The sequence below is a fragment of the Lissotriton vulgaris genome, chromosome 1_1, assembly GCF_964263255.1.
Source record: "Lissotriton vulgaris chromosome 1_1, aLisVul1.2, whole genome shotgun sequence".
NCBI lineage: Eukaryota > Metazoa > Chordata > Amphibia > Caudata > Salamandridae > Lissotriton > Lissotriton vulgaris.
In genome coordinates this window covers 318111819-318255997 of record NC_141685.1, presented here as the reverse complement: position 1 = coordinate 318255997, position 144179 = coordinate 318111819, and the positions used below count along the sequence as shown (strand labels likewise).

The 144179-nt window shown below is 42.7% G+C and overlaps 2 protein-coding genes across 2 annotated transcripts; both read left to right on the top strand.

Annotated features, from left to right (window-relative positions):
- Nucleotides 1-44161: 44161 nt before the first annotated feature.
- Nucleotides 44162-90800, top strand: LOC147747115 (uncharacterized). The gene is made up of 4 exons (XM_086925070.1): nucleotides 44162-44388; nucleotides 46008-46849; nucleotides 49374-50177; nucleotides 90718-90800. Exons 1-4 carry the CDS (start codon nucleotides 44162-44164, stop codon nucleotides 90798-90800), a joined length of 1956 nt encoding a protein of 651 aa, XP_086781196.1.
- Nucleotides 77444-120044, top strand: DMBX1 (diencephalon/mesencephalon homeobox 1). Its single transcript, XM_086936162.1, has 5 exons — nucleotides 77444-77579; nucleotides 107972-108147; nucleotides 109352-109547; nucleotides 111932-112286; nucleotides 118839-120044. The coding sequence occupies exons 2-5, from the start codon at nucleotides 107990-107992 to the stop codon at nucleotides 119237-119239; spliced, it is 1110 nt and encodes a 369-aa protein (XP_086792288.1). The 5' UTR covers nucleotides 77444-77579; nucleotides 107972-107989; the 3' UTR covers nucleotides 119240-120044.
- The last annotated feature ends 24135 nt before the right edge of the window (nucleotides 120045-144179 follow it).

Genomic DNA, 144179 nt, shown 5'->3' with positions numbered 1-144179 from the left:
GTTGGGTCTTTTTTCCAGGCCTTTTCAAGGGAGCGGCAGAGTTTCTTGGACTTCTTGAGATCATCGTTGAACCATGAGGCTTTCTTGCTGCCAGGTTTGCTTTGACGTTTTTTCAGTGGAGCTAAGGTGTCGGCGGTGTTGGATAACCATAGGGTGAGGTTGGCGGCGGCTTCGTTAGCGTTAGAGGAGAGGGCTGGGGAGTTTCGGAGGAGCGATGCGGAGATTTGGTCCGTGGTGATTTTGTTCCAGTTTCTTTGCAGGGTAGGTTGGAGGTGGATGTTGGGTTTTGGTTTGTTGTAGGTGAAGTGAATGCAGCTGTGGTCAGTCCAGAGGAGATCCGTAGTGTGGCTGAAGGAGACATGGTTGCTGGAGGTGAAGATGGGGTCGAGTGTGTGACCTGCGATGTGGGTGGGGGAAGTGACTAGTTGTTTAAGTCCGAGGTTGGCGAGGTTGTCCAAGAGGGTGGTGGTGTTGCGGTCGTTGATCTTTTCAAGGTGAAAGTTGAGGTCTCCCAAAAGGATGTAGTCTTTGGAGGGGAGCGCGTGTGGGGTGATGAAGTCTGTGATGTCTTCACTGAATTTTGCGCGGGGTCCTGGTGGTCTGTAGAGGAGGGTGCCTCTGAGTGTGGTTTTGGGGTCGATGTGGATCTGGAAGTGGAGGTGTTCGGAGTTGGCGAGGTTGGCGTCAGAGCTGGTTGAGATGCGGATTGATTTCTTATGGACGATAGAGATTCCTCCTCCTGTGTGGCTGGTACGGTCTTTGCGAGTGATCATATAGTCATCAGGGATGGCAATGGTGATGTCTGGTGCGGATGAAGCATTCATCCATGTTTCCGTCAGGAAGGCGATGTCCGGAGAAATGGTGTCTAGTAGATTCCATAGGTCAATGGCGTGCCTGTGGACTGATCGGGTGTTGAGAAGGATGCATTGAAGGTGATTGGGGTCGGGGATCTGTGGTGTGGTCGTAGCGGAGATGTTGACAGTGCCGATGAATTTGCAGGAGTAGCAAGAGAAGGGTCCATGGGTGTGTCCAGGAGCGGCTTGGACGCAGTTGGGGGCGCGACCGGGGTTAAGGGCTAGGAGGATGGCAGCATCGTAGGTAATGCGGGAGGGCTGGGCAGCGCGAGGGGCAGGGGGTCTGGCGCTGGGCGCGGTCCAGGCGCGGACGGGCGTAGACGGGCTTACCTTTGGCGCACCTTCGGCGCGGATTGGGCGCGATCGCTGCGCGTAAACGCTGCGCGCGGGAGTAACTGTCATATATGGATAGTGGAGGGGGAGGGGCGAGGGCGGCTGAGCTGGGAGGCGGGTCGGGCACACGAGGACGACAACAAACAAACAAAATGGAGGCGGGGGGAGGAGCAGAGCGGAGCGCTTTTGGTAAATGCGCAAACAATGTAAGCAAATGACTAACTTGTAAGCTAGAGCGCTGATTACACAAAAGCGCTAAAGCAAAGCACACAGCAGGCGAAATACTAAAGCAACTTTCAAAGTAAATGTTAATCAGAGCAGCGCTACGATACCAGGGAAATGACTAAATTGTAAGCTAGAGCGCTAATTACATAAAACGCTAAACAAAGCACACGGCAGTCGAGATACAAAAGCAGCTTTGAAAGTAAATGTTAATCAGAGCAGCGCTACGATACCACGCGTCAGCCAGGGACACAGGGAGTGACCACTCAGTCTGTGAGGAAGAGCGAGTCACAGCGTCTACAGGGCGAAGGAGCGCTATAATAAGTCAGTGGGAGGGCGGCTGAGCTGGGAGGCGGGTCGGGCACACGAGGACGACAACAAACAAACAAAATGGAGGCGGGGGAGGAGCAGAGCGGAGCGCTTTTGGTAAATGCGCAAACAATGTAAGCAAATGACTAACTTGTAAGCTAGAGCGCTGATTACACAAAAGCGCTAAAACAAAGCACACAGCAGGCGAAATACTAAAGCAACTTTCAAAGTAAATGTTAATCAGAGCAGCGCTACGATACCAGGGAAATGACTAAATTGTAATCTGTAAAATGTACACCATCTCTCCTACAGATGCAATGCATATTGAAACGCAGATTATTTTTGTAAATGGACCCCATTCGCTAGTCTTCGAGAAAGGCAGAAACAGATTTATTCACATGTTTCCTAGCTTTTTCAAACTGTGGACAATAGTGGTTGGACCCCTTCCATCTCTGCCTTTGGCATATATTAGAATATACAAAGACAGTTTTCGGGAACAGTGTCATCGATTGGGCAAAGGTGTCCTTCATGAGCATTTCCAGAGCTACCCCAGTCAAAGTGCCTAGGCCATTGCCACCACAGTGCACAATTATGAGGTCAGGGTGTTGGAGATGCATAAAGGATTTCACCAATGGCATCAATTGGTAAAACTTTAATCCTCTCTGTCCAATCCATTTAATGTCTACATTTGATAAACCTAGGTCCTTGTGAATTGTTTTCCGTTGTGCGTACCTTTGACTCCAGAAAATATAGCTGTGTCCCATAATCCACACTGCAAGCATTTTGAATAGAGGTCTGGATGCACTCTGATGGCGTCTTTAAATGAAATGCTAGTTTCAAAAGTAAGATTTTTCTAAAATGGTGGACAACATGCAGTTTTCAAAGAAACAAAAGAAATCATTGGTCGTTTGACAACATTTTACCAAAAACTACGTTCCACGTTTCTGTTTTTTAAAAGCCTTATTTTTATTGGTTACGAAAAAGTGATAAAAAAGAACGTTACATAAGATAAGCTGGTATATTCTCCAGTCAAGCACACTTGCTGTTTTAATTTGCAACAATGAATGATGTGTGCTGAGTTAGGTGTTCCCTGAAGTGTTTCTATGGTAACTGGCAGATTCTGGAACGGGGGAAGGGTTGAAAGTTCTTTTAGTTTGAAAGCTTTGGAACGTTAAACCAATAGAAATGTGTGTTTTCTTTTAAATTAATGTGAACAGGATTTTAATTGGTTATTTATATGTATGTAAGCGAAAAATGAGAGGGAAAATTTTAAATTTGACGGTTGTGCTGCAAACACTGTACTCTAGAGATTTTGTAGAAGAATATCCACTGTGTGAGTGGTATTCTTGTTAATCTAGAATTCAATTTGAAAGGTGAGTTGAAAAGTTGTATGGCAGTGCATCTGTGCGGTGTATCTTTGTACATTAACGAATTATGGGGTATATAATCAAGACTCGGCGATACAATTATCGCCACTTTATCAGCAGGAAACTGCCGATAAAGTGTTGATAATGTTATCGCCGGTATTGATAATATGCTCCTATATTCATCCGTTGTTAAACGTTTTATAGTAGTAAATTTGTTTTGCTATAATGCATGCTGTTATGTTTTTTTTCTTTAATATCATTTTGTGCCTCTGTACACTAAGGGATTATGGGCCATATTATCAATAAAGGACGATACATTATCGCCGCTTTTATCGACAGGAAACTGCCGGTAAACCAGTGATAATGCTCTTGATAGTATATCCTTATGAATTCCCATAGAAACCCAAGTTATGGTGTTAACCTGGGCTTCTATAAAAATTCACAAGGAAATATTATCGAGACCATTATCGCCGCTTTAGTGGCAGTTTCCAGCCGGTAAAAGCGGCAATAATGTATCGCCCTTTACTGATAATATGGCACTAACTGGCATATTATTAAGGACCAGTGTTAAAATTATCGACGTTTTATGGACAGGAAGCTGCTGATAAAACAGCGAAAATGGGCTTAATAACAGCTTCTTGTAAATTGCTATAGAAGCCCAAGTTCTAGTGTTAACCTGGCCTGGTATGGGAATTCTCAAGAGCATATTATCAAGCTCATTATCGTCGCTTTATCAGCATTTTCCTGCCGATAAAAATGACAATAATCTATTGACTTTTGTTCATAATATGTCCCGAAATTCATTTTATTAATGTAATTGTTTACTTACCTGCAATGATCCAAGGGGCATATTACCAAGGGGGGCGACAGTCAATTATCACCGATTTAGAATCCGTTTTCGGCCGCTAAGCGGCGATAATTCAATCGCCCTATTAGCAACCTGCCGCTAACTGATGTTAGCAACAGCTTTTAGACGATAGCGAGCAGCTTGGGACCGGCTTTGCATGTCAGCGATGTTTATCACTAATGACGTGCAAAGTGGCGTACCCAACCAGTTAGCGACTGAAAGCAGTCACTAACGCCGCTATCGCCTATTAGCAAGGCAGGCGTAGCGTTGCTAATATTCGCGCTAAGCGCGAATATCTCCAAATACTAACACATGCCCAGACCAGTTCTTAGCCATTTTATCCAATGAGAGGTGGATAACAAGGCTAAGACCATTTAGTCTCTAATGCGTGAATATTGCTGTATTCTCAACGATATTCACGATTTTCACCGCTATCGCTAGATATTTTAGCACAATAGAGAAAAACGTTGCTAATAGCATGTTTTCGCCACTAACATATCCAACCATAGGCAGCAATAAAAAAATCGTCGCTAACCCTATTTAGCGATAAATATCGCTATCTGTTGGTAATATGCCCCCAGATTCCATTCTTTATCACTCCTCACCCTGCCCCTCCTCCGCCCCACCTGCCTGCCCCATTGCAACTCCCTCCACGGGCCGCAGCTGTTTCTATATTCCGTTATATTGTACTGTCAGTGTCTATTTATACTCTAATTTTTTATTAAATTTTCCTTGCTTCATACTCCTTGTTCTTTTGCTGTAAGTCCTCTTATTTTTATACTCCGAGGTTTGTCCTCATACTCCTCCCTCTGCTCTTGTAAGTAATATAATAGAATATTTGATATTTTTTTTTGTAATGTTATATATATTTTTTTATTATAGGTTGTGTTTATCGATACTAAAAATACTGCATCAGGCCAACAAAGGACCAAAAGAGAAAGCAACGAAAGAAAAGTGTGTATTTCAACAGAACTCGCCAAGAAGATTTACATGAAGACAGATGTCTTAACAAACAGAAAGAAAATCCTGGTAAGAGCAGGAGCACTTTTTTGAGGAAAATACTAAAGACTAAGAGTAGTGTTCAGAAACAGAAAAATGTCTTTAGTGTATCAGCAATGAAAAAAAAACTACTAATAAAGAAAAGAATAATGCAAAAGCAATTCATAGAAATTAGGAAAAAAATGTTTTATAATAGATTGGTATTAAATTTAATGAAAGAAATTAAGGAATATTAGAAAAAAACAGTATTTTATAAGAAAAAGAAAGCTATAAAAAATGTAGTTGAGAAAGCATTGGAATTAAAAAGAAAACTCTTTATTTAAGTAATCAATAGAGTTAGATCACTAGATAAACGAATCCATTTAATGAAGTCCAAAAGTAAGTGGAGAAGAGTAATTAACAGAAGTAATTTTTGTGAGTTTTTTGGGTGAATGAAAACATAGTTCAAGTTCTGAGCCTTTTTTTAATGAAGAAAGTTATCTTCAGTGTAATGATTTGTTGCATGCAGTTGACACCAGTGGTCGTGCTTATGAGGTTAGAAATGGTTATCCTATTGAGAAAGAAAAAATTGTTCCTAGAAATGCAGATGAGGTGTTAGCTGATGAAGATTTAGGAAGACGTCCTAAAGCTCCAGTGTACACTTGGAATTGTAGTAGTATTTGCAGTGTGCGGCAAGAATCTATTGATTTTTTACGTAATTTCTTACGTAATTATACCAATAAAAGTGTTAAACAAAAGATTAAGATGTTACAAAGACTAGACCCTTGCAGAGTGAGAGAAAATACTGGTTTGCAAGGTTATTCTCTGCCTTGTGTTTCTAAAAAAGTATGTCGAAGTGTTTTCTACCATTTCAGGATGTTAGCAGTTCATCATACTCAGATGAGGAAATTAGTCAGAACATTGTATTACGTGAAAAGTCCAGCACTAATGTTAAAAAAGTTGAACAGTGCTCTTTTGCATGGATCTGTATCAGATGTAACAAATTTTTGTGATGAACTTGAGATTACTTACTTTGGTCCTCAGGAAGACAGTGCAGAAAGTGAAAGATTATTAGAAGAAAATGTGGAAGAGAATGTAGGACAGTGCAGTGTAGAACATTTTGAGCAAGAAATAATACAGTTTAAGGTGATTTCAGGTGAAAGGCCAAATTATTCTTGTATCTGTTGTAGACGAATTCATTATAAAAATCAAACCAGGACTGTTGATCTGTATTTAGAAAGTGAAAAGGAAAATAATAATGAGTGGAAGGATTTTGCAACTTATTTGTTGGTAGAGAATTGTTTTGATTTGGGTTCTGATCAGCGTATTTGTAAATATTGTTGTACCAAATTAGAAGAGAACAAAATGCCTGCTAGAGCTCTGCATAATAATCTTGAGTTGGTAAATATTCCTTCTGAACTGATGGATTTAAATACCTATGAGTCTATTCTTATTCAATGTGTGCATCCATTTCAGGCTATTGTTCGTATGGAGCCTAAGACAGGAAAATTGCCTCCTTCTGATTTACAAAGAAGATTAAATGGAAGAGTTGTATATTTGCCTCTAGATTTAAAGAAAAATATTGAAACTATTGGTGTAGAAAATGTAGAGGATGAACCTTTAGTTATTCTTTTTAATGGCATTCCTACTAAGAGTAAGAAAATCTGGCAAGAATTAGTGGATGTTAGGAAAGTGAAAAAGTCAACGTTGTATCTGGTAAAAAATAATCTATATTACAAAAATGTGTATGTGGGAGAAGAAGAAATAACTGTACAAGAAGATACTGACTTGCCATCTGGACAAATTGAAAAAGTGGATGTGTCCAGAACTGAAGTAATCTAAGAACATTACAGTGTTCATCCATTGCATTCCAAAGAAATGATGGGGAATGCTATAGAGGTATTTCAAATGAAAGAAGCAAAAGGAAGTCCCATTAGTGTATGGGAAAAAAGCTTGGAAGCACGTTGTTCCCCTCAGTTGTTTCCTACAGGAAAAGGAGGACGATATGATGAATGACCTGTGCAGATTCCTGCATCTGAATACCGGACATCAAGATTATATGCAGAAGATGCAAGATTTGGACAATGTATTCCATATTTGTTTCATCTTTTGTTTGAGAGTGATTTGTCTGGACTTTCTCATGCAGTAAACCACATATTGAAAACAGGTGTATATCTGCAAAATGTTTCGGCAAAGGAATTAATGGATAAAGTACCGCAGAAAGATAATGTTTTGGAAACTCAGCTGATTAATCTGATGGCATGTCAGCGTGGTACTACTGCTACCGTCGTCATGGAGAACTTAAATGTATGCTAAGGAACTTAGGAACCCTTACATGGTTCCTTACTCTAAGCCAGAGGTCTTCAAACTTTTTGATGCCAAGACCCCCTTGTAAAACGTTTTTAGTCCCCTTCCAACAAAAGTTTCTAGAAACTGGTACTCCTCATCATCAACAACTATTGACAACCATAAATGCGCCTGTTAGACCTCATCACATCCATCCATCCATCATTCATCCACTCACACTTTCACACATCGATCCATCGATCCTTCATCCATCCACCCTTTTATCCTTCCATCCATCGTTCATCCATCCACCCTTTCATCCTTACATCCATCCTTTACCCATCCACCCTTCCATCCATCCATCCATCATTCATCCACCCACCTTTTGACACAGCCATCCATCATTCATCCATGCAACCTTTTATTTATCCATCCATCCTTCATCCATCCACCCTTTCATCCTTCCATCCATACATCCATCTACCCTTTAATCCATACATCCATCCACCCTTTCATCCTTCCATCCATCCTTCATCCATCCACCCTTTCATCCATACATCCATCCTTCATTCACCCACCCTTTCATCCATCCTTCGTTCACCCACCCTTTCATCCATCCATCCATCCTTCATTCACCCATCCTTTCATCCATCCACCCATCATTCATTCACCCACCTTTTCACACATCCATCCATCATCCATGCAACCTTTTATCCATCCATAAATCCATCCTTCCTCCATCTACCGTTTCATCATTTCTTCCATCCATACATACATCCTTCATCTATCCACCCTTTCATCCATCCATTCACCCATCATTCATCCACCCACTTTTTCCACACATCCATCATTCATCCATGCAACCTTTCATCCTTCCATCCATCCATCCTTCCATCCATCCATCCTTCATCCATCCACCCTTTCATCCATCCATTCATCATTCATCTACCCACCTTTTCACATATCCATCCATCCATCTTTCATCCACCCTTTAATCCTTACATCCATACATTCATCCTTCACCCATCCACCCTTCCATTCATTCCTCCATCATTCATCCACCCACCTTTTCACACATCCATCCACCCTTTCATCCATACATCCATCCTTCATTCACTCACCCTTTCATCCATCCTTCATCCATCCACCCTTTAATCCTTCCATCCATACATCCATCCTTCATCCATCCACCCTTTCATCCATACATCCATCCTTCATCCATCCACCCTTTCATCCTTCCATCCATTCATCCATCCTTCATCCATCCACCCTTTCATACTTCCATCCATACATCCATCCATCCTTCATCCATCCATCCATCCATCCACCCTTTCATCCTTCCATCCATACATCCATCTTTCATCCATCCACCCTTTCATCCTTCCATCCATACATCCATCCTTCATCCATCCACCCTTTCACCCATACATCCATCCTTCATTCACCCACCGTTTCATCCATCTATGCTTCATTCACCCACCCTTTCATTCATCCACCCATCATTCATCCACCCACCTTTTCACACATCCATCCATCCATCATCCATGAAACGTTTTATCCATCCATACATCATTCCTTCATCCATCTACTGGTTCATCCTTCCTTCCATCCATACATACATCCTTCATCTATCCACCCTTTCATCCATCCATTCACCCAACATTCATCCACCCACTTTTTCCACACATCCATCATTCATCCATGCAACCTTTAATTCTTCCATCCATCATCCATCCACCCTTTCATCAATCCATCCACTCATCATTCATCCACCCACCTTTTCACATATCGATCCATCCATCCTTCATCCCCCCTTTTGTCCATCTATTCACCCATCATTCATCCACCCACCTTTTCACACATCCATCCATCATGATCCATGCAACCTTTTATCCATCCACACATCCATCCTTCATCCATCCACCCTTTCATCCATTCATCCACCCACCTTCTCTGTGCCCCTCTCATAGGGGGGGGGGAGCGGATAGGGGGGTCAGTATCTCTCTGCGTCTTCTTCTTCTTCCTTTCTCATGGGAGGGCATCTCTGTGCCTCCCTGCTGGGGCCGAGGGGCGGACAGGCTGTAACATCTCACCTGAAGAACAGACTCTCAGGCACATTTCTCCCAAAAAGGCACCAGGTATGAGGGTTCGTGCTTTGTGCTTTACAGCCTCCTCCCCCAGCCACCCTTACCTGCCCCTCATCCCTTCCCCTCCTCATGTATGTGATCCGGGCTCACAAAGCCGCACCCGAGTACTTCACAGGTCTTTAAAATACCTTTTACTTGTTAATGAGGCTTTGTTGTTTTTCACCCCTCGGTGTGAATTAGGCCTCCGCTATGAGCACCCTCAATCAGCCCGGCCACTAAGGTTAACTGACAATCTGTGACCCCCTTCCCAGGACTTCACGACCCCCCTGGGGGTCGTGCCCCACAGATTGAAGACTCCTGCTCTAAGCTGTGCTCAATATGCTTGGGATGATTTACTTCAATTTCTTCGAGAGGCAAATCCAAATATACCAAATATCAACTACAAGACACCTGGAGAATTGTGCTCTTTGGATCCTGTTAATGTATGCAGGTATTTCAATCATAGATTCGAAGCTATGATGTCTTTTATCACCAATAAAAAAAATCCTCCTCTTGGAGAGGTTCTGGATTTCTTTTGGAGAAAAGAGTATCAAGCGAGAGGTGCTCCTCACATACATATGCTATTATGGATCAAAGATGCTCCCAAATTTGGAACAGACTCAGATGATACTGTGTTGTCTTTTATTGAAGAATATGCTACATGTGAAGTACCTAAAAGTACACAAGATAAGTACTTAAGACAACAAGTCTTACAATTCTAAAGCCATCGTTGTACAAATACTGTCGTCAAAAGTACAAATCTAAGGACAAATTCTACACCAAATGCCGTTTTGCATTTCCTCGACCTGTAATATCGAAAGGAAGATTGAACAGTTTTATGTCATCTTTGCGACATAATATCACAAGAAAGTCTCCAAAAAATACCTACAACCTAAGAAGAAATGAAGAGTCAAAATACATAAATGACAACAACCTAGTCATTTTGTCCATGTGGAATGCTAATATGGATATTCAATATGTTGCAGACAATTCCATTGCTGTTGCTCGATATGTAACATTGTACATAACAAAGTCAGAAAAGACGGAATTGAAGGAAATGTGGGAAGAGATTTCCCATGAGAAGAGTCTAAGTAAGAAATTATACAGTTACAGTTTAAAGATGTTATCTCATCAAGAAATTGGAGCGTATGAACGCTCGGATCGCTTATCATCTGCAAGTCTATACTCCAAATCTAGAAGAATCATTTGGGTGAGTCTAGGTCTTGCTGCAACACGAAACCGAGTTCTTAAATCTGTACAAGAAATCGAATATTTAGCTGAAAAAGAGCCAGAAAATACTGATATTGTGAAAACAAATATGTTGGACATATATTATCCGAATAGAAGTCATCATCATGAGAACATTTGCCTTTATGAAGTGCTGCAAAACTATATTTTTAAACCGAATATTACCGAAAACATTAATAATGGTATATATGCCGTTATTGGTTCTGAAGGATGTCTGGTGAAACAAAGAAAAAGACATTTGATTAATCACCGTAAACTGAGTTGCGAAACACCTGACAAAAGGGAATTTTACTATTTAGCTCTTTTGCAACTTTTCAAGCCATGGTGTTCAGAATTGGAATTACTTGGAGATTTTAACAGCTATGAAGATTCCTTCAATGCAACTAAAGGTACTATAGAATGTCCTGTTTTTGCTAATTATGTCAAAATGTTGAATGACGAAATTGAGCAAGAAGCTACAATTGCAGCTGAGATTGCTAGAGACAGTTCTCAAGCAAGTCAAACCTCTGCTTCGTTGAGTCAGGACCCACTGGGAGTACCAATTGTTCTAAATGAAGCAGCAACTGCTATGGAAGAGGTGGAAACAGTAATGCATCGAGGTCAAGAACATCTAACAAACTTAGGAAACTTGGAACAACAACTAAATCTTGAGCAGAAACAAATATATGAGCAAGTGAGAGAACAGATTAACCATGGATTTCTTCATGAGAAAAAAGAATGCTCTTGCTCATCATTTGAACCTATCCGTATGTATGTGAGTGGACAAGCTGGAACAGGAAAAAGTTTTTTAATTAAAGTAATCACAAGTTTTCTACAGAAAAGAACTGACTCACATTTGTCTTGTGTTGTCACTGCTCCAACTGGGTTGGCGGCACACAATATTAAAGGAATTACTTTACATCATTTAATAATACTACCAGTAGAGCATGACAACAAATTACAATACCACAAGCTATCTGGAGAAGCTTCTTATGAAGTTTCAAGAGTGTTGAAGAAAATGAAGCTTCTCATTATTGATGAGGAAAGCATGGTCTCAAACTTAATGCTTACCTTTGTGCATTTAAGAATGCAGCAAATTCTTAAAACATAGTATGACGTATTATTCGGAGGAAAATATGTCATAGTTTTTGGAGACCTTCTACAACTTACTCCTGTAAAAGGACAGCCAGTCTTTAAAACACTGGTACATGAAGATACTAGAAAGTCTTTAGGGAGTGTTGGCAATGTAAACATTTGGTCATATTTTTATTATAAGGAACTTACTACAAACATGCGACAAGCAAATGATGTTGATTATCGAACTATTCTTCTAGATATAAGAATTGGAAAATTGACCAAACATGGCAAACAAGCTTTACAGACACGATTACTTTTCAATTTGTTTCCAAATGCAAATATTGTCCCAGAGAAAATATACATGAGAATTTCAGAAAAGAAATCTGTAATCTACTTAATGCCAACACTGCGTGAATGTTCTATATTCAATGAAGAAATGTTAAAGTTGGAAAATGAAGAAATTATCAAATTGGAAGCAATTGATAAAAAAGAACATGAAGGAATCAGTATTATTTTGAGTGAAAACTTGAAGAGGAAATTGGATTCTTTAGAGAAATCGACAAGTGAAACTGCTGGTGTAGAAAAGAATATGTATGCATGTGTAAATTGTAGGAAAATTTTGCGACGTAATTTGAATGTGCAAAAAGGTTTAGTAAATGGAGCAATGGGTAAACTTGTTGATTTTATAAATTATGTAAACAGAGCTGGCATTGGATTTTTGAATATCAAATTTGATGAAATTGCTGAAGTACAATAAGTTAGTCATTGAGCAGCTCGTTTTTTGCTTGTAAAAGATTTGTATGTCTGCAGAAAACAGTTTCCTGTTTGTTTGGCATATGCGGTGACCATTCATAAATCTCAAGGATTAAGTGTAGATTGTCCTTTAGTGAACATTGGAAGTACTGTGTTTAAAGAAGGTACGTCATATGTTGCTTTGTCTCGAGTCAAAACTTTATCTGGATTGTACTTGATTGATTTTGATGAGACAAAAGTTTCTGCAGATACAAACTGTTATCGGCAGGAAACATTCTGATAAAACTGCAATAATGGGCTTTATAATAGGGCCTTGGAAATTCCCATAGGAGCCCAGGATCTGGTGTTAACTTGGGCTCTTATGGGAATTCACAAGGGCCTATTATCAAGACCTTTATCGCCACTTTATCGGCAGTTTTCCTCCCGATAATAGCAGCGATAATCTTAATAATGTCTTTGGGGCACATTATCAAGCCTGGGAAATACAATTATCGCCGCTTTATCGGCAGGAAACTGCTGATAAAGTGACGATAATGGGCTTGATAATATGCTCTATGGAATTCCAATCGAAGCTCATGTTAAATGTGAAGGACATCTAACATGAGCTTTGATTGGAATTCCATAGAGCATATTATCAAGCCCATTATCGCCACTTTATCGGCAGTTTCCTGCCGATAAAGCGGCGATAATTTTATCGCCCAGGCTTGATAATATGCCCCATAGTGTTGAAGAACACGCGTTGTACTGGCTGTGACTTACGTCCTTCAAATTAGTTTTTAGGTATACGTGTGACCAAGTCTGATAACAACAGAGTTTCAGGACAAACACCGTGGTGTCTGTGCCTCGAAATCTCGTCGATCACAAAGAAAATAGGAGGACGATAAAGTGAAAGTAACAGATATGTTAAAAACAACAGTGAAAAACTACGAAAATGGCGGTTGACGGAGTAGCTCATCAACTTTTGGCGCCTAAACACTACGTTCCAAATAAATGTACATAAAATATGATTATTGATATATTACAAAAGTACAACATAGGATGACACACACGACCCGGGAAAACAAAGTGCCAAATTTAATACTTAAAATAAAGAAAGCTTTGTTTGTTGAACTTGAAGAAAAAGAAAAAAACGTCAGCTTTGAAACGAGGCTGCGCATGCATAGAGAGTACAATGGCTACACAAAAAAAAGGAAAGTTTTACATACTATCATATAAATGAAGGGGCATATTGTCAACAAAAGGCGATCCATTACCGCCACGTTTTATCGCCAGTAACTGCAGATAAAGCGGTGATAATGGGCTTCATATTAGGCCCTTGTAAATTCCCATAGCAGCCCAGGTTCTACTATTACCATGGGCTGCTATGGCAATTCACAACGGCATATTATAAAGACCATTATCGCCGCTTTATCGGCAGTCTCCAGCCAATAAAAGCGGCAATAATCTATCACCTTATGTTGTTGATAATATACCTAGAAATTCATTTTATTAATTTAATTGTTTACTTGCCTACAATCATCCAGATTCTGTTCTTTATCACCCCCCACTCTGCCCCTTCCCTGCCCCACCTGTCCCACCGCAACTCCTTCCAAGGAACGCCTCTAGGCTTGATAATACGCCCTTGTTAATTCCCATAGAAGCCCATGTTAACACCAGTACATGGGCTTCTATGGAAATTAACAAGGGCGTATTATCAAGACCATTTTCGCCATTTTATCAGCACTTTCCTGCCCATAAAACAATGATAATTTTAACACCGGTCCTTGATAATATGCCCATCAGTGCCATATCATCAGTAAAGGGCGATACATTATCGCTGCCTTTATTGGTAGAAAACTGACGGTAAAGCGCCGATAATGGGCTTGATAATAGGCCCTTGTAAATTCCCATACCAGCCCAAGTTTTAGTGTCAACATGAGCGTCTATGGCAATTCACAAGGATATATTATCAAGCCCATTATCGCTGCTGTATCGACAGCTTCCTGCCCATAAAAACAGCGATAATGTATCGCCTTTTGTTGATAATATGACCCATTGCTCTCTTTTTTTGACCAGTAAACTTAGGTGCATATTATCAAGGACCGGTGTTAAAATTATCACCGTTTTATTGACAGGAAACTGCCAATAAAATGGCGATAATGAGCTTGATAATACGGCCTTGTTATTTCCCATAGAAGCCCATTTTAACACCAGAACATAGCATTTTATGGCAATTTACAAGGACGTATTATCAAGGCCACCCTCCCAACAGTAATAAAAAACTCCAGACAATGCAGGTACCCGGACCTGGAAGTTCATTTTACATATCACTGCCCCAAAAATGTAGCGTTCCATGCGACCTGTACGGGGAGAGAGAGAGAGAGAGCTCAAAACATTTTTTTTTTTTTAAAGACTGGAGGGGTTGTTGAGAATGCACCCTTATCTTCTGGCTCCCTGTGGACACTTGTTACATTCATAATAAATAAATCTTTCATCTATTCTGGTGTCATCGATTACTTCCCACAACAGGGGTGCCACTCACCGAGACTGCGAGGAGTAGGACTGTAACCCCCCCATACTTCAAAATAAAACCAGAGGAGCACCGTTCCCCAGTGCTCAGGGCACCTTACAAGCCCCCATTATGCAGAAAAATTGCCCCCGTAATTTGCCCCCGGGACCTAATGAATAAAACAAACTTCTATTTTTTTTCACCTTTTCCACCGCGTACAAGTCCTGCACGAGTACCCCGCCATTTTTTATTATTTTTTTAAATAAAAATTGAGCCTAAAGATACATGTACCACCCCCTGACTAAGACTATAAGGTCAGAATGTTTCTACCCTCCCCCTTTCCTTATTTCTCAACTTTCTTTTACTGTTTTCTTGTGACTCTGCTCTCCCGACAAACAAGATGGCCGCCAACATTTCCTGGTTTTGAGTATTGACAGCCAATCAGCATCCAGCTCCTAATTCTACGTATTTCCATATGCATACTCCGCGATTTTTCTTTAAAAAATAAAAATTTCTCCTTTGTGGTTGCTGCCTTCTTCCGTGTGGGGAGGGCTTTTTCAGACATTGTTATGCGCCAGCCAATTTCGCATTTACTTAACCCCCGTCACGCTTTTGGAAAGAAGTTAATTAGCGCTGCGTCACGGCTTTCAAGACGTTCCTGGTAAGGAATACTTCGGACCTGCCCTTCCTGGTGAGGCGACCGGGGCAGTAGAGGTATTTTACCTCTTATTGTGGCAGTTTGCCCCTGCTCCACGTCAACTTCATCGTGGGGGGCTGTGATGGTACTAAAGGAGATCGGAGGAGCGGCTTTGAAGAGGGAGTGCGGAAAGGATGACAACCAGCCCTGCTGTCCCTGGCTACCGCCACAAATTACAGCTTGGATGCCTCTCCATTACACCGGCCCACTTTGTCTAAACATGTGGCATTGTGGGAGTTGTGGTGCAACACCATGTGACAGCACTACAACGGGTGGTTCTAACATCAAGGGGGAGGAGCGGAGCCAGGACGTCATCTTAAGGCAGCAGGAGGCACTGACCGGGACTGTTGGTCGGGTGTAGGGCGCTGAGGAAGGCGGAATGCGCCGAAATGCATTCGCCGTCACCGGACCTTGAACTCCACCATTAAAGCCTCTCCAAAAATTTCTCCTTTGTGGTTGCTGCCTTCTTCCGTGTGGGGAGGGCTTTTTCAGACATTGTTATGCGCCAGCCAATTGCGCATTTACTTAACCCCAGTCACGCTTTTGGCAAGAAGATAATTGGCGCTGCCTCACGGCTTTCAAGACGTTCCTGGTAAGGAATACTTCGGACCTGCCCTTCCTGGTGAGGCGACCGGGGCAGTAGAGGTATTTTACCTCTTATTGTGGCAGTTTGTCCCTGCTCCACGTCAACTTCATCGTGGGGGGCTGTGACGGTACTAAAGGAGATCGGAGGAGCGGCTTTGAAGAGGGAGTGCGGAAAGGATGACAACCAGCCCTGCTGTCCCTGGCTACCGCCACAAATTACAGCTTGGATGCCTCTCCATTACACCGGCCCACTTTGTCTAAACATGTGGCATTGTGGGAGTTGTGGTGCAACACCATGTGACAGCACTACAACGGGTGGTTCTAACATCAAGGGGGAGGAGCGGAGCCAGGACGTCATCTTAAGGCAGCAGGAGGCACTGACCGGGACTGTTGGTCGGGTGTAGGGCGCTGAGGAAGGCGGAATGCGCCAAAATGCATTCGCCGCCACCGGACCTTGAACTCCACCATTAAAGCCTCTCCAAAAATTTCTCCTTTGTGGTTGCTGCCTTCTTCCGTGTGGGGAGGGCTTTTTCAGACATTGTTATGCGCCAGCCAATTGCGCATTTACTTAACCCCCGTCACGCTTTTGGAAAGAAGTTAATTGGCGCTGCCTCACGGCTTTCAAGACGTTCCTGGTAAGGAATACTTCGGACCTGCCCTTCCTGGTGAGGCGACCGGGGCAGTAGAGGTATTTTACCTCTTATTGTGGCAGTTTGCCCCTGCTCCACGTCAACTTCATCGTGGGGGGCTGTGACGGTACTAAAGGAGATCGGAGGAGCGGCTTTGAAGAGGGAGTGCGGAAAGGATGACAACCAGCCCTGCTGTCCCTGGCTACCGCCACAAATTACAGCTTGGATGCCTCTCCATTACACCGGCCCACTTTGTCTAAACATGTGGCATTGTGGGAGTTGTGGTGCAACACCATGTGACAGCACTACAACGGGTGGTTCTAACATCAAGGGGGAGGAGCGGAGCCAGGACGTCATCTTAAGGCAGCAGGAGGCACTGACCGGGACTGTTGGTCGGGTGTAGGGCGCTGAGGAAGGCGGAATGCGCCGAAATGCATTCGCCGCCACCGGACCTTGAACTCCACCATTAAAGCCTCTCCAAAAATTTCTCCTTTGTGGTTGCTGCCTTCTTCCGTGTGGGGAGGGCTTTTTCAGACATTGTTATGCGCCAGCCAATTGCGCATTTACTTAACCCCCGTCACGCTTTTGGAAAGAAGTTAATTGGCGCTGCCTCACGGCTTTCAAGACGTTCCTGGTAAGGAATACTTCGGACCTGCCCTTCCTGGTGAGGCGACCGGGGCAGTAGAGGTATTTTACCTCTTATTGTGGCAGTTTGCCCCTGCTCCACGTCAACTTCATCGTGGGGGGCTGTGACGGTACTAAAGGAGATCGGAGGAGCGGCTTTGAAGAGGGAGTGCGGAAAGGATGACAACCAGCCCTGCTGTCCCTGGCTACCACCACAAATTACAGCTTGGATGCCTCTCCATTACACCGGCCCACTTTGTCTAAACATGTGGCATTGTGGGAGTTGTGGTGCAACACCATGTGACAGCACTACAACGGGTGGTTCTAACATCAAGGGGGAGGAGCGGAGCCAGGACGTCATCTTAAGGCAGCAGGAGGCACTGACCGGGACTGTTGGTCGGGTGTAGGGCGCTGAGGAAGGCGGAATGCGCCGAAATGCATTCGCCGCCACCGGACCTTGAACTCCACCATTAAAGCCTCTCCAAAAATTTCTCCTTTGTGGTTGCTGCCTTCTTCCGTGTGGTGAGGGCTTTTTCAGACATTGTTATGCGCCAGCCAATTGCGCATTTACTTAACCCCCATCACGCTTTTGGAAAGAAGTTAATTGGCGCTGCCTCACGGCTTTCAAGACGTTCCTGGTAAGGAATACTTCGGACCTGTCCTTCCTGGTGAGGCGAACGGGGCAGTAGAGGTATTTTACCTCTTATTGTGGCAGTTTGCCCCTGCTCCACGTCAACTTAATCGTGGGGGGCTGTGACGGTACTAAAGGAGATCGGAGGGGCGGCTTTGAAGAGGGAGTGCGGAAAGGATGACAACCAGCCCTGCTGTCCCTGGCTACCGCCACAAATTACAGCTTGGATGCCTCTCCATTACACCGGCCCACTTTGTCTAAACATGTGGCATTGTGGGAGTTGTGGTGCAACACCATGTGACAGCACTACAACGGGTGGTTCTAACATCAAGGGGGAGGAGCGGAGCCAGGACGTCATCTTAAGGCAGCAGGAGGCACTGACCGGGACTGTTGGTCGGGTGTAGGGCGCTGAGGAAGGCGGAATGCGCCGAAATGCATTCGCCGCCACCGGACCTTGAACTCCACCATTAAAGCCTCTCCAAAAATTTCTCCTTTGTGGTTGCTGCCTTCTTCCGTGTGGGGAGGGCTTTTTTATATATATATATATGTATGTGAACTTTCCAATTTTACCCTCTCTTTATCTCATCCCTAAAGTGCACAAATCCATACAACCAATACCAGGCAGGCCGATAGTCTCAGCCATTGGAAGTGCGGGAGAGAAAGTGGGAGAGTACATTGATTACTTTTTACAAGACTTTGTTAAACAACTTCCCAGCTTCATTCGAGATACTAGTGACTTTATATCTAAAATATCTACACTTGAATGGGAAAATGAAATGCTTTTAATTTCGCTTGACGTGGAATCGCTGTATACCAGCATAGATCATGACAAGGGGTTAGCAGCGGTACAACACTACCTTTCCAGTAGACCCATCCATTATTATGAACACAATAAGATAATTGTGGGATTAATAAAATGGTGCCTCAACAACAATTTCTTCTCTTTTGGGAAAGAAATTTACAAGCAACTAAGGGGCGTGGCGATGGGGGCCTGCTTCTCTCCCAGCTATGCGTGCTTGCACGTTGGCTGGTGGGAGGAGCAGGTCCTCAATGTGCGCCACAAGACATGGATGGACAATCATGTTAGATACTTCTTAAGATACATAGATGATATCTTTATTATCTGGAAGGGTAGCAAACAGGAAGCTTTGCGATTTATCGATGACATCAACGATAATTCGCTTAACCTTCACTTCACGGCCAACATCAGTGAAAATCGCATCCAATTTTTGGATGTGGAGGTGTATGTCTCCAATGGAATAGTCAACACCACCCTCCACAGAAAACAGACGGCTGGCAACGCCACATTGCATGCTTCCAGCATGCATCCCAGACACACAATCTCAGGAATCCCCTATGGGGAAATCCTTAGATTAAAAAGAATATGCAGCTCTCCCTCGGATTTTGATACCTGCTTGGCAGAACTCATGGCCAGATTGAGGGCCAGAGGTTACTCTGAGCGGATATTAAATACAGCGTTAAATAAATCCCTGACTAGATCTAGGGAGAGTCTCTTCCCTGACTCCTCTTTGGAAATCAAACCTCCTCCTACAACTACACCCCAACTGGAGTGCCCACGTCTGATCACCACTTTTAGTAGAGAGGACAGAAAAATCAGGTCAATTTTGAACAAACATTGGCCGATTGTTATGAGCGACCACATTCTCAACACTAGGTTGCCCTCTTCTCCCACAGTGACCTTCAGACGAGCTAGAACCATGGGCAGCCATTTGGATAAAGCAACACCTGAATTGAAATCCAAAATTCCATGGCTTCGCCCATCCAGAGGTTTCTTTAAATGCTCCAGTTGTAGGGCTTGTAAGTTTGGGGTCACTACCACCCAGTACAACACCCCATTCAGTAAAGTTGCCAAAAACATCTATGGCAACTATAACTGCAAGACTGATCATGCTGTCTATGTTCTGACGTGCACCTGTGGGCTTAGATATGTTGGAAGCACTAAGCTCCAGGTGCACGCCCGAATTCTGCAGCATCTCAGGGCCATTTTGCATAGTGACCCCGCGTACCCTGTCGCCCGTCACTTTAAACGAGTGCACAACAAAGATCTTAGTTGTTTAAGCTATTTCGTGATAGGGGCAGTTCCTTTATCTAGACGAGGAGGTGATCGTGAGGCCCAACTCAGAAAATTGGAGTCTAAATATATATTGGAGCTCGATAGCCGTTGGCCTAATGGGCTCAACAATATTGAGGAGATGCATCACTTTTTATAAATTCATTAGGCCTTGCCAGCTTCTGATTCCACCTATATCTGTGTTCTGATTCAGGGCTCTTCTAGTTAGGTTCCCTATTAGAAGTCCCATATATATGTCCCTTATTCTGTAATTACAACTGGTGAAACTCACATCGACTTTCACCCATAGGGACACCCATGCACTTTACTTGGCAACCTTTAGGCACTAGGCATCATTATATATACATCATTTTCATACATTCTTATTCACATATCACGTACAATATTTTAATGATGGACAATATATATTATCTTTTAATTGTACAGTGATTTTACCATTATGTGAGTACCATGTATAGAATTTTGATATTGATATTATTTTGATCTTGGGCTTAGTGTTGCACATGATTGCGCGTGTGTATATATCGAATTACACAGATATGCACTTTGTAAATAATTATGAGAGGGTTCTTTAGTTGGGTGTGTATATAGTTTTTTAGTTGGGTGTGTGTATATACAGTTATTGTCATTTATGTTGCTTTGCTTTGCTCCATATAAGCACATAGGGTTTTTGTAATCCATTAAAATATTCACTCTTCATAAAATGGGCCAGGTATGTGGGGTGGTGGGTATAAAAGTGGGGATGTGTATAGGTATGTATATATATGAATTAGGAATCTTTTTATACATACTGTAATTTTTAGCTTCTTGTTAGAATGGTTCTTCTTGTTCTATACTGACCTTCTAAATAGAAATAATTAGAAACTAGGATGATGAATTTTTGTATTCAAACATTGAGAAATGATGCCTAATTGTTAATAATTGTTTCAGTGGTAGTTCCATATGTTTTCCGCTAATTCTTGCACTTTATCACAATTTTTTCATCACTTATGCACTTTTAGGCACACGCACTTTACTATCTTGCTGCTAAAGGTATTAGATTGCTTATTTGCACATAAGAGAGATATATCTTTTAAAAAGAAATTCAACATGTAAGGATTGTACCTTAGTATATTTGTATATAATTGAATATATGTTGATGATTTCCTGGATTTAACCAGTTATAATTTCTTGTATGTTTATTCAGCAACAGCAACTATGTATCAGCGGTAGTGCGTTGTCACTGTTTAGCATTTACCACATGATCATGGTGGGCGTCACCAGGGGGTGGCGCCCAATTCACTGCATACACCTATAAAAAGAGCATAATTGATTATAAACATGTTGCAGCGTGATCAAGGGCTTTCCGCCCGAAACGCGTCGCTGGTTCTGTTTTAATCTGTAATAAAAATTACCATCTTTGCTGAATTGCTGGTCCGGTCCTCTTCCTTGCTGGCGTGGAGGCGGTGTCTGCGAGCGCAGAGCAGGCTGGGGAGGAATCTTTCTTCATATATATATATATATATATATATATATATATATATATATATATATATATATATATATATATATATATATATGTGACACGAACTCCGCCAAGTCCCAAGAGATCACTCCAGGACAATAACGATATATATATATAAACACCATTGAGTCGCCACTGAAGAAAACACCACACACGGAGGATCTCTGCTCACAGCATCACAGGTAGCGTGGCTTCACTGCAGGTAACAGCCCTCCCAAAGTGCCATATGCGTTTCGAGCTTGTTGCTCTTGATCACTGGCTAGCTGAAGGAAAGGAAGCGGATTTGAAAGAACTTAATTTATTCACAATATCGGTCCCGCCCTAATGGGCGCACTGTGGCATTCTGGTAGTTGCAGTTTGAAATACACAACATGGACTTTATAGTTCACTTCCCAAGTGGGCTCCGCCGCCTCCATTCAAAATGTCATACCCTGTAGGGTGGGGGGCTTGCAATCCTTTTGCCAAAACCACGCAGTACGTCCCTGTAGTGCAGGCAACCTCCGTTCCCAAGTGCTCTTGTCTCCGAACACTCAGGACCCACTCTGACAAGCAGTGGGGCATTCTCGCAGCCGGACCAGCTGCTTAACATAAACACCACCGAGTCGCCCCTATAGAAAACGCCACACACGGAGGATCTCTGCTCACAGCATCACAGGTAGAGCGGCTTCACAGCAGGTAACAGCCCTCCCAAAGGGCCATACGCGTTTTGTTATATATTCACTGAAAAAAACATAAGTTTCAGACATGTTATAGTTAGGAATTATCATTTAAAAAACCTTTGAAGTTCACTGAAAAAACCATAGGTTTCAGACATGTTTTAGTTAAGGATTAGCATTTGAAAAACCTTAGAAATTCACAGAAACACCATAGGTTTTAGGGGTGTTATAGTTAGCTGGACATTTCGCTCGTAAAAAAACTATTGAAATTCCTCCGTTATAGTTAGTTCTACTAACTAATACTTGCGTGCCCGCAATCCACTGCTGATGATGTCACCTATTACATAATTCATGACATGGTCAGTGACTTCACTGATGACATCACTGATGACATCTCAAATGACATCACTGATGACATCATCTAGTGAATGTGGTTTGCTTCTATATTTAAAAAAGTATTATATACATAGGAACTGTATTGATGACTGAGTGGATGTATAAGTGTCTGGATGGAGCATTTAGTAGTACTGTGATTGACTGTCTAAGTGCCTAATTTAAAGTGTCTCACTAAATATATGGGATAGTGATTAAACTGTGTGAATATATGTATCACTCTGTCTCTTGTTGTGTAAAGAACTGCATACGTTGCGTGCTACCTATGTGAAACTCTATATTAGTTTTTAATTAGTTAACCTCTTGGCTGCTAGGCGTTTTCCCGCTGTGTGCTGGAAAATGCCATTTTAGTGGCACCATGACGAGCTCAGCTCGTCATCAGCACATGACACCCGTGGGTGATGACGAGCTGAGCTCGTCATCAGCATCGAAAGGGTTAAATGAGTATTTGTATTGGAGAGTGAATGCATATGTGGTTGGGTGGGAGGTGTGTGAATGTCCAAAGATGTGTAAATAGATGATTTAGTAGGTATATGATGTTAAGACTGCATGTGGAAACAGATGTCTGGGGAGTGAATCTCTTTATGGGTGTGTTGATAAGTAAGTATATTTCTCAATGATACATGTCTAACAATGTTGAAATATAAAAGGCACTGTATGTGACAGTTGGTGTATATAAATAAGTAGATATAAGAATCGGTGGCTGTCTGACTAAATGTACGGAAAACTGTATACTTATAATACTGATTTTATAACACACTATGTATGAGTAAATATAAGTATGATCAATTATTTGCATAAGTGAGTAGGATGACTGCATAAGTGAGTAGGATATGTGCTGCTCTGTAATGTTGATATAGATGTATAATTATATTTAATATTGTTCTATCGATCATTGTCAGCATGTATTAGTGAATGAATAGGTAAGTGTTTAGATGTGTGTGTAGATATAGAAATCACTGAGTGGGTTTTTAAAAACTTGTTTTGGTGTGTCAATGGTTTCAAAAATGGTAGTTTATGTTTTACAGTAACTGATGAAAGGTTATACTAGTGTATGATGAGGTGTATCTGATTGTCATGTGGATGATGTCATCAGTGATGTCATTTGAGATGTCTCACTGATGTCATCAGTGATGTCACTGACCATGTCACGAATTATGTAATATGTGACATCATCAGCAGTGGATTGCGGGCGCGTGAGTTATGAGTGAAATGTCCAGCTAACTATAACACCCCTAAAACCTATGGTTTTTTCAGTGAATTTTTAAGGTTTTTTAAATAGAAATCCCTAACTATAACATGTCTGAAACCAATGGTTTTTTCAGTGAATTTCAAAGGTTTTGTAAATGGCAATTTTTAAATGTATTAATTTTTATATTTAACTTTTTTATACTGAGTTACTACATTTTTTAAACTATTTATTTTTAAATATTTTATTTTTTAAATTACATTAGAATTAATTACTTTAGTTTAAATACTTTGCAAATAGTCAATAGACTTTTAAGTACAGTAGTTACAGTTGTTGGAAAGGGCAACACAATTTCAAACACAATGCAACATTGAGCTCAATGGGGATTTCTAGTTAAATGCAATTAGTCACATTATGGATTACTTTTCTAACCACAGGACTGGATCCTGGATTCAATCCTATGACATCTCCTGTAAACAGTTGAGTAAAAGCATTTTGGTTACAGTTGTGATTTTTAAGGAATATTATTCTGTTTTTAAAAAGTTGACACTTAGAAATTTTTTCACATAGAAATCACCTATGTTATCCTATGGGAGGAAATTCACTTAACAAGTAAATGGTGCTATCATCACTTTTTCTTACTCAGTGGTGGATCCTGGATCCAGCACTGGTGCATCTCCAGTAAACAGTTGAAAGAATGCGTTTAAGTCATACAGGCAATTTTTTAAGGAATATTTTTAGTTTGTGGAAATAGAAACTTTTCTGGTGAAAACCAGACTATTGATTCCTATGGAAGGAAATACAAATTACTGGTAAGTATGCTTAGAATTACTTTTCAGGGTCAGTGCTGGGCTAAAAGATGCAGCACTGGGTTCTCTCCTGTTAACAGGTGAGTAAATAGGAATTCGTTGTTCGGATGGTTTTAGGTGAATATTTTAAAGTTCCAAAACTCCACACAAAAGATTTTCCAAGTGAAACCAGTCAATGTTAGCCTATGGAAGGAAATTCAAGTTACTTGTAAGTATGGTTAGAATTACTTTTCATGATTAGTACTGGGCTCAAAGATGATGCACTGAGGTCTCTCCTGATAACAGGCGAGTAAATCGGAATTCGTAGTTCTACTGATTTTATAGGAGTATTTTAAAGTTCCAAAACTCCACACTGGTTTCACTTAGAAGAATTTCCAAGTGAAACCAGTCAATGTTACCCTATGGAAGGAAATTCACTTAGCAGGTAAGTAGTGTTATTGTTAACTTTTCTTACTCAGTGGTGGATCCTGGATCCAGCACTGCTGCATCTCCTGTAAACAGTTGAAAGAATGCGTATGTCATACAGGCAATTTTTTAGGAACATTTTTAGTTTGTTTAAATAGACACTTAGAAACTTTTCTGGTGAAAACCAGACAATGGATTCCTATGGAAGGAAATTCACTTAGCAGGTAAGTATTGTTATTGTTACCTTTTCTTACTCAGTGGTGGATCCTGGATCCAGCATTGCTGCATCTCCCGTAAACAATTGAAAGAATGCGTTTAAGTCATACAGGCAAATTTTTAGGAATATTTTTAGTTTTGTTAAAATAGACGCTTAGAAACTTTTCTGGTGAAAACCAGACAATGGATTCCTATGGAAGGAAATACAAGTTACTGGTAAGTAAGTTTAGAATTACTTTTCAGGTTCAGCGCTGGGCTAAAAGATGCAGCACTGGGTTCTCTCCTGATAACAGGTGAGTAATCGGAATTCGTTTTTTCGGGTGATTTTAGGGGAATATTTTAAAGTTCCAAAGCTCCACACTTAGAAGAATTTCCAAGTGAAACCAGTCAATGTTAGCCTATGGAAGGAAATTCAAGTTACTGGTAAGTATGGTTAGCATGACTTTTCAGAATCAGTACTGGGCTCAAAGATGCAGCACTGAGATCTCGCCTGATAACAGGTGAGTAAATCGGAATTCATAATACATGCAGTAAGCGCCACAGAGCTGGGTAGCAGAGAGATGTAAATAGAGGCACGGCCTGCACCACCTCTCTGCAACGCAGCACAGTCACGCTTCCTGGAAGCACCTGATGGGCTACTTGGCCCCTATGGTCCCTCAGGTTGATGTAGAATTTTTTCCACAACTTAAAACGTGCCACAGGGCGTGTTTACACACATCATGTCAGGCCCCGTCCTCTCCCTTCACAACTGTGTAAACACGCTGTGTCACCGTTCTAAGTTGAGAGATTAAGTCCCCTTCAATCCTAAGGGTCCCTAGGGTCAAACTAGCCCACTAGGTACCTTCAGTAAGCGCCACAGAGCTGTGTTGCATAGAGGTGTAAAAAGGGGCGTGGTCTCTGAACACCTGTCTGCAACGCAGCTCCCTGGCGCATACTGGAGATACCTGTTGGGCTATTTGACCCTCAGGGACCCTCAGTATTGAAAGAACATTAATTCCACAACTTAAAACAAGCCATGGGCGCGTTTGCCCTGTGGTGAGGAAAGGGGGCATGGCCTGAGGTGTTATGTCTGCAAACACGCCCTGTGGTGCGTTTTTAAGTTAGAGAATTAATTCCTCCTCAATCCTGTGTGTCCCTGGGGGCCAACTAGGCCACCAGGTACCTTCAGTACGCGCCAGGAGGCTGCGTTGCAGAGAGGTGTTCAGAGGCCACGCCCCTTTTTACAACACTCTGCAACACAGCTCCGTGGCGCTTACTGGAGGTACCTGGTGGGCTAGTTGGCCCCCAGGGACCCTCAGTATTCAAGGGGAGTTAATACCCCAACTTAAAATGCACCACTGCATGTGTTTGCACACATATCATCTCAGGCCCCGCCCCCTACCTTTACCACTGTGCAAACGCGCCTGTGGCGTGTTTTAAGTTGGGAGATTAAGTCCCTTTGAATCCTGAGGGTCCTTGAGGTCCATATAGCCCACCAGGTGCCTCCAGTGAGCGCCACAAGGCTGCGTAGCAGAGAGGTGTAAAAAGGGGCATGGCCTGAAGCACCTCTCTGCAACACAGCCCTGTGGCGCTTACTGGAGGTACCTTTTGAGCTAGTTGGCCCCCAGTGTCCCCAATATTGAAGGGGAATTAATTCCCCAATTTAAAATGCGCCACAGGGCGCGTTTGCAGAGTGTGTTTGTGAGGGGGCGGGCCTAGTGACAAGTGAGTCTTTTTTTTAAAAACATTTTTTAAAAGGGAGCCTGTGTGCCCCCCTTCCTGTTACTTTTTTGGGGCCTTGGGTACCCCATCCCCCAGGGCCAACACCAAATTAAAATGTTAAAAAAATATTTATGGGAAGGGGCTGCATGACCCCCCTTCTGTGGCCAATTCCAGGCCCCGTGGACACCATCCCCCAGGGCATCGCCAAATGTTTTTAATATTTTTATGGAGGGGGCTGCATAGCCCCCTCCTCCGGCCACTTAAGGCCCCGGGGACCCCATCCCCCGGGGCCGACCATTCTTTTCATTTTATGGGGGAGGGGGCCGCGTGGCCCCCCTCCCGGGCCACTTGTATCCCTGGGGAACCCATCCCCCGGGGCTGGCTTTCTTCGTTGGGAACCGTGGTGGGGTCCCCTTTACATAAAAACCATTGCCCCCAGGATTTAGCCCCCCAGGGGCTAAATACCAATGAAGCGCAGGGGTCCGGCTGAAGTTTTTTTTTATCGGCAGGATGCAGGGATCCTGGGAGCATCCCTCGTTTTTTTATTTTTGGGGGGGCTTGGGGGTCCTTGTGTTTCTACCCTGCCCCCTTTTCACGTTTTGCAAGGTTTTTTGGGGGGTTTAAGATGGCTGCCAACACTTCCTGATTTGGAGTGTTGACAGCGAATTAAAATACAGCTTGTGCACAGCAGGGTGCGCATAGCTGCGCTTAGGGTACGCGGACCCTCCGAGGCCATAGATATATATATATATATACTTTTGAATGTCATTTTCTCAGGAACTACTGAACGGATGTACACCCTGAAGAACTGTTTATGCCCACTTACTGGGTCTTGGTGACGGGGGAACCACCCAAGTCTTCCATACCCTCCTTATATATAACAAGTATTGGCATAGCCAATAGGTCTCGCCTTTGGGACATTATAAGTGTTTAGCCATGCAACATTTGATGTTGTTGCACCAAGGATTTTGTGCTGGATAACTAAACACTTATAAGGTCCCAAAGGCGAGACTTATTGGCTATGCCAATGCTTGTTTAACATTCCTACTAATCCATCAGCTACATTTTACTAACAGTTGCAATCCCTCAGACGCTCCTGCTACAACAACCTTCAATAATGGTAACTGGTCATCACTGCTAGATTATATAATAATTAACATTGAAAGCTAGACGAGTGTCCTAGATACGGCAGTTGTTAAAAGACCAGAAAGCGATCATGACCCTGTTTTACTGTGTGTTATATTTAGCTGTACAAAGTATTCTGACTCTGATGTGTACGGCAAGGGAAACTATGTCCTCGAGATTTCTCCTACTAACAAAAGGGAGAGTATAAGCTGTAATGCAGGGAAATATCAGACTTATATACCACTCCTGGATGACACATTGGTAACAAGCATGCATTAAAGACCAGAAAAGGGATCCCAAACCGAATAATAAGAACAGAAGAGGCCAAACTGGGTGATTTAATAAGAACAGGGGAGGTCATTGGGGTCAGATCCAAGATTTGGTGGCCGGAGTCCCAAGAAAAGTAGAGCAGGATAGAATTAACACTTCCTGCCTGCTATCTAAAGCATCAACGAGGCATGCAGGCACATTAAAACTGGTCATTCAAGTGATGTTCAAAGCCCAGCTGAGACGTTCCTGAAACCATGCATGGCCCACACTGAGAGAAAAAATAGGTACAGACACCCCTGCGTCTAACTATAGCCAAGTCCAAGTACTTCTTTGAAGAGCAGTCACTAAATACCTGCATGTTATGCATGGCTTTCTGATTGCCTGCTCTCTACATTGCACTCGGATTACCCATTTCTAATGCCTTTCTGTAAAATAGCATGATCTGCCATTCAGATATATGCTTAGTTAATATGAGTCTTAGTTTACTACTAGACTCAGTGATATTTTTGTACCCGAATGTTTCCACTTTACATAAGGAGTCAATATCATCTTGGTAAGACCCGACAAGTTGAGAACAAGCATTGGCAATGCCAACCGGTATAGCTGTAAAGGACTATTGTATGATAAGGTGTAGCATTACAAGTAAAGAGCATGGGCTTGGATATTCATTTGTGTGACGCAAAGGACTGCAGAATACCTTTGGTGTAGGTTACATGGTCAGGTCACAGTTGCACCATCAAGTCAGGCCTAAAAATCCATGTAAGTCAATCGCCCACAGACAGAGTGCTGCTTAAGGACTGGTGCTGAAGATGTGACCTGGTGTTACTAGTTTCTACCTGCCCTGCTCTTTGCTAGATGCCGTCCGTGGGTGTGACAGCAGTTAACTGTGGAATGTGTGCAGCCACTGAAGGAGTGTATGGTTGCGGGCGTGGCCAGATGCTGTGGGGACGTGAGTTATGGTTCTGGGTAAGTGTTGCATACACATACAGATGAGATTCCATGAGACACCCAGGTTCCCCTTCACACACACGACCTCGGCAACCACGACCACGAAAGCACACAGACACGTGTCTTAAACCACAGTGGAAGTATTTTGCATCGCGGTAGTCGGCACCGCCCTCAATCCTCTTTATTTGTACCACTAGTGTGAGAAATGCTTAAGAATTTAGGGGAAACAATTAATAAGAAAGGCGGGCAGATTGTGGTGCAAATGTGCAGTCTGCTAAGTGGGAGCCTAGGCTGCACGCATTTCTCAGCACATAAAGGGTGTTAAGGCCAGGTGGGTGGGAGTGGGACAATGCCATGCTCGCTAATGTCGACCAAAATCTCACACGAGTGGAACTCCCGCAAAAGCACCTTCTGGGAGATGCGAAGCAGAAGCGTGCAGGGTCGCCGAATGTAAACAATCATCAGGGCAGAAGGTGAAACTATGACTTGTCAGAAAATGAGCCGAGAGGGATCAACAAACGTGCAGCTGCTGAGGAAAAGAAAGGGGAAAATATTCGACACCTAACATCTGACATTTGATAGCGCAGGCCATGGTCTTCTAAGCAAACCTTTGGGACTGAAAGATATTCTTTTACAAATTAAACACTGTCCTCAACTCTACCCTCTCAGCAGCAAACAAGGCAGGTATATGCAAAAATCTAGAATAGCACGACAATGTGGGGCAAAGGAGTTACACTGTGATTTGATCAGTGTCAAAGGGAGCTTACCGGCAATTCTGCTACCATGAAATTTTAATGACGACATCCGTGTGTAGCATTGCACTTTATTTACCTTTAGAAGTCATGTAAAATAAACGGAAATACTGATCTCTGTCGCAAGAGACTAGTGATCAAGCGGTGTGATGCTGCCCTTTGGTGTATAGAACTGATATCACATCAGCTCCCATGGGACAAAGAAAAACAAGAAAACCGGCGGTGCCCAAAAAACAAGCATTGGCCGCGAGTTGTGCGCACGCGACGAAAATGGTGCTGTGCACGTCGCGCGCGTGCCTGTGCGCGTGATTGTAAGCTGGTCGCTGGGAAAGAAGCACTTTCCCAAGCAGCCTACTAAATGTCTCGGCCGAGAACAGCGCATGCGCAGGATCAGGCCGAGACCTAAAAAGGAGGAACCAAGTTTTATTAAAATAGCACGGGCTATGTAACAGAGTCCCAAGCTCGTAGGAGACAAGACAGAGGAGGCTGCTGCTTCACTCCACAGCTTACAGGCCTTATATATACATTTCCCACCTTAAGAAACCAGTTTGGGTGGGGGCCTGGCACCCCTGAGTCAAAATGCAGTTACACCATTCTTTGTTCAGGCAGGACGGGGGTGCAACAGATGGTACAAAGATTACGGACAGGTCTTGCAAAACAGGATATGTACGTGAGAGAACAGACAGATCTTCAACAACAGGATATGTGAAAGAAACAAGTTCTGGGACAGTGGTGTGACCAAGTCTTGCGAAACAGGATGGATGTGTGCAGGAGTTCAGTCCGAGGGTGGTGAGTCAATCCTTTGTTCCCTTTTTCAAAATTGGCTCAACCGCATGGAGCAGGAATGGCAGAGTGGTTGTGACAGTTAGAATTTCATCAGACATCAGCAGAAACAACCAGGAGGGTCGTGCAGAGGTATTTGAAACTAAATGGCAATGCAAAAATAATGGAGTCCTGACACAAAATAAATGCCGACAAGGACACTTTTCTCCAACCCTTTAAGCAAAAGGCATGAGTCTGAACTAAGGACTACCTCTTTGCCAAATTTGGTGTAATTCCATCAGTAGGTCGGGCTGTAGCTGCGGCTAAAGGTCCTATGGGAAATTGCATGGGGAAAACGCAGTTTGGGCCCTCTCTTTTTTCTGGGCCCCGCTTAACGAATCACTGTGAAAAGTTCAGGATAGGAGCGGACCAGAGCTGACCGTAAGTTTTGAAAATTTCGCGAAGATTCGTCAACCGGCACCAAAGTTATTCCAAATAGGTCCCAACTATAACTATATACTGGCGCCCGCCAGTAGATTATAAATATAAATATATATATATATATATATATATATATATATATATATATATATATATATATATATTTATGTCGCCACGCACTCCAGATTTCTCGGGTGTGAAAAATAGATGGCACTCCAAGTCAGTATTTCACCAAAGATGATTTATTTGGCAGACCCCCCTGCCCCCTTGACAAACGCGTTTCACCCGTTAGGCTTCGTCAGTGTCACCCATATTTTTGTGCCATACACCATTATATCCCCTTCCCTCCTTATACATAAAGAGAGGACTAAAACCTCGCCAAGGTCTTATCGGCGGCCATCTTGTAGTGTGCAATTTATGCAGTTCATCTATACACATTAAAACAATATGTACACTGAGGAAATGGTGACAATAAAGTGCTCATTCATTATTAAAAAGAAGCAACAGGGTTCATATTTAACATTGTCTATAATTCATTTCAATAAAGTGCTAGAGTATAAAACATCTATTATTGATATGCCAATAATTTAAAATGTTGTGTATCTCAATGCGCTCCTGTACTTTGTTACGTCTCGCCCTGTATGGGCTTAACTGACTGATGTTACGTCCCCAGCTACGCGAACTTGTTCGTGGGCTGGTGGGAGAAGCACGTGGCCTTGGGGGGGACCAATGAGAAGTAGCTTGATCATATTATGATCTGGGCGAGATATATCGATGAGACAAACTTAAGACAGACTTAAGACAGACTTAAGACAAAATCCTAACTTCTGTGAATACCAAAAGTAGTAAGTTCATTCTGTGAATGCCAAAAGTAGTAAGTGCATTCTGTGAATATCAAAATAGTAGTAAGTTTAGGATTGAGTCTTAAGTTCATTCTGTGAATGGGGCTCATTGTTCATATTTTTTTTTTTTTTGCCCTGGAGCGCTCCTGTGCGCGTACCGGTGAGCGCACCGGTAAGCGCAGTCTTGCGGCGCACCCCGGTGCGCGTACCGGTGAGCGTCCCGTTAGCGCTATTGCCGCGAACGAAAACATCATCGTGACGTATCACGTAGCCGCGTCCGCGTGATACGCACGGCGTAAGTGCACCCGGAAGCTCCCGAGCTCATACGATCGTGCTACGTAAGCGCTCCCGGGCACGCCCTGGGGCGCGTACCGTAAGCGCGTCGGGTCATGTGACCTGAAAATAACACTTTTCATTGGTTCAGAACAGTTTTTTTTCCAAATGATGAAAGCCCCCACCTTTTTTCCTCATTCTCACTTTGTACTTTGACTGAGGAAGACCTGTTTGTAGTGAGAAATGGCTACAGTAGCAGCAGCAGCAGGAGCATCTCAACCACCACCACCACCACAACGACCACCACAAGGACCACCACAACACCACAGTGGTGGTGAAGAAGAAGAGGAGGAGGAGGAGGAGGAGGAGAGGCAGTTCCTGCCTGAAGATAATACCCCCTATAAACCAAAGGAACACATTGTGTGGGAGTTCTTTTAAATCCCAAGGGGACTAAAGAAAGTTAATGCTCCAAAAGTGACATGCCTTATCTGTGGCACTGTACTTTTCAGGGGGAACCCTGCAAAAAAGTATTAATTTGGCACCCAAACAACTATGCTGCAGCAGAGGTCAGAGAACTGACAAGAAACCCTCCCCAATCTTCTCGCAGCACCTCCAAAAGTAAACAACCCATTCCATCGGGTCCAGAGACAAGGGAGATGGTCCCAAATATCCAACCCCAGTTGGGAGATTTTAAAATTGTTTGTAAATTTTGCGGGACTACAATTTGCTATGGAGAGCAAAGTATCAAACTGATTAACCGTGCTAGAGACAACCACAATTGCAAAAACAAACCTTAATTTTTTCCTGATTTTTTTTGCTCCAGTTGAGCCATTTACAATTCGCTGTTTTTTGTTTGTCCCCATAAAAATTACAAAAAAAGCATAAAATTGTTCATAAAAGCCAAAAAAAAGTAAAAATGTTCCAAAGAACAATAAAAAAATATATAAAACAACAAAAAGAATAAAAAAACTGTTCTTTTTAGAACTACCTCCAATTTATAAAAAAATGCTAAATTTTTAAAAAACTCTGTCATTCTTTTTTTCCCCATGGTACGCTCCCCGGTACGCTCCGCGGTGCGCGTACCGGGCGCTCTCCCCGCGCAAATCGAGATCTACACTGCCCGCTTTTGGTCATTTCCCCCTTTGTTTTTGCCACCTCTTGTGTCTCGATCCTACCGAGACACAAGATGGCGGCCGCTCCAGACTGTTTGGAATGTTGACAGACACCCGAGAGCCAATAAGCTCTCCGCTCGCGAACTCGCGTAGCGCGCTGGAGCGCGCCCCTGTGCGCGTACTGGGGCGCGCTTATAGATATATATTTTTTTTGTACCTAAATTACTCAAAATCCACTGGAGCACATACCTTGAGACATAGCAAAGGCACATCGGGCTACCAGTCCCTACAATTTTGCCAAGTTTTGTGGAAATCCATTCAGCCGTTCGGGCTAAAAGTGAGTCCAACCGCCCTATGGAAATTAACATGGGGAAAACACGTTTTGGGACCCCCCTTTTATCTCGGCCCCCGCTTGACGAATCCCCCCCAAACTTTCAGGGAAGGAGCACAGCGCAGCGAGGCAAATTTAAGGAAAATTACAGGCAGATCCCTCAATCGGCACCAAAGTTATTCCCAATAGAATGTTGCGGATTTCCTATGGAAAACGATCCTAACTATAACTACCTACTGGCGACCGCCGGTAGGTAATATATATATATCAAATGAAGACTCCTGAAGTCGTATCACAGACAACCAAACAGGTACGGACCACTCTGTGCAGATTTTCAAAGTGAAAGTGCTTTATTCCTCAATACTAAGGGTGGGCGTGAAATCCGTTTCGCGGGCGAATTTGCGGATTTTCCGCGATTTCGCGATCTGCGAATCTTGCGAAATCGCAGTAAAATCCGCAAATCAGCGGGACGAATTTTCAGCCAAGCAAGGGTTACAGCAGCAGGTGCAAAAGTTGAACCTAATTTCTTTGTAACCTTTTACAAAAGGGTTACAAACAAATTAACTTCAATTTGGACACCTGCTCCTAATTGCTTCCTGGCGCCTCGTTGCCTACTTGCAACTATTCTCTGACCCTGCTCTGACCCTTGAAGCAGGGTCAGAGAATAGTTACAAGTAGGCAACGAGGCACCTGTCCAAGGAATTAAGCCTCATCAGGAAGCACTTACAGATATAAAAAAAAAACAGGAAGAAGGGAGAGGATGGCAAATACACCCATTTTGAGTTGTCAGGAGGGGTTAAACTAAAAGAGATGTTTACAGCACAATTTTCATATGCATTTTGCTAAAAATAAAAAGCTGTATGTTCTGTAGGGGCAACTCAGGAATCTGGCCCTTCAGAGATCCGGCCTCTCTTTCTTTCTCTCGTTCTCTCTCTCCCTCTCTCTTTCCCTCTCTTTCTCTCTCTTTCTATCTATCCATCTATCTATCTATCTATCTATCTCTCCCTCTCCCATAAATGACTGCATGGGTAACTTCGCTATGCAAGCGGCTCGCGAAGACGCAAAAATCCCAGCAAACACGCGAAAAACCCCGCGAACACGCAAAAAACCCCGCGAACACGCAAAAAAAACCAAAAATCCGCAAATTCGCACAAATTCGCGAATTTTGCGGATCGCGAATTCGCAAATCTGCAAATTCGCGGATCGCGAATTCACAAAATTCGCCCATGCTTACTCAATACTCCGACAGCATGACGCGTTTCGACCGGGGCAACCCGGTCTTGATCACATGGTGCTACAGAGATCAACAAGTTTAAGTGCAGAAAGTCCACACAAGCTCCTCCCCCCAGGCATAGATAGTGAAGACATACTTGAAATAGCGAGATTGTATTCATTCTTTTCTCAACTATTACATTTAGAGATGACATATTTCATATTTCTAAAATGAATGGGTATTTTTCACAAAACAATACAATATAATCTATAATTAGTCGGATAAACACATTCAAAATGATATATAAATATATATATATATATATATATATATATATTAATCCAACACGATCCTTCCAAGCCTGAGAGCGCTCAACAGCGTGTGCTCAACCCAAGAGCTGGATCGAAGCCCCAAAATTAATTTTTGAACAAAGGGGGCGGCACAACTGGACACTGTATTCAGCTTTTATTCACACAAACACTCCACCAACGCGTTTCAGCCTCACGGCTTTTCTCACCGTGAGAAAAGCTGTGAGGCTTTGTTCAAAAAAAAAAAATATAGATAATAGCGGCCGGTCCAGGTCGCGGAGGAGCCCAGCTGCATAGTAGCGACGATTACACCACCCGGTGTGATCATCACAGGAGGCAGTGCTCATGAAGGACTGAATGTGCGGTAGCCATAGGTACCAACGACCTCACCCCACTGTGGTTTTATTTTCAGCACGCTGCTCAAAGACGGACTCACTGGAGTTGAACTATGTGACCACGAGTACCAGCAAGCAATGCAACCAGCAACGCCCACTGGGGCGGGGACTATCAGACTTAAGTGGTTGCTGATGCCGGTCTTTTTGCAACGCGCTACTGCCTATGAAGAAGAGTCAGAACGACTCGAAACGCGTCGGCACAAGATGTCTGTTGTTACTGAAAACTGCCTGCAGCCTTCATGAATAAAGGCACGTTACTCAACCAACCTGTGTGGGGCTCTTCCAAGCTGTGGCAAACTGTGAGATTGATAATAGCGGCCGGTCCAGGTCGCGGAGGAGCCCAGCTGCATAGTAGCGACGATTACACCACCCGGTGTGATCATCACAGGAGGCAGTGCTCATGAAGGACTGAATGTGCGGTAGCCATAGGTACCAACGACCTCACCCCACTGTGGTTTTATTTTCAGCACGCTGCTCAAAGACGGACTCACTGGAGTTGAACTATGTGACCACGAGTACCAGCAAGCAATGCAACCAGCAACGCCCACTGGGGCGGGGACTATCAGACTTAAGTGGTTGCTGATGCCGGTCTTTTTGCAACACGCTACTGCCTATGAAGAAGAGTCAGAACGACTCGAAACGCGTCGGCACAAGATGTCTGTTGTTACTGAAAACTGCCTGCAGCCTTCATGAATAAATGCACGTTACTCAACCAACCTGTGTGGGGCTCTTCCAAGCTGTGGCAAACTGTGAGATTGATAATAGCGGCCGGTCCAGGTCGCGGAGGAGCCCAGCTGCATAGTAGCGACGATTACACCACCCGGTGTGATCATCACAGGAGGCAGTGCTCATGAAGGACTGAATGTGCGGTAGCCATAGGTACCAACGACCTCACCCCACTGTGGTTTTATTTTCAGCACGCTGCTCAAAGACGGACTCACTGGAGTTGAACTATGTGACCACGAGTACCAGCAAGCAATGCAACCAGCAACGCCCACTGGGGCGGGGACTATCAGACTTAAGTGGTTGCTGATGCCGGTCTTTTTGCAACGCGCTACTGCCTATGAAGAAGAGTCAGAACGACTCGAAACGCGTCGGCACAAGATGTCTGTTGTTACTGAAAACTGCCTGCAGCCTTCATGAATAAATGCACGTTACTCAACCAACCTGTGTGGGGCTCTTCCAAGCTGTGGCAAACTGTGAGATTGATAATAGCGGCCGGTCCAGGTCGCGGAGGAGCCCAGCTGCATAGTAGCGACGATTACACCACCCGGTGTGATCATCACAGGAGGCAGTGCTCATGAAGGACTGAATGTGCGGTAGCCATAGGTACCAACGACCTCACCCCACTGTGGTTTTATTTTCAGCACGCTGCTCAAAGACGGACTCACTGGAGTTGAACTATGTGACCACGAGTACCAGCAAGCAATGCAACCAGCAACGCCCACTGGGGCGGGGACTATCAGACTTAAGTGGTTGCTGATGCCGGTCTTTTTGCAACGCGCTACTGCCTATGAAGAAGAGTCAGAACGACTCGAAACGCGTCGGCACAAGATGTCTGTTGTTACTGAAAACTGCCTGCAGCCTTCATGAATAAATGCACGTTACTCAACCAACCTGTGTGGGGCTCTTCCAAGCTGTGGCAAACTGTGAGATTGATATATATATATATATATATATATATATATATATATATATATATATATATATATATATATATATATATATATATATATAAATAGAGGGCAAGTGCCCACATTAAGTCAAGTCTAAAATATTTCTTTTTGAAACAGACAAAGCTATTAGCACAGTCTATAATGCCAAAAAGTAGAGGGAGCAATGTGCAAATAACAATTGTGCAAAAGTGAATTAAAATTTTGAGTTACAAATATATTCACTCAAATATCACAATAGCGGATGTCAAAAAAACCTCTTTAAAGTGCCAGTGCCTAAATTATCTACTAATAAATCATAAACGATCGATGCGGTACAGATTCCAAAAAGCTTATCTATAATACCAAATACTTGGTTAAATCCATTAGTAAAACAGTACCCAATAGTCAATTGTAGAAAATAAAGATAGTATTCAAGATCTGAGGGCCCGATTCACAGAACTAACTTAAGACAAAATCCTAAACTTACTACCATTTTCGTATTCACAGAAGGCACTTACTCATTTTTGTATGCTCAGAAGACACTTACTCATTTCAGTATTCACAGAAGTTAGGACTCATAACTTTAGGACTCCTAAATGCATTCTGTGAATATAGAAAGTCTTAAAATTAGGATTTTTCTCAATTTAGTAGTAATAAAGTTAGGACTCCTAACTTTAGGACTCCTAAAGGCCTTCTGTGAATACCGAAAGTCTTAAAATTAGCATTTTTCTCAATTTAGTAGTAGTAAAGTTAGGACTCTTAAATTTAGGACTCCTAAATGCCGTCTGTGAATACCGAAAGTCTTAAATTTCTCAATTTAGGAGTCCTAAAGTTAGGAGTCCTAACTTTACTACTACTAAATTGAGAAAAATCCTAACTTTAAGACTTTCAGTATTCACAGAAGGCATTTAAGAGTCCTAAAGTTAGGACCCCTAACTTCTGTGAATACCTAAAGGAGTAAGTGCCTTCTGTGAATACCAAAATGAGTAAGTAATTCTGTGAATATCAAAATGGTAGTAAGTTTAGGATTTTTGTCTTAAATTAGTTCTGTGAATCGGGCCCGTAATATTTGGGAATGCCATCAATCAAGTAATATCTACTTTTCTACAAGATCCTCTGCCACTCACCATAGAATGAAATTATAATTTACAAATACATTCAGCGCAAATAGCAGCAAATCATGGTTAAACTATAAACAAATAGAATAATATAAGGGAGCAAGCCTGCCCCAGCAACAAAATTGATATTTAATTAACAGATTAAATACTAGTCACAGAGATCCGAATATACAATAAATAATTATAAACATTCCATAAATATTCATTAAAATTCATAAAAGATTCATACAAAATAGTATAAATCTTCCCTAGTATTTAAACCATTTGGAATTTTTCTGTCAGGAGTAATATATAATTGCTCTCCAATTGTCTTAGTTTGCGTTCCCTATCCCCGCCTCTCTTAGAAATTGGAACTGCATCAATTACAAAATAACTCAAATCATTGAGATTATTCTGATGCACCAATTTAAAATGGCGTGCCACTGGATAACTAGGATCGGCGTTAACAATTGCTCTTAGATGTTGCAAAATCCGGTTATAAACCTGGAGCTTGGTGCTCCCAATGTACTGCAAATTGCAAGTACACTTTAAAACATACACTGCATGAACTGTTTTGCAGGTAAACAAACCATTGATTTTGATCGCCTCTTGATTAAAAGCATCATAATACTCCTTCATGTTAACTCCGAATTTACAGGCTCTGCAAGAACTGCATTTAAAAAAACCTGTTCGGTTGGAGAGCCAATTTGAAGATTTCACTACCTCAGGACTAGTCTTAACTAGAGCATCCCTCATTGATTAAAATTGATTAAAATACATTATTTTTTTACCCAAAAACAAATAGAAATATTCTACTTACACTTGTGCACCTGATGTTCTTATTCCAGCCCCAATCTCTCAAATACCCAGTCCATAACGCAAAGTCATTGGAAACCATAAAAACCCTAAGAATTCAAATTTAATGACCACTCTACAAGCATTCTTGACCTACTCTCACCCCCAGGCTACTCCATCATTAGGAAAGATAGACCCATCCGAAAAGGCGGTGGTGTAGCTATCATCTTCAAAGACGAACTACAGCTCTCCCTTATCAGTAACACCGAATATGCCTCCTTTGAATATGCTATGTAGGCTTTCCTGTTTTCAGTTTCTATTTTTGGTAAATTCTGGTGGTGTTTTTTCAGTGTTTTCCAGTGATTTCAATACCTTAAAAAAACAGTGGTTATCAGTGGTTACCCATTTTCGCTCCATTATACACAACAGAAACAGTGTTTTTCTGGTGTTCATGGAACGTTTTGCTTTTATTATTGCTTGCTTTCTGCACTGATAATGCATGACATATAGAAAGTGTACCACAGTGTATGTGAGGGCCAAATACATTTTTACAAATCAAACTTATTGTAGTACACCATAAAATACCTTCTTCAATGAGTCTTTCATAATGCTCGCTCACTCTTTCCTTCCCATGTATCTGTGAAAAGTCCCTCTCAACAATGACGGATGCACAACTGTTTCACAGGAAGGAGCCTGTGCTCCAAACCATCGAACCAGGGCTGCAGCAGGCTGTGGCCAGATGATGGCTCAGACCAGGGCACATGGGAAGGGTTCGTCCACAGCAGAGGCAAGGAGAGGCCCTCAGTGAGGACCATGCGGCTGCCCTACTCTAGTGACAGCTCTTGCGCATGTTTTACCAAATGTATTTGCTCCCGAATGCTCAATTCACCTCTTGATTGCAGTAACATTATTACTGCTGGGGGCCCTATCCCCCAAAGTTAACACCCAACTGTAGATGAGGGCCTCAGTAGGGTCTGTCTACAGCATGCGCCTCTACCAACCCGGCGGTCATACACAACAGAGCAGCTTCTTACTCGACCAACCAGAAAGCACCTTGAGGCCTCTACAAGAAGTAGGAGAGCACTATGGAAGCACGATTGCAGTGACATTCTGAATTTGAAAGAGCAATATCAGATATGCCTCTTAATGTTCTGTGGGAATTGGCATTTTGTGCTCACTTTGTGACTGCATTAACTTTGTAGAGCTGCTGCCAGACTGGTAAGATCACAGCATAGTGCTACCTGATTCTGAATACCAGTCCTGAGCAGCTCAGGGAGTGCAGTAGACAAAAAGACCAATCAGCAAATTATGCCTGATGGTTCTGACCGAGTAGCTACACCACACAAGGCCTAGTTGGATCCCTAGTCTGTCTGATTTTCTGACACATTCCAGCTGGAGACCACTTCCCCAATGTAGGGCCTGAGGGTACGCCAAGTGTCAAAGTACTGTGCAGAGTGGCATTATATGATCTCTCCATTACTGGGTTGGTACGATCACAATCTAGTACCACCTGACTTAAAATCCTTGTTCCTCATAGAGCTGAGACATGAGTGTAGTCAGCATAAAAACAGCCACTCTATGCACAGGCCCACAAGTGAGGCACCAACTATCTTGTTTAAACATCTAGTCTAATAGGTTTTCTGTTGTCGCCAGAAAGGCTGCTTGTTCCAGGAATGGGCCCTGATAGAGGCTGGTCAAGGAAGAGGGTTGACAAAGATCCGACCCTAGTTGCCAGGAGTGTGCATGATCTGAAAATGAGTAATAAATTCAGAGTTGTTCAGTGCACGGAGCTCCAAAGAGATGCAAGGCACTGTGCCAACAGATATAGATGTACGGTACACCATTAGTGGATATACGCACTCTGCCAACATATAAAAAGTGTAGCATGTGAAAGGTGCATCGTTACGACACATCGTTTGTTGATGACAGATGATGGAGTGGTTTAACATCTGTAGCAGCCACCCCGTCCTCTCAAGGAACGAGTCAAGTACTGCCTTCTGCGGTCTTGGTGGTGACTACTGGAGGGTGGACAGCATCACTCATACACTTTATCACTGTGGCCTTGTGAGAACCACTTGATGGGGATTCTGAAAGGCTACTTTGGGCAAGAAAGTGACAAGTGCTCTTTCAAAAAACTAGCCCGCTTTGCCCATAACCAGCTCACCCACAGAGCCTTCCTTCTTCCCCTCTCCTATTTATGCAGCTTTCTGGAGAGATTTGCCTTCGGTAATTGAAAGTGCAGTTAAAGGAAATATAAATGTGCGGGGGAGGGGCTGTGGCCTTTCTTCCTAAGTTGTGCTAAGCAACCATGCAGTTAATTTTAAAATTGTTAAAAGGCACTGACCCACCTTTCTGTTAAAGGAAGATGGAAGCGAAGGTTTGTGCTCCCTGCCCCCCAGCGCTACTCAGGGATAGCATGGGAGACAGAATTTTAAAACCAAACTGTGTACATAAAGGCAAAATGAGCATGTGAAATTGGTTCACCGTTGAGGCTTGACAGCCACCTGCCCCATAATGCCCTTCCTGTAAACAATAAAGCAACCCTTTTGTGACTTTGCCTATATTTGAATGTACCTCTTTTCTGTGCCCTTACATAGAATGTGCCGCTTTTGAGGTTTTCTCTTGAGCTATGCATCAGTTAGCTTTGTGCTCTGCTTGCGTGTTATAAAGATCTTCTTTTGGGGTTGCCAGCATATTGTCTAGCACACCTCTTAAGACCTGGCCAAATTTTACAACTAACCCCCAATTCATATTTACATGGATATTGTGAGGTACTCCCTTCTGTGACGTGCCTCAATGCTACAATGCTCCCTAGATACACTTCTCTGCTGTGCTTGTATGTTTGGCTTGTGTCTATACACTGAGGCCAATGTGGCTGCCTGCTTAATATGGCCCTGAGGACGGCTCAAGGTACTGTAGAATGTACAGATGTCAACTGAAATGTACCCAAGCTCTGCCTGCACATGTCATTAAGGTTTCCTAACCTCAGGTTTTTATTCACGTGGGAAAAACAGGAAATGTTTATATTGAATTGTTTTTATATGAGAGGCAGGGAATAAAAACAAAATACAAAGAATGTTGAAATACCGAGCCAACCAGTATTAACAAACACGTTAAACCATCCTTCTTGTAAAACGTAAATAAGATTGATGAAATGCTGAGCTAACCATTACTAACTAAAACATGCTTTGCCTTCCTGGAAGATGTAGATAGACTGCTGAAATGTTGATCCCACAACGCATAACTAAAAGGACCGATCCATACCGCAAGACGAGCATAAGCTCTGCAGCTGAAATGTTGGGCCAGTTTTAACCATTGAATTACGTTGCACCTCCCACAAGACGCACTAGTGCTTCAGCTGTCTTTGCCTTGAGCCAGCAGCCCAAAGAAGTATCCTGGCCAGTGAGGCGACGGCTTACTTAAATTATCTGAATAATTTAATGACCTGGTCACCTTCACATGAGGTTGCATTCCTCTGTGTAACTTGAGCCCCAGTTTCAGTAAATGTCCCAAGGGATTAACTGAACTGAAGCCATCGTGCTGCGTACGGTCCCTTTCCTAACACCAACACAAAGCCAGCAGCAGCGATTTCAAATTAATAATAATTTGAGAAATAACCTAAGAGATTAAATGCTGCACAAAAACAAAAAAAGAGTAGTGAATACCATTGTTGCACCAACAAAGAAATCGAGTGGTTTTCATTTGTAACAGAGCCAGCAGTCGGGGGTTCAATTAAGTACTTTTCCTGAGATGTGAACGTTGAAGACTTTTCTCCCAGCAGCGAATGGACCCCCTGGAGGGCTAAAGGCGCCTCTCATAAAAGAAACCGGGGCAGGAGAGGTGGAGAGTCGACTGCACAGCTAGAAGCACTCCAATTAAGTGACTAAATAGCAGAGCTGAATTGTGATCAAGGCGCCTGCTGAAGTGATCTGTGTGCATCCGGCCCGATTTGAGTTAAGCGAAAGCAGATTTTCTTTTGCCAAAGGTGACTAGTCAGCGTAGGACGGGAGCGGGATGGTGGGCAGGAAAGCTACGGACACTGGGAGGGGGCGGGAGCGTAGGACGGGAGCGGGATGGTGAGCAGGAAAGCTACGGACACTGGGAGGGGGCGGGAGCGTAGGACGGGAGCGGGATGGTGATCAGGAAAGCTACGGACACTGGGAGGGGGCAGGATGAGAGCAAGCATGGCCACGGCTAGCAGGAGGAGTAGGGAAGAGAGCAAAGAACACCATTAACAGCGGGAGGAGGGTGAGATCATATATTGGAATTACCGATGCTAGCTTGGATGCTGTTTTGTACTGCTTTGGCTCCCCCGAGTGGCCAAGCAGTGCAACAAATGTAAAAAATCAGTGACACTCGGCTTAAACCAGGTCAGCTGATTTTGACTCGGTTTGTGTACTTTCGGTCAGACTCGGTTTAAACCAAAATCCGGGCAGCCTACTTATAGCCGAACTCAAAATACAGGGTTCCTCCCCTATCCGCCTTCACAATATATATAATCCGCCTGGAAATCACAACCCATTCATTGATGAGCTATCTAACCTTCTTACCCAATCCTCAATTTCCAAATCTAAAAACATCTTCTTGGGAGACTTTAACCTCCATTGGAATGATACTAAAGATCCCTCAATCTCCCTCCTCCCTGACCTTCTCGAAATTAATGACCTCAAACAAATCTGTCAGTCACCAACTCATTCCAAAGGAGCCACCCTTGACGCTATCGTTACCAGCAAAGATCTAACCCTCCTATCTAACATCATTCCCACTGACTGGTCAGACCATCACCTTATCCTGTTCTCCATAACCACCTCTACCTCCCCCCTCCTTCCAAAACTATTAAACCCATGAAACTGATCAGAAATCTCAGTCATATCCCTCCCGACTTACTTGAATCCAAACTTCATGCCCAGCTTCTCGCTATCCCTCCCTCTCTTAACACGAATGAACTAACCAAACAATATAGCAAAGCTGTCACTGCTACCCTTGACCTTCTAGCCCCTCTCAAACTCAAAAAACAAATAAATATCCCCTCCAAATCATGGTTTAACACAGACCTAAATAATGAAAGACGGTGCACAGACATAATATCGACTCCAAAATATCGTTTGGACAGAATATCGAGTTTTAAATATCGTTTGGACAAAATATCGACTAGACAGAATATCGACAGCCAAAATATCGTTTTTAAGGTAAGTGAAGTAATATCGACTGTAAATAATATAGACAGTGAAAATATCCAAGTATATAATCTAGATAGTAAAAAATATAGTTTTTAAAATAATATTTAATTATTTATAGTGTTTTTATGTAATAATATGTGTGAAAAGTGTCATTTTATTTCATAAGTATTTTTAATTAATGATTTTTTTAATTATTGTGTAATTTTATTATGTAGCGGGTTGTGGGTTTATAGGGGAATAGGGTGGGAAGTAATTTAATTATAATTAATTAAATATGTAAATTCATTAATTGGTAGTAATAATTAATTAATTGGTAATTAAATAATATATGTTAATTATTTAAAATTTAATTGGTAATTAATTTAATTTAATTGATTAATTTCTAATTATGTAAATTAAAATAATGTATTTTCTGTAGCGGGTTGTGGGTTTATAGGGGAATAGGGTGGGAAGTAATTTAATTATAATTAATTAAATATGTAAATTTATTAATTGGTAGTAATAATTAATTAATTGGTAATTAAATAATATATGGTATTTAATTAAAATGTAATTGGTAATTAATTTAATTTAATAGATTAATTGCTAATTATGTTAAATTAAAGGGGTATTTTTAGGGTTCAGGGTCAGTTTTTAGTTTTTGGGTAAAGGGGTATTTTTAGGGTTCAGGGTCAGTTTTCAGTTTTTGGGTAAAGGGGTATTTTTAGGGTTCAGGGTCAGTTTTTAGTTTTTGGGTAAAGGGGTATTTTTAGGGTTCAGGGTCAGTTTTTAGTTTTTGGGTAAAGGGGTATTTCTAGGGTTCAGGGTCAGTTTTTAGTTTTTGGGTAAAGGGGTATTTTTAGGGTTCAGGGTCAGTTTTTAGTTTTTGGGTAAAGGGGTATTTTTAGGGTTCAGGGTCAGTTTTTAGTTTTTGGGTAAAGGGGTATTTTTAGGGTTCAGGGTCAGTTTTTAGTTTTTGGGTAAAGGGGTATTTTTAGGGTTCAGGGTCAGTTTTTAGTTTTTGGGTAAAGGGGTATTTTTAGGGTTCAGGGTCAGTTTTCAGTTTTTGGGTAAAGGGGTATTTTTAGGGTTCAGGGTCAGTTTTTAGTTTTTGGGTAAAGGGGTATTTTTAGGGTTCAGGGTCATTTTTGGGTTTTTGGGGTACATATACAATATTGCGTATTATTTAATTAAATTTTGTTACTATATATATATATATGTTTTAAGAAATATGATTAAAAAAATATTATTTTTTTACTTTCATTAATTATTTAATTATTAAAAGTTATTTTAAGTATTGTTAATTATATTTTAGTAATTAATTTTTTATATTAATGTAATTAAACATTGTTTTTAGTAAAGTCGATATTTTTTACAACGATATTTTTTACAACGATATTTTGTACTCGATATTTTTGTACTTACCTGTTTGTACATACAAACTCGATATTTTGGTTGTAGATATTTTTTCCTCGATATTTTGGGTAGTCGATATTTTGGTAGTCGATATTATTTCAGTGATCCATGAAAGACGTAGACTCAGACTGACTGAAAGATTATGGAGACAGCACCCCTCTCCCTCTAACCTGGCCCGCCTCAGACTTGCTAGATCGTCCTACAAAAAACGCATCTTTAGACAAAAAACTTCCTTCTTCAGGTCACAACTAGATCGAGCTCAGAATCGGCCAAGAGAACTATTCAACATTGTGCGCAATCAAACTGCTTCCGCTCCCCCTGTCCCACTGGCCTTGACGACTAAATGTGAAGAAATAGCTCTCTTTTTTTCAGACAAAATTAAACTAATTGAGCAATCCTTCCTCTCTACTGCGATCCCTACCACTAACCTGAACATCTCTCTTAATATCCAACCCACCATCATAACTCCCCCTACACCTACTACTGCCCATCATAACTCTGATCTCCCTCACCCCCCATTGCCCTCCATTTTCCTGGACTCCAATCATACTAACTCTCTTACTAAAAATAATGCCACTTGGCTTAACTTCCAGCCAGTCACGGAAAGAGACGTCTTTAACATCATTTCCAAACTCAAGCCTTCCTCCCACACCAAATACCCTCTCCCCTCCAAACTTGTCCAAAACCTAAAACACATCATCACCCCTTCCTGGACTTCTATTATCAACAGCTCCCTTACCACAGGATGTGTCCCCACTTCATTGCAACTAGGCCAAATCACCCCCATTATTAAAAATCCTTTGGCAGACCCAAACGACCTCAATAACCTTCGTCCCATCTCCAACCTTCCCCTTCTTTCTAAAGCCCTGGAAAAATGTGTCCTTCTCCAACTAGATAGAAACATTGAACACTTTAACTTACTAGACCCCTTCCAATCTGGCTTTAGGAAAGGATGCAGCACTGAAACCGGCATGCTAAACATTGTTGACGACATCCACCACTCACTTGACAATGGTGAATCTAGCCTTCTGATCCTCCTTGATCTCTCTGCAGCATTTGATACTGTTAACCACTCTGCTTTTCTCAATGTTCTTAGAGACCGTTTCGGCCTGAATGGTACGACACACAAATGGTTTGTCTCATACCTACAACACCGTTCTCAACAAATCAAAATGCAAAATTGCCTATCTAACCCTGCCTCCATCTCCTTAGGAGTTCCGCAAGGATCCATCCTCTCTCCCACACTCTTTAACCTTTTCATGGAACCCCTCACACTCATTCTTAAACAAGCCAGGATCAACTACCATCTTTATGCCGACGACACCCAACTCTATTATAAGATTAAAACTCATGCTGACATCCTTCACCTCAACAACACTCTAATCAAGATTCAAGCCTGGTTCCACATTAACCACCTCAAACTCAACCCTAAAAAACTGAAATTATTATTTTTTCCCCTAAAATAACCAGCTCCCCATTCAGAATTGGATCTCTGACCTTAAGGCCCTCAACTGCTCCTTATCTTTGTCCTCCGCAGTCAAATCATTAGGGATCTCCCTTGACAACCTCCTAACCCTCAAGGTACACATCAATAATTCGGCCAACGGAGCCCTCTTCACTCTCAGCCACCTTAAGAAAATCAAGCCTTCATCCCTATTGATGATTTCAAACTAGCAGTCCAATCCCTTGTTCTTTCTCGCATCGACTATGGCAATGCCATTCTCATCGGAATTCCTAAGATCCACCTAGCACCTCTTAAATCTGTGCTTTACCTTGCAGCTAGGGTTACCTTAGACTGCAAGCGATTCGAACACATCTCCCCTGCCCTTAAAACCCTTAAATGGCTCCCCATTGAAGGTAGATCCTCTTACAAAACAGCCTGCATTACACACAAAATTCTCCATCAGAAAACACCGACCTACCTCGCTAACAAACTCACTAAAGCTGGTTGCTCCCAATCCTTGAGAAGTACTAATATCCTACTTCTTATCCCCCCCCTTCTAAAAAAGAAAAACACCCAGTCTCGATCCTTTTCCGGCAACGCTCCTTGCATTTGGAATGCCCTTCCAACTGACCTTCGCTGTAACCCTTCCTACTCTAGCTTCAAAAAAGAACTCAAACTACATCTCCTCAATAAATACTGGGGACCCTAATCCATATCTGTTCTCTTCCACTGGCCACATCTGTCCGACCCTAGATGCATCCGCCCTCCCTGTTTTCAGCCTTCCTCGCCCTTCCTCCTCGTCACTTCCCCCTCCCTGTTTACCACCTTCACTCCACCTTGCACCCCCCCTCCCTTGTCCACCTTCAGCCCTCATCCCCTCCAACCCCCCCTCACTTCTGCCCCTCCCGCTTTTTTTTTCAATTTGTGCCTTTTGATATTTTTGATTATTCACATCTTCCACATTTTGATGTGCTTATTTCCCATAGGTATCATTTTGAAATCTATCAGGCGGAGACTTATATGTTGTTTATATACATTGATGCTATGTATGTCCCCTGTCTTATTGACCTTCTTGTCTCTAAAATGTAAAGCGCTCTGATACCCCTGGGTCCAGCTAGCGCTATATAAAACCTCTAAAATAAATCAATAAAATAAATAAAGGAAATGAAAACCTAATGTCGTTTAAATTAAGGTGTCTAGCCAGATTATAAAAATAATATTGCTTTATATATTTAATGGAAAAAATTAACTGTGCCAATAAACACGGTTTAATACAAACTTGTATGTCAACAAAGGGAGAGGTAGGGAGAATCAAGGACACTCTCTTAATCCCCGGTTAAATGCAATACAACAAAAGAAGAGAGGTCTGGTCAGTCACAGGACTGCCAGGAATATGGAGCAAATGATAGGAGGGTTTTAACACAATCACTCTGATTGAGTAGGAAGGCCCTCACACACCGACCTGGTCAGTGTCATGCTTCATCATCGGGCCCCACCGAAGAGACCGAGTGTCTCTTCGGTGTGCTACGACGCCAGAAAGACTGCGGAGCTGGTCGTGTGGGGAGGACGTGTTGTGAGAAATAGAAATTAAAAGTGCCTAACAGGGTATCAAAAAAACTTTAATGAGTGATCCCTAAGACACGTGTAGGTGGTATATGTTTCTGAATTTAAGTGCCAAGGTTGTTAGGATTTGGTTAAATTCAGCTAAATACCACGTGGTTAAATTAATCAGTCAACATGTTTCTGCCGTACTAGTGGTATGTATTCACCAAGGCATTCTTCAGGACTATACCCCGGCGGTATGGACACTCTAATAGTCCACCCTAACCTGGGGACATGAAAGTGAAAAAAGAAAAGTGAAAAAAGTGCTTAAAAAATTAGAAGAGCGAAATGCTCATTCTAAAAAAAAAAACAAATTCAGGGGTTTCTCAGCACTTTAAAATAGGGCGCTACTAGCACCATGGGTCTCGGGAGGAGGATTGGAGCGCGCCTGGCACATCGCCCTCAGCGCTCTCAACCCGCTTCTTAACCTGCAAGAATCCTCAAGACCGGACCCTGACGATTCTAAGGTTCTTACCTTTGAAGCAGCTGTGGAGAATGATGTCACAAACCTTTACAGAAGAGAGGTCAAGCCCTTCATGAATCTCCCTAGAGATGAACAACTGGCCTTACGCTCACTAGCTTCCAACGAAAAAATTACCATCAAGCCGGCCGATAAAGGCGGAGCCACCGTTATCTTGGATACCGAGACATATAGAAACGAATGCCTCCGGCAACTAAGTGACCGTAAATCCTATCTACCTCTGAGAACGGATCCAACAGAAGGATTACAATCGAAAATAAGCACCTTGGTAGAGGAAGCCACAAGTGAGGGCTGGATTACATCACAGGAAGGACAGTACCTGGTCACCAAACACCCTACGATCCCGTACTTCTACTGTCTGCCCAAAGTGCATAAGCCACAAAGGCCACCACCTGGCAGGCCTATTATTTCAGGCATTGGGTCGGTCTTAGAACCACTCTCGACCTTTGTCGACTACTTTCTTAACCCAATGGTTAAAGCAATGCCTACATTCCTCCAAGACACTAAAGATGTCTTAAGACTCCTTCCAACGATACAATATAACATCGAAACTGACATCTTCGTATCATTCGATGTTGAGTCCCTATACACATCGATCCCGCAAACCGAGACCCTAGAGGTAGTAGGCACACTGTTGGAGCAGAATAACCACCAATCTATTACTCCAACACACTTCATCATGCATCTAGCAGAAATTGCTATGAAGGAAAACTATTTTCGCTTTGAGGACACCTTTTACCTGCAAACATCTGGGACCAGTATGGGCAGTGTTTTCGCGCCGAGCCTGGCGAACTTGTACGTTCATAACTTTGAGCAACAAGATGTCCTAGTAACCACCAATCCATACTTACCATCGATACATGTATGGAAACGTTACATTGACGACATCCTGGTGGTGTGGCGTGGCACGGAAGAAGACCTAGTGTCATTCCACAGATGGTTGAACGGCAAGAACACCTATCTCAAGTTCACCATCGAGTACAGTAGAACATCTCTGGCCTTTCTGGACCTAAGGTTACATGCCACTCCGACTGGCATTGAATCGGAGCTATATCGCAAACCTCTGGCCAAGAATGCACTATTGCGATAAGATAGTTGCCATCCGCGAGCCCTGAGAGACAACTTACCTTTTGGCCAGTTTCTCAGGGTCCAGAGAAATTGCTCCAACAAGGAATCTTTTGAGGTCCATTCAAGAAACTTGGAGGCTCAACTAAAGGAGAAACACTATCCCAAGAAAATCATCCGACAGTCTAAAAAGAGGGCTTCCAATAACAACAGGGAGGCCCTACTCGAAGTCCTCCCTCCCAAAGAAAAGACGGATCGCATTGCTTTCGTCAACACCTTCAACAGTCGATCAAACCAGTTGCAAAAAATCATAAGGAAACACTGGTCTATCCTCAAAACCGGAGGCGACGACATCCCCCAACCTATGTTTGCCTACAAGAGAGGACCGAATTTAAAAGATCAACTAGTCCACACACGCCCACGTAACAAGGAGGCGAGACAAGTGGGTACCTTATGGGACCTACCACCAGTGGTGGGACACCATCCGTGTGGGACTTGTACCGTCTGTCCCCAGACCAATAAGTCTACTGAGATCGACATAGGCACCAACCGCCCATGGATACAAAGCAAGTTTACGAACTGCAACAGCAGTAATCTTATTTACTTGATCAAATGTCCATGTCAATTACAATACGTCGGCATGACGACCAGAAAGATACGGACACGCATCCAAGAACACAAAAGCACAGTACGCTGTCGAAAACAAGCCACCCGCCTCACAGCACATTTCTTGGAGAAGGCTCATGGCCCTGAGGACTTTTACTGGACAGTCCTTGAACAACCGCACATCCCTGACTCATGTGCGGATGTCAGCCGGTTCTTGTTCAAAATGGAACAAAAATGGGTGTACCGCCTCAATAGCGACAAGGAGGGCCTCAATGAGCCTATACCCTGGATGTCCCTCTGAGTGTCGCCCAGTATAGTGTCATTATATACCACCCGTAAATACCTTACGGAGTAAGTTTTCCACCTGTACATTTTGGATATCCTATTCGATATCAATGTCCAACATTGTTGCCCTATAGAATGTCATCTAAGACACACTGGAGTGGGTTTTCCAGCTGCCACACAGCTATCAATGTTCAACAATACACGTGTAACTTCTTTTATCACACTTTGGTGCACCGCGTAGAGTGAAGTCTTTAACATACAATTTTGCCTGGCTCTCGCTGTATAACTGGTTGAAACGCGCAGTGAACTACGTTTCCCAGAATCCCTGACATCACGTGACCGCCTTCTGTCACGTGACGTGCAGGGAGTTATTCACGATCCTACAAAACATCACCGCGATCCGCGGTCGGTGCCCCCCCAAGCAGTACTGAAGACTGCCCGGAGACACCGACGGAAAGGTGAGCGTGCCCTGGCTGTGCGCACTGACTTACTTCTTAAACGCGCACTGACTATATTCTTAATGCGCACACGGAGTGGCTATCGCTACTAATGGCCACTCCTGTTTTGAGACTGAAAGGCTTTGCGCTCATTGCGCTAAAAACTAGGCATCCTTAAAAAGTGCTGGTATTTTTTCGTAGAGTTACATTTACACGGAGTAATTTCCGCTTTTAAAGAGCTCTCCGTGATTGCATAATTTTGTACTCTGCAGCGAGATCTTGTACTTTGAAAACACCCGGGAAAGCTTACTAACAGTTCCCAATCACTCACTGCCATCAAAAAAATGAGTCTTAGCTACCAGCATACCATCATAGTAATTTATCATTGGTATACACGTCTCCATGTTAAACCATGCAACTCTCTTGCTCGTCCATGCACATTATTTTCTGTACAACGTGAGAGACTCTGCATGCATAAATATTTGGTATTCGTCCTCTCTGGCTTTGATAGATCACGGCGGTCGGTCCTAGAAGTCTGTCACCACTTGATATATAAGAGGTCCAGACCACCTCTTTTCTCTGAGTAAACTCTGTTTTAGTTTATTTTATCTCTGTGTCACATTATGAAACCGCTCTGTAAATACCTTATGATTATCCCCAGAGCGGTGCTCCTTTTACCTGCGCTGCAGCCAGGTGGGGTGAAGCCTCTCAACCTACATTTATGGGTGAGTGTATACTTGAGACTGTGTCCTAGTATGAGTGAACATATTGTATTATCAGTATGATTACAAACAGAAACAATGTGAATAACATTTGGTGTCCATTTGTTTCCTTGTTATCTGTCTGTTTGTTTTACATGTTGGATCCCTTACCACTATGCACTAACAGTATACGGTTGAGTACGCCTGGATTTCCAGGTGATATTTTTTCATTATTTATCTCATTTTCATTTACAAAGCAGTAGTGTATTTCCAAGGTCCTGAAGAATGCATTAGAAACTCCTTTCTTGTGAATGCAGAAACATGTCGACCACCAATAAGTGCGGTTATTATTTAAAACCTGCACCCACACCTGCCTTTTAATCTTAGGGATTGGGGGATATTAATAAAATTCTTTTTCCACCCAACTCACCTAATTTCATCATTACCCTTCACTTTTCACTCCAACCACCAGACACTGCTTTTTTCATTAGCCACTAACATACCTTTCTGTTCTGCCCTCACACCACATTTCGGTTACGGCAACAACTCACCGGCCACTATGTCTCCTGGGTAAGGAGAACCCAAATGATGACAACAAGGGCGGTACAGTGTGGCTTCTGATGGGAACAATATTTTTCTCCATATACTCTTGAGCCTTGACTTGGCCGTTTATTAACCATTATTTCTCACTGATACTGTTTTGCATGTCTTTGGTTTAGTGGTCCTTCTTGCTTGACTTACTGACTTGCTTTTTGACCCCCAGATATTATTTGTTGTTGTGCATTGAGTTTGGGGCTTATATCTGGTCAGTCGGTAAACTTGCCCTTAGACCCTCCCTAATTGTTTGTTGAACGTGCATTCTGGCACCCCTGCTCTTTTCACTCTATATTGATGAAATTGGTGATCATCTCAACAGCTTTCCTTATGACTACCCTGCTGTGCAGGGCTCCCCTGTTCCCATCCTCTTATATGCGGACGATGCTGCAATTTTATCGCAGACCAGGCTGGGACTCCAGAGGGCAGTCTCTAAGTTCAACCTTTTTATGAGGGAGAAGGGACTGAAGGTTAACATTAGTAAAACCTACTCTATGTCGTGTCGACAGGGAATAAAGCAAATACCCTGCCATGTCTTCATAGATAACAAAAGAATTGAGATTACAGATCAATTCCCGTATTTGGGGATTTGTTTTCACCGTAAATCTACTTGGAAACAAGCTATTCAAGCAAGAAAATTAGCTTTCTCCAAGGCCATTGGTGCCTTGCAGAATTTTGCAAGTAAAATTGGGGGAAGGCCTGTGAAAGAGTTAATTGTCATTTATAAAGCCAAATGTGTGTCCACGGCAATTTATGGTTCAGGGGTGTGGGGCATCGATTCCGCAGTCTGTATTCAACAGATCGAGAATCGTTTTCTCCGGTACCTCTTAGGGGTACCAAGATCCACCCCAAATTATTTTATACACATAGAACTTGGCCTTGCATACATTATGGACATTATTAAGACGGAACCCATCCTTCTATGGCACAAACTCTGGCTGACCACTGAAACCGTCTTCAATCGTAACATTATTTCTGACTGCTTACAACTGGATGGCGTTAAGCGTGTCAAGTGGCTATCGACAGTTGAAAATATGATGAATGACATTGGTCATCCTGAGTTTTTTAAAAAACCCTTGTCCATGGAATCAATATCAAGGAAAGGGCTATGTAAAATGGTTATGGACCACCTAGAAAACAAAAGACGGAAGACAGAGAAACTAAAAAAGTCAGTCCTAGCCTATCAAAATATAGCTCCTGAACGGGGCCCACAACTTTATCTTAACAGTGACATAAATAGCTACGCTAGAATGCTTTTATCCAGATTTAGAATGGGTTCCTTTTTTCGACTAATCACATTTCCATCTTGTAATGATTGGTCGAGACAAATTTTGCCTTGTCCCTGTGATGATGTGGCCCTACAATCAAATTTGCACTGCACTTTATTCTGTAAATTTTATCTTGTTCCTAGAAAAACTCTGTTAAGACCAATCCTTAGAGAGTGGGGGATACGTTCTAGTAGAGAGGCATTTTTTATACTACAAAGAATGGAAACCCCGAAAATAATTTTCACTCTTATTGAATTTTTTAAACTATTGGTGAAATTTAGAAATTCAATGAACTGATTGTATATTCCTTTTTATATAAAAAAGGTTGTAACCCATAGGGCCCTCTGAACTTCATAATTTTAACTGCTTTTTTAAAATATTTGTTGTATTCTTTTTGTATGAATATGACCATTATTTCCCCTTTTTCTTTTTCATCATAAAAAAATGTAATACTGCTGCCCTTTTTGTGACATATAGTGAAATCTGTACGATGATATTGATGTATTTTTAAATGTATGCTTTTATGATATGAAATTTTATATCGAATTAAAGCTTAATTTGAATTTGAATAATGGAAAAAATCATTATCAATTTTACTAATGTAATCAACATCTCTAATCTGTTTCTTTGCTCACAGAGACTACAAACAATACAAACTCAGCGGCAAGACTTATACTAAACATCCCAAGATGGACCCACATCACCCCTCTCTTCAAGAAGCTACATTGGCTCCCGATTCAAAAGAGATGCCAGTTCAAGATATTGACCCACTCATACAAAGCTTTGCACAACGAAGGACCAGCTAACATCAACAAACGCATGACCTTCCACAAACCTACCAGAGACCTACAATCTGTCTTCTTCTTCCTTGCAGATACTTCCCGGATCTGCTGAGGCAATAGCGGAGGATGTTCCTTCTCACATCTAGCAAACAGAGCCTGGAACAAAATTCCCTTTCACCTCAGGACAGCCTCATTGCACTGCCAATTCAGGAAACAACTCAATACCTGGCTGTGCAAATGAACAAGATCACTACAAAGCAGCTTGCAACTCCAGGACCTTGAGACCCTCACAGGTGATTTGGCGCACCTTATAAATCCTTGATTGATTGATTGATTGAATTACAGAAAAACACTGTTTTTAACTTAATCCCAAATGTACGATCTCGCAAGAGGGTCACTAGAGTTGAACGTAAAGTACATCCCCTGCAGGCGATTGTGTGTTTGACTCCTGTAAGCTTCTTGCAGGAGTAACAACCCTTTTTTTAAATTAAAAAAAGAAATAAATATTACAACCATATTTTAATGCCTCCCTTATTACAGATTAACTTTAACCCCTTCGCTGCTAGGCCTTTTCCCCCTCTGTGCTAAGCCTTTTTTGGCTATTTGGGGTAGTTTGCGCTTAGGCTCCTGTAATTTTTGACCACATAAGGTATCCACGCTAAATTTGTGTCCTTTTTTTCCAAAATCATGAGGATTCTAAAGGTACCCAGGGTTCGTGGATTCCTCTGGAGGATACCTAGAAATTAGGAAAAATACAGCTACATTTTGGGTTATTTGGGAAAAATGGGGAAAAAGTGCTGCAAATGAAAGTGTCTGTTTTTTCCCCGCAAATGTTATAAAAAAAAGGGTTAGCTGGGATGAAATCAATATTTTCCCAGCTTTTAGGAAATGACAGACTTTTGACAGAAAACCAATTTTTTTACACAGCTTTGGCATTTTACCGGGATATGTCCTGTTTTTGCTATTTGTTGTGCTTTCAACCATCTTCCAGTTAATGGTAGAAATGGGTATGAAAGAAATAATGGATCCTGGTAAGCTATACATTTTACATAATTAGACAAAATTCTAAATTTAGAAAGGGGTCATTTGTGCAGATCCTTTAAGTTTTCTCTATCAAAACTAACAGTTAAATATAGGAAAAATTGAAACTTCGTTGAAAAAAACAGCAATTTGTGTCAACGTTTTCACCTGTAACTTCTTCTAATTATGACAGCTGTTTGAAAGCAATATACTGTTAAATCCGATAGACCTTTCTGGTTGTGGGGATATATAGGACTTGTAGGTTCACCAAGAACCCGACGAACCCAGAGCCAATAACTGAGCAGCGTCTTGCAATGTTTTTTTATTATGTACCGGGTATATGGCAATTATTCTGGGAAAAACTTTACATGGCAAAATAGGTATGAAAGACACCTATGTGTTTCTGAAATGGGAACAAAATATAGAGTTTAGAAACAGTAAGTATCTGCACATTTCCGAAATTGGGAGTACCCATACTAGCATGAGAATGAAAGGTCATTTTTCAAAATTACTTCTTTTTTACACATTGTATTTCATTTGGAAGGCAGAAATGCATCAAATGCCAATAGGTAATAACAGTTGCTCTACAATTCTGTGTTACCCTAGGTCTCCCAATAAAAATGGTACCTCACTGGTCGCAACAGGAAATGGCTCAAACGCAATGTGGACACACCACATTTTCACAGTGTAAAATGACACTTTATTTGCAAAGTGCCTACATGTAGATTTTTAACGCTAGCTCTGCCGGCACCTAGGGAAACCTAGCAAACCTATACAATTTTTTTAAACTACACACCAAGGGAAATCCAGGATTTGATGATTTGACTGGCTCTCGACAGGTTCTGTTATCCAGAATCCCTTGTAAACCTATAAAAATGTATTTTAAAAAAACACATTTTCCTCACATTTCTGTGGTGGAAAGTTCTGGAATCTGCGTGGATCCACAAAATTCTACCCACCCTGTGCTCCGCAAAGTCTTCCAAGAAAAATGCTACCTCACTTGTGTGGGTAGGCCTAGTGCCCGCAACAGGAAACGGCCTAAAATTCAACGTCAACACACCACATTTTCATAGTGAAAAATGACCCTTTTATTGAAAATTGCCTAGCTGTAGTTTTTTAACCCTAGCTCTGCCGGCACCTAGGGAAAAATAGCAAACCTATACATTTTTGAAAACTAAACGCCCTGGGAAATCTAGGGTGGGGTGACTTGACTGGCTCACACCAGGTTCTGTTACCCAGAATCTCTTGCAAACCTAAAAATGTATCCAAAAAAACACATTTTCCTCACATTTCTGTGGTGGAAAGTTATGGAATCTGCGTGGATGCGTGGATCTACAAAATTCCACCCGCCCTGTGTTTCGCAAAGTCTTCCGAGAAAAATGGTACCTCACTTGTGTGGTAAGGCCTAGTGCCCGTGACAGGAAATGGCGCAAAACACAACATGGACACACCACATTTTCACCGTGAAAATTTGACCCTTTTTTTGCAAAGTGCTTAGCTATAGGTTTTGAACCCTAGCTCTGTAGGCACCGAGGGAAACCTAGCAAAACTATACATTTTTAAAAACAAAACACCCCAGGAATTTAGGATGGGGTGACTTGACTGGCTCTAACCAGGTTCTGTTACCCAGAATCCCTTGCAAACGTAAAAAATTGTCAAAAAAACACATTTTCCTCATTTCTGTGGTGGAAAGTTCTGGAATCTATGTGGATTTACAAAATTCCACCCGCCCCGTGTTCCCCTAAGTCTTCTGAGAAAAATGGTACCTCACTTGTGTGGGTAGGCCTAGTGCCCGCAACACGAAACGGCGCAAATTGCAACTTGGACAACCCACATTTTCACAGTGAAAAATTACCCTTTATTTGCAAAGTGCCTAGCTGTCGTGTTTTAACCCTAGCTCTGCCCGCAACTAGGGAAACCTGGCAAACCTATACATTTTTTAAAACTAGACACGCAGGGGAATCCAGTATGGGGTTACTTGACTGGCTCTCACCAGGTTCTGTTACCCATAATCCCTTGCAAACATAAACATTTGTCAAACAAAACAAATTTTCCTTGCATTTCTGTGGTGGAAAGTTCTGGAATCTGCTTGGATCTACAAAATTCCACCCCCCTGTGTTTCCCAAAGTCTTTCAAGAAAAATGAAACCTCACTTGTGTGGGTACGCCTAGTTCCTGCGACCGGAAATGCCTCAAAACGCAATGTGGACACACCACATTTTCACAGTGAAAAATTACCCTTTTTTTGCAAAGTGCCTAGCTGTAGTTTTTTAACCCTAGCTCTGCCGGCACGTAGGGAAACCTAGCAAACCTATACATTTTTTAAAACTAGACACCCAGAGGAATCCAGTATGGGGTGATTTGACTGGCTCTCACCAGGTTCTGTTACCAGAATTACCAGAACCTTCCAAACCTAAATAATTGTAAAAAAAACACATTTGCTCACATTTTTGTGGTGGAAAGTTCTGGAATCTGCGGGATCCCCAAAATTCCACCCACCCCGCATTCCCCAAAGTGTTCCGAGAAAAATGGTACGTCACTCACATGGGTGGGTCAAGTACCCGCGACAGGCGAGGGACCACAACCTATTGCGGTGACATCAAAATTACCTTTCACAAACCAACCTCGTTTTGCATGAGGGTCCCATGAGTTTTTGCCAGGGGCTCGGTGGACATATAGAGAAACCTACAAAACCCACACATTTCTGGAAACTAAACACCAAGTGGAGTCCAGGGAGATATGGCTTGTGTGGGTCTCCCAACATTCTCCTACGCAGAATCCCCTGCAAACCTCGAATTTTGCAGAAAGACTCACTTTTGTTCTCAAATTTCTGTGTGGGAAAGTTATGGAATCTGCATGGATCCACAAATTTCTTCCCACCCAGTATTTTCCCAGGTCTCCCAATAAAAATGGTACCTCACTCACGTGGGTGAGTCAAGGACCCGTGACAGGCAAGGGCCCAAAACCTATCACAAACCAACCTGGTTTTGCAAGGGGGGTCCCATGATTTTTTGGCCCGGGGATCGTCGGCCATCTAGGGAAACCTACCAAACCCACACATTTCTGGAAACTAGATACTGCCTGTATCATTTATATCAATAGGAAAACTTCCAACACGTGTGATATCAACTGGGGACTTGTCAGGGGAAGCAATACTGGGGGGATAGTCATCCTTTTGTCAGTTGATATCTTGTAGGGTGCTTAATGCCTGGTATCTATTCGAGACCAGTAGTGCATATTGGGGGTAGGTTATCATTTCAGCGTGTAACCATGGTTGGTTAGACTCTTCTATCCTATTTGGAGTCGACTTTAGGTGCCTATAGAAAAAAGACAAGGGGTAAAAGGGATATTGTTAGAAATGGGATTTCTGGTTGGCTACGGTTTGCACCAAAGCCAGGCAGGAACCACCACTCTAGTCAGGATAAGGGAGTTACACCCCTAAAATAACCCCTGCTCACCCCCTTGGTAGCTTGGCACGAGCAGTCAGGCTTATCTCAGAGGCAGTGTGTAAAGCAGTTGCACATAACCAGCAGTAATACATTGTAAGCACTACAAAAGGACACCACACCAGTTTAGAAAAGCAGCCAATACTTTTAAATACTTAAACAAGACCAAATACGATAAAAGTCCACAGTACAGTACTTTTAAGATATATGCGTTGCAAGATGTCTTTACATTGCAAAGATACTGTGAAAACACAGTCCCTTGATGTTGATAGCTCCGTCCTGGCTATCCTGAACAAACAAATCCAAGCAGTTCTGGCTGACCGTGGCATCACGGGTGAGCTATGGTGTCGGGAAGACCCGCAAACAGTACCTTTCAGAAATGCAGGGCGTCGCTGACCTCTCATTGAGCTGCCGAAAGAATGGCTTCCGCAGGCGTCCGTTCCAGAGGTCTGAGCAGGGATCATCGGCGTCCTCGTAGTCACATGCGTTGCAGATTGAACTCCTGTGGGATGAAGTCAGGAGCTCTTGCGTCGGCAGGTGTCGGGTGCTGCTGTGCAAAGTGCAGCGTTGCAGCATGTGGTGCCCTCAGGTCGCGGTGCGAGCAGCGGCTCGTGGCAGCGTTGGATGGCATTGTAAGGGAGACCAGGGTCGCAGTGTGAGGTGAAGGTGGTGCTCATTACAGTGCTGGCACGTCACGGTGCAGCAGGGGCGTTGTCATTGCTGAAGCGCTGTCGTTGGCTGACGAACTGGAGTCGATGGCACCGGCATCGGTAGGCCAAGGCTGCAGTGTGGGATGAGGGCGGTGAATCATGTAACTGTACGAGCGGTGCCCTCAAACCATGGTGCAAGCAGCTGTGTCGAGTTCAGCATGGAGCGGTGGCGTCGAAGATGCCAAGGCATCGTTGTGAAGCAAGACGGTGCAGAGTGTGGTGCCCACAGGTCGCTATGCGAGCAGCGGCTCCGTGGTGGCATCAGCAGGCGTCGTCGTGAGACCAGGGTCGCAGTGCGGTGGTGCCCCCTGCGGTGCCTTCAGGACATGGAGACAGCAGCGGCATCGTAGACGGCATCGGGCTTGAAGTATTTGCTATTCCTGAGACTTCTTGAACAGGGGGCAGGCTCTACCTCAAGCCCTTAGAGACACTCACAAAAGTAGATTGCAGAAAGTTCAGTCCTTTCACTGCCCAAGACAGAAGCCACCACTGCAGGCCAACACAGCAAAGCACACAGCAAAGTGGTAGTTCCTCCTTACAGCTTCTCCAGCTCTTCTTCTTGGCAGTCTTCTTGATCCCAAAAGAGTTCTAAAGTTCTGGGGTCTGGGTCCCCCTTTTTATCCTCAATTTCTCTTTGTTCTCTGAAGGCAGAGAGGTCTTTGCCTAGTCCAAACCAGTTCTGGACAGTCTTGGAGCACTTGGTTGACAAGACTCCTTCTTTCCTTTCACAGTGTAGGCCAGGGATATCAGACAGACCACAGGAGGTAGAGTGGGTGGGTTCAGCAGGGCAAAGCGTGCCCTTACTTCTCTAATTTTAGTGATTCCGTTCCCCTACTTTCTTATTTTAAACATGCCTCCCAGCAGGGTCGGATTGGCAGGGCGGGCAATCGTGCCGAGGGGCCTGTGGCAAAGGCAAACGTGTGGCCGATTTTCTTAGTCCTGTGCCTCAAGCAACTTTGTATAACTGGGTTCAACTTTCCAACCTTTTTCCAGCTTCCGGGTAATTTGAGCAGGCCATCAATTGTTACTTGTGGAATGACAATACAGCATCAGAAAGATGTGCATCATGTGGTGCACCTCTCTCCATCCTGGGCCCACAAAGGTGTCAGTGAGCCTTTGAGAGAGGTGTGTCTTTGGAGCAGTGCAATTAACACGTCGCCAGTGTGAGGAGGAAGCTTTTGTCTCCCACAGCAGGTCACAAGGATCAGACAGACAAGCCTCAGGTCCATCAGACAGACAAGCCTCGGGTGCCTGCTGCCAGTTTTCTCCCATTGAAGTTAGGAGTTTAATTCAAATACTGTGCAATGGAATGAAGCAATGAATGCGAGCCCAGAACAAGAAACACAAACGTTTTTTTCAACTTTGCAATTTAAAAACAAATCTGACTCGAAACGGATGCCTTTCTTTTTTGGCATGAAGGTTTGCAAATTGCAATTGTGGGTCACTTTTTTTCGGGGTGCCCAGGCCAATTTTTTATCCCAATCCGACCCTGCCTCCCGGAAGCCAGAAATTGGAAGGCCGATAGTTCAGCCTCGTCTTTTGGGGACGGGCGGAACGGGCATAGAAGGAAAAAGAGACTGTCTTTTCCTTCGTGCTCACAGAAGACAATTACAGTGTCCAGTTCTCCTGCTGCTGGCAGCTGCCCCCCACCCACTCTTTGTTTCCCCTCTTCCCTTTCTTTCTGTCTCGCTTCTCATCAGTTAGTGAAAACCGAGACTTCAAGAAACGGGTATTACCCTCTTTCCTCCTTTTGTTTATTTGCTCCCTTTTGAAATGGATCCAAAAAAGAAAAATATTTTTGATGGAAACATTGTCTTTTACTCACATTTTTCAAAATCTAAGTGCAGTCTCGGGGTGCAGAGAAATAAAACATTCCAACTATGAAAAATAACTAACTAACTAATTAAAGCAAGACAGAGTGGTTGCAAGGTGGCCAGATTGATGTATTCCCACCTAAACCCATTAGCGCCACTTTACAGTATTTGCCAGTGAAGCACTACTTTTGTTTACTCCAGTCTCTTTCAACAACGTTGTTTTCCCTGGGTGGGAAAGTGCACCTTTCCTGGAGGTACTGAAATACCTGCTTGATGGGTGAATTGGAAATCAAAATGTGTACAACGGCTGTGTGTTTAAATCCATACTGCCTATGTTTTGAAAAGATATACGCAATGGGCACTGAAACGGGTCACTTCCAGGCCATGTAGTCATGGCCTTAACTTGTCATGTAAAAGCACTCACTAATTTCTGAATAATGCGTGGAAAAGGAAAAAGGTAACCATGTTGTTCCTGCTTACATTTCACATGTTTACTTAATCTTGCATTCCCAATGAGTGTTTGCTTTTTCTAGGATGTTGTTCATTTTTTTTAGGCAGCATATAGCTCTTGTCTAGTGCGCAATTTGAATTGAGTCATATCCAGTTGTTTATAGCGGGTCAGTGCAGTGCAAGTTTCTCTAAGTGGGGCAGTATGGTGTTCAGTGGAGGAGAGGATGTGGCACTATGGTCAGAGCTGCTTGATTTGGAACTGGGGATCCAGGTTTAGCCTTAATGACCAGTCCACCAGACCACTCTCCTGAGAGAGTAAATTTACATGCTAGACCTAAGAAGGCTTTGCAAGACCTTAAAAGCCCTCGTTTTTTAGCACCAGCAGGTGGACCCTAGCGGTGGCAAGTGTGTTTTAACCTTGAAGGCCTGTCCACCACAATCCATGAAGTTCACTTCCTGTCTTGGGGATAGACCTAAGAAGCAGCACACCATAGAGTGACACTGACTCTGTCACTGAGGTCACAGGACTATTGAGCAGGGTGGCTCTAGGGCAGTGCGACCACGCCGGGGACTAACTTCAGGTGGGGGCATCATGTTTGTACATATAATATGGTTTTAAAAGCACTTGCTCCCACCTTCCTGGCCTCCGACAATTTTCAGCAAAAATTAAAATGTCGGATAACTCCAGTGATTAATGTTCTTAGTAGAGAGAAAAGGTGTTTTGTCTAGTGGAAGTTTTGACTCATGAAAAGGAACGGCAGAGGTTTAACGTGCCAGCTGCTAACAACATTTACCATGCAGATCACAACGTGCACATAATGTGAATAGGTCAGTGTGGTACTGCCTTTGTTAGTGAGACCCTGTTGTTACTTGCAGGTAATAAGTTAAAATCCTAACATAGAACAGTGAGCTATTAACTGTCATGTAAAAGCTGCATGCAAACTCCAAGGTATAAATTAGAGAGTTAGGGTGTTTTCCACAGTCTTCGATTATCCTAATGTTGCAATAAAGGGATAATTTGGGTAGAAATCAATTCTGATTATTAAAGAGAACCCCCAACCATGGTATTATATTTTAAATTCTGAGTTTGTGTTTCTCCAGACCAATCACTATTAAACTATGCTGTCTACTAGTGTGGTTGTCATGTGACTCCTACACCTTGTAGTCCTTTGTCCTATGTAGCATTTCCTAAACAGTGATTTACACACGTATGGTTGATTGTCTCTGTGTAATATGTGTGATATAAAGTGCTCTGACACCCTACACTGGTATTAGTGGTGCTGTAAATTTTCTGATACTTTATTATTTTTTAAATTTTTACACATGCTAACAGTCTCTGCAAAGATGTTTCCTTATTAGTACTAGTAGAACATACAACTGCAGCAGTGAGAAAGGTGACCAGTCAACCTTTGCAAAGGGCCCTCCACTTCACAGCAGCACAAGTCACATTTTTTTGTAACTTTTGATAAGTTTGAGCTATAAACCATGTATTAGTTAAAATCATCAGATTATGAAGTGGATGATGTATTATGTGGCAAACATGGCTAACCCATAGCTATGTGGAAAATATTTTGCAAACTAGGGTATTTTGCCATTCTCTAAATCTTTATTTCGGTACATAAAGTGCCATAAAAGATACATAAAATACATTATAATTACTTTACAATTGCCCAATATACATTTAATAAATAACAAGGTCACATAGCATGAAATATTATGATTTGTAAGAAGTTCATTTAAACCCTGGACAACAATTACGGGTGAAAGAAAAAGAATTACATTAAAATATTTAAATAATTAAAAGAGCTAAAAAGCTAAAAAGGCATGCATGTACACCCATGGTTAAGATCCGTGTGTCCAACAGTAACACAATTAATGAGACATATATTGATATTTAAATATTCTGCCTGATATGCAACAGTATAGCTAAAAAGATTGTACTTAAAGAAAAATTCTGTGGTTTCAAAGTTTCAGCCCCAATTTCATTTTTATAAAGTTAACAGCCAGGAGGAATCTACTGATACCAAAAACTATAACCTGAGTAGTGTCAGTTTTTAGGATTCTTCCAGCCTCTTTATGGGATCGGGAACATATGTTCCAACAAAGGGGCAAAATCCACCTTTTTCTTGGTGCTGCATAAGTTGGACAAAAAAACAAAATGTGTGCCTCTTCTTCCTTTGTCTGGTTCGCACATAAAGTACACAGGTTACTGCTACTATTAGACCACCTCAGTTCACAAACATTTGTCCTAAGCGTACCATATCTGAATTTCATGTAGAGGGTATTGGCTAACGGGGAGTGAATCTCATCTAAAAAATATTCAAAAGATGCTGCATCTTTGAACAATAAAAAATTATTTGTCAGAGACCCATGAATATTTAGGTTAACTACCTCATGACTCACATATGACCAGAAAGATAACTTTAGAATTTTCTTTGAGGACGAATTCAGTAATAATTGGTTCATTCCAAAAGTGTGATAGACCTCATTTTAGCAACCAGGATCTTACGTGTTTGAGCCAATGGACTTTATTACAGCAATCTATATCCATAACCTCCTTTAGACCTTTTTTATAGTCTATCAGCTCTGGGGTCGTCCATAATCTGACCCATTCATTTTTTAACTGCTCTTGTGGAAAAAGGGAGGAGAAGTGCTGATGACAGAAACTCCATGGCTAAGAGACAAATGGCATGCGATTCCATTTTTACGGATCTATGCGACATTCTGTGATTGAAAACGTATCCCACTTTGTGAATGTATTTTAATGTCAATAACTCATATTAAACCTTAAATAAACATGTGTATCTATTGGTTAAATTAAATAAAATAATAAGCTGTAACTGGTTAGTGAAATGGGAAAAAATACTAAAAAGTGGAATGTTTTGCTCTTTCTGCCACACCTCTGAATCCGCCTACTGACCCAATCCACTAGTTATTCCCGCCCTCTGATTCTCCGCCCACAGTTTCCCTACTTTTTCCCCCCCACTTCGACCACTGGGTGGAGCGAGCATTGTGGAAGGAAGGCACAGTCCTATTTATGTCCCAGGTGAAACTCCTCCCACCCACCTACATGTAGATCTTGCTATTCAGCCCTGTGCTGACTCACCCTGTCTCCTGGAATCCCCCAACCCCTGTCACTCAAACTCCAGACAAGGAATACACAACCTAGCATAGGCAGGCTTGGATGGCTAGACAAGAAAATACCTACTTTATAAAAGTGGTATTTTCAAACCCAGAATGTTAAAACCAACTTCACTAAAAGATGCATGTTATCATTCTGAGTTCAGTGTTACAAAAAAACAAGGGAACCCAAAAGGTATAGTATAGGGACCTTGGGCAGAATCATGTTATAGAGAACATTGGTCCCTATTTTCAAAGTATGATTATTGTATAAAAGTGATTATTCTTTTGAAAATAGGGTCCAATTTCTCTATAACATCATTCTGAGTTCACTCATACTAAACTCGAATTTCTACCATGTTCCCTGGGTCAGTTAGGATTATAGGATGTAATAATCAAACTGCCCAGTCTGGCCTATGGGGAACAGGTAGCCTTGCAATAGTGAAAAACGAAGTAGGCTGTAATTCACTATCAGGACATGCCACACACACCAGGGCATGTCCTACGTTTCACATACAATGCACGCTGCACATGGGGGTACCTTGGGCCTACCAGAGGGGCAACTCACATGTAGAAATGGGAAGGTTTAGGGACTTGCAAGTGTGGGCACTTTCCAAGTCAACATGGCAGCCCCAGGCTGCAGGCAGGCTCTGCAATGGCAGGACAGAGTTACACTTTACGGGCTGTTTGAGTGGGTGGCCCAATCCAGTGCTGCAGCCCACCAACAGAATTTGATCTATAGGCCCTGGCACTTTACTAGGGACTGACACATAAATCAAATAGGACAATCATGGAAACACCAAACCATAACACAGTTTATACAGGAGCACCTGCACTTTACCACTGATCAGCAGTGAGGAAAGTGCGCAAAATCATCACACCAGCAAAAACAGAGTCAAAACCGGGAGGTCAGAAAGCAAAAAGTCAGGGGAAACACGCCAAAAGATGCCAAGTCTAACAAATATGTTCTGATCATATTGCCTAGGCGGGCCTGCTCTATTGAGGGTATTTCCTACCCAGCTAGTTTTTTAAAATTGATAATAATACAATCTCCTTTATGAGTCTTATGTGTAGGGGACCTATCCAACTCACTCTCTGCATTAGGAGTATTTGGTCAGCTCCAGCCACCGGGTATCCGCAGTTCTTATTGAGCCAGTAAACTGCTCTATTCAATAGACTATCATGAGTCTCCTTTTGTCCTGGCAGCAGTCCCGGAACATTAACCATAATTGCCATATAAGGACAGCATTCCGGCGGTGGGTTTATGGATACATTTACCCTACCCTCATTGGCCCTAACATCTTCCCTCTCAGTATTTATAATAAGGGACTGTTCCGGGTTGGGCCTGTGCATATGGACTCGGTTAGCCCCTGCCAGTTGTCCTTGGCTAGAATTATTTACTAATGCCGGTCCCCCATTTATTTCACTTGGGCTTGATGGGCTATTTGTGCCCTTCAGTACTACCCTTTCTGTGTCTTTACTAGGTAGAGAAATGTGGCTCAATGGTTAGAGCGGCAGACCCTGATGCAGGAGTCTGGCAGGGTTCAATTCTTGCCTCGGCAGGTCTCAGGCTCAATTTCCTAGGACCTGATAATTCTCGCCTCAGTGCCTATTCCAATCATGGAGTCCCACTCTGCAACTCTGGGCAATAGCTTGCTTAATCTCTACAACGGCCCCAACAATGCTGAGGATGCCTGGCCTCCACCTTGGGGGTGCCCAGGAGTGGGCTCCTCACAGGGAAGGCCAGGAAGGGTTCCTCAGCGGTATTTGTACAAGCGCAGAGATGCCTACAGGTAGTCGTGCGCTATACAAGTGCGTAATCATTTCATTTCATTTCAGGTACCTTACTTGAGGGGGCAGTTGTTCGTGATAATAAATGTTGCCCTTCCCATTGCTATAACCTTCTCCTTCTTGTTGTTAGTATTTATATTCTTGAGAGTATTCTTGATTTGGATAATTCATTACGTTTATCACTAATCAGGATTAACAACTCCTCCATTTTGCTTGTAATGGTTGCTGTGGTTTATGTCTTTTGTACATTTATAAACGTATCATGGTCAATTGTACTTTTACAGGTTGGAAAAGTGGGCCTTTGGCCAGTTCTCAAGGTAGGGCCCTTCGTACTCTAGTTAGCACACACCGTTACTTTCCTTCCCCCTTTCTTTCTCTTTAGGGTAGGTGTACCATTTGGTGTATAGGCACAGTGGGAGGTCAAGTTGTGCTTCGAGCTCAGGTTCTAATACTCTTTCTGGGGCCTCAAGGGCTCCCTGGCTCACAATATGAGTTTGTTCCTCAAGATGTCTGCCCCACTACCATCTCCCGGTGGCACTCCTGCCGCCATACATCACCCCACAGAAAGGCGGCGCACACTCCTATCTATTTCATCTGATATTGCGCTAACCGCACCTATCTGAAATGAATCAATTGTTGCACGAGGGGTATTAGTTACCGTGTTTTAGCTGGTGTCTTCCTCTTTATCATCTTGAGGCCTTGAAATATATAAATTGTAGAGTGGGTAATAAAGTGCAAGTGCAAGATGGGTAGTCTATTTTATTAAAATTACAGAATGAAACAAAGCTAAAGAGAAGAATCCGGTTAATACAAATGGCGCAGTTATTATATATATATATTTTAACTAATATCTCCTTGTTTACGTCCGCTTCGACTATAATTTGCACCGATCCATTCCAGTAACACTTACTTGGCCCAAAGTAAGTAAAACCGCACAAAGTGTGTCTTTTTTTTTTTACCCTGATAAAGGTTAGCATTCCAGCATCAAACAACTTTTTTTGTTGGATCATAAGCACCATGGCCAGCGCAGGTGCTTCGTGACTCTGGGCCTGCCATGGGGGGCTCTTCGCGCTTGCGTCATCGCAACTCACACGTCCTGATCCTTAAAGTGTCGTACTGTCACGATAACTTTCGGGCACGAACAGATAACAAATCCCGGTTCTTATATCGTATTGACGTGCTTTGCTGGCAAACGTCCGGGCAGCAGGAAGTGATGGAAGAGGCGGGCATTGCCAGGCAGCAGCAGAGCAGGCCAATGACATTCAGGTCACCTTGTCTCGCGGAGCGGGAATGGCGCGCGAGTGACATTGCCGCAGCCCAGAGTGGTTTAAGGGACGGGGGAATGCGCGGCCCTGGCAGGAATCAGAGGATTTGAGAAGCATCAAAGGGGGCGCATAAAGGAGCGGCGGCGGACTCCTTAAGCAGGCCCCTAAATCGGAGTTTAAGAAGGGTGGGGGAGAGAAACTCCGAGATGAAGGCTGCGCTAATAACATGTCCGGGAGATGGCTCCTGGCAAATTGCTTTGTTATTCTTGTCAAAAACAGGTCCCTGGGAAGCAGTCAATTTTAAACCATATATCAAAATGATTAATTGCCCTTAAATGAGCAGGTGTTGGAGTACCCTTGAATACAGGGGAGGAGGCTGCGGCCTCTTTTGAATTCTGAACCTAATGTATTCATGAAGTTGGGGGGCTATTAATTTCGCGACAGGCGCCAGGCTCGGCGACTCCGAGGTGTTCTGCTTTATACTCGTGTATGAGATGTCTCAGGGGCAGGGGGCGGCGCGCGCTTTAACGGGAGCAGGTAGATCCCAGCAGGCAGGTGTGAGATTTCACGTTTCACTACGGACAGTGGCGCAGGTGCAGGCAGGCGCACTGCCTGCTTGGGGCAAGGTGCGCGGACATCGTAAAAATGATGTACGTCGGAGATAATGTTAATATCGCGATATAACTGAAGACGTTTTAAATGACAAAGATACTTAGTCAGATTAAATGTATGTTTTATTCTAACAAAGGCCGGGATCGTGTTTTGTTAAAATAGAAACTTGTTGATATTATGCACACTGATTTTAGCATCAATATGTATTTTCCTTGGTCGTCTGCGCACTTTCTCGAGCATGAGGTGTTACAAAAGCCGCTGTTACTCACTGCATCCACCCTGAGGTGATGAAACCCCTGAGGTGGCCTTTACGGGGTAGAAACGTGTCCATTACCTGCAGGTTGCATACAAATATCTTTAAGGAGCGCGCAAACTCACTCAGCTACTTCGTTATGGCGGGCATTTCTCTGGTCGCGGAGCAGGTGTTCAGCAGCACTTCAAAGCACTTCACATTGCAGACTGTGCAGCACCACGGAAATAAGGAAAGCGGTCACGAGGAGCTATTTACATGCTCGCGGCAGCAGTGGAAACAAAGGTGCCCTTAACAAAGTACGCATTTATTTAGTTTTTTTAGAAATATGCGTGATTTATACGCAACCCTCGACATTAACATGTACCTCGGGAGCGCATCAATCACTCTGGAATGGAAGGTACAAAAGTCAATATATTTGAATAATTCAAAACATTTCGAGACAAAATCGTGTAAGCTAAGTTCTTTCTCCAGTCTAGTCCGATTATTTTTTTTTGGGGGGGGGGGGCAGAAAATAAATATTTGCCCGGAAATAAAGCCCTACAATGTTTCAGTAAACATATATTTGATATTGTATTTCTGAGCGCTGGTTTCGCAGAGCCCAACTTGGAGTCCTCGAAAAAACATGAAAGAAAAGGAGAAGGGAGGGGGCGATGGGGTCTTAAGAAGGAGTTTAAGTTTATAAACAAGATTAAAAGGCAGAGTGTCAGGGGTCTTATGGAGAGGGCGCAAGAGCCCCCCTGAAGAAAGGCGAGTCCGAGCCCCCCCCCGTATCACTGCTCTCTAAAGCCCCCTTGATAGACTGTGCGTCCGCCTGCCCCAAATCCCCCCGAAAGCAGCTTTGAGGAGGGGGCTGAGAAGAATTTCTCTTCGCTTTAATTGCTTAAGAAACGGTTCCCACAATTGAGCCGTGGCCTAGATTCGCCTCCCGTTTAACTTCTGATTTTTAGAAGTTCACAAGTTAATCCCTTTTTTAAAATTCTTCCCACCAATACAGGATAAAGTGCCGGTAGAAATCCCGGGTCGCATAAAAATGCCGATAGAGAGGAAACAAAACAGGCCCGAGAGACTGGTTAAGCGAATGCGCACTTTGACACCTCCTGGTTATGTCACAGGGCCTGGGAGCACGCGCAGAGCGGTTACTATATGACGTTTGAGAGGGTTTGAGCTTTAGATACATGTCGATGCGCAATAACAAACAAAGGTTGGAAACGCACGTCTGGAATAGCGCCTAAGTGCACTTTGCCTTACCCATGAAAACCAGGCACATCGGAGACCCGTGTGCTTAACATCAGTAATGTCCAGAGTGCGCTGTTTTTGCGCTTAATTTACGATGCGTTTTTTACTGCGTGTTAGTACATTTATTTATCGAACACCTTTTACATAAATAACGCCACCAAGGAACGCACAAGTATTGTTCTCATCAGAAATGTAAAATTAATAATAACATTAAAAAGAATTAGAAGTTAGATTACTTTAAAAGTAAGATTTGGTGCGTCCACAGGTGCACTCACGACCACAAGTATATTTCCAGTAGGGAAACAGGACTTTATTGGGGTTTATTCGAAACCTGATTTTCTTCATTTATAAAATTGCTTTTATTACATTTTAAGGGGCTACACCCCGTCCCCAAATACAGAAACCCGAATGAAATAAGGCCTTTAAACAAAAGAGGTGTGTCTCGTTTTCAGAAATAATCTCTAACACTTGTAAATCACATTATTGGAAAGTCGATGATGAGTCCCTTCCAAATGTAGGCAAATTCAGGAATAATATGGTCATTATCTACAATTGTGTGATTTTGAAACATTACGTATTCATTTGCGCTACAAGTGGTTGTTCAGATAGCAATTAAAGGGGGATGACACCTCACTGCAGGATCAAAATCGAAATCCGAAATGTGGCTCTGGTACCAAAAAGACAGATTGCAAAAATGTGTATTACTGAACATTTTTTCCACGATCTTTTTTTTTTTTAGCTGCTACTCGCTTTACAAGAATTGATACGGCATTCAGTTTTTTTGCTTTCATTACAAAGGCACCTGTATCCGATGTGTGCTGTGCTAGATAAATCTAAAAAAAGACAGCCTTTAGAAAAATAGTAATAAAGAATTGTATTGAAAACAAAAGTTGTAGTGAAGCTGGAAATGAGTGCTGAGTGGCGGACCAGTATGAACCATTTAATCCATCTTCCGAAGCATGAAATATCCTATTGCAATGTGGCGTTTGCCTTTTGAAGAACAGGTTATTTAGAAGAAATGACTATATAGTTCCCAGATGCTCAACAACTAGAAAGTGAAGTGGCTTCTGGGTAAAGTGCTATTCGCGGTGATTTTGGGACAATGAGGGGAGCTGAGCACTGTGTAAAGATGGCACAATATTTTGCTTAAATCCTGCTGATCATGTTGAATCGATACCGGTGTGGCTTCATGGTATTAAAATATTCGGTGACTCGCTTTTGGGGGGACCTAAGGCTTCTGAAGGTCCAAGGCCCCAGAGATGTTTGTTAGACATGCGGAAAGCCAAGATCTGTACATCGGGGCATATTCCCAAGCCCCCTGCCCTCCGATGCCCCACTTTTAATATGGGAAAAAGTGCGCACCTGCGGCGCAAGAGGCTTGTCAATCCACCCTTCTTTTGCACCCGGGGCTCTCTGCGCAGCACACGATTTGCTATTAACACAGACACAGTTAGAACCCCAGCCCGATTCTTACAGCCCTTTAACTTGATCCCCCCCCCCCCCCCCTTGCTGACATATGTTTATATATCTCACCGGGTCTAGGCTGCTGGAATAAGAGCAGCCACCTTTTATCCTGTTGGGCAGTGAAAAAGCTCCCTTCACCTCGGAGTTACCTCACAGGTTGTGCCTGTAGCACGTGGTGGTAAAGACTGGCCACGAGGGCCGTCCGGAGCAGGGGTCAGAGCTCACCTTTTACTGAGAACTTGAACTAAATATGTTTAATAATCAGTCTCCAGCACCAGATGCGCTCCGCGGCCCAGAGTGTGTCTTCAGTTGTGGGTGCGCGGGCACTATTGTGCTCAGGACAACACGTGCTGCAGACAGTTCAAAGCCAGCCATAGACCCTGCATCCACAAACACGCACCCCCCACGGAAGCCCCTTCTCTGCTGCACGCCCTGGCATTCGAACCCGGTGCTCCCGGCGTGTGCACGTGCCGGCTGCGCGTTCCCGCGGGCACTAGCATGTACACTTCTGAGTGCGCAGCCTGGCAACAAACAGCAACTCGTCCCCCGAACCGGTGCACCTAAGGCCAAGGACAGGGGCGGTTAGGGACAGACATACTTCCAAAGTACAGGAGCAGTGATGTCACAGACAGAATGGCGCCTCGAAGCCCGAGTTCAGGTGGCTAGTAGCAGAACTCTGCATTGATGCGTTGAGAGGCGTGACCCCCTCTCCAACACAGGATTAATCTGTGCATTTTTGTACTCCAAGCCCTAATTTTATATGGAAAAGCAAAACGCTATGTCTCTCAGTGCAAGCACCGTAGACGCTACTCCCTTGTAAAATGGGGCCATCGGATAGTCTGGTAATGCATCGTCCGAGGAGCGCATTTCTGCGAGGTTTCTTTTATAGTGAATCCGGTCTGCGTCAATAACCTGGACAAAATAGCGCCTCGGCAAAAAAATCAGAGCTACGCTATAGCGTATCACTAATTAGTTCACAATGTGGTGACACACAAAATCGTGTCACTGTTAGCGTTTCACGGAAAGCTCTCCAAAGTCTCCAAAAATCCCTGACACTGTAGCCCAGACACAAATAACTTTTGCCGGTATACAATTATATAAGAGCTGTGGTCACTTTGCCATCTGGTAGAAGCGCGTGGCCCCTACAGTGGCTTACAAAAAGTGTTGACAGCATAGAGACTCTTATAGGAAGGCGTGATTCCTATAGCATCTCACAGAGGTGCGCGAAAATTATAGCGCCTCGCACACATCTTTTAAGACAGTTTAGAGTCTCACAAAAAGACGTGTTCACTACAATACCTCACATGAGCACGAGGTCAATATAGCGCCTCACTAGGAAGTGTTGATAGCAGAGTCGCATAAACGTCGTGAACCCTACAGCATCTAACATAAGTACGTGGGAACTATAGTTTAAAAAAAAAATAGCGTTGACACTAGTGTCTAAAAACCGTGTCCTCTGTAATGTCTCACAAAATAACCTTTTACACAATTGCATCTCACATAAAAAGCGTGATCGCCGCAGCGTAAGAAAAAACACAGGTAATACAAGGATGGACTGTATAGCGTCTTACAAAAAAACCGTTAATATGTCAGTTTATCCAAAAGCATGGTTGCTATAGTGTCTCACCAAAAATTGAGGACATTATAGTATGTCACAGCAAAGTGGGCGTTATAGCGCCTAAAAAGACAGAGCTATATTTGAATATGTAAAGAAATTCGCTAAGAATGTAATTTAAAAGACACAAATGGAAGGCAAAAATAACACAATTGGCGTGTTATGTTGTAACGGGGGTGTTTTTTTTTTCGAAGTAATGCAAACATATGTCTATTCTTTCGGGTCAGTTAAGGTGCCCTTCTCGGGGGTGCATTTTTCGCGCCTTTTCCTCTCTCACTTCGTCTTAATTCATTGCGTTTCCTCTTTTGAATATATTTAAATATATTTTTCTTATTTTGGCTTTCACTGGAAAACCTCTTCGCCACTAGAATAGTCTTTTGCGGGTCCGTACAACCGGTTCGTAATCCCAAATTCTTGCCCTGTCTAAAATGAAAAGCTCTTCCCGCCCTCTAACCCCTCCCTTTTTTAACCTTAATTCCTGCCTAAACGGTTTTGCTCCGGGAGAAGAAATCTTTTCTTGAAAAAAAAGAAGAAAAACGTGGAAGGAGAGAAGGGCATTATTGGTCTAATCCTCTTAGCTGCAGTCATTTGAAGAAGGGCTGTTTTGGAGCCTGAGATGGCGTCTTGTCGCCCCCACCCCACCAACCCGTCCCAAATCCTCTAGAGCTGCGAGCGGCTCAAAAGGCAGCGCCTAGGCTGCTGTGCGCGGCGCTTCGCGCTGCTCTTTCTGTGCAGCGCTGCAAAGCCGAAGAGCAAACAGAGCCGCCGCTTGACTGGGCCGGAGCTGCCAGCGCCGCAGCCCGGCTGGGTCCCACGGGCAGGGGGGGCATGCTAGGAGCCAGAGGGGTAGTGCTACTGCTGTCAGAGGTGCAGCGGGTGCAGTGGCACCAGGTCACAGGTGAGCAAGGCCCCCCCCCCCCCCGCTTCCAAAAGGTGACTTTGTTTTACTACCAAGCTGGGGACCATTTCCCATGCTTGCTTCGGGGTTCACGGGACCCCAACTCTGCCATTGGCTTCCGTGCTGCCCTTCTGGGGTCTCGCGCAGCCTGGAGTTGTTTTAGCCTACGGCATTGAAACAATAGTGCTGCTGTGCAGCTCGTCTGAGGTGTCAAAGACTGAAGGGGCAGCAGTGAGTGTCAGGGAAGGCAGTGCTGCAGCTGTGCTGCTTGTCTGAGATGTCACATTCTGAAGGGGCAGGACATGCTGGTAAGTCCAACTAACCGGGTACAATGCGTTTTTAGAAGCAAAGTAGCTCGGTGGGTCAAGCACCCACCGAGGGAGCATATGATTCATTCTCGATGAGGCTGATTCAGCCGTTTATCCTTGTGACGTTGATTAAATGCGTATTGATGACCTTGGTGCTCACCAACCGTCTGAACTCCGGAAACAATAGATGCCACGATGTCTGCTCAATAGGGAGGCATTATTTTTCAAGGGGTTCTGCTTCTGGGTGGGTTTAGACATATTTTACTGGACGTGACGTCAACAGGTGAGGGTCTTCACAGGATAAGTGAGATGCCCTCTACTTGCAGATGGTAACGGAGCGGGGCGTTCATATAAACGGGCAGGCCATACAACCAGGGGTGACCATCTGAAGGTGGTTAATGGAGAGGACACCCTGGCAGGTGCCTGCGGCTGAAGCCCTCCCCGTGCCCCCGGCCCGCCCCCAGAGCCGTGAACTGTACATGCGCAGTGCTGCTGCCCCCTCCCTATCCAGGGGGTCCAGCCCTGAGGTCTCCAGAGGGCGCTCACCGCCCTCTGAGGTGTGAGGGAGGGGCAGTCTGAGAGACACGTCTGTCCGCCGCACACTGGAAGGACATCGGGACCCGACCCTGCCGCTCTTTGGCTCGGGTCTGTCGGTGAGAATAGGGCGCCTATGGACTCCATAGGCACCACTGCTCCCGCCATGTGCAGATGGGTGTAGGGCGGAAGGCGTCCTCTGGGCGGGGGGTGGTTGCATGGATACCATAGAGAATGATGGATGGATGAATGTATAAGTCAATAATAAATATGCACCGTTTCCTTTAAGATAAGCGTGAGTGAGCAAGTGTCCCACAATACCTCACAATCACCCATGCATGGAGGGGCTTCGTCGAATGAAGCTGAGGCGCTGCCGCGGCCCTTTATCATTAAACCATATGAATGGGAGATTTAAAGTTGATCGATATTTGGATCTGAAAGGCGCACACACGCCTTTCCCCATATTACCCACTGCCCACGTGAAGGAGTGACAAGAAGAGCAGCGGGTGACTGCCACAGGGCAGCTCATGCGGTCCGGTGCCTGCGCCTCTGCAGCCGCCCTCATGGCGCATGCGCGGGCGCGGCCTGCAACAACTCCCAACACACCCGGTCACTGCCATCCCCACGCGCACTCACCTCAGGCGAGCCCTACGCACGCCATGGGAGATGCCCGTCGCTTTTAAATGAGCCAGTGGGATCCTTCGAGTAGCCCTTCACACTCTAGCGCCTTGAAAACCTCTGAGGTGCGCAAACACTTTTAAAGAGTTTGATAACAAAGCACAACATAGGTAAGATAGTAAAGCAGAACATAATACGTCAGGAGCATGGTACATGTTCAATAAGTACCAATATAGTACAATTAAATACAATTTAAAGATGGCAGAAGCGCAGAAATAAGCAAATTACTATTATTAGTATTCACAAACGAGATCCCTGTCGTATTAGGAAGACAAACACATTCTTTTACAGTATAATATTCTAGAAAATACGAATAGCGGAAACACACTATATATACCTATCAAGTAATTGCACGTTATTAATTTAGCACTTAAGACCGCAGAAACGCAGTATAAAGCTCTATCTAAAAACAAGATATTGTTAAACTACACACAAATGATCATCGTCTGAGTGGGCAGCCTTTCACACCCTCAACATATGTCTGTATACATTAAATCATACCAGTGGCGGAAGTGCACTATAAAAAGGCAAGTATCACGACGATTTATAACTATAGCGCTTCCATCCAAAGCGCTTTACTTATAAAAAAAAATGTCATACGATTATTACCCAATTGACTTGCAATTGATAAAGCAAAGCTTTTCACTGGAGGTATTTAAAATGTGTAAACGAGCCCGCCTAGGTCGCCCCACTCTGTTATGAACCGAAAGTAATACGTGGTTTCACCATTTTCAGGTGATGGATAATGGTGCGTGAGGAGGACAGATGCATCCTGGCACCGAATGCCACCCCTGCGCCTTCCCCGCATCCAAGGAGTGGCTGCCATTACCTTATAGTCAGTTAATTAGACTTCACACCTGGCTGGCCTCGAGTAGATGGCGGGGACCACGTGATGGAAGGCGCATGCCCTGGGACCCGCCCCCTGTGATTGGCAGACCGAGGGACCAGTGGGGATACAGCAGGGCTGCTCCGGGCTCCCGAGAAGCTCTTTTAAAAATCCTTGTCCGGAGCCCGGCCTCCAGCAGATGACAGCTTCTGTGGCCCGGAGAGCGCTCCGAGAGGATGGAGTGACGGAGAGACCGTGAGAGCGCGGAGTGTGGCACATCGGTGGGAGCCGCAGTGCAGCGGAGGAGTCCAGCCCAGTGCCGGCGAGACCCAAGACAGACCAAAGGCTGCCGTCAGAGGGGACCCGCCAGCCACGGCCACAAGGTAGGGGTGCAGACTGTGTCTTCCCATCCCCCCTTTCCTTGTAGTGGACCGAGCCTGGCGTGCGCAGCGTTATGACCGAGGATGACCAGGCACAGGGCAACTTTTGCAGGCGCGCCCTTTCATGCCAACCAGCGAGAACAGCAGCCTGGCAGCGCCCAGGGGGCACCGCCGAAGTTTCTTAGAGGGCCAATATTTTGTGTCAGGGTGCACGTGGCAAGGAGTATCTTAAAATGACGCAAGAACAGCTTTTAAAGAAACCATTGACGCGTGTGACATTAGCATCTCTGTTTTCAGGAAGTATTTTGCAGAGTTTTAAACTTCGTAGGATAGAAAGTTCTGAGCACGGAAGGTCAGACGGCGAAGCGTGCAATAAAAGCCAAAATAAGCTCGGTGTTGTTATTTGTGCATAGAACGTGACTTCTGTGCCGTTTGCATATGGCTACTATGTGCACGAGTCGCAAGTGGACTTTTGTTGGGGGCGTTTCACGTCTCTCGCGCACTTCTTTCCAAAGATGCTTAGGAAATGGCATTTATACAAACATTCCAGGTTAGTGGCAGCAGCAGATGCGTCTACACCCACCTCTGCCTACTGCCCGGGTGATGTGCCAAGCTGACCCCAAGTAGCCTCCAGCGCCCTCCCCGGCCCTCACGTAGGGTCACAAATACATTCACCAAAGATCAAAGCATACATCACGTGTAATAGGCACTGCAGCCATCCCTGGGTTAGCAGAAGTGGTGACGGGGGCAGAGACCTCTGCTGTTTCAGTCAAGTCTTCTGTGGGCGCTATTAAAGCGCCTACTGTCCCTGAATGTGTAGTGCTTGTATAGTGCACACATAGCTGGCCATCAACGCAGCGCTGTACTGCAGGCTGGCTGACTGAGGGTGTGAGAGTGACAGCAGTTACTACGTGCGCTCCATTACTACTGGTATCACGGGTACTATAGTTCTGTCCTTACTATTGGTATTATTATCACTACTATTGTGACTCTTACTAATACTTTACTACTGTTCCTTTACTCTTGGTATCGAGACTCGATTGCTGTTGGTACTACTGTTACTACAACTCTTACACGTGTGTTTACTATTGGTATCACAATTTACTATTGCGTGTTACCACTGCCACCACTAGCGGTATTACTCTGACTATAGCTAACACTATTATTGTTATGTTCAGAATTGGGATCACATCTCCCTCTGGTTTCACTATCAGTTTAATTATTAATATTGCCAGAGAGTTGTAATGTCGGTATCACGACTACTAGTGACACTGTACGTTTATCTATTGAAATCACTAGTGAGTTCCCTGTTGGTTGGCAGATGTTGGTGACACATTTTGGTGTCACTGTTACAATGATTACTGTTGCTATTGTGTTTCCAATTAACATCAAAGGCGCTAGTGGTTCTGCAACTATTATAACTGGACTTGGTATTTCTGTGATTGTCACTATTACAATCACTAGTGCGACAAGGAGGGATTTTATATTGTAACTACTTAACCACCAGGTTATAATACAAGGTAAAAGTTGTCCGGAGCAGTGGTGCTGGGACAGCTTTCAGAGCGGGGGTACTGCCACCAATGACACGCCACAGAAGTCACGGGGATTGTGATAAATCCAAGCGTTGCACAATTGGAGCAATGAAGTCACGTCAATTCAGCAGGGGAGGGCTGAGGGTGTAGTGTGTGCTCGGGGGTGCCCTTTGGAGCTCACTGTCCCAAACAGGTGCCTAGAGCATGGTGCGGAGATGCAGTCAGTTACAGGCGGTGCATTTTCCTTTGAAATGGCCTCTAAATCAGCACAAACGCACTGATTACTGATGAAACTATGCAGCACCCACGGTCAAGTTTGGAAAATTGGATTCCGCAAATATTGATCATTTGTGCATCACCAAATAAAGCAGCTTGATTCATTTTTATTCCTCCTTTCTGCTTACCTGGCTCCTGATATATTTTGAAATATTTGCATAGTTCATTTTCAGGTATTTAAATGACGCTGTTTTGACCCTCCCCATGCCAAAGAAAGATCGCTGCAGAATTAACTGTACAACGTCCTCTCACTTTGCAGTCAAAGAAAAGTGGACACCAATCCACATGTCAAAAGAATAAGCAGCGATTTGTCAGAAGACATAGCCTGGCATTTGACCCTTGTGTTTGAACGCATTGCATATAGGACAAGATACAAATAAAAAGTCAAGGCATCTTTCTGGGTCATTCACTTTCTGAACCACAGTCTGTTTTTTTGGGGGGGAGGGGGAGCTGTCGCACCCCCAGTACTCCTACCTCCAGCGCCTATGTCAGGAAGCTTTCAGAACCCATCAAAGATTATTTTTCAAATGTCTTCCAATGTAGCAAGCCGCCCCCCTTAACTTTTTGTTTAGGAACACTTTCTGTGTACGAGTTTTAATGTCTGTTCCACCCATGAAACCTGAAGTCCTCTAATCCCAAAAGACCAACTGGATCGAGGTCTGTGAGATCCCACAAGCCGAGGGGGGGGGGGGGAAGGGGGGGGGGGAGGGGGAGATCTGTTCAAGAGTAGTTCTTCAACATTTCATTTACTGAGCGAAGCTTCTTGGCGCTTAAATTTGAGAAAACAGCAAAAGAAGTATGTTTTTGCAGAGATTTGGGGAAATTGGAATTTGGTTTTGATACCCTGCAAGCGGCATTGTTTAGCGAAAGTTTACTGTAAGAGGGCTCCGGAACTAGCGACGAGCCGGGAACCTTCACGTGCAAGGAAATGGCACGGCAATATTAAGTGCTATTTTAACCCACCTCAAATGGTGCACGTGTTTACCAACCACTGGCGGATGAAAGGCTGAGGCAACTCGTACAGGATATACAACTTGTACACAGCCTAGCCTCTACAACCGGTTCTCAACCCACTAAGTTATCAATCCACCCGTGTTTGAGTTGTTTCTAACAAATCAACATATTAAAACGAGCTAGTGCCAAAATGCTCATTGAAAACCTTCTAGGCGCCCTAAGAGTGAAATACTGTATCCAGCCCCCTCCCTGCCTGCCTCTGTGACCCTGCCTGATCTTCGCAGTCTGAAGCGTGCATGTGTTTTATCTGCGTTTCCCTGGGGTGTCAGATGCGCCAGGGCCGCCTGAACATCCTACTTACTTAATATTCGAGCCCCTGAAAGAGCGGGACCTCGTGTTCGGGCCCCGGGGGCGCAATCTGGAACAGAGGCGTCCGTAATTTATAGGGATCACAGGCTGCGCGCGGATCCGCGCATCTCCATAATGATGTTTTAATAACAAACAGACCCGGCGGGAGAGAGCCCGGGGCGGCGCACAGGCGGAGAGACTGCGTGTGTGCCTGGTGCGTGTGTGCGTGCGGTGCGTGTGCGTGATTAAAGTTCCAACGCCGTGCTGGCCCAGGATAAACTGAGGAGGGCGTGTGTCGGACGGTGGGGTTTGGGGGACAGGTGGAGGAGGAAGCGTACTTTTAGTAGAACCTTCAACATTTGCTTTAGGTACAAACTGCAGGCGCAGCGAGGGGTATGTGTCTTGATTTACTACTTATCAGCACAAATAGAAACGCTAGGCAAAGGATACGCTAACTTGTATGCGGTAAACCACTGGGTGTAAAGAGAGAGGCAAAAGAGGGTTGGAAGTCATCACTAGCCAGAGAGAGGCAGAAAACGACAACGAGGAAGACTTGCTGATGGGGCATTAAACAGAAACAAAACAAACACAGGGAAAGGATGCGGGTTGGGGCCAAAGCTACCCACTTCGGAACTGGGGAACAAAAGTCTGCTCTCGGCGTCGGCTCGACAGTCTGTGATTCTGGGCAAATCGCTTCATCTCCCCGCAAAAATTGAGAGTTTCTTTCTGTAATGTAACTGGTGCTCATGTAAAGCCTTAAAATGCATAAAAGTTAATGTAAATACCTTCGGGTCATGTTCGTGCTATATAAAGCTGCAAAAATATGTAAAAAGTGAGAACAGCATGAGAGAAGGAAGGAGACGGGTTTGGGGGAAGGAGACACCAATAGAGAGGCCACATAATACATATAGAGACAGATTGCGGGGAAGAGTAAGGAAGGGATTCAATTCAGAAAGGGTGGAGGGAAAACTGAACGAGAGAGAAAGAGGGTGCAGAATAGAGGAAATGAGTAGAGAAAAGGGGAAAGAAGATTTAGTAGAAACTAAAAGAAACACCCAAACTGATGTAAGATAGAAGAAAAGAAAAAACAAAAGAAATCTCCAAATTGTGCAAAGAGAGACGTTAAAAAAAGAGAAGGGAGCAATTCTCCATGAAGGGTGGCAAAAGAAACAGGGACAGCCAGTGGAGGGAGTTTTGTGGGGCGGTGAGGCCGGGCGGGGGATAGTAAACACCGGAATATGGATCAACGGAGGTAAATAAAGAATTAAATATATAAAACGAATTTCGTTGCGCGCACTGCAATGAGGCAGGATCAGACTGGGACAGAAAATCGGCACAGGCACCAGAATAAAAGTGGCGCCACACTAGCAAATCAGATAGCTGAAAATAATGGCCCACATTTGCAAATTGGGTCCGTTTTGTACTTGTAAAGACACCCTATAGAGGAGTTTTGTAAGGTGTGTGAACAAATGTATTTCTGCTTGCTGCAAGCAATGCTTCAGGTACTATCAGGGGCCTCCACAGGAAAAACCGGACCACAAGACAATAACACAGGCCCACAAATAGCCAAATAACTGGCCCACACACTGACCTGTCAGACCAGCCCATCGGGCACTGCCAGATTGTCTTATAGACCAGCCTGACCCTTCATTGCAGCATCGTGCCTATAATGAGCGAGACAAAGAAAGCAACAGAGACATCACCCAGAACACGAGGGGAAGAGCCATCCAAGGTCTTAAGAGCCAGGCAAGTTTCTCTTGTACTTTTAAATCATCACATGAGGGTAAAAAAAGCATTCTGTGACCTGCCACGCACTGCACCTCCATCCTTTGGGCCCAGATAGCGCTTTCCTATACATAGTGCGCTTGGAGGGATGGACAGTGACTTTAAAGTGCAGGAAGAATTCGAGTCTGGCCTAGGGGCCCGCAGTAGGCATTCAAACTGCTTTGAGTAATGTCAGAATAAAATGCACCCACATGAGATAGCGAATCTGGCCCTCTCCAGGAAAGATGAGTCATTGGATGCAGGACGTAAAAAATAAATAAATAAATAGGGGCAGCCAAATAAAAAGCCAAAGATTTATAGGCAGGTCTGAAGAGAACATTATGTATGTGCTTCAGCACCATCCTTAGTGCCCAGGGGCAATATATCCCTGTTGTAACAAATCATGTGTATACCTAAAAGAAAATGAAGTGCTGCCCCCTTGAGGCTGGACTAGGAAAGGAACTTTCTGCCCACCCCACCATCCAAGAAGCCCACTGTCTCGTAGCCTTCCTGGCTGTTTCCCGGTGTATTATGTCATGGTATTTATATAGCACGTATCTAGCTAAGAAGCGACAAAGCACTGCACATTACCTGGGGGAACGGGAGGCGATCTACAAGGTTGTGTACATTAAATGTAGATCAAATTAATACAATTCATACACCTCATGTCAATTTTGTTTAGGCACATATAGGTGAAGTGATTTGCCCAGAATCACACAATGGGGAGTCAAGCATCAGGACTGGGATTCAAACCTGGGTCCCAGGCACCAAAGTCTGCAGCTCTAGCTGCTAGGCCGCGCTTCCCGCCGAGGTGTTCTGAATGACCTCTCTGGCACTGGTGGACTTCATGCTTGTGTGCTGTGGCTTTAATCATATTTCATAGCAGGAATAACAGCTATGAATCTTCTAAACATATACAAAAGCACATAATGTGCACTAGTGATTCTATATCATGCGCACAATGGTGGTGTATCTAACCACCCTTTAGGATACCTTGACTTATACCACTTATATTTTTGCATGGGTATACGTTTAAACCTCAATTGCATGAACATTGTATGGGCTGTCGTATGTCTTGAGTGATTATACCTAGCGAACAAGCGTCTGTCTGTATAGTGAGCATAACAACTTGTAGGTACAAGGATGTAGGTAGTACCTATGTAGTGCAAGTCAGTTTGCAATGGTCATGTGTTGATCTGTGTCTTAACACTTATCTTCAGCAGATGCATGGAAATCATCCCATTACTGATGGCCTCACTTCCTCTACACATTATAATTTGTCACCATGACACTTTCTTCTTATTTTACATATACATATGTGTACTTTAAGAATACGTCATATCCAAAAATTCATTATGAATATCTTTCCCATGAATTACAGATTGTTTTTGACTCTGATAGTCATTACGTTTGATACTATTAACGTTTTAGTTTGTGCAAAATGGGACATGAAAATGCAACAAAAGTTAAAAAAGATTCTAATTTTAAACTCAAATTATACACTTTTTGTTTTTAAAAAAAAGTACTTTAGTTACGCTAAATTTGCCTGTAACATAAAAAATTGTAAAACACTGAGGAATTCTGTGAACCATATAAAACAATGATGTCAAATGCAGAGTTCAGTTATAAGGTCATGGAACTCCGAGGTTACTTGTAATATCCTTCTAATATACAAAATGGGGTATTTTGTTCCTCATAACACATGGTCACAACTTCTTACACACCGCTTAAATCTTTGGTGACTTGCTTTCTCAATAAAAGGGATAGTATTATTGCAGACAACTATTATAATAGCGGAATTAGTGCAAAATTAAACAGATCAACAAGCAGTTAGTAGATTATTAAAAAAAATCTGTATAATGTAAGTGAGATCAAAATTGTACTGTGGCTCCGAATGTGTAGGAAAAAAATGACAGGTTCTATTTTTACTCTGTGTAAAAAGTAGACATAGTTCCATGCATATCGCCTTACTGCTCATCACTGTTTGTTTTAGAAAAGCATACCCGGAGAAGGTAAAGCCAGTTCCTGTTTCCGTGTTTATACAGCAGCCCTAATTATGCTCTGTGACCTGACATTGACCTTGGCTGATGGCTCTGGAAGCAGTCTTTATTACATCAGCACTCAACTGAAAAAGGTTATTACAGTTGAGAAACTACGTCATTTGATTATTACAGGTATTTAGAGATGTCACACGTTCCCTGCAATAAGGAAATTAGAGACAGGCTTTTATAGGGGTATTGCAGGCTCCCAAGTATTTTAGGACAATAACACAGAGTAAGTAATTGTGCAGGCTCTTTCTCACACTCATGGTCAATCATGGGAGCTTAATGTAAATAATTTGTTAATATCTGCAAAATCTGAGATGGCACATTCAGTCTTTAATATCTGGGTTACTTGTTCTTTAATGTTTATACTATATGTAAAACAAAGAATGTGGTTTTGCATTGTTGACAATCCTTAAGTAGGCAGAATGACAATATCCCCATGTTATTCCTTCTAATGCACATATTTGTAATACTGCAGGGTTCAAAACCAGTACTGCCTGTAATTTAACTGGAAAGGCACTGGCCCACGAGAGAGCTTTGGCTACTGAATAAAGGGTCTTCTAGACCACTATCACTGCTCTTCGGAGAAAGAGCGTTCCACCCTGCTCTGGACTAAGCATGTTGCTTCAGTTTTGGGCTGTCTTTCAATGTCTACCTAACATATTTGTAGATTTTTACAATAAGCCCCTATTTTAGTATGCAGTATGCTTCAACCTTATACACACATAATGTAAGTATTGTTAAAAAATCATTAAGTACCATGAAAAAAACGTCAATGGTCGTGTTTTGAGCCACACAGAATTTTCAGGATTCTCCCCTTTCATATTTATAAGTTTCAAAATGAGGCATTCCTAAGTAAAGCACAACAGTTTATAGAGAACATGACCTCATTGTGGCAGAAGGACCCGAATCCAGAGGTTGTGTGCATAAGAGTATAGTAAAGGGGTTCAGGCTAAGGGCAGAATACAGAAAACAGGGTGTTGATGGGGAGAAGGGAGAGGAAGGCTAAAACACATTTGTGACAGGACTGGATAGCACACAGAACAGTTGTGATGCTCTTCACATCACATAAAATTCTACTTTAGAAAACAAGGACATTTAGTATTAATTCACAATTACAATCTCTTTTATCCCATGCCAAAGACAAAGTTTAAACTTTATTTTTGGAGTACTATGATCAGGGACCCAGTCGCAACACCACGATATTTCCCTCAATGTCATCGGATTTTCCCTTTTATTTGTGCACCAAATTATTTTTTCTCTGTTTGTCGCTGTTCACAATATTCCCATTCTACTAGGGTGAAATGTTTGAATGGCGCCTTATGACTGATGGATCAAGTTTGCCCTTTGCACAAGCCCCATCATTGAGGCAGGTCGACCCTATTCTTCTAATAGACCAATATATTTCTTATACTAAATCTATCTCAGTGGCCTCTGTTGGCATGGAACTTCAGGACAGTGGCATTGCGAGTTTTAAGACTGTTTCTGCACACTCTGGGTATTATAATGATGTTATTGCACTATGCCCTGTCTTCCCAAGCTCTGCCCTCCGGAGCCCAGCCGGGCCAACATGATTTTGCGGAATGAAGCGTTGTTTGTAGTATTGTAAGTACATAACCACGATCTCGACCCGGTTTCTAACGAGACATATTCAGGGAAGTAATTATATTCGGAGTGCAGACACAGACCCGGAGGCAGAATCATCAGCATGTCAGGAGGCGGGGAAATGGGCAGTCTATGGGGGCCTGGGGCCCTCATCTGGAGATTCGGTTTGTTTTCCCACTAGAGCAGAATGTGTGATCTGAGGCACAGTTTGTTATGTTTGTGAGCGTCTCTGCCAAATGTTAGTGTTCAGGAAGAGGGCATGGGCATTTTATCAGAATCATTTGAAACATGGGAGTACATATTTGCCATAATACTGTCTAGATGTAATATAATTCCTCAATGGTCATAAGAATTTTTTTTTAAAACTGTTTCACTGTAATACCTTTTTACATTCGAGTCATGGTGTCACAGTGCTTGCTGCCGGAGCCCAGTGTGAAAAGCAGCGCCATGCAAGAAGTTGATGCACTAAAAAGGAGCTCCTTTCGACCTTCTTTCTCTGCTTTTGTCTTATTACTACCCAGTGGCTTGCAATTACCTTACCACATACAGTAGGGGCCCTTTATCATATGTGCAAGAACTGGACATTTACATCTGTTGTTCATATTTAGGAAGATGTACCGTGTGCTTCTCTTTAACACCTTTCTTTCCGTTTAATATGTGCACATGTCTTTGACCTCAGTTTCCTGTTATGTTAAAAGGAGAAAAGAAGTAATTAAACAGTGTCTTACAAAAAAATGATACAATTCAAATATTGGAGAGAGCACCGTGATTAGGAAATAAACAGATCTGAAAAATCAGTAATACTTTCTGCCAATGGATCTGTAAGGAACTGTGCCTTGGATGGGACAAGCGAACGTCTTCCGGGTGCGCGTGCTCCCTTCCTGGAACGTCTTCCGGGTGCGCGTGCTCCCTTCCTGGAGGAAGAGAGGAGCTCGCGCCTCCACCAGTGATGAATGAAGGACTCTGAAGTCGAAAGCTATTTGCTCCTCCATTAAATGCTGGGCCCAATGGGGATAGGAATGCATATTTTACACAAACAGCCCTCATACATCTCCGCCTCTGCCTGCCCTCGGGCCCAGGGATAACAGAAAAGGGGTGGGTGGGAGGGGGCGTTATGTGCCCACTGCAGCCACTTACATAGGCAGAAAGGTAAATGTTTAGCATAGCAGCTTCTGTCTGAGTGATCAACACTGTACGCCATCTCTGAACCCCTCATCCATCAGGCAAAGGAGCGCAAACGGGATGTCACCAGGGGGAGGGTACATAAAGTAGCTGCTTTAAACAAGCATTGGCAAAGCCAACAGGTCTGGCCCTGGTAAGAATACCGTCTCTTTACATGTATTAATGCAAACTTTGGAAATTGGAGACAACATAATACGGGCAGTAATAAAAAATGCAGGAAAACTAGAGCACAGCCCAGCAGCCGAGGCACACTTCCCTGTCTCGTAAGTGCACTCCTTTTAACACAGCTGTGCACATTAGATTAGCTAAATTCTTCAGTGATGAAGTGGGCTGAGTCACGGCTCCATGCGGTATTCTGTGCGAACATAGCACAATGTGAATGACAGTTGAACAGAGCAGGAGATGAAGAGGGCTGGCCTAAAAGCCATGCATGTATGTGTCTATGCATGTATTTTTAAAATATTGTTTTCGGAAAAAATGCGACCAGACATAAAAAAAAATATTTTAGATCATTTATCAATTTTTTTAACATAATTTCTAGTATTAGAATTTCTATGCCATCACAACATTAAAAGAGCACTTTTTTACACCAATAAAAAACTTTGGCACTGTGGGACAAAACTGTTTAAAGTTTCCAGAAATAGTATACATGCACTCAGTGTTGATTCTGGAAAAAAATAGCTGATTAGGGAGGTTTAAGGGGGTGGTCTCCAAAAGTTGCATTTCCCATTCAAACTTTGATAGAATGTTTTGGTCAAGCACACCGCAAAATCTGCTGAAAAGATTCACACACTGCCTGGACGAGGAGATAGTGTTTAGTGTTAATTAAAGCAGTACTTTAAAACAAAAAAGTTAAAATATGTAACGAGACCTGAATTTTGTGACTAAAGTGAAATTGTGAAAATCGAACCTCTTTGTATGACTGTATGACAGACTTTTTCCTATTTCACCCTTCATCGGCGGAGCATCAAGCACAGGCTAGAAACCTTGCTAGGAAAATAGAAGCACATTTTGGTCTGCTCATCGAACATAGATTTATGGTACAGAAAAGCTGGGACAGCTACCATCTAAACAATGCTTTTGGTTTGTTTAGGAGCCTCCAGAATTCCTGATAAGTTTAGAGGCCGTGAGCCTGTCAGTTTATAGGGTCTTTCTTCAACACAAACTATGGGTGGAGGAGGCTTAGGACAGCTGATAGCTTTTCCTGCCATCCACCATCATGGGACAGGGGAAAAAAGTGCATGACCTCTCCTTCAGAGAAAACAAAAATACAAAAATAGCAACAGCAGGGACCTGCGATCTGCTGAGGGCCTGTCCTCCTCCACGGAGAAAAACAAGTTTTTATTAAAAGCAGCAATATAATGCATTTTTCCACATCTGCTTGCAGTTCGCGAAATGCAGTACTTCTTGCACCTATCGTGAGGTCATCTATGTGTTGAATGTAGTACTGCAGGGAAATGACTAGAATTAATGGCTATGGGTTACTTGTAAATGGAGTTATACTTAATATATAAATAATGTTATCTACAAACACAGATGACACGAAATGACACCATTAATTCCAAAACTGGTGGCATGACCTAACCCATAAACTTTCACAGAGCAGCATTATTTCCTCTCTGTATGTTCTTTCGAAGGACACAATTGCTGACAGTAGTACTTCAACCTTGCAGACAATGGCGATGTAATATATCATATGCGAATACATCCGCAATTTCAATTGTGATTTAATTTCTGACATCATAGGTGAGGTCATAAGCAGTGCATGTGGGTCGGGTTATATTTTCTCAAAATTACTGAAGCATTTCAGAGGTTTAGATCATAAATATAATACCCTTACAGTTTTAAATATATTTTTAAAATACATTTTTAGATATTTACTGATAGTATTCTTAATAGATACTCTTTAGACTGCAAAACACTTTAATCCCGTTTGCTGAATCTGCACACAGCTTTTAAAAACGTTTTACATACACCTACTGTTGGCCAACTAACATTTCATGCAGGATATTATTTAAAGGAGAACTAGTTATACAAGGAGAACCAAAAGTTTATATTGTATAGAAAATTAAATATCAACAAAACAGCTAAAACTACTGGAAGGAGTTGATCCACCTTTCGGCCAGAAGATAGCGCTTGATGTAACTTACTTAATGGAGGAGGTTTGTTACAAAACTGTTTAACTGCTTTGGAGGAAATCAAACAAGAAACCTTTGGCCATATCTATTAGATTAGGGTTGTGAACCAGAGCCTAGAATTAAAATTCAATCTGAATTCATAATCTTGATTCAATTAAATCTGAGACTCTTCCTCCACTCTTTGGTTCGACCAAAAACTCCAGGTTAATGAACCTCATGTGAAAAAAAATATTTTGGGTATGTAGCACATCCTAATTTCCAAAGGGAACCAGAGTTTTTTCAGCAAACAGATGTTCAAAGTTAAAATGGAAAATATAGGAATAATTCACCCCATTCACAACCAACTCTCCAAATGTTTTCAAATCCTTTTATACTTCTGTTACCAAAGACACCTGTGTGAGTCATGTAAAAAGTAGAAAGGTTAAAGAAACACAGGGTAAGAAGTGTTAAGCAGGGAGCTTAGAATTGGGAGTAGCACTGGGTTCAGGGAACCTGGGCACAGAGTGTGGTTGATGGCCATGCCTCATGTTCCGCGCCTACCATAAACATGAGTGTGCTCTGGGTTAAGACGGTATGAGGAATGAGGCGAGGGGACAGTCGATTGAGGCTGTTTTGCTCAGAAGTTAAACTTATCTTGATCATTGTTAAAGGATGTTGTAAGGCTGCAGTACCACTATCAACTTCTAGATTTCATTGGAGATGATTTATATAGACGTGAAAGGGTGCTTTCATTGCTCATACAATTCATTGTCACCTATATAGACGTTAATAGCAATTCTTTTTGCAGTAGAAGCACTGACAAACTTTAGGTGTCAATACATAAATATGTGATAATTGACCTACCTATAAGTTATACATGATACATGCAGAGGAGCTGGCCTGACACAGTTGCACTCACATTGCACTGATATGTTCAGAGATAATAAATGTATTTGTAAGGCAGCAATGACAGTGTAAACATTAGATGTCAGCACAATAATCACTAACAGTAAACATACTTAAATATAATAAATGTCGTAGTAAGGAAGAGGTACTCCTATCAATGCATAGATCGCCACATAGAAGAAACGCACACGCACACACACCAACACACACCCACACGCAAACACACACATATAAATATTCACAGAAAAAAAAAAGTTAAAGTAACTTTATAGTTTGGTGAAACCGCACTTGCTTTTTAAAAAAACATTTATGCTGCAGATTCCCCTAAAATTCTGGGACCCCACCACAAGGCCAATGGGGTCAGGGTATTCCTACCTTACCCCCTTGTGTCTGTTTTTTGCATCTTTTCTAGGTCTCAGACTTAGTCCGGAATCCTATGATGGCTTCCAACACTTCCTGGTTGCGGTGGTAGCTGCCAATCAGATATCAATTTGAGATCTGTGGGGATTCACAGAGCCTCTGCATCCCTAGGTATACAAAGTATTTGAGCATTAATTGATTGCTCAAACATTACTTAATGGATTTACACCAGAACACAAAAAGCACTCTTTATAGACTTTGATCTAGTTTTCTGCCAAATTTGGTGTAAATTTGTTTAGCGATTGAGGCTGTAGCTGTGTCTAATGTTATTATGGGAAAATGAATGGAGAAAATGTGTTGTGGGACCCCCCCCCCTTTCTTCTCGACCCCTGATTGACGGTTCACACCAAACTTTCCTTGCACAAACTAGTCAAAAAAGAGCATTTAAAAAAAAGTTCCATGGAAATTAGTTAAACAGCAACAAAGTTATTCGGAACACAAAAAATGCATTTTCTATGGAAACACGATCCTAACTGCTACTGGGTATTGCTATCTATCCATCCATCTATCTATCTATCTATCTATCTATCTATCTATCTATCCATCCATCTATCTATCTATCTATCTATCTATCTATCTATCTATCTATCTATCTATCTATCTATCTATCTATCTATCTATCTATCTATCTATCTATCTATCTATCTATCTATCTATCTATCTATCTATCTATCTATCTATAGAACTATAATGTAAGGTATTTATCCCTGTTATCTATCTATCTATAGAACTATATTGTAAGGTATTTATCCCTGTTGTAAATGGGCTAGGGCAACTTCAATCGAAGGAAAAGCTCAACAATTACTGAACGATACACAATGAAAATTAGTGACAATAATATATAGAAAAATACAAAAATGTATTTATTATACATGGTAGTAAATCTAAAAAAGAGAAGTCTAATCATTATACATCTCTAGGCGAATGTTGACTCATTCGTCAAGCCTATCAAAATGATTTTCTGCAGCAAAGTATTCTTTAGATGAGAATACAATTCATTAATAAGCAGATTATATTGTTGTAAAAAGTATCCATTGAACACTAGATTTATCAGGTGGTTTCCAAGTTGTATCTCAACGCGTGTTTCAGAAGCTCACACTGCCTTAGTCAGGAGTTCCACCTCCAAAACAGTATGTTCTGCAAGAACAATTACATATCACTACCATGTCCTAAAGTTAAAACCAATAGTGTCACTATACAGAACTTTTTGATAATCATTGGACAAAATATCACAATAATTTTGATACAGTTCACACCTATTTACAATGTGTCCGAGCCATAGAGTGATGGTATTTATCCCTGCATATTGTTAAAAGCACACTGAATAAACCATGTATATAAATAACAAAATCATCTTCTTTTTTGAAGTCATTCTAACACAGTGAGTGTAAGCAGTGTTTTTGCATGCTAGTTACTTTGATCTTTGGTAATAACTTGAAATTTGATATTTGTGCTCTCCTAATGAATGTGTTGTAACTAACAAGTTATTGCAACACATGTTGATATGGTTAAGGTTTTTGTCCATAATTATTCTGTTTTTTGGTTTCTTTTATTTTTGGTGTTGTTCAGCAAATCTATAGTAAACCTTACAAGTATATTGCACAAATTCCAAAGTTTAGGCAGGCTAAGCCTTGTACAGATATGGCCAATCGGAAAAAAATAAACCGGGTGAGTGAAACTTTTGGCGTTTTCGTTATTAATTCCCTTAGCATATTTTGCATTCAGCTTCAGCAAATACTGCTGAATGGAATGATAACGTTCTTCAATTGAAGCTATAATTTTACTTGGCTTGGTGTGAATTATTTTGATAATTTTTGAGAAATTTCAATTGTCAAACATTATCAGACGGACTTCGAGGGGCTCTCTCCAACCCTCCATCTCAGTGTTCCTGAGTGGCCACATACATATGCAACAGACACTACACGGACATTCTATGTACACTAATGGATTACAAACACACCTGCAGTCATCCATGTCCAAAGGGATGGAGCAAAGAACCTGTTTACAAGGATCTTCCAGACGGACTTGCTATGGGGCACCCAAATCAGATGAGGTGTGCTTTTGGCGGTTTAGCCAGACCAGCCCAGAGGGTTAGGGGCAGCGACATATATGCAGAGAGGCAATAGTTGTGTAGCGGTGGGAGTGACGCAGGCGGGTCCCCCAGCCAGTCGGATCTAGTGACCAATCTGGCCAGCGTGCTGCCATAGGTTTTGAAGTTTGGAATGTTATCTGCCTTTGATTGGGGGATTGGGGCTCTTGCCACTGGGGTCGATGACCTGGAAAACGCCAGGAGATTGCACACTGTGAGAGATCAGGGGTGCAGGTGGTGCATGGGGGCTCTGCTGCTCCGGCAGGCGGACCAGGCACCGCACCGGTGACATTAGTGAGCCAGGTCACACGGGCAACCCAGTCGGTTGGCCAGGGGCCATCAGTGACAGGTAAGACCCTTTCAGATGGTGCGTAAGGTGGTTTAGCAGCAACCGGTAGGACTCCAAAGGCCCATTACCCTCTGAATGCAGGTTTGACAGCTCTGTTCCTGAGTTTAGGTTTAGGAGAAGGACGGTCATGGAATAATCAACTGGCAGGCATACATGGCTGAGGTGAAAAAAAAGATTTGGAGAAGGGCTTATGTGGCCATTTTGTATTTACTCCTTGCTAAACCTGATAGAGAGGAAGCAAAGCAAGCAAGGAGTGCGCTCATTCCAGGGACTGTATCCACTGGCCTTACAAGAGGATGGTTGAGGAAACATCAGTCAACTGGATAAAAGGGTCATCCATCTATCAGGCGATCCTCGCTGAACATTTTAACAATCTGGGTGCGCAGAGACCAGAACAGGAGGGTGCCATGTTGTGTTTTCCAGACTGCAGAGTCACAATCTACGTCAGATTCCATTGTCAGAGAAAACCCTCAGACCACATGTATGATTCTCATGTGTGTTGAGGTGAAAAGGCAAAAGTGTACTGAAATTGCTTGAGCAACTCTATACAAGGTTGCACACTCTCATAAATCACATAGGGGACCTTTTCCATCTCAGCGCTTTCTTTGTGGCAGCCACTACAGAATGTATGTTCATAGCAAGTATGAGTGCACACATGCCCCTACCCGCACTGCTGTGAATGCAAAAACTTGCTGAATTAATGCACCCTTTACTGTCAACAATTCGCACATTTAAAATATTATACACACAAATTTATCTCAAAAGTTTGAATGTTTTATTGTGGATAACTCTTCGCAATCAGACTGTAAATGAACATACTGTACAATATTAATGTGTTTCTTTAAGATACATCATGTACATATCATCAACTCAATAAACAACGATGAGTTTCCATGGTTGTTTCCCTTCCCAATGCATTTCGGGATGCAATATCCCTTCATCAGGGCAACTGAAATGAAAACATAGAATCTTGGTGTAACAGACAGGGAGAGCCTCATCATGATCAGATAATAGAATGTGACCTAACTCCTAGCGTGAAAAATAGATAATATACTGGTATGAAATGGTGCACTGAAAGGTGTCCAGTAATACCCCGTGTGAATGACAAACCAACCAACCTGCACCTGCTGATAAACCTGTTCTGTTAGCTAGATGTCCAGTGAACAAGCGTGCTACCTTGTGCTTAAAAAGTCACTGATGTGAAATACACGAAAAAGAACTGATGAAAACCACTTAAGTCACTCCAAATACAGCGTAACAAAAGTACTTTTGTTACGCGGTATTTGGAGTGACTTGTGTGGTTTTCATCAGTTACAGTTTTTGATCATTGCTTTTACAGTTTTGTTCAGTTGTTCCTAGACTTGGTAAGATTTCAGTAAGTCCTTTTTCGTGTATTGCACATTAGCTTGTGGGCTTGGGAGCAGTTAGATCATTGGGGTACGGCATGGGGTGCCCTGCTCCTACCCACCTCGTTGAAGCCCCTGGGAAGCTTGGTGTTCAGGGGACGGTGCCCATTGAGAGAGCAAGGGTACAGAGGCATGAAACCCCCCCTCGTGGATACAGGTGGTTGCACCAGTGTGGCCTAATGGCATCCAGAATTGCGAGGTTGCCCCTTGGGGCAGAAGGGTTCTTCAAGATATCTTTTTAATGTTCTTGACCGCTTCACCCAGAGTGTACTTTGTTGTTATTTTGTTTGCACATGATTTTGTCGTTTCATATATGATTGGCATATGTAATTTTATGCCTCAGTTCTCACTTTCCATTCTGATATTTAAGTTGAATTTATAATCTTTGCACAATTTAATTTTGTTATGCTAATGATGAATAAAATGATCCACAAAATTAAACCTGCCCCATTTCCTGTTGGTACCTTGTTTGGGAGGTGTGAGGGTCCATAGGGTTAGAACATAGCACTCTCATGTCAGTTGCACCCAGGAAGACCAATACAAATACAGCGGAGTTGGCCACTGTCTTTTAAGCACTTCTGGATGTCAGTTAGGGCTGGAGCAGAGTCAGTCACATGTCAGGCTGTTACCTCTTTAAAGTTGGCAAGGCAAGGACATCTAGCCACTTGGAGCCAACATAACCAGAAAGCTTGGAAGTGTCTCTCACCTGCTTGTCTGACTAATGTGGAAATAGTACACAGTCACAGTCAGTCTCATGCATGGCCTGTGCCTCCTAAAGTTTACCATTACATTTTTAAGTGACCTGGAAACACTAGGCCTCACTATGCTTCATCGGGCCAGCAGGTGGATCACTCAGCAAGTTGAACACCAGCTGTTTGACACAGGTGCTGATGAACAGTTCACAAGTTCAAATCCTGGCCCCACCTATCCAAAAGTAGACAACCCAATTACCTCTAAATTAGTTAATAGCAACACCCAGTATTTACAGTGCTTTGAAATAACAAAAACGTGCCATGTAGTGTTATATAAAAACAAGTTATTATAAATATGCATCACCATATAGCATATGTGTAAAAATTAAGATGATATTATACATGCATGAGAATACTAAATGAAATGGATCTTGGAAGAATGAGCCAAAATTGGTAGGAGTAAAAGCCACTAATCTTACACTTTAGTACATAACCAGGAGGAAAGAAAGGCTAATGTGTTTAAAGTTGTATTACGCTTACCATGGAGATCACATAAGAGTAGTATCTGCTACAACTTGCATCTTGCTTTGCACCACTTGTACTGCCCTTGTTGCCTCTTCAAAATCATGGAAATTGTCGCCTGCACAACAATCTATGGAAAGGCCAATAGGTCTGGGGTTCACGCACTCACACACAGTTTTAGCACATTACAATGAGACACTTCTGGGGGAACCAGCAGCAGGGACTGAGAGGGTTAGAACTTTGAAGTAGCCCCTCATGCAGTTCAATACAAAGACTGAATGCACCCAAATAGCCAATAGCATTAGGTGAAAGAAAAAACCCCACACATGAACTCCCACACGTTACTTTCCCATTTCAGGCTCATTCAATAACACAATATCTTTCCTTCGTGTTGACTGTATTTTTCTTCCGATAGGCTTTGTTTGATCTGCTTACGTTTTCTGGTCAAATTTAGTGTAATGTATTTGTAAGGGGGAGGTGGGGTTTCCACTTGGCTGACCCCTCATTTTTTCCATGTAAATGATAGTCATAAATATCTAATCACACCCTGCAGCTATGTCAGCCGTCTAAGCGAAAAACCCATTAATGAATTATCTGACACAGGAGAAAAAATAGAGCGTTCAGCCCCTAATCCAGGAACAGCACATTATTCTGCAAACTCCGCCATAAATTGTAATTAGGTCGGAAGAACTGAAACAGACTGTGTAGGTTCACCCGGTGCTGACATAAACGATTTCAATAAATCCATTGTATTACTCCTGGCATGAGTTGAAATGTGTTCCTATCTTAAAGTATACAAATTGTTTGCTACTATATTAATTAAAATTGTCCTTGCGGTAATTTTTCTATAATGCAATTGAAGAAAGTTATTTTTTTAAGCAAACAGAAGACCATAAATTCATATTTGATGTCAATCCTGTAATATTAAATGGAAAATACTATTTTTTACATATTACTATGCTATTGTTATCATTGTTTTAAAGGCAGTTTTATGTTACTAATACAATTAACACTAATAATAAAATTAATTTTATATGCAGTACCAAAATGATCATGATAATGGTTATTATTAATAAAAGAAGTAGTAATGGGTTTTCCGTTGAAATAATAATACTATAATGATACTAATACTAACAATAAATAATATCGTTATAATTAATAATAATAATAATAATAATAAGAAGAAGAAGAATCCCTGCATTATTGTTAGTGAGGGGTAGACTTGTTTAAAGACATGAAAAATGCCCCCGAGATCTCTACCGGGACAATTAATAAGGTTTTAAGGAGCCTTTAATATGACGAGAGGGAGGGCGAGAACATGAAACGGCAGAGGTGGGAGCCCCTCCCCCCCACAAATGAAGTGATTACACCGCTTTCAAAACGCATCAGTCACAGCACATTAACCAAGGGGGGGATAATTACCCCAATTAGAAGGCTGATTTATAATTAATGGCTCGGACCAAGTGATAATTGGATGTTAATGGATAACAGTTTTTTCTCCTCGGGCCTGGGAGCCGTCGACTACATCCCCCGGGCGGGGTTCCCGCCTCTTCGCTCGCAGCGCTGAGTAAACGAGGAAATAAATCCGTTATTAGCTGATTCAATGAAAGCGCGCGGCATTAAGGCTTTGGGGGGGGGGGGATTTGCGCATTTGGCGTCAGCGGGGGACTCTTTCTCGAGTGAGTGGGGCGCATGACAGGCTTTTGAGGACATCCCGGCTGACAAATATTTATGCAGTTTGGCGTCTAAAGTTCTTGCGTGTGAGAGTTGTCTATGATAAAATACGGATGCTTAGGAGTGCCAAAACAAACCGAGTTGATTCAGCAGACGTAGACCTCATTGGTGAGTTAGAGAATGATTTGTAATCCATTCCCAACCAATGCCTGGCCTCTGTGCTGCGGTCTGACCAATAGGAAATAAGAAGACTGAAAATGGTAATACATAATGTGAAGTAGATATGGCCAAATGAAGTTCTAATATGTTTTGAACAGCACAGGAAGTGAAACTAAGCTGAGCCCACAGAACCACCATAACAAAACTTAGTGGTGACTTACATTCATAATGCAAGATAATGGGAAATACAGTATGTAATGTCATATTATACACAAATGTATTTTGAGCATGTATCTTTCCTCAGTGCCTGTTCAAAAGCGTATTAGCCAGTAGAGAATCGTACTTTGAACGCATATACACCCTGTTGCAGCATTTTCCATTTTGCTCTACCATGGTACAGTCAAAATAAAATATTAAAATAAAAATTAAACATTAAAAATTAGAGCCTATTAAGTCATGTGAGTGACCCCATAGAATGCAGAGCTTATGATCCAGACTTCTCCAAACCTACAGTCTGTGCGAGATTGGTCTCAGGCTCCAATAAATGTAACCACATCACATCTGACCTGATGTTCTTGAATTGACGACCAATTGAAGCCGGAAGTGCCTTGAAATATGCCTGCATTATCCACAAATAGCTCCACTCCAAATCTCTAACTATCTCTCAAGGAAAGCGTCATCTCAGGCAGACAACGTCAACTACGCAGTGCGCATTTCCTTCATCTGGAGCTCCCCAGCGGTATACAAAAGAAGCCCCCCAAAGCAACCCTTCTCTGGAACTGCTCACAAACTATTGAACTCAATTGATCTTGCATCAGCTATTTCTTTGACATCTTCTCAAGTAAGATGGGAAAATTGCTTGTGCAGCAGTATCTCATTTTAACTGACCGACCTCCCTCATTTCCCTACTCTCTGAGTATACATCTTTTCTCAATGTGGTTACCTCCTGCCCTCGTTGGACCCTCTACAAAGTTTCTGGAATAAAACATTGCAACTACATTATGCGTATAAGACCATGTAAATAGGAATCTCATAGTCTATTTGGGTGTATATTGCTAAGCTTAAAGAACCATAATTTTTCCTAACAGGGTTGAGAACTATCTAATGGTTCACTGCTTATACCAACCTCGCCACTCTTCATTGAAATTCATCAAATAATCTTTTTGTCACTAGACACTCACAAAGTCACACATTTTCGACAAATACAGGCAATATTTTTGTATTTAGTTCCCTGATTCCTTGTTAAGCCCCCTCACAGCCCCGTGGGTCTATTTCATGCAGTACAAACACTTAAATAAATAAATATTTTCAAGGCCCTTGTTGCCTACCAAATGGGCATTTATTGCTGTCTATGTAATCACTGTCTTGTCTTGATTGAGGAAATGTCTTCCTCACGTGCCCCTGTTACATGACACTCAAAAAGTCGTCTGCACTTTCAAATCCTTTGTGGCAAACAGTAGCCTTTTTCAATTTTCAAAGACATTGTTGATGTTCTGCAAAAGTAAGCTCCGTAAGTGGCCATCTTTCTTAATTTAAAATAGGCCTAAAAAGGCTTCTATTAGACGATTCGAACCACTGCGCTGTGCATTGCTGACATGGATTTGCCTTAAAGATTTTTTACCGTCATTGTTGAGAAATCAGTCAAAGGTTTTGCCTGTGAAATTAAGGACGTGTATATAGGGCCCAACAGGGACTTGTTTCAATGTCCGTTTTAAGTGGATTTTTTGGGGAGATGTGATTTTTATATAGCACGAACTAGACATGAAGGTATCAGAGCGCTTTACATGAGCACCAGTTGCGTCACAGACAGACACATTCATTTTTGATAGGCACAGGAAGTTTACATGATTTGCACAGAATCACAAGATGTTGAGCATCCTTGCAGAGACTCGAACTTTGAGGTTGACTGCCCTAGCCATTAGGCCACATCCTCTCCCCAAGTCAGAGACCAAGTAGGACCCACCCCACTTAAAGCCCTGCCAAGTGCCATATCAAGAAATGTAAAACTTTTGTTTGGTCTAATCTTGAGACAAGTGGTCAACCTTGTAAAGTTTAGAGGTTCACATCAGTATAGCTTCTAAAAAAATTTACTAGGGATATGGCTCCCTATTATCATCTGTGGTGGAACCCATATCCTTTTCATTAAGAATCAACAGCCTGCCACAATCTTCTATCTTTCGAAAACCTATCTGATGGCTCCCACAAGAAAGTGTCTTATTGGGTGCTATAAAATGACTCTAAACATTTCAACCAATCAATCCAAGAATTATAAGGTTCAGTAGATGCCTTTTGTTAGTGGCCAATCGAGATTGATGAAACTAGGTTTCTGTCTTTCTAAAAAGTAACAAAACACCAGGATTGCTTTTAATGCCTTCCTAACAGCAAGCCTAAAATGCAGCTTATAAGAAACCTTGCTCTGGACCAGCCGCGGTCCGTGGCGTGTCTGCTCTGGACAAAGCAAGTGCCTGCACATCTCAGCATATGATCCCACCCAACGGCTCCTTGTTTTTCTTTCTCCTTGTTGGAAACTGCCAAACCTAAAGCAGCTTTACTATTCTCTATCTTTTCCTTTCAACGCCCAGCTAGTGATAAGTGCTCTCCAGTGGCGGCTGGTGACATTTGAAAGTGGTGAGGCGTAAAAGTTTGTATGGAGTGCCACTTGGCAAGCGAATGAGCTCGCCAGACTGTCATAAAATGGGTTCGGGGGTTTGGAGGGGGTTCGTACTGTAGGATTTTTTTTATGTTATGCTATGTTATGTAGTGATTTTATAAAGTGCGGCAGCTGCCCCAGCAGAGAGGCGTCCCGGCGCTGACAGCAGTAAAACGGACGAGGTAGAGGGAAAACAGGCCTATGCCTGTGGGAAGAGGTGTGTCTTGATAGCCTTCTTGAATTCTAACATGTTGTTGAGGCTACGACAATTTCAAGAGGACATATGGTGCATTTTCAAGCAAATATGAGAAACCAAGAACGTTTATAAAGCAATTGTGAAAATGAAACTTAAAATATTGAAATACATCAAGATACTCCATATATTAGTGAACTAAAATTGTTCAATGGTTAGTGTAGTTTTTAAGTTCAAATTGTACAATGTGAAAAGCAAGGTCTGCAACTATCCTACCTGGACACAGGGTTGTCACTCTCTGCACTGCATCTGGTTGGCATTTAAAGCTGAAAATCTTCCTACAATAACGAATATGTAATAACAAGCGAACACGTGGGTATTGCAAAATTAAAATGTACATTATGGTTCGAGCAAAATGTTAACATGTTGTAACTACATATTTATTAAACTGAATGGTAGAAGCCTTCCTTCTCTTTATAACAAACTTTAGTTATGATGACAAGTCTCTGGTTTCATGTACTTGTAAGAATATTTCTCAGACCAGTTAGCATGTGGTTTATTACACGGTTTATACTATCATAGCAAACTGAAGAGAGTGGTTTGCTTCTCTGTATTTTTGATTCCCACTGTGACCCTGTTCACTCTGACTTTTGCTCAGCCCCAGGAATATGGTTCACAGCCCATCAGTTGTTAGAAAAGTAGAGACAGATTCAAAACAATTTCCACTGAGAAAGGCAAAGAGTGATGGATGAAAATGATTGCATTAATTCTAAAAACAGACAGTGGCTCAGGGTGGTTTTCATTCTAGCTATGATTTCGCCCACCTTGCCTTTACAGGCTGGTACTGCGTTCTCTGGCTATAGTTGGAAGCCACTATACTGATTTAACCTGGTCTCTGCCACGAAGAAGGCCATTTTCACGTAGAAACATACCTACAAAGCAGGTAAACTCAATCATTCACCCTCCTGTCCATCACCAAGAACAAAAACACAGACCTACTTAAAACACACACAACAAATTTGCAAAAAGGAAAAGTTTTAGCATTATCCGCTCAAACTTAAAAACTTTGAGACAGCCTTTCATTAAGACGGCGACATGCAACCAGCTGTGCAGGCCTGAAAACACCAGAGAAAATGCTCACAGACTGCTTTTACCGACTGTTAGTTTAATTTTACAGAGTTTTATATAGCGCAAACTTGACCCGAATCGGTTATGAGAGCGCTTTATATAGCACCAGTTGCATTACATGAGGACACATTCATAGTTCTCTTCCTTCTAACTGTTCTTACAGCTGGTAAACACTTCCTCTTTTCATTCACACCTCATATGTTACTTACATGTAAAATTACCTTACTCACATGTCTCAATAACATACAATCGTTTGCTTAGTGTAAATAATCATTTGTAATGTAGTAAATGAAAAACAGATTGGCATGTGTGCTCTGTAGGGCTTCTTGTCGATTTTTAGATTCTGATATTTCTTTTTAAAACATTTGAAAATAGTTTTGGTCGGTAGACTTTTGCCTCAAATGCTCATTGAGCTGCCACCATGCCCTCAGCTGCCATTCTGATACACCCTTGTCGTTGTCCCGTGTACCAAGAGGTAGTCTATTTGCAGGTCAATTTATTTGCTAAAGGACATTGTTGAAATAATGAACTAAATGCTTGCTGACCTGCCTGTATGACATGTATGGAAATATAGTCTAATGCAACATGTACTTTAATCTATACATTTCACTGTGTCATTACCTAGCCTCGCTCTGATATCTGAATTCTGAATTGCAAATTCGTTTACTCTATTTTGCCTAGAGAAATCCTAGTAAAAGGTTCAAGCAACATAAGGGTATGCAAACTGAATTGCTTTGTAACAAAAGGTTCATGATGTATGGATGAAATGGGGAAGGCGGGCTGGTAGGGAGCTTCATAAAGCAAGGCCCTAAGGCCGCTGTTTCTTTCACTTAGATGGTGTATTGCTTGTACCTATTCGACATTCTCTCTTTCTGGGCCCAGAACAGGGTGCCTCCACCCTTTGATGCAAAAGTCATGCACATGATATAAAAAGAAAAGGCAAATCCACAAGACAAGTACATTCTAATTGCATTACCTCAAAATATGTGTCAGAGGGTTCTCCATTTGTTGGCCTCTGCATTGCACAGCTAGACAATGAGAGTTCGTATCTGGCTGCTTTTTGGTTTTTCACTTTTGCAGCAAGGATGTGACAACAAATGTGGTAGACCAACCCTGGCACAATTTTAGCTTCGGGTTGTTTGAGATGGTACAGTGTCACTGTAGGAGTGGGCTGTGCGCTGCACAGGCATGGGAGGAGCAAGGGTATGCCACTGCAAGAGGAACGGGGCAGTATTCATATGCAAGCACCCTCACATCACACTGAAGGAACACACTGTTTGGAGCCACTCACCAAGGTGCTAACTCTCTGTAGGTGTCCTGTCCTCATAGCAAGAGTAGACTCAAAGATGAAGCAAGACACACTGCGTGGGTGAGGGTTATATATACATAGCACAAACTGTATAGTTTGCTACATCCACCATAGGATACATAAGAGGTGCAGAGGTCACTGAAAGACATTAAAGCAGAGGTGCGTACCAACAGGCATTAGAAATAAAGGGCCTAGAATGAGAGCTATGAGAAGGAGTTCCTGACACCAGACATGGGAGATAAAGTGCCTAAGAGCCGGCATACAATATAAAGTGCCAGCTCCTGATAGGAAACATGCAGAGCCTATTATCAGGCATGCAATATGTAGTGCTCGCCACATGACAGAGAAGATGCAGTGCCTCTGATCTGTTCTAAGAGATGTATTTGCAGATTTGAGAAATGAAGGTGCTCTGCGGAGCCAGTGGGCATGCTCGGTTTATTTGTTTGCTTAATGGAATATAAAGATTATTTTAACCAATGTAAGCACAATTCGACAGCTTGTACAACACGGCGCTGACTTGATGAATGACTCTCTTACTTGAACAAAAAATGGCTACACAGGATTTTTTAAGTGTTTAATTTATTCTAGGTTGACCTAGCGTAAAGGCACATACAGGCTAGCAACGAGTGAATTTCCAGTTAACCCCTTTGCTGGTTAACACGATTCTCTAGACAGAAATGTCTATAGAGGGTCCCCTGGCTTGAAACTGATAAATGTACCCCGATATATTTATTTTATTGCACAAAATGAGTTCTGGCAAATTCTTACATTTTTTTGTCTGAAAATTAGGAAATGTGCAGAGTAATAAATTGGTTGGTACTCTTCAAACTGTTGTTCTTTGTAGAACATTTATTGTGATTTTTGAGGAATCAATTGCATTTTTGAAGAATCTATTAGCTTTTGTGACCGGATTTATTCAAGATTTTTTTAATTTTTTTTTTACCACAAATGGATTTTGTACCCAATCAGAATGTTACATCCAAGGCTATGCTTTCGAGTAAATTATTGTAGTATACTACAATGATAATTAGCAATTTAGATCAGAGTGAATTTTAGTATAACATCTGACCCATTTTGTTTTTTGGCAAATGTTAAAATGATACAATACTATATTTGACGGTAATTGTAAGTTTTGAGTTTAGTACCCAATTTAGAAAGTGTTGTGCATTGTTTCAGTGGAGCGGAAATAGGACATGATTGATTCCAATTTCATTCTTGAAGCACTTCTACCGATCTCACTATAGGATGGACCCAGGTCACGCAAAAGTGTTGTTCTTTCTAGCAATATCTTGTTGCATAAACACGCCATTTGCATCGGACTTACTTAAGCATGGCTTCTACTGCTTTTAGTAGCTCCAGGAACTTTCGTCAATATATTTAACAGTGCTTAGTAAACTGGTAGCATGAGTATAGGTCAGTGCCAGAGGTACACAGAAGAAGCAGGAGATGAGAAGTGATAAATCACACAGCATAACGAAGAGTGGACAACATTGTGTCATTGTTTCCCAACTCGTGATGTGCACAACTTAATAAAAACATGTATATGAGTATCACTCAGATTATATGTGGTTGGTTGTCTGCTTGCAATGTATAAGCAATGTATGCACTTCGGTATGAAAGTCATGCAAGATACTTAACAAGTGTATTGGGCAGTTATTGTATTTGATGTTGTCCTTAGGTACAACAAGCACACAAAATACCTGCTCAATATATTGGTCCCTCGCCTGCATTATATTTTTCTAGAACCAGTCCTCCACATAAAAAAATTATGCAAAAAGCATAAGAACAAGAAAAACTGAAATGTTGCAATACATAAAACCCAATTATCGGGATTTATGCATGATTGCATTTGTATTAAGTGTAAATGAATATCAAGAGTCAAGATCAGTCTCCTGCCTTTGTGCGAATGTATGAATTACGGTTTAAAACTTACAGTGTACTCCTAATTATAAAGCAGTGTATCGGAAAGATACGTCATGCGTCATAACCCAGGCCTATCTTAATTCACATGTCCATACGTTCTATATATTGGGATTTATAAAGTGTACATCTAACTAGTGAGCAATGTAGAGTTGTACATAGCAAGGGGAGAAGGAACAATGTAACAGGATGGGTGTAGATGGAGGGTGAACAAGAGATCTCTCTTATAGGTTTGGGCAGAGGTCAGAAGGAGCTGCGGGTATCAGCACCAGCGGTGTATTTGGTACTCACTAGAAGTGGACTTTCTGGTCCTTATTGAAGTGAGGTAGTGATACAGCAAGGCGAGTGAAGCTGTCCTTGACCGTTCTCTTTTTCCACCTCCACCAAGCTCCAGTACCGTAGGTTCAGCAGTTTTTCAGAGATACGATTTGGGTCACTTCTGATGTTTATTCTTATATCAATGCCTTTTAGGGTGGGGTGGGGAGGGCTAAGGGGAGGGGAACTAAAATGAAAAGTAATTTTTAAGCAAATGAAATATATTAAAATGTTGTATGTATAGATTCCTCCTAATTTAAGGTCCTGCAAATATCAGGCTAGTGTTACTTATTTAATCTACCTAAGGAGGAAAGCGACCCACTGTGTTTTATATAGATACCATGCAAGTTGCCCACAAATCTCAGCATCTATGGCCTAACCCACTGAGATAGTCTACAAAAAAGAGTGATACATAAGACAAAAAATAAAAATGCAAACGTGAAATTCTACCACACTCTGAAAAATCCCAATTTCTGTAATGACGATTGCCCTTATGGACATTATGTGGCAACAGTACATTTACCCTGGAGTTGTGAATTACATTGAGGAAAAAGGGACTTCATTGATTTGCAACATTCCGGTGACTGAGAAGAAATCGCCGCCAGCGAAATATGACGTACATATTCTCTCTTCTAGCCAACACTTCAAAAGCGAGTTTCTGAAAATGCATTTTTTTATTTGTGATATAATTAATTGAACCACTGATCTTTTCAACATTATTCAGATACAACTTTATTCGTACCCTAGCAAAGAGACACAAGATATGAATAGAACATTATTTTGCAGCATACCTAATCAGTTTCCCACCTGCAGCTAGAGCTACAGCCGAAGATTCCAGGACAAATGTAAACACCTGTCAAATGAATATTGAGTTTCATACATACCTTCATCTGCACGAGTACTTGTACTCGTTTATTTGGGAGGTCCAATCAGTGTCGTTTCCGGAACACTTGAAGACCAAGAACCTGGCACAAAATGTTATATAATTTCATAAGGAAACTGAAAGCCAACAGACTTCCCTGGGAACGCTGGAGACGGCAGATTTGGGAAATGAAGTATTTTGTCTTCGAATTGCTAATAATCTTCACCCAATAGTTCTGCCTCAATGTATTTCAGCTGTATAGTCATTTCTGCTTCTGTTAAATATTCGCTTCAGTTCTCAAAACACAATTTTTCCTTTTAAATTCAAGCGTCTGTTTACTGATTACTCTATTTTTTGACTTTATTGTGTTAATTACAAAGTTGTTCTCAAGCTAATAAGATAAATACGAAACTGTCAGTTTTATGAGTAATCGAACCTGAAAGGAAGGCTTATTAATCAGGTAACACTGGTAGGTTGTACAATACAACTATTCTGTTCCTTATTCAGCTTGGGCTAAATACTTCACCAACTATTCTGTATTTAGGTGTGAGAAATGTACTCGATAAACTATAATTTTGAGAGCAAAAGTAAGAAGAAATAGTAAAAATAAGCAAATAAAAACAAACATTTTCAACGAAAAAATTACAACTCAAGGGCACTGTAACAATTGAAAAGTAGGAAAGAAAAGATTCACTTTAAAAGAGGTATATCTTTAAATTTGCAATGCTCTTTCTGGAATTTAGATGTTTTGAGGATGTCCAACTTTAGCCGAGGAGCGCCGCACCACATTTTAGGATAAAAATGTACAAACAATAAATAAACAAATAAATAAACAAAAAATCACTAAAAGATGATATCCTGAGCATTTGGCATGGTTCTGGCCCTCCAGGACCAATGTGAGACAAATGGTGGTGCATTGAGCAATTAACACACCAAAGATTGAGTAGATGTAGTAGTACTTTTCAGGCATATAGCAAATTTCTCCTTCAAGCATCATGACACATATGTGGGACTCCCCCACCCTTTCCAAATCCTCTCTATTGTTCTAATTCCACTCAATATAGCAATAGTGACTTTTACCACGTGAAAGCCACATTTTATTTCCACTTATTCTGCTACTGTATTCCTTGACCTGCGATAATGCAAATCACACATGCTCCATCTGCCTTCTGTTAAAGTATTCACTTTGTAGGATTTGATTCACCTGGTGTTCTTTTTAATAGCTTACACTCACTCACATATTCATCTTTTGCACTTCTGCGCAGTTAGAACTGTCATTAGCGCGCTAGCGGGTTTTCCGCTGCGCACTGAAATTAAAAAATCGCGGCTTTCGTGACAAAGCCAGCTCATCATGCGCGCAGCGCAGGTAACACCCATGACGAGCTGGCTTTGTCATCCGCATCGAAGGGGCTATTAACATTAATATTTTCTACCTTTGCACTTCAGGTCTAATACGAATGCCACGTAGTAATTATATAATAAAAGACTCTAGATTAAAAAGGAGGGCATTTATGATGACTTAATTGCCCCATGGCCGCTTTGGAATCTGATTCATAGCAGATGGTTAGAACTGGGATACAAGAGTGACGTCTGACCATGAGGACACTATTCATCAAAGCACAAGAGATGTCTGTCAGTGTGGACATCATGCAACAATATACAAGAAATGTCTGCTGCTGAGGACTTTATGCAATAAGAAACTAAAGATGTCTGACTCTGAGAATGTGCACTAAGACACCAGGGAAGTCTGTATATGGAGAAACTATTACTATTACAAACCATAAAATGCATAAGTAAAAATGCCCCCCCAGGTGTAACATGATTTTCTATGTCAAGGGTGTTTTCATGGCACTCAGTTCTTGCAGATGTTTTTGTGCCACTGTCTTCGAATTCATTTTAACACTATCCATTTCTGCTATAATGTTTGAGTGGTACAAAATACTCAACAGTTTTGTGCTTCTCTCTCTGTTGTTTGCAGGCGCACGGTGCGGTCATCATGCAGCACTATGGAGTGAACGGCTACTCTCTCCATGCAATGAATTCTTTAAGTGCAATGTATAATCTCCACCAGCAGGCGGCGCAGCAGGCTCAGCAGCAACATGCACCTGACTACAGACCTTCTGTGCATGCCCTGACTTTGGCAGAGAGACTGGCTGGTAAGAACAACTATTTGACATTAAACTACCCCTCAGTGCATCAAAAGGTAGAAAGAGAACTTAGAACAACACGTTCTACCTCTGGGAAAATAAACAAGAAGGATTCATTATGCAAGGGGCAGCTCTCCTGTCAATCATGAAAACCTTCCCTGTTCCCACCGCCCATGGGTGCTCCACAAAGAGAACCCCCTTCTCTACTTTTTACCCAAATATATGGCATGTCAAATATCCTCCACTAATACTTGACGTTCAACACTCTGTTGATCCACTGGTAGGTTAGCACTTTAATTAAAACCCATCATGTCCCATTGGGCATTTTCTGTGACAACACAGAAAACTGTAATTTTAAATTATGGGATTGTATTCTTGTAATAAGTATTTGAAAATGACATGTATATTTACTGTAGTATGTGGACACAGCCTTTGAATTCTTTGCGGAAGTGATTACACAAAGGTGATCCAACCTGGGGAACAATAATCACTTGTTTTTAAGAGTCAATTATAACCTTCCCATCATTTCCCACGTTCTGTTCCAAAGGATATTGGACATATTTTTGTCACTTGTGAGCATAACCTCGAATAAAAGACAAACTCGGTTTTAAGCAATATCAGTGGCATCAATCTGATTTCTGGCTCTAGAAGATTTTTTTAAATCAGTTACTGCCTAATATTTGCCACTTTGTGAGCCTATGAGGAGGGTTTGCAGGAAAGTGCTAGAGTAATGACCATCAGCAGTAATATCACTACCACAAGGTAATGCAGAGGTATTTAGAGGTTTGTCTATAAAGATGCGGAATATCCATTGGTAACAATGTACAGACAGCAAATTCTACATCTTAACAGAAGAATTTTACACTGTCCTGTAGTCGTGTAGTCGTTGAGCATTACCTGTAATTATTGTCAAACCTTCAATTCAGGGCATCTGTAACCCGGATAGCAGATATTTCTATTGCTCCACTGCATTACCAGAAAAGTTTGAGCAAGGGAAATATATTTAGTAACATGGTGCATTGCATTTGAAATCCATCAGGTGATCACAACATTTTAAGTCCTTTAAGGACATATTGATTTGTGAAGGTCATGTAAGAAACTGATGACTTGGTAGCAATGTGTTATTTTTAGATATTTGTATGCAGGAACCTTTGTGTTGAGCTGTTTCACTATTTCCAATAATTAAATTGGCCACTTGACTTGTTTTCTAACGGCTGTACATTTCAAGACATCATCCTGGAAGCCCGGTATGGATCTCAGCATCGCAAGCAGAGGCGCAGCCGGACAGCTTTCACCGCCCAGCAACTGGAGGCCCTGGAGAAGACGTTCCAGAAGACGCACTACCCAGACGTGGTGATGCGGGAGCGGCTGGCCATGTGCACCAACCTCCCGGAAGCGCGAGTGCAGGTACCCACATCCTCCATGTTTATTCGCAAGTGTAGACTTTACATATGTTAGGTTCTTGTGACTACTTGTGTGTATCATCGCTTCAGAGCTGAATTATATATATATATATATATATATATATATATATATATATATATATATATATATATATATATATATATATATATATATATATATATATATATATATATATATATATATATATATATATATATATATATATATCAACACAGTTGCAGGTTTTGCCCAAAGCGGAGAGACCACAAGAGGTTTCAATTCAGCTTGTATTCCTTTAATGTCAGCTTGCCAGCAGGCTCTGCAGCAGTAAAAGATCCCAAAGTAATTAATTTCGCCAGACGCGTTTCGGGACACACAAAGTCCTTTCATCAGTGGCTTTGGTTTAAAAGGGGAAACAGGAAGCACGTTTTTCTACGCACCAGATCAATTAACACACACCTGCCTGAAAGGGCGCGGCCGTATGCACAGCCTTCTGGTTGTTGAAGTGCGCTGAAGTTTTCACCAAGTGGGCGTGCTGCCCGAGTTCACAGTGAAACACATAGTATTTCCCAAGTGGGTAGGAATAAATTGCCGTGCATTGTCTGCTATGCTCTTGCGCTGTCATAACAAGCGATCTGGCCTCCTCCTGCCAGGCGCCAGATCACCTCCTTCCCTGATGCTGATGTCAGTCATATCAGCTCCGGAGCCGCTCATCAGCGGTGGGCCAGATCGCTTGTTATGACAGCGCAAGAGCATAGCAGACAATGCACGGCAATTTATTCCTACCCACTTGGGAAATACTATGTGTTTCACTGTGAACTCGGGCAGCACGCCCACTTGGTGAAAACTTCAGCGCACTTCAACAACCAGAAGGCTGTGCATACGGCCGCGCCCTTTCAGGCAGGTGTGTGTTAATTGATCTGGTGTGTAGAAAAACGTGCTTCCTGTTTCCCCTTTTAAACCAAAGCCACTGATGAAAGGACTTTGTGTGTCCCGAAACGCGTCTGGCGAAATTAATTACTTTGGGATCTTTTACTGCTGCAGAGCCTGCTGGCAAGCTGACATTAAAGGAATACAAGCTGAATTGAAACCTCTTGTGGTCTCTCCGCTTTGGGCAAAACCTGCAACTGTGTTGATATATATATATATATATAGGATATTGTTATGTGTAATAGGAAAGCATTACAATATCCTACATTTATCTATATGATGTGATTCTGTGTCATATCTGAAGGTAATAGGCGTGAAGCCAGCAGAAAATAAAGCAACCACCTTTCTGTGGCTGATAAAATAAGCTCTCCAGGCCTGAGTCAATATAGTTTCTCATTTACTTAAATAAACTGGAATCCTGTGTTTAGTCAAATCTTTGGGGCGTATTCACAAACTGCATTTTTTTAGAACATCAGCAGTACACCTAACGTACTACAAAATGGTATTCGCAAATTTACGAGTCTATATCTCCACGTCCCATCTTTTTTATGGTGAGATCCTCTCACATGTTTGTTTATGCCGTAGCCATAAATATGGGAGGGACAAGGGGAAGGAGCTGGAAAAACTTATTACTAAATGCATGGAGTTTAGGGAGCATTAAAGAGGTATTTAGGGAAGGTCAGTAAGGGGTTTAGGCAAGGACATGCAACACCTCAAAAAGAGTAGACCCATTGTTTTTCACAAAGTGCACTTCTAAAGTAAGTAAATCACTCCAGCTCAGAGCTGGAGTGAGTTCAGCATCACACATAGCCAACAACTGACACTGCAACACCTTCCCATAGAAAATAATTGTGCTAGGAACTTTAAATATAACCAGAAGGAAATAATATTAAATGTAATTGTTTAAAATAAATATAATTTAATGTTGAAAAATATCTAAAAATGAGTCATATTTATTATTTTATTATAAACTATTTTATAACCTCTTGGAATTCATACATTTGTGTAATAATCATTTTTTTATTTGATATAATTAAATTAATGATTTCTATACATCACTATTAATAAATATTAATCCCTAAAAAAATGAGTTTTTTGCTTACAGTGGGAATTAATTTTTTATTTAAACTATAAAAAAATATTTTTATTTAATATATTTAAATTAATTAAGGATGTAATTCAAATTAAGTTATAGAGCTTTAGCTTGTATATTTTAAATAAATATATAGCATTAATTTACTTTAACATTAAAATAGTTTTGCTGTGTTTTAGTTAATTAAACTTTTTTACTTTTTCCTATACATTACCACACAGAGCCCACAGTCAGGGTGGAGAGCTTGCTACGTTAAAGTATAGGGAAAACCTTTGCTCTTCTCGTTTTCTGCATCTTGTAGTTGATATTTGTATGAATTGGTTCTCTCTTTAACATCTATTCATTCATTCCTTCTGTGACATAGGTTTGGTTTAAGAACAGACGCGCTAAGTTCAGGAAGAAGCAGCGCAGCCTGCAGAAAGAACAGCTGCAGAAGCAAAAAGACTCTGAGGTCAGTCACAGTGAAGGAAAGAATGATGAGCCTGCACCGGAAGCACTAACCTCTCCATCGGAGCAGGAAACGCCACACAGTGCAAAGAGCGAGGCACGCGCGGAACTGAACCTGACTCTCTCAGACCAGTCTGGCATCGAATCAGCAGCAGAAGACAATACAGACCGAGAGGAAGACTTCAAGACCCCTCCCATAGAGCTAAAGCCAGACAAAAGCACTAGTGCTGAGGGCAAGTCCTTCCATAGCAAGCGAACAAGTCCAAAATTAGGTGAGTGGACCAAAGGAAGTTGTTTTCATTCCATGACTGTAAAAAATATTCCAACCAAAAGTGATAAACACTCGCAATCTTCTAAACATGTTTCACATTGTGAGGGGGCCACAGAGGATCAGTGATTTGTGCAGAGCATTGCTTGTGAGGTATTTCTACACCCCCCCCAACCAAAAAGCAAGCTAAAACTTCTCACTCCGTCGCCAATGTACTGGGAAGTTTTCACATGTTATAGCGGACATCCATACATGCCAACATTTTGATATTGGGAAACAGGAGATTTTGAAAAAGAAATCGTGGGACTGTATTTTCCCCATTGACTTATGTTGAAGCACAGGCAATTTCAGGGGGGAGACAGTCTCCTGCCTGAATTGGGTCTGCTGGCATGTACGGACATCGGCTGTACACGAGCTGGAAACCCACTCTATGGTGGGGGTTCCAGCCCACCTTATGATCCATTGTGTGATCCATCACTTTCTTACCAGGTACCGGTGTGAAGGGAGCCAATATTGCGTGAAACACAATGGAACCATGTATGTTGGCAGGCCGGACAGTACAATACTGTGGTGGAAATTCACCATTTAAAGAATAGTTTTGCAGCCAAGCTCCATGGCAAAGTATTTCCAAAAATGCTGTTTGGTTGAATGTTGCTATTTTTTTCAGATATTTGCTCCCAAAAACTATATTGTGTGAAATGTAATTTTAGTAGCTTCAAATAAAAACAATTCAGGAATTTATCATTCAGAAGGGTTAACCATGTCTGCAGGCCCTATTAAGTGACCCAGCTGATGTTCTATGGGTCTTCAAAGTGCATCTGCAAAATTACATTTCAGGATATCATGCGTGAAAGCTTCACAGGTGATTTCTCTGAGAAACATCCTCAAACATCCTGCAAATGAGACACTCTCCTCATAGAGTGGCACAGAATATGCACTGCCCACACTGTTGGCCCTCTCTGACAGAAGAGGGCAAGGAGAGTCCCATGAATCAGCGTTTCCAGTCTGAGAACCAGTCTGTGACAGCTTCTCCACAAATATTTAGTTGGGGAGAAGAGAATTGCAGAACTTTTGCAGTACTATGATATTGATAGGGGTGGGCTTACGGCTATTCTAAGCTAGTTTAAGTTGCAAAATGTATCCTATGGGCAAAGGCAGAGCTTTTCAACTTTGCCTAATTTACTGGAGCATAGTTAAAGTCTCATTAACCCACCAATGAAGTCTTCCTACTCCAATATGTCATAATCATCAAATTTTCTTTCTTCGATTTGCAATAGCAATCATAAAAGCACAGTTTAAACAATTAAAACTGTCAAAAAAACTTCTATGAATACATGAGCAAAGCAGATGCTACAAATTCATGATAAACATCTAATGAAAAGGGGGAAATGGTTGTGAATGAACAGTGTATTGGCTCATCATAATAAAAATTAACAAACAAATACCTCAATTGTAGGGTCTGCTATGGCAGTAGGAAATATTGGGGGCCACCAAAAACCATTAATCTAATCATCATCATCATAAATAAAAATTATAAAATTTGTGTATACAATTATAAAAAGCAGATTATTAAGACAACATATTAATAAATGCTATAACACAGACATACAAATATTTTCACAATTCAGCAAAATACACCCCTGCCAGAAACCGGGATAGAAAGCAGCAGACTGAAGGTACAATAAGTCTGGTCTCACTTGATTAAAATTCAAAGGCACAAAGAGAGGGCGAACATACTTTTGTCTTAAGGCAGACCAGTTAGGATAAATAAAAATAATGTTAAAGTGCATTAGTCACATCACATGTGCAAAAAAAAGGGCAGTCTCCTGGTTTATGCCACCCTATCAACAACTGCGGAAACAGGTTTACTCTAAAGTACGTTAACAGTCTTCTGTGTTGGGTTGACATTTCCAGAGTTAGATACAATTCCATTTTATTTGTAGATTTCACCATCATAAAGTGCTTGTAACTGTCTTTATGTTGGGCCACTTAGAGCCTTACCTCTCTTGTGGTTAAAGGCCTCTTTGACCCAAGCTATGTCCGAATTACAGATCAGCTCTGGGGTGCCTAACAGAGACAATATGTCACATAGATGGGACATTCTGTAGAAGGAAATTGCTGTGAAGACTGCAGTCCTCCCACAGTTACCCAGTGAGAGATGCCGAGAGGGTCATACGAGATAGTGCAGAGTCCCAAAAGCAAGAGTACATGGCTTTGGACTTCATGATGGGGAGTGGCCGGTGCACAAGACAAGCCTATCTGGGCAGTTGCAAAACCTTGCAAGGTGTGCAGCAGTTGTCAGGGGGTTTGGTACATTGGAGGCATGAGGGAAGAGGTGGGGATGGCTGCCAATTGGCACCAGCCCCCGCTGCCCTCAGTGGTTCCTTATATGAATCGGAACATTTCTTGATATTTCAGGGGGTCCTTAAATCTGCCACTTTTAAAATAAATATTGTGAGTTTCACACTACTTTAAAACCAGCATGCTCAAAGCCAACAGGACTGTCCTTGGCAAGTGGATGTGATGTTTTTTTGCTGCAACAATAAGCCACAGAAATGAAGAGCAGAAAAAATATCCCAATTTAGAAGTGTCCGCCATATGCTTTCAATAAAAATTGCTCAAACATTTAATAGAATAAAAATGTGCTTCCTAGAAAGTATGTGCAACTTAAACAGATTTATAAAACCTTTTAAAATTTAACACACATCAAGGAAAAAAGTATATATTTCCACAAAAAAAGATGCTATTATCTTTGAACTACTGTAACATGAAGACACCGTAAGCAGACAAGGATGGCTAAACAATACCCAATAACGTTAAAGAATAGGAAAAACAGACCATGAGACCTGGTTCTGAAGTGCAGTTCTTTCAAAGTGGATGTGCTTATGTGATCAGGGATAATGCAACCACGTGCAATGCAAGAGAGCCAATTGCTGAAGTGGGCTAACTCATTGTCTCATGCTGCACTGCACTCATGGAACACTGCACACCCCCAAAAGTCCCTGGGTGGGCCAGATTGCTTGGAGTCTCCCCCGTACCTAAAACGGCTTTTAAAAGCTTGGAAGTATGATTGGATACAACCCTATCCATGGATACTCAAGCAACTAAACTTGCAGCCTGCTGCTGTGGGATCCTTAGAAGGCTGCGAAAAATTCTTCACATGATCCTCCCTCTTTCCAGGAGACTAGTAGTCCAGGCACTGATTCTTTCCTTCCTGGACAACGGAAACTCGCTTTATCTGAGAACTCCAAAAGCAGTATTTCGTAAACTACAAGTGGTGCAGAACGCAGTAGCTAGGATCCTATCAAACATCCCTAGACACTTTTCAAAACGTAAGTACGTCAGGCTATATCTAATCTCCATTGGCTCTCGGTTGCCCAAAGGATCAATTTCATAGCACTGCACGCAGAGCTTTCCCAAATCAATTTACAGAGGTCAGATTGAAAAATTACAAATATCAATTTATCTGACTTAACCTCATTGGGATCTGTGCATGATTTATCTCAATCAACCTTATGGTGAGACATGAAATGAACGATCAAAAATGAAAAAGCAGCAACACGGGAAATCTTTTGTATCAAAAGATTCTTTTATATATACAAATATTAAAAATTCAAAGGGTACAAATCATCTCGTAGATTTAATCAAAAATTCAAATGCCAAAGGAAGAAATAAATTGTCCAATTCCACATCCGAATAAAAAGTCCAATCAAATCAATAAATAACAAGTGACTCCTATTGTTCTTAATAGTGAAAGCCAAATGCGTAGTTAATAATCAGCGTTGAGATGGACTTAACAGTCGACGTTTCGGTCTTATGTTGTTTACTTGCAAGACCTTCTTCAGGACAACATATATTTGTAATGGTGACCCCCTATAAAGCCATAATGTAATTCATTACTGTCATACATTTCATTTGGCTTTCACTATTAAGAACAATAGGAGTCACTTGTTATTGATTGATTTGATTGGACTTTTTATTCGGATGTGGAATTGGACAATTTATTTATTCCTTTGGCATTTGGATTTTTTATTGAATCTACGAGATGATTTGTACCCTTTGAATTTTTAATATTTTCATGTATAAAAGAATCTTTTGATACAAAAGATTTCCCGTGTTGCTGCTTTTTCATTTTTGATTGTTCATTTCATGTCTCACAATAAGGTTGATTGAGATAAATCATGCACAGATCCCAATGAGGTTCAGTCAGATAAATTGATATTTGTAATTTTTCAATCTGACCTCTGTAAATAATTTTTTCAAACAAATTCCCTTGCTGGTATTTTTTAATTTACATTAACTGCCCAAGCCTGCAAGGGTATATTGGGTCACCCACCATTTGTTAGATTTTTCTGAAATCAGGCCCCTCCATCTCCCGACATCTGATCGTTCCATGCAAACCGGGGAGAACTCTTGGATCTTCTAATACACTACGGGCTGTGGCCCCTCCCGTCAAAAGGGCTAGGAGTGGAGGCAGTTCTTCCAGGTATAATGTAGATAAACTCCAGAACAAGCCTCCCATCAGCCTCAGACAGTTGATAATGAACTGACCTTTAGAAAATGGCTTAAAACTCTGGGGCATATTAGCAGGAACCTCGTTAAACTTATCGCCATTTTAGCGGCAGGAAACTGCCACTAAAACAGTGATAATGGGCTTACTAATACGAGTTATAGAATTCCAATAGAAGCCCAAGTTGGATGTCCTGCATATCTAACCTGGGCTTCTATTGGAATTCTAATGCATATTAGCAAGCCCATTATCGCCGTTTTAGCGGCAATTTCCTGTCGCTAAAACAGCGATAATTTTAACGAGGTTCTTTCTAATAAGCCCCTCTGTCTTTGAGAAAGAAACCCCATGGAGGCTACTACCACAGTCCACATTGCTCAACTAGCGCTGGTATGCCCACGGGTCTCCATGTGCTCAACACATTTATATAATATAATAATAATCATGCTGCATCGCGTGGTGGACAGTAGCAACATTTGAAAGGCAGTTGAACAGACCAATGGATGAAGAAAGCTTAGCAAAAAGTCCTGCTATGTATGTTTTTATGTTTGTATTTTTATTTATGCTTTTTTAATTTCACGCAGTTCGTGGGACAGCTAAAGCTGTCTCTGGCCATACTTAAAAAGAACTAGCAAAGATATCGTATGCCCTTGCCAGGCGATATGGTTTTGGCTGCACAATGTAGCACTACATCATAAACCCTTGGTTGCAATATGTGCGGTGGTGGGTGAAGGGCTGGAAACCCGCATAAGGTTTGACACAGTTAAGAGGCCTATGCATTGATAGGGTTCCCAGATCACCCCTTAACAGCTGGCAGCCTCTCGTGGCTGTCATTCTAGAGGGAATATTCATACACACTTAAATATATGCTCAGCGCACACTAGCAACTAGTGTGCCCTGGGCTAACGTGTACCAGGAGCAGAGGAAAGTGTTTTCCCTAGTTCAGAGTACCCCAGGGTACACATTGCGTAATATGGCCCTGAGGTATTTTAGACTTGCAAATTGGCGAATGGCCAATCATTTTTTACAAGCACTTGTGCTTCCATGTCTTTGTGTGTGCTTTTTAAACCAAAATGTCCTTAGTGAAAAGGGGCATGTTGATGCACCGGCACATTACCTATTTTATGTGAGGTGTAGTAATATACACTGGGGCATATTTTCCAAAGTCTGCTGCCAAGGAAGAAGTGTGCCTGCTTGTGGTAAGTTACCTGCATAAGATACTGTCGCAGATTTTGGTGTGTGTTCACCATGCTTTTTCAGGGGCATGCTGCATGGAGGCACTCGACCTACCACAAAGATTTGGGTTCAGTACACTGTGTATGCTGGCACACTGGTTCTACACACAGACACACATACCTTTTATGTGTGTTGACCTAGTAAATGCCTTTGTCTACTTTTGATACGCATCATACACATGATCCATGAGATCAGGCTTATTAGAAAGGACCTCCTCATTGTAACCTGCCCATGTAAGATGTTCAAAGCAAGAGACATGCTAGCATTGGTACATCTTCTGTAATGGGACATGTGACTGTAGAATGTGAACTCTACCTGTTACCTGGGGAATGAGCATGTGAGTCAGGCACCATCCCCTTGTGAATATGCCTGGAAATATGTCTCCAGCATACATTGGTGTCACAGAAGTGGGGTTGGTGCCCCTCAGTGTAAGATTTTCTTAGTCTCAGACCTGATGGTGGGTTGAAATGTTTGTTCTCTGACTACTGCGTCTATATACAATTACAGCAAGTGGAATGTAGTTTTGTGAACTCACCCCAGAGATCAAGTGTTGAATAATCATGGAGTTGTTGCATTCTATCAATGAACAAATGGATGGCATCAGTTCTCAGTAACCGCACAGTCATCTAAGCACTGTGTAATCTTTATGTGAAGAGGGATGCCACGAACATGGGAGTTTGCAGCATAGTATTAAAACCCAGACACAACACAGCACGTACATCTTACCATCTGGCTGAGTAGATTTGTGTATGTGCAAGATTTTGCCTCTTGGTGTTGCTGTAACAGTGATTTTGGATTTTTTATATATTGCAGACTCTCCAGTGAGCTCTTCGGTGACTCCTTCTTCCAGCAGTGGAATGCCCCCTACTCACTCCTATGCCTCCTCCCCCCTGAGTCTTTTCCGCCTCCAGGAGCAGTTCCGGCAACACATGGCGGCCACCAATAACTTGGTCCATTACTCTTCCTTCGATATGGGGAGCCCTCCTGCGGTACCATACCTGGGAATGAATGTCAACATGGCACCCCTAAGCTCCCTGCACTGTCAGTCGTATTACCAGTCACTCTCCCACGCCCAGCAGGTATGGTCTACCCCTATCCTGCAGGCCTCTAGCAGCCTCCCAAGCCTGAACAGTAAAACTACAAGCATTGAGAACCTGAGGCTGAGAGCCAAGCAACACGCTGCGTCCCTTGGACTGGACACTTTACCTAACTGACCGCAAGACAGGGTGTGGGACTGGTCTTAAGACTGGCCATTGGAAGGAGTACCCTGGCCCTCAAGGCGATCTCCTTCAAAACTATACAGCCCTCTTAGTGCTGTTTCTTGATGGAGGCCATCTTTATATGATGAAGTCTCTGACCAAGTTCTGAGAAGCCTTATGCACAAGTCAGGCACTGACTCCCTTGCAAGTATTGGTATAGAAGGCAAGAAGAATGTATTCAAGTTGTGTTTGTACCCATAATGAAGAAAGTAGAAGCATTTTGGGTGAACATATTCTCAAGAACTGGTATGAGAAGACATTTGTGTGCAATGGTGATTAATGTACAAGTTTCCTTCAAAAAATGTATCTGCAGCTTTGTACATAGAATAAAACGTGGGCCATGTCCTCCAGTTGTGTGTAAATGTCAGTGTTGCCTTATGCACATTGTGGTGACCTACTCTGTATGATTTCATTTCTGGCTCTATCTCAAAATGACATTTCCTGAATGGTATCCCAGATGTGTAGGTGGTGTTATTCAGCAAAATGAAAATATGTATGGATTTCTTTTACCACTGAATGTTTTTAGTTCAAACTTCAATTATGCCATCTGTGTGAAAAGTTAAAAGCTGGAGACCAAGAAATTACATTGCCTCATTTTCCTGTTGTAGCACTTCTGTGGCCTAGTGACTGCCTCTTTTAAGCACTTCCATTAATTTCCCATTTTAGAAGTATTCTAGTGAAAAAGGTCTAAAAGGGTCAGTGACAAAACTATACGAAAGCACTGGATCTTGTAAACCATACAGATTGAAGAAACAGTTACGTTCGCAATTTAAATACATACTCTTCTATTTATAAATTATGTATATTACATTTGAAATTTATAGTATGTTTAATGTAACAATAAAAAAGCTTGTATGGCTCAAACTGAATTCACGTAGCAGTTGTACTCTCATTTCATTGACTAGTTTAATGAAAATTATCTGCATCTGTCACATCTGCCAACAGAAATTTGTGAAATCAAAACATATCTTGACATTTCATTGGCAATGGCAGTGCATCTGGCTTATAACTGATAATGCCAATAAAGTTATTTGTGTTTGGAATACATGAACTCACCATACATATTCTCTGACACTCCTTGCGTTTATCAATGCATGCAACCACCCTCCTTCTTGCATTCACTCATCCACAGTACAACACACAAACCCAGCAAGCATCTGCAAGTGAAAATCAAAGAATAAATGAAGAAATAGATACAAAATGGTGCCTAAACAGGATGGACCTATGCTTGCTACACAGAAGTAGACGCTGGATCTACCAAACAGCTCCTTAACTGCCTTCAAATTATCCAGAACTCGGCTTTAGACTCATCTTCAACCTTCCCAGAAGTGCCAGCATCAGGTTTCACCTCAGAGCCCTCCACTGGCTCTTAAACACATATTTTTGCAATTTTGTCAAGTACGGGGTGACAAGTGTCATCACTGAGGAGGGTGACAAAATGGCAATGTTTTCAACACATATTTTTGCCATTTTGCCAAGCCGGGGGTGATAAGAAACTTTCCGCTCCGGGTACCACCTGACCTTGCTAGGCCACTGGGGGAATCACACACCTTCTGCCCAATAGATAGCTTGCCTGTAGTGTAAGGTGAACATGTGAGAGTATTTTAAGCCCTCTCTCAGCACTAATTCTCAAAACTCTTTTTCTGGTTATCAATTAAGGTCTGGTAACAGAAAAGCCGTTAATCCAGACCTACAAAGTGAAATATTTGAACTATTTTGTGGTACCTGTTTTCATAGGTGTTCAATGAAGCTGATGAGGCTATCCAGCAGGTTAAGTTCTCACTGCTTAGGTGCATTATGTATATAAAAAGTATGTTACCTGTATAAATAGGGTTACATCCAGGAATAGTTGAATTACCTTACATGTTCTAGAAGGATTGGTAGCATTCTCTAAGCACAATTACCCGTTATTATTTTTTATATATGTTTAATTCACAAACAGTATTACATTTTGTGTTGTATTTAAGCAAAGTCTGAAGAGGATATGAAACTAGTTACAAATAGGATCATGGCAATAACGCACCTAATCGTCTTTAGGGTCTTCAACTAAAGCCCCTCTTTCACTACCTTGACAGAACCCAAGCACCATTTTTGTTCACATTTCCTCTTTCACTATCGTACTAGGACTTAATTAATATTGTAGATACTTTTTCATAATACCTTGGTATTGAAAAGTAATCATGAAGCTATTTCTTGACTGCAGTACAGGACTGGATGGAAGAACAAATGGTATTGTGCTTGTTTGGGAAATATTATCATCCTGCCACCCAATAACAAATATCCCAAGATTACATATGTGAAGTGCATCAAGAAAGATCCATGTACATTTAACTTTACTACCAGTACAACACATCAGTCACCACCTTTGGAGTTTATAATAATGAGGGGTGTTTTTTAGGCCCTGTTGTGTGGCCATCAGATGTATATGGATGAATTTGCTTCCTGTTGGTGCGAGGCGGACGCTGGTGCACGCCCTTGTAACCTCACGACAAGATTATGCTAACCTTCTCTATCTGGGGACCACGGTTAAAGGTCTGAATCGCCTGCAGGTGTTACAGAATGCCGCACCTCGGCTGGTACTGAGGCTCCCTAGAAGAGCAGCCTCCAAAGCCGCCTTGAAAACTCTCCACTGGCTTCCTGTCAGGAAGAGGATTGCTTTCAAGGCGCTATGCATGTGTCACCGCATTATTGGGGCAAGGCGCCCATCCCTTTACTGAGCCTTATCACACCTTACAGACCAAATCGGACACTCAGATCCACTGGTGTTGGCTTGGTAGCTGTTCCCAAAATTAAGAAGGTGCGAATGGGAGGCAGATCATTTAGACACCTTGCAGCTAAGAGCTGGAACAGGCTCCCGATGGAGCTGCGTCTTGAACCTTCAGAGGCTAAGTTCCGTAGCGCTCTTAAAACCCATGTGTTCCGCTCTACACTTGATTAGTGGCTTGCTGGCCTCTTTACTGTCTCTCACCACAGCGCGGGGACACGCCGGTGTGCGTAACCAGGCGCTTTAGAAATTTCCTTAATAATAATAATAATAATAAGTCAGCAGAGCCCCTGGCCTCTACTATAGGTATGAAAAATGTGCCTAATTTTCTTTTAAGTGATTACATGAAATTTTGGGGAAGTTATGCGAAATTCCGTGAATGCAAATCCGTCATTTAAAGCTGTATTTTAGCATGAAAAAGACCTTGAGTCAGTCAGTCAGTCAGTCAATTTTCTTTATTCGATTATTGAAAACCATAAAAGAGCAAGCAATGTTACATACCATGATTACATACACTTTCATTGAAGCACAAAACATTTTAACAAATTTAAAACATTCAATCAATATTGTAAAAACAGGTATACTACAATACAACATACATAAATATCTAAAAAAGCTAAAACGAAGGATTTATAAAAGCACTGTTCATTTAGGTAAATAGAAAAGAGAGGAAGTTCATTTTTCAAAGATAAAGTGCCTGTGCCTTGTGCGGTGCTTATTTAGACGTGCGCCTGCAACCAAAAAACTAGCCACTGAAAAAGCTACTTTTACATTAGGGAGGAGTTGCAAAAACAACAGGGCTGGTTTAACCTGAATGAAGCCCTGGTGACGTAAAATAGGAAGCAGATAACTTTTCCTAATCTTAGTGTAATGTCCGCAGAACATAGTAAAGTGCATCGTATCCTGTATTGAGAAGTGGTCACAATCACATGGATCGGCATCCTCTGGTCGCGACCAAGTTCTAAAGTTACCCAGTACAAAATGGATTAAATCAAAGCGGAATCTCGTTAAGAGAAAGCGATGATAAGAATTTGTAGTAAAAATGAGATAAGGTTCCATTCCTGGAGCTAAGGAGAGCATACACTGTTTCCTCACCATAATCTTTTTTAGCTCAACTTCTTCCCTTTCCATGGCATATAAATTTGTCAGGGTGTTTTTGACTGAATATATATCGCCATGAGTTATCCCCTCTGGAGAAGAGAAGAGCTCCGGGCGGCCTGCCAAGGTAAGCTGCATTTTAACATATCTTAACCAAGGAATGTAAAGGGCTCTATCCAGGGCTAAACAATCTTTTAGGATGGTGTGATTTAAAGTGAGCTCCTGATTGAGCCATGTTTTTATCCAACCAATCACTGGGGCTAGTTTTAATATATCTGAGATATAGCCCAAACCTAGCTCTATATGTAATGCGAAGGTCGAAGTTGATTGGGGGACAGAGAGCAAAGATCTCAAAAATTTATTTTCTACAATCTGTATTTTAGCTGGGCTGGTATATCCCCAAACTACCGAGCCATACTGGACAACTGACAGACACTTGGATTTATAAACTTTATTGATGCTTTCCATGGGGCGGGCACCTAGCTTTTTGGCAAACCCCAGCAGCCCTGCGGCCGCTCTAGCGACAGCGCTGCTTTTGACCAAAAGCTGAGGGCCCCAAGTTCCCCTATCGTCGAAGGTGACTCCTAAATATGGAAAGGAGGAAACTCTCTTAACCTCCTTTCCTGCACAGTAAAAAGTTGGTAACTTTCTTTTCCTTCCTGCGGGTCCAGCGATCATAACATGTGATTTGTCTGTATTAATTTTCATGTCCAAAGATGACATAAAAGCCCCGAAGGATGCAAGGAGTTTGTTTAACGCAACTCCGGAGCGTGCCAAAAGGACAGCATCGTCCGCATACAGGAGTACAGGAATCTTTGTCTCCCCTGCACGTGGAATATCGCTGTGGGCTGTTATCATTACTGCCTCTAGGTCATTGATATATAAAGTGAAGAGGAGGGGGGCAAGTATACACCCTTGCCTGACCCCCCTCTCTGACTTAAAGTGACAAGTGCATCTTCCTTCCCGAGTAACTCTGACTGAGGTCATACGATCCTTATGTAGCTCAGCCAGGTATTCGACCAAAGGGGGGTCGAGACCCATGGCCATAAGGATCCTCCACAGCTTTGCCCTGTTGACCAGGTCAAAAGCTGATGACAGGTCCATAAAGGCCATGTATAAAGACCCCTCCTTGGCGATTACATACTTGTTTAAAATTAATTCTAAATTTAGGCACTGATCTAAAGTTCCTCTTTTGGATCTAAATCCATATTGTGCATTAGATAAAATGCCCTTACTTTCTAAAATAAGGGTCAGTCTTGATAGTAGGACTCTCCCCATAATTTTTACACTCGAGTCGATAAGAGAAATTGGCCTGTAACAAGCCGGGTCTGTCCTCTGTCCCTTCTTAAAAATTGGCACTATGGTTGAGTTTGCCCAGCTAGAGGGGAAAATAAATTCCCGTGTAGCATTAAAAACATTAGTTAAAATTTTTGAGCTAAAATCAGGGGCACTCTTGAAAAAGTCTGCCGGAACCCCATCTGGTCCTGGTGCCTTTTTACAGAGTGTATCATTGATAGCTTTTTTTACCTCTTCCTGAGTGAAAGGAGAGATAGAATTTGGCATAAGAGAAAGAGGAAGTGCACATTCTATAAACGTGTCATTGTGGCGATAAATATTGCTAAAATGTGACACCCATTGCTCATCCGGAATGATGCAATCAGCTCTTTGATGGTCTAACCCTACAAAATACGGATGATTTATCACTGCCCAGAATTTAGCACTATCTTTCTGTATCTCAGGCAGTAACAGATTATTCCAGGCTTCATCTTTTATCTCGGATTTCCTCTTTCTAATAGCCAAATTATATTTTTTTCTTAGGGATGCTACCAATGCTCTGTTTCTGGGTTTGTTCTTTAAGGCTTTAAGTAAGGTTGAGTGAGCCTTAGAGCAGTTTGTGTCGAACCATTTTGGGCCCATTGTCTTATTTGATTTTACCTTCACGGTCAGATCTGAGTTGACTTGTTTACAAATAGCACTAAAGGCCTCAACCACAGTAGCGCTAGAATTTTTGTTGTCTAAACAGATGGCAACTTCTCCTTCGACCTTGGCCAGTGTGTCTTGTAAGAAGGTTATAGGGGTAACTTTGTCCCATTTAAGCCTTCGATTTTGGTCTCTCAGCACAAGGTCTGTTGCACAAAAATTATCAGACGTCCTATTTCCCAAAACTCCCTGAGCTAAAACCTCTAAAATCACGGGATTGTGGTCGCTAAAAACAGAAGTTAAGACTTTACAAACAAAAACATCAGATAAAACTCCAAAAGATACAAAAATGTAATCAATAATTGTGCCTCGATCCTTGCCCTCATAAGTCGGCAACCGTAAATCATTTGAACAAGTACAAAATTCATGGAGGTTAAAAGTAGCCAAAAACAGTTCCAGAGCCTCGCCACTAGGCGTATGTTCGAAATGCGGCGTGGAAGAGTATAGAAATGATTCCTCTGTTTCTCTTTGGCAACCCACCTGGCAAGGATGGATATTAAAATCTCCCATGAGAATCACCTCGTACCCATAAGAACTGTTTACATTATAAGTCGATAAGAGGTCCTCTAGGGATGCTAAATGCTCAGTAGGAAATTGACTGGCTGGAGAATTATAAAAATTTATGAGTAAAATAGGATGGGAGTTTGATGAGCTCAATTCAACCATTAAACAGTTTTTATTGTTAGACTTAATCTGCCTCGCTTTTCCTTTAACATCAAGTGAAATATATATGACCAACCCACCCCTTGCTCTTCCTGCTTTGCTGGGATCTGCAGGTACATAAAAATGAGAGTAACCATCTATAGCCAAACAATTTGATGATTCCCAAGTTTCCTGGAATGCAAGAATATCGTAATTTCTAATTAGGTCCAGCCAGTTCTTATCTTTAAATTTGGCTCTAAGCCCGGCGATGTTCCAGCTCATAATTCTTCGGACCTCAACACTTACTGAAGAATGAGCTAAAGGACCAGGAGCAGGCAGTGAACCCTCTGATTTATTTTCTCCGACTGGCAAAAGTCAATCATTTTGGTCCATAAATGAAAGTGGCGCAAAACGGTTAAAGAGTTCGAGTGGCTGTGTAACAGGGTTAAACATTGGGGGTTGATGACGATGAACTGAGGCGTTGTTCCTTAAGTCTTGTCCCCATCTAAAGTAAGAATCCCAGTTGGTGTCCCACCCTGGGGCGGGGGTCCTTGGGAAAGAGACATTCTGCTGTTCTCCATAAAAAAATTTCAAAGTGAGGGGAACCACAGTGCCTCTTCTTCGTTGAGGAGGAAGAATATTTGCAAGAATATTGGGAAGAACGTCTGGGTTTGAAAAGCTCACTGCCACACAGTCCCCTTTAAATTTTTTTGGCCGGTTTCCCAGCCAAGGAACCCTGGTTGCAGATTTAATCACGCTTGCTAGATGGTGTTTCCCCCCTGGTGCTAGTCGCATATTGCTAGTTAACCAGTGTAGGGCTTTACTGCAGAGTGAAGTTGAAGTTTCAGCTATGCCCCCTTCTAAAGGGGGTACGTTTGCGAGGACCAAGACCACGGGTGTGGCCTCAACGATAAATTGCAATGGGTCCGTGGTTTGAGCTTGCACTTGCACTTGTATTTGTGCGGGAGGAATATTAAGCGAAGGAGTTGGGTCTGATGTGGAGCATGCTGGTATGGAGCCCTCAAGTGCTACTGATGGTGTTTGTTGCGTTGGGTTCGCCCCAAGCAGATCCATTCCATCCCCAACAACCGTATCGCTTCCTACTTCAGCTCCTCTAGGATTGTTATCCAAGTGAGTAATTAACGTAGTGACTTTCTCAATACCACTTGCAACTGTATTTTGGAGTGCACCCAACTTCTTGACCTCTGCTTGCAGTTTATCGATCTTGGATATAAGAGGTTTAACCATGATATTGATTTTCATCTCAATGAGATCAGCGATTTTGTCAAGTAGGGCTTCCTCGGGGGAACTAATAAGGTGTTCCTCAGCAAGAGTCACTTATGCTTTGGGGTGGTTGCCCTCTTCCGCTTGGTCCCTGAGCGTAAACCCCCCCGCTTGGAGGGATTTTTTTGTGCATTGACGTTTAGGTCTACCAGTATGTCCAGTAAGGGATTGATCTAGGACGGAGACCTGTGACTGTGTGTCTAGCTCTGGGTCATGATCAATATCAGTATCTATATTAAGATCAGTAGGCAAGCCTTCGAGGGGCGGAATTGCGTTCTCCGGTGATCCAGGTATAACTTGGGGTATAATATCAGCTGTGGAGTCTACAATATGAATGTCCTGTGTTAATGTTCCCTCAAACAGGATGGAAGCGGATGTAGGTGGTGATGGGCATAGCAAGTCAGGCGATTGGCTCAACCCCAATGACTCCCTCCTTTGCATGTTAATTTTCTGAACAGTCTGTACCATGTAGTTATTTATCTTGTTTTGTTGCACTGCTGCAGGTTTTTTAGACATTGCTCAGACTGATTAATATATATGGATAGCGTACACTAGACTTACTTGAGGGACGAGCGAAGTCAAAACACTTGCAGAGTTTCTGGCCCTGCCCCTGCCTCCTCCTGCCGATGAGGGCCGTAGAGGGCCCGCCCTTTGCCCGGGCTTCCGTTCTTTCAAGCGCCTCCGGGCGCTCGTGCGGCGTCACTTCCGCCGCCGGGGCACCTGGGAGTTGTAGTCTGGTAGGGCGCTGGAGCGCTAGGGTGCTGAGAGCTGGTAGCGCTAGCCGTTTCCCTCACGGCGTTGGTAGGGCGCTGGAGCGCTAGGATGCTAAGCGCTGGCAAGCTGTACTCGTTGGCCGTTTACCTCACGGCTTGTGAAGATTTCCCGCCGGAGCGCTAGAGTGCTGAGAGCTGGTAGCGCTAGCCGTTTCCCTCACGGCGTTGGTAGGGCGCTGGAGCGCTAGGATGCTAAGCGCTGGCAAGCTGTACTCGTTGGCCGTTCACCTCACGGCTTGTGAAGATTTCCCGCCGGAGCTCTGGGCGCTCCGTTCTTTCAAGCGAATCCGGGCGCTCGTGCGGCGTCACTTCCGCCGCCGGGGCACCTGGGAGTTGTAGTCTGGTAGGGCGCTGGAGCGCTAGGGTGCTGAGAGCTGGTAGCGCTAGCCGTTTCCCTCACGGTGTTGGTAGGGCGCTGGAGCGCTAGGATGCTAAGCGCTGGCAAGCTGTACTCGTTGGCCGTTTACCTCACGGCTTGTGAAGATTTCCCGCCGGAGCTCTGGGCGCTCCGTTCTTTCAAGCGCCTCCGGGCGCTCGTGCGGCGTCACTTCCGCTGCCGGGGCACCGGGGAGTTGTAGTCTGGTAGGGCGCTGGAGCGCTAGGGTGCTGAGAGCTGGTAGCGCTAGCCGTTTCCCTCACGGCGTTGGTAGGGCGCTGGAGCGCTAGGATGCTAAGCGCTGGCAAGCTGTACTCGTTGGCCGTTCACCTCACGGCTTGTGAAGATTTCCCGCCGGAGCTCTGGGCGCTCCGTTCTTTCAAGCGCCTCCGGGCGCTCGTGCGGCGTCACTTCCGCCGCCGGGGCACCTGGGAGTTGTAGTCTGGTAGGGCGCTGGAGCGCTAGGGTGCTGAGAGCTGGTAGCGCTAGCCGTTTCCCTCACGGCGTTGGTAGGGCGCTGGAGCGCTAGGATGCTAAGCGCTGGCAAGCTGTACTCGTTGGCCGTTCACCTCACGGCTTGTGAAGATTTCCCGCCGGAGCTCTGGGCGCTCCGTTCTTTCAAGCGCCTCCGGGCGCTCGTGCGGCGTCACTTCCGCCGCCGGGGCACCTGGGAGTTGTAGTCTGGTAGGGCGCTGGAGCGCTAGGGTGCTGAGAGCTGGTAGCGCTAGCCGTTTCCCTCACGGCGTTGGTAGGGCGCTGGAGCGCTAGGATGCTAAGCGCTGGCAAGCTGTACTCGTTGGCCGTTCACCTCACGGCTTGTGAAGTCATTTTTTGATGTGAGGAAACATTTAACACAAAAAACAGGGTGAAAAACACATCTGCTGTGAACAACAGCTGCTCACTGGGTGTCTGCGTTGTTGTTGTGCTTCCTTTGCTAATATTTTTCCAACAAAAACCGGCGTAATTACATGGCATGGCATAAAGACAATATTATATCACACAAATTCCCACATTTACGCAAATTACAGTGGAGTAGTTTGAATTTCACGCGGGCGTATTCTCCACCTCCTGGCATGGGACTGCTCTCTTCATTTGGGGATCCCTTCCCGCCTAGCAGGGATGCCAATGCTTATAGAGAAAATAGCAACACTCATTCATGTGACTGCCTGATTACATTTATATTGTTATGTTTTTATTATGAAACATGAAGATGAGCTGATAAGTTAGAAAGTATTTGCAAATTTGCTCTAAATTTGACTTAGCAATGTGACTTTTGCCCACAGAATCAGGGCCTGGGTGTCTGTTTTTGTCTTCCTTTACATATTTTATAACTATCTCTGTTATCTCTGTAAAAAAATGAAGCAAATGACAAAATACATTGAAGGCCTGATTTATTGTTTGGTGGATGGTTCTACATCCTCCAGAGTTGCAGGAGACATTACCTTTGTCACCCTGACGGATGTCCCATAACCCTGTAAGTTTACTCCCAGAGTGTAGGGACCATTATTGTGTTTCTCATGGCAAGGTATTTCTTTAGCGGTGAGGGACAGTGACAAAAAGACACTGTCCACCCTAAATAGGTTGCGTAGTGTAATGCCTTTCCTCAACCAACCCGTACCCCATCAGGCCATTGGAGCAAGGTTACAATCGACTGAGCAAACAGGGGCTTAGTCAAGAGTAAACAAGGTCTACATGTCAGGGGAGAAGTGATTTTTTTACAATCTAAAAGTCTCAAAAAAGTATTTCTTTGATGCTATGATATCAAATTTAAAGAGCACTTGTTGGAGTAATCCTTTATACTCTTTTATTTGACACAGATAAGTGATTATAGCAGATGGACTACAGCCCACTCTCTAGTGTCTTAAAACATTTATTGCCCTTAAGCAGCCCCATCCTTTTCTGCATACCAAGGTGAGATTATTTTTGAGTACCAATAATATACTGTGCACTAGTTATCCAATCATTACTTCTCCTCATGTTCACGTCAGTGTAAGGTACAGAGGCACACAGAAAGGAAGCGGCATGCCAGGACTCCATAGGTTTGGTTTCAGTAACTTTGGACCAAGCTGATTATAATTTGTGACTATTGCATCTGAAAAATTGAAACTTAGACAAAAAGTATCCCAAAATGATCTATCAAGAGTAGAGAAAGCAAGGGCAGCTCTTCCGCTAATGCGTAGGAGCTTCGGCCCACGGTTCTTTCAGAATGAAAAATAAAATGATGATAACATATTTATTATCATTTTATTATTTGCACATTCGGGCTAGGTTAGGGTGGGGTTGGAGGTACATGGGAGGAGTGGTTTGCACATGACTTATTGGCCAGCTGTCTGGGTCCAGATAAACAGTCATGCGCACTTTGCATGTTCCCCACCAGAACAGGCCCAGCCCCCAGTCCCCATCTGAGCACTGATCCACGGCACTCAGTCAAATCACAACATTGTATTGCAGTGTTGTGATATACTTAGGGGAGCCTGGGGGCTTCCTGGTTCCGGGACTCACCGTAGAAGCGGAGGAGAGATGCGGTTGGCGGAAGAGGTGAGTAGTATAATTTTTTTTGTCCCCCGCCACCTCACTTCCCCCTGCCCCTCCACCATCATTCTCTACCAGTCGCTACTGAGAGGAAGTGGTGGGGCAGGTAGAAAAAAATTATTTTAAGATTTAATAGGGTCTAGAAAATGCCCTGCTTTATGCATGAGCAGGGCAACAAGGCGGCTCAGATCTACAGTGGCAAGAGTATATAATAAGTTTAAAAACACCATATTTTGTAATGTCATAGAATCAAAGATTTATATCATTAACCAAGTTACATTTCAAGACTTTAATAGTGATTGAAGAAATACATTATTTGTGCACACTAATGTCCATTACATTGTATGTCCTATTCACATTCCATGCTACATGTCAACTGCCTTTAAAGAAAGCTTGACACAGGCGCAACTTTAGTAAACACCAGGGACGGCACGAGAACTGTGCACTGTCTCATACTACAGTGCATGTTATGTAAATTACATATACATAATGCACATGATGCAAAACTGGAATGTGTTATTGCAGAAATGGAGTGTTCTGAATGAACACCAGGCAGAATAGAAGAAATATGTGAAGGAAAATGTTCTTACAATAAACCATTTTTCTCAACACAAGATTGTGAAGCGAATGACACCTATAAATGGTGGGTATCTGGGACAGACACATTCATATTTAGATTCCTATTCACTGTAGCATTGTCAATCTATGATATACTAAATCTAAGACATTACTAATCAAATTTGGAAATATTGAACACCATGAAAAGCAGCAACACATTTGCACGTCAGATTATACAAGGATCAACTACATCACTTGGAATAAATCTAAAACCACTTGTCATCAAGGTTTGTGCTGAACTTGGCCCTTTCTGCAGGGTCATCCCCAAACTTTCTGGCTTCACCCACCTGTTTTCTGACCCGTTTTGTTGGCTTTCCACTCTGGGCCACGTCTGACCTAGAGGTGCTCCCTGCACTTTGATAGAGACAGAGGGCTAGAGATCTGCACCAGGCAGACCCCAGCATGACACAAGCAGACTGTGTGACTCTTGAGGGTGGTGGGGGTCTTCCCCTGGAAGTCCTGGCGCACTATGCACCTTTTCACCTTATAGGCCCACCAGCCCCCAAGGGGGGCAGAAGCCATGTGACACCAGGGATGTAAGGTTGCAGATGCTATTGTTGGAGAGCAGTCCATTGGGCAAGGGTCGCCCACCTTTAGGGGGTGAATATTTTGGCTGTTTCTGTCCCCTTTAGGGGATGATCAGCCTTAAGCTTATAAGTGTAGCTGTTACTGGCAAGTGAGCGTGTCGTTTTTTTTAGTATATATGTCTTTGTGATGAAGCCAGATTTTGTTTAATACATATTTTACAAAGTGTTTGTTGTTGATGACTAATAAAGTTACCTTTATTACTAAGGATTATGGCTAGCTGCAGGATTACTGATCATCAATTGTAGGTATGCGTTTTTAATCTTCCTCTGACCATGATTATGAGACTAACAGTGCAGCTGAGGCAGAGTAGGAAGTGCAAGATTCTGGCAGTGAGTTTTCTGTCCATGAGGAATCATCTGATGATGAAGCTACTCTCAGTGCGGATGAAGTTACTCTCAATGCGGAAGCGCCTGTTGTAGATGAGGACACTGATGTGTCAAAGGTGCAGCAAGAGGCTGAATTGCCGCCTGGGGCTCCAAGGCTTCCCATTGTAAGTGCTGGACTCAAGGTTGAACCAAACATTGTGCAGCCGGTGTTGCCTGCCATCAGTGGTGATACAGTGTGTAGAATGAATTTGTGATTTGTTTTTGCATTATCAGTTTTTTCAGTTGTTTATGGGCGATGTATTTTTGGCTGAGATTGTTGAGCAGACTAATTTGTATGCTGAACACTATTTGAGGGACCTCAGTGCCAGACTTAGGCCCTCCCTAGAGCTAACCGGTGGACCATAAATCTGGATGAGATAAAGACGTGTTTTGGTTTAACTTTATTGATTGGCTTGAAAAGGAAGCTGTCCTTGTCTTCATATTGGTCTACCAGTCCCCTGATGGCAATGTGCACATTTCCTGAAGTTATGAGCCGTGATCGGTATTCACTTTTGCTTCAGATGCTGCATTTTGTTGATAATGCTTTAGCGTTGCCACGAGATCATCCTGATTGTGACCATTTTTTTAAGATACGCCTATCCTTGATCACTTTGTAGATCGATTTTCAGAGATCTATGCTCCAGGTGAAGAAATAGCTGTTGATGAGTCTTTGGTCCTGTTCAAGGGCAGTTGGTTTTTAGGCAGTGCATTACTAGCAACAAGAGGGCACGTTATGGAATTAATATGTATATGTTAACAAAGGTCATCATTTGTACCTAGATAACTTCTACATTGCTGTGCAATTGTTTAGGGAAAGCTTTTAAAGTGGACACTATTGCTTGTGGCACAATCCACTCTAACTGTAAAGGTCACATAAAAGAGCTTGTTTGCAAAAAACTCAAGAGGGGACAGTGCAGTGACATGCATAGTGATGAACTGCTAGCTGTGAAATATTTGGACAGGAGGGATGTCTACATGCTTACTACCACCCATGATGAAAGTATTTCACCTGTGACTGTTTGGGGTCAGGTTGTTGAAGTTTGCAAACCTGCATGCATTTTAGACTACAATAAGCACTTGGGTGGTGGTGATAGAGTAGATCAGGGGTTGGAACTTTACACTGCTGTTCATAAGGCCATCCATCTCTGCAACTTTTAATGCTTTTGTTGTGCTCAAGGACTATTCTCCAGTGTCAAGGATGACTTTTGTTCAATTTCAGGAGTCTGTGATAGGCAACCTTGTAGTGGACCAGGCAAGTGTTCCTAGAGTTGGAGTGGTGGAGGATGTAGCTCACCTTTGCTTTCAGAGGGCTTGTGGGTTTTTAAATATATTTTTTTAACTCATTTTAACACTTTAACCTTCGTTTTTTTCAGTGAATTTCTGTGTTACATTTTTGTATGTAAGATAGTATTAGCATACGTAACTAAAACTTCAATTTAACATTTTGTTCATTATCTGTACATATAGGTCTACCAGAATATTACTATTTTAAAATTAGGGAGCAGTTAATCAAGCAGATGGGTAGACTGGGGTAAACCGGCGTGGCAAGAGAATGCTTTACTTATACAGAAGTCTCTTTCTTTAACTATGTTTAGCCCTTTTAGAAATCCATTATGCCCCAGATAAGTAACAACAAACTTCTCCCCTCACATGTGTTTCCCCCTGGCTTCATGCCTGTACTAACAGGTCAGTGCTCATTTACTTCAGGAAAGAGTTCAATTTCAACTGCTCCATTTCCAACAAAATAGCACTCAGGAGTGCCTCACTTTTGTCTTGAATACAAAATATTAGCTATCTAGTTGTTCATTGGAACTCTGTGGTGATTCTGTAGTTGATCACTAGGGTGATAAGTGGAAGACTGCTGCTGGTGTCGAAAGCATATGTTTGACTCTGTACATCACAATGTTTTACTGAAATAGAGGAGGAAGATATTATGAGAAAATATCTGAGAACTTCTACAAAATTAGCTTTAGTATTAAGTATAGTTTCTATGACAAAATGAAACACTTGATATCGTCGTTTATTGCAATATACTCTATATGAATGCTTTCAGTTTTATAGATTTAATTCAATCAAGATGGCGTTTAGGCGAATGTATGACTTTACAACGCATACATTTATAATGCATGCTTTTACAATGCAGTTTTTACATCGCAGTATCCTTTACAACACATTCTTTTACATAGCAATCCATTACATTGCATTTTCAGAAACTACCTTTACAATGCATTCCATTACATCACATTATACCATTACAATGCATACCATTACATTACATTTTAGGTAAGTATTGGATAGTATAGGGGTAATAATTACTATACTAACTCCAGTGAGTGCAGCAGTAGGGTAAGTGTTGGATAGTGTAAGGGTAAAAATTACTATTCTAACTCCAGTGAGTGCAACAGTAGGGTAAGTGTTGGATATTGTAAGGGTAAAAATTACTACTCTAACTTCAGTGAATGCAACAGTAGGGTAAGTGTTGGATAGTGTAAGGGTACTATGCGTTGTAATGGTATGCATTGTAATGACTTGCAATGTAATGCCTGCGTTGTAGTTACATGTATTGTAATGACATGCGTTGTAGCGATATGCAATGTAATGGCTGCGTTGCAATGACATGCGAAGTAAAGGATGTTGTGATGTAATGACTGCTTTGTAAAGGTAGTGCAGTGCGATGTAATGACTGCATTGTAAAGGTTGTTTCCTGTTTAGGCTGATAACATTTTTTCATAAATTCAGAATGTTAGCATTATAGTTGCTCATAAGAGACTTGTGGTAAAACTGCAGTTGATCACTAGAGAGTTAATTGGCAGGGTGAAGCCGTGATGAAACTACATTTCAGTCTGCATTTAAGAATGTTTTACTGAAATGGATGACCAAAACATTTGAGAACTCATACAAAATGTCTCCTGGTTTTAGCTTTTAGAGCAATAACCATAATTTCTATGGCAAAGGAACCCCTCAATTTGTTAATTTGTAAAGGAAATGCTGAACTTTTTTTGTTCCATCAAGAATAGCTTCAAGGACGCCACACATTTGTCATAAATACCGAATGTTAGCCCTCAAGTTCTTCATTAGAATAATGTTACTACAGATGTAGCTGGCAGACTGCTTCTACTGTTGAAAGTACAAGTTTCACTGTGCATGTCAGCATGTTTTATTGAAATAGATGAATAAGATTTTTTAGGTCCTCATTTTAGTTTTGAAAATGAATCGTAGTTTCTAAGACAAAAAGAACCTCCTCATTTTGTTCACTATTAAAGGAAATACTTAGTATTTTACAGCTTTCATTCCATCAAGATAGCTTCAGTTATGCCACATTTCTGTCATAAATACAGATAGTTAGCACACTAGTTGTTCATTTGAACTCTGTCAGAAGCAGCAGAAAAACACGGGGGGAGAGGGAGGAGTTAACTGGCAGAGGGCTGCTGGTGTTGAAAATCCATGTTTCAGTCTGAATGTCAGAATATTATCCTGGCATGGAGAAGAAAGATATTTGATTACTCATAGAAGATGTCTTGTTTAGCTTCCTAAACCACTTGCCATAATTTCTATGACAAAAATCTCACTCATTTTGCTAATTTCTCAAGAAAATGCTTCAAGACCATTTCATGAGTCTTGTCATAAATATAGACTGTTAGCACACGAGTTGTTCATTGGACCACAGTGGGAAACTGCAGTTTATCACTACTGCTACTGTTAAAAGTATGTTAAGACTGCATGTCAGAATGTTTTACTGACATTGATGAAAAAATTATTGCGGTACTATTTCTAAATAGAATGCTTCAAGATGGCGTTAGGTTTGTAACAGTTGTGTTAAGAACACAGAGGGCCTGATTCAGAAGCTGCATTTTGTTGTAGGCTTTGTTTGCAGTGACTTAAAATTTTGAATACTACTTTTTTAGTATTTACTAACTGTACTTTTATAGCAACTTACAATTTTGTAGTGACTTACTCTTTTGTAGTATGTCCCTACCTCCATTATTTTCTTTAGGAGTGTATTCCAGTAACAGTGGGTACTCTTAGGTCATGCTCACCACTCCCCCTCTGCCATTTCATATAACACAGAGGCAATATGCTGGTCCTCTACCATGCCTGAACCATGATTTGACCCATTGTCCCTTACTGAATTTGTTGTTGCCATTACTAGGTAAAGTGCTTTTATGCAAGAAAGTATCATTTGGCTGAGAGAAATATTTTTTGTTGTGTTTGGTATTGTATTGTATTGATTTGTGTATTGTTGTCACCTCGACCCATCCAACTATGCCCGATACTGCGGAATCGATGATGATCCCTATCCCCTGCCCACACTCTAGCAGAGTGAACTGAAATTATATACAGGGCACTATCAACAAGAGCGCCGGAAGAGGGAGGGGGAATAAAGGAAATAGGTGCACTGGGCTTTTAGGGTAGGTAATCCCATCAGCTGGAGGAGAATACCTGAAGCGGGAGACAAAAGGACAAAAATCTCACTGGTAACAATACTATTGATACAAGCCTGCTACTATTCGTTCTGCGGCTATGTACAGTAACAGACACCCCTAGACATATAAACCCCTCTTACCAAGGTACTGTCTCTTGATGCTGTGTATCTGGAATAGCGGAGTTCTTGTAGACGACTCCCACAATTCGTAACAATAGAAGCAGCAACTGCTATGAGCGAAAACAACCTCCACAGGTCAACTGATCCGAATTTCCAAGGAAGGGCAAAACGAAGGGGAAAAAGTCAAATAGACAGAAAAAAACCCTTCTGTGATCGAATAGGTAACGAGTGAAGCAAAATGCAGTCCAGACAAAACCCCCAACCTACACTAACTAACTAAGGAAAAAATATCATTAAAGATAGGGTTTCAAAACGTAGTCGGTGAAATGGCCCAAACAAGGCAAACAACAGTAAACACCGGAAGATGCCGCTCTTCAGCCAGCACACAGCCGCGCACTGACCCGACTCCAAAACAAACACACTGGCGGGGTCTAAGGAGTGCAGCGGAAACCAGGGGGATCCGAAAGGCACCCTCCAAAGGTGCCGAAGATAGAACCACAAATCCAAGGGAAAAAAGGGGCACAAACAGGAACCGGCAGCCGCCGGTACGCGAGGCAAAGACTCAGGAACTCCCACGGAAGTCAAGGCTTGAAGGATAAATCACGATTCCAGTCCATACCGAAGCCAGGTCCAAACGACAGGATACAAAACCAAGCATTGTATCACAGGTAGGAAACCCTTATAAACAAGAGCTCACTCCCTCTCTGCATCATGTGACCTGCCTGTACATGGCCATAGAAAGAAGACTGAATAGCCGACTAAATTCTAACAATTGTAACCCGTTTTGTACTACTGTTGTCTGCCCCTGCTTTGCTGTTCATGCCGGGTTCTTCCTGTTCTCTCCAGTATGCCCACTGTGTCGTTTTTTATCCCACTGTTCAAGCCCCCTGCCCTCCGGCCTTGCAGACATCCCTTCCCACCTCCCGGGACTACTTAATGGAGGCCACAGCATGACAACACTGCTGGCGCTTCAAAGGCAAGTCCATCTGCGCCTGTCCACACCTGTACCAAGGCCAGCGGCAGAAACCCTGGCTCTCCCTACTACCACAGGTACTCTGCTGCAAACGTCTGTGACCTGGACCCCGCACACAACAACACCTGCTGTCTTGCTGCCACACTCCACAGCTGAACCTTTCATCTGCATCCACTGCTGATTCATGCCACCCTATACCGGCCACCACCACCACATTGAATAACCCATGCCAACCCCTGATGCCAACACCCCTGAAGCAATTCGACTGCCTACTGACCAATGCTAAATCACTTTGCAAAGATACCACCAAAATCTGGGACACCATCTCCACCATCGACCACAATGCGACCATCACCAATACCTGTCTCACCCCCACCATGGCCCCAGACATCCCTACGGCAACTCCCAGTGGCTACAAGGTGAAAAACCATGACCCCACCAATAAACAAGGAGGAGGCATCACCATCCTTCACAAGCAATCAATCACCTGCACTATCAACAATGACGACACCACACCAATCATGAAGCACATGAATTTCCAGCTTTGCACCAACACTAAAACCACAGTCAAAGGCACACTCACAAACAAACTGCCAGGACCTCTAACTGGCCTCAGTGAAGCCATCGCCGAATTCATCACCTCACTCGCCATCAATTTCAAACACTAGATCTTCCTGTAAGACCTCAACTTCTACCTGGACGACCCCACCAACACCAACTCCACTGACCTCCTGGAAAGACTAGACATTGGCCTCAAGCTGATAGTCACTGACCCCAAACACAAAGCAGGACACACTGTAGACCCCATCTTCATGCCCAGCAACAGAATCAGATACAGCCACACCTCAGAACTCACCTGGACGGACCACTAAATCATATATTTCACCCTCACTGGTTCACAGTGCAATGTCCCCAACCAACTTAGTGCTCCCTACCTGACGCAACCCTGGCAACTCAGCAGCAAAGGACAGACGTCGTTAGCACCACACAGCCCAACATCACCACAAAACTGGACTAGACCAGAGAGAATTTTAACACCTGGATCACCAGTGCTGCCATCTAAGTCGCCCGACCAAACCAGTCAAAAGTCACAGACACATCAAACCAGCCAGTCGGTACACACCAGAACTCAGCACATCACAATACAGGTATAAACAACAGGAAAGAAAATGGTAGACCAGCAGGAACCACACCGACCGAGCTGCCTACAAATCAGCCCTCAAGGACCACCACCACCAGCTTAGAGCTGCAAAAAAGGAGGCCCTAACAGACTGGATTGAGGCCAGAGCCAACCAAACCAAGGAAATCTTCACCATCGTCAGAGAGTTCACCTGCCCGTCAGTCACAGAAAACACATTGTCCCTCCCTCACAGGACCCCTGAGACATCCTCGCTGACCACTTTCACAAGATAACAACCCTCTACAGAAACTTCTATCCCCAAACCTCCAACCTCAGCCACCAATAACACATGACATCACACCTTCAACAACCACCCTGATGAACTCCATCCATTCAGGAGCAACCACAACCCATGTCCCATCGACCCTTCAACCGTGGAAGCAACGAGATCAGCCACCAGCTTAACACCATTCTCAACTCCTCCATAACTACAGACACATTTCCTGATGCATCAAAACACGTAGAGGTCAAACACCTCCTCAAGAAACTTTCAGCAGGGCAAGCTCTAGTACGGTCTCCCCATCTCCCCTCTCCAGTTATCCACCAAAGTCGTAGAGAAGGCCATCTGCCCATAATTTACAAATCATCGGGGAAGAAACAAACTGCTGGACCCGTCCCAATCAGGTTTCAAGGCCAACCACAGTACCGAGACAGCCCTGATCACCGCAACAGATGACATCCTAGCCCTACTCGACAGAGGAGAATGAGCCGCCCTTACCCTCCTGGGCCTTTCCACAGCTTTCAACACTATGTCCCACCACACTCATCAAATGACTATGCCAGATTGGAATCACAGACAGTGCGCTCATATGGATGGCATTCTTCCTCACGGGATGCACCCAGACATTCAGCTGCCCTCCCTTTACCTCACAATATAAGCATACCATCTGCGGAGTACCCCAAAGCTCATCCCTCAGCCCAACCCTCTTCAACATCTACATGACACCACTCACAGACATTGTCAGATCACACAACATCAACATCATCTCCTATCCTGATGACACTCAGCTCATCCTCTCACTCCCAGCAGACCCCACCTCGACGAACACCAATTGCCACAACTGCATGAAGAACGTCACAAGATGGATGAAAGGCAACTGCTTGAAACTCAATACGGATAGAACAGAGTTCTGATCTTCAGAAGACACACCAACTTTTGGAATGACACCTGGTGGACAGCAGAGCTCAAACCCACTCCCATGCTGAAAGACCCTGACCACGACCTCAGCATCATTCTGGACAGCGAACTCTCCTCCATGAAACATCAGGTCAATGCCATCTCATCAGCCTGCTTTGACATGATCCGCATATGCCACAAAATCTCCGGGTGGTTCCCCACCAGCACTAAGAAAAGAGTGATGCAGGTCCCATTACCACATCCATGTTGGAACCACCACAAAAATCATGCAAAGACTATAGACAATCAAGAACGCAGCAGCCATACTGATCCTCAAACTGTGTAAGAGGACATACACCTCCCAGTACCTAAAGGACCTCCACTAGCTCCCCATCCAGAAAAGATGCCATTTCAAACTCCTAACCCAAGCCTGTACAGCCCTCCACAACCAAGGACTAGCCTACATGAACCACCGCCTGTTCTTCAAAAAGCCTACCAAAAACCTCCGCTCCACACATCCCGCTCAGACACCACGTATCCACTGCAGTCACTCTGGAGTATGTTCCTTCTCCTACCTCACCGTCAATGCCTGGAATACCCTCCACCTCCGCACTGACCCCACTGACCCGCTTCAGGAAGTTATGTTATGTTATGTTGTAGAACTTCTAAAGCGCACAAATACCCATAGGTGTCTTGGCACTAGGTTGGGCATTGCAGTGAGGCAGTAACAGGAAAAAAAGGCTAGGCATTGAAAAGCCAAGTGTTTAACAGTTTCCTAAAAGTTCATAGAGTGGGAGCCACTTTGATGTGTATAGGCAGAGTGTTCCAGAGTGCCAGGGTTTCAGAAGAGAAACAGCTGCCCCCATTTAATTTTCTTGAATTTGGTGCAAGAGATCATCAATGTATTTTTTGATAGTAAATCTCGAATGGGTATGCACCAGGAGAAGGAATGTCTAAGGTAGCTGGCCAAAGTTGTGTAAGGCCTTGTAGGCAATGCAGAGTGCCTTAAATTTGATGTAGGTATCTACTAAGAGCCAATGGAGCTTATTGATGGATACTGAGACATGATGAAACTTGGGCAGAACAAGGATAAGTCCTGCCGCCGCATTTTGAATGCTCTGGAGCTTGGCATACAGTCCATTACAGTAGTCCAATTTCGAAAGAATTAGTAAAGAAATTACTGTTTTTCTGGAGGTCAAAGTGATGAAAGGGATCTTAATAGTTCTCAACAGATTGAAACTGGAAGATAGAACAGAACAGATATGCTTGTTGAAGTTCAGTTTGTCATCTATGGTTACAGCCAGATTTTTTGCTTTTTGAACCGGGATGGGGAGAGTTTCTAATTCCTTAGGCCAGCAAGCTGGGTTCCAAAAATGTAGTTTGTTGCCAAAAAGAATGACCTCAGTTTTTTACGAGTTAAGTTTAAGGTAATGTTTACCCATCCAGTTGCTGACTGCGCTCATACAGTCATGAAATTGGGAGATGCTAGCATCCACATCATTTGAGGCTGACATGACAATCTGTGTGTCGTCCATATACGAAGTGGGGGAGAATCCAAAGGATCTGATCAGGGATGAGAGTTCGACCACAAAGATATTAAATAGTAGGGAACTCAGGGAAGATCCTTGAGGGATGCCGCAAGGAAGATAGAAGGATTTGGATGTAAAATTCTCCATCATACCAGACTGCTCCCTGTCAGTTAAGAAAGATTGAAGTAGGTCAAGCTCTTTGTCGCTGATGCCCAGTTTTTTTAGGCGATCAACAAGAAAACCATGATCGACTTTGTCAAACGCCACTGAGAGGTCGAGGAGGACGAGCTGCAGAACCTCCTTTATCAATGATTTTAAATTCATCGGTAGTTGTTTTTAATGCCATTTTTGTGCTATGTTCAGCCCTAAAACCTAATTGGGCTGGGTCCAATACCTGATGCGAGACCTGTTTTAAAGACTGACACCTGCAGCACAGTGCCTGGATAGACCCCAGGGTGAATAGCTGTGCCTTCACAAATACTACTTGATTGAATATTTGACGATCCGGAATGCTGGACTTTCTAGGAAAGTGTAGGTTACTACAAACGTGTATGTTACTACAAATGCACAGTTTGGGAATACCAAAAAGTTCTAAACTTACTCAAAAGTGTATGTTACCATTGTGAATCAGGTCCTGATTGTTAACCCTCTTGGGGACGTACTATGCATTGTGATTATTTGCGCCTGGTGCACCTTTTAAAAGATGCACCCACCTGCACTTTTAAAGGGGATTAGAGATCCCCTTGCAAGCGGGTGCAGTCAGTGACTGCACCCACCTGTAAGGATATTTCTGGGGGGTCCATAGGACGCCCTTTACCCCCTGCAGAGGGCTGCTCTCAGGAGGCACACTGACAGTGCACCACCTTTTAAATGGCGCGCTGTCAGCGCGCCTTCTGAGGGCTTCTTTGACTCTGCGCCCGCATCTGTAATATGATTCAGAAAAGGGGGTGGTGATGAACAGAGTGTCTGAATTAAACAGACCACTCTTACCCAGTCCAAAGATCAGGGCTTGATCCATCACCGTTTTTTAGCTCACTGCACCGTCCCAGCTCAGAACTTGGCTATATGCAAATTAGTCTGACCCTGGCCCAGTGCATCATGGGAACAGGGCAGACCAAACTACCAAGCCAATTCTTATACTGGGAAGGAAACAAGCTACCGGGGACCGGTTTCTGGCATTTCAGCCGTCTTCGGCCCGGCTTGCTTGAATCCTGATGGTGCAATGAGCTAGGGACTCACATCTGAGTATACCCTTCCACACTTATGGTGGACAAAAATAATTCAGAAAAGGGGGTGGTGATGAACAGAGTGTCTGAATTAAGCAGACCACTCTTACCCAGTCCAAAGATCAGGGCTTGATCCATCACCGTTTTTTAGCTCACTGCACCATCCCAGCTCAGAACTTGGCTATATGCAAATTAGTCTGACCCTGGCCCAGTGCATCATGGGAACAGGGCAGACCAAACTACCAAGCCAATTCTTATACTGGGAAGGAAACAAGCTACCGGGGACGGGTTTCTGGCATTTCAGCCGTCTTCGGCCCGGCTTGCTTGAATCCTGATGGTGCAATGAGCTAGGGACTCACATCTGAGTATACCCTTCCACACTTATGGTGGACAAAAATGATTCAGAAAAGGGGGTGGTGATGAACAGAGTGTCTGAATTAAGCAGACCACCCTTACCCAGTCCAAAGATCAGGGCTTGATCCATCACCGTTTTTTAGCTCACTGCACCATCCCAGCTCAGAACTTGGCTATATGCAAATTAGTCTGACCCTGGCCCAGTGCATCATGGGAACAGGGCAGACCAAACTACCAAGCCAATTATTATACTGGGAAGGAAACAAGCTACCGGGAACCGGTTTCTGGCATTTCAGCCGTCTTCGGCCCGGCTTGCTTGAATCCTGATGGTGCAATGAGCTAGGGACTCACATCTGAGTATACCCTTCCACACTTATGGTGGACAAAAATGATTCAGAAAAGGGGGTGGTGATGAACAGAGTGTCTGAATTAAGCAGACCACTCTTACCCAGTCCAAAGATCAGGGCTTGATCCATCACCGTTTTTTAGCTCACTGCACCATCCCAGCTCAGAACTTGGCTATATGCAAATTAGTCTGACCCTGGCCCAGTGCATCATGGGAACAGGGCAGACCAAACTACCAAGCCAATTCTTATACTGGGAAGGAAACAAGCTACCGGGGACCTGTTTCTGGCATTTCAGCCGTCTTCGGCCCGGCTTGCTTGAATCCTGATGGTGCAATGAGCTAGGGACTCACATCTGAGTATACCCTTCCACACTTATGGTGGACAAAAATGATTCAGAAAAGGGGGTGGTGATGAACAGAGTGTCTGAATTAAGCAGACCACTCTTACCCAGTCCAAAGATCAGGGCTTGATCCATCACCGTTTTTTAGCTCACTGCACCATCCCAGCTCAGAACTTGGCTATATGCAAATTAGTCTGACCCTGGCCTGTGGCAGGGTATACTCAGACATGAGTCCCTTGCTCACTGCACCACCAGGATTCAAGCAA

Excerpts from the sequence above, each read along its gene's own strand:
- LOC147747115 (XM_086925070.1), top strand. The coding sequence starts at position 44,162 with ATGAAACTGATCAGAAATCTCAGTCATATCCCTCCCGACTTACTTGAA. Across the intron at positions 44,389-46,007 it reads GACCTAAATAATGAAAGACG|ACGTAGACTCAGACTGACTG; the intron begins GTGCACAGACAT and ends GATCCATGAAAG. Across the intron at positions 46,850-49,373 it reads TGGCTTTAGGAAAGGATGCA|AATCCTCAAGACCGGACCCT; the intron begins GCACTGAAACCG and ends TTAACCTGCAAG.
- DMBX1 (XM_086936162.1), top strand. The coding sequence starts at position 107,990 with ATGCAGCACTATGGAGTGAACGGCTACTCTCTCCATGCAATGAATTCT. Across the intron at positions 108,148-109,351 it reads ACTTTGGCAGAGAGACTGGC|CGGCTGTACATTTCAAGACA; the intron begins TGGTAAGAACAA and ends CTTGTTTTCTAA. Across the intron at positions 109,548-111,931 it reads TCCCGGAAGCGCGAGTGCAG|GTTTGGTTTAAGAACAGACG; the intron begins GTACCCACATCC and ends TCTGTGACATAG.